This window comes from Coregonus clupeaformis, unplaced genomic scaffold, assembly GCF_020615455.1.
Source record: "Coregonus clupeaformis isolate EN_2021a unplaced genomic scaffold, ASM2061545v1 scaf0791, whole genome shotgun sequence".
NCBI lineage: Eukaryota > Metazoa > Chordata > Actinopteri > Salmoniformes > Salmonidae > Coregonus > Coregonus clupeaformis.
Window position 1 is genome coordinate 23,071 of NW_025534246.1, and position 144,179 is coordinate 167,249.

The 144,179-nt window shown below is 49.5% G+C and overlaps 1 protein-coding gene across 1 annotated transcript; it reads right to left on the reverse strand.

The window, feature by feature from the left end:
* Positions 1-37,869: 37,869 nt before the first annotated feature.
* Positions 37,870-39,597, reverse strand: LOC123485669 (circumsporozoite protein-like). Its single transcript, XM_045216761.1, has 2 exons — positions 39,537-39,597; positions 37,870-38,330 (listed from the first exon to the last, which is right to left on the reverse strand). Exons 1-2 carry the CDS (start codon positions 39,595-39,597, stop codon positions 37,870-37,872), a joined length of 522 nt encoding a protein of 173 aa, XP_045072696.1.
* Between the last annotated feature and the right edge of the window lie 104,582 nt (positions 39,598-144,179).

Consider the following 144,179-nt stretch of genomic DNA (forward strand, 5'->3'; position numbering starts at 1 on the left):
TTATGGTTGAGAGGGATGAGGCAAAAGGAATGGCAACTAAGTCTGGCTGCACAACCGATTGAAAAAAACGTACTGCAAATCGAGAAATCATGTGACTAAACTGAATAAAAAGAAGAAGAAACTACACTATGAAACAAAGATAAATGACGTAAAGAATTATAGTAAAATGCTTAAATGAAATTTTGGGCAAAAAGGCAAACTCAGCACCATCATTCATTGAATCAGATGGCTCATTCATCACAACACCCACTGATATTGCCAACTACTTTAACGATTTTTTCATTGGCAAGATTAGCAAATTTACGCATTACATGCCAGCAACAAACGCTGACACTACACATCCAAGGATTCCAAAAAGTGAGTGTGGAAGAGGGGAAAAGTATTGTTGTCTATCAACTTGGATGGAAAGTTTCTGAGGATAATAGCGGACGATATTGCCACTCCTATTGCCATATCTTCAATTTAAACCTACTAGAATGTGTGTGCCCTCAGGCCTGGAGGGAAGCAAAAGTCATTCCGCTACCTAAGAATAGTAAAGCTCCCTTTACTTGCTCAAATAGCCGACCAATCAGCCTGTTACCAACCCTTAGTAAACTTTTGGAAAAAATTGTGTTTGACCAGATAGAATGCTATTTTATAGTAAACAATTGACAACAGACTTTCAGCACGCTTGTAGGGAAGAACATTCAACAAGCACAGCACTTACACAAATGACTGATGATTGTGGGGGCTGTTTTGTTAGACTGACATTATCGATCATAGTCTGCTGCTGGAAAAACGTATGTGTTATGGCTTTACACCACCTGCTATATTGTGGATAAAGAGTTACCAGTCTAACAGAACACAGAGGGTGTTATTTAATGGAAGCCTCTCCAACATAATCCAGGTAGAATCAGGAATTCCCCAGGGCAGCTGTCTAGGCCCCTTAATTTTTTTCAATCTTTACTAACGACATGTCTATGTATGCAGATGACTCAACACTATATACGTCAGCTACTACAGTGACTGAAATGACTGCAACACTTAACAAAGAGTTGCAGTTAGTTTCAGAGTGGGTGGCAAGGAATAAGTTAGTCCTAAACATTTCAAAAACTAAAAGCATTGTATTTGGGACAAATCATTCACTAAACCGTTAACCTCAACTAAATCTTGTAATGAATCATGTGGAAATTGAGCAAGTTGAGGTGACTAAACTGCTTGGAGTAACCCTGGATTGTAAACTGTCATGGTCAAAACATATTGACACAACAGCAGCTAAGATGGGGAGAAGTCTGTCCATGATAAAGCGCTGCTCTGCATTCTTAACAGCACTATCAACAAGGCAGGTCCTACAGGCCCTAGTTTTGTCGCACCTGGGCTACTGTTCAGTCGTGTGGTCAGGTGCCACAAAGAGGGACTTAGGAAAATTGCAATTGGCTCAGAACAGGGCATCACGGCTGGCCCTTGGATGTACACAGAGAGCTAACATTAATAAAATGCATGTCAATCTCTCCTGGCTCAAAGTGTATGAGAGATTGACTTCATCACTACTTGTATTTGTGAGAGGTATTGACATGTTGAATGTATCAAGTTGTCTGTTTGAACTACTGGCACACAGCTCAGACACCATGCCTACCCCACAAGACATGCCACCAGAGGTCTCTTCACTTTCCCCAAGTCCAGAACAGACTATGGGAGGCGCACAGTACTACATAGAGCCATGACTACATGGAACTCTATTCCACATCAAGTAACTCATGCCAGCAGTAGAATCAGATTTAAAAAACAGATAAAAAATACACCTTATGGAACAGCAAGGACTGTGAAGCAACACACACATACAGGCACAGACACATGCATACACACACATGATAACATACGCACTATACACACACGTACACATGGAGTTGAATAAATGTCTAAAAAGACAGTCAAAAAATAAATCATGAGGAACAAGATTTTGAATGTCTGTCCTATATCTAGTAGATATAATACAGCTCAAGAAATGATGTATGAACACTACTGGTCAAAAGTTTTAGAACAGCTACTCATTCAAGGGTTTTTCTTTATTTTTAACTATTTTCTACATTGTAGAATGTTAGTGAAGATATCAAAACTATGAAGTAACACATATGGAATCATGTAGTAATAAAAAAAAAGTGTTAAACAATTCAAAATATATTTTATATTTGAGATTCTTCAAATAGCCACCCTTAGCCTTGATGACAGCTTTGCACACACTATGGGAGACCCTTACCTACTCCCACAGGACCCAACCCACATACCCAACAAGAAGTCTTACATGAGGTGACATTTGCCACCATTTCAGCTGGAGAGAGGAAAAGATTCCCTCCCTCATCTTGACCTTTTACTTCTCTTTCCCTTCGGCTGACTTCTTCTCTGGACCAGTACTCAGGGTCCAGCTGGTCCCTCAGAGACTTCTCTCTGGAAGTAGTCGGGCCAGCGGTCCCTTCAGATGACTTCTTCTCTGGACCAGTACTCGGGTCCAGCGGTCCCTTCAGATGACTTCTCTTCTGGACCAGTACTCCGGGTCCAGCTGGTCCCTTCAGATGACTTCTCCTCTGGACCAGTACTCCGGGTCCAGCTGGTCCCTTCAGATGACTTCTCCTCTGGACCAGTACTCCGGGTCCAGCTGGTCCCTTCAGATGACTTCTCCTCTGGACCAGTACTCCGGGTCCAGCTGGTCCCTTTGGCTCTGGACTTTCATCTTCATATGAAACGGTCACCTACATGGCGGGCAACCAACTGTTCCAATCAACACAAATGGTGCAGATCCAGACAGGCAGGCCACACAGCCTAAGGGATGGGACTCCCGCCATCCTCCTCAGGGGCAGGATCTCGTCTGCAGTGCGAGATGTGGATCCAGGTGTACCTCTCAGCTACCTTTACCCGCAGTCGGGGTGGTCAGCAAAACCTGATATGGTCCTCTCCAACTAGGATTCTTCCAGGTCTTCCTTCTGTAGTCTTTTACCACCACGAAGTCTCATTTTACATTTTAGTCATTTTAGCAGACGCTCTTATCCAAAGCGACTTAAAGGAGCAATTAGGGTTAAGTGCCTTGCTCAAGGGCACATCGACAGATTTTTCACGTAGTCGGCTCTGGGATTAGAACCAGCGACCTTTCAATTACTGGTACAACACTCTTAACCACTAAGCTACCTGCTGCCCAGGGCGCAGGCAATGGTCTGTTCCTCTTGATAGGTTGGGCAGAGCAGCCTTCACCTGTGGGAAGAGAGTCTTAAGAACATTGTTAAGTGAGACACAGTATGCTACCGTGTCTTCTTCCATTCCCTGCAACGTCAACCTGTTTTGAGGAAATGGCGTGTCAGTCATTCTCATGGGTCGCCCTGTCAGCACCTCACGGGGGAGCGAGACCAGACACTGTGTGGGATCTTCGGCATCATCACGGGGAGCGAGACCAGACACTGGGATCTGCCTCTCATGCTCATCAGTGCCAATGGAAGCACCTTCACCCCATGTCAGGCTTTGTTTTCACCAATCAGCTTAATCGATTGAGTTTTTTTTTTAGGGTTTGGTTTGCCCGTTCTACCGCACCCCCAGATCGAGGATGATAGGCATAATGGGTTTTTCAAAATCAATCTGTAAAGCCTCTGACGGGAACTAAACAATCTCATTCACAAAAAATGTCGACCGTTGTTTCGGAGGAGACTTTTGACGGCAGACCCCACCTTGGTATGATCTCTCTCAGAAGAGCCTCTGACAGAGCTGCTGCTGTAGCTCTCCTGCAAGGAAAAGGTTCGATCCATTTTGAAAATGTGTCAACGATCACCGAACAATACTTGTTTCCCCTCACAAGGGGGGTCAACTCAACGAAGTCAATCGTCAAGTGCTCAAAAAGGGCCCTTCGAGGCCTGGGATGGGACGCGGGGGGGGGTTACTGAAATGCCGATTCCAACATGAATAGTCATGCAGATCACACATTTATTACAAAACGTTTCTCCAAAAACACAGTAAATCCTACTGTACTCCAATATTTATTTACAAGGTCCACCATCCTTCCTTTTTGACACATGGTCTTGACCATGTGACCACTTAGCAAGGTATTGGAAAGCACAACGGGGGCACGGCAGGTCTATTAGTATCATCAAGCCATACACCTGAGGTGTCCTTGTGACAGTGTTCAGCCCACAGACTTTTCCTCAGCTGCTGCCTGCAAAACAACAGCATCATTACGAGATAAGGGTTTTGTGGGAACAGGAAATGCTGCCATCTGTAGAAGGGGGGAAACAAAAAAAAGGAAGCAGCCAGCTTGGCTGCACAATCGGCTTTATAGCGTTCCCTTGAGAAACACTGTCCATTACAGAAGTGTGTGCTTGGCACTTAACCACTGCAATAGATGAGGGGAGCTGAACGGCTATCAGCAAAGAGGAGACAAGATCACCGTGAGCGAATACTTTTCCTAGATGAAGTTGAAAAATCCTCTATTCTTCCACAACGTGCCAAAATCATGCACAACACCAAATGCATATCTACTATCAGTGTTGATACAGTGGGGGAAAAAAGTATTTAGTCAGCCACCAATTGTGCAAGTTCTCCCACTTAAAAAGATGAGAGAGGCCTGTAAGGCAAATAAATTCATTAAAAATCCTACAATGTGATTTTCTGGAGAAAAAAAATCTCAATTTGTCTGTCATAGTTGACGTGTACCTATGATGAAAATTACAGGCCTCTCTCATCTTTTTAAGTGGGAGAACTTGCACAATTGGTGGCTGACTAAATACTTTTTTCCCCCACTGTATTAACGGAATAGATGCTCAGGTTAAACCAAATGACTCTGCTGCCTGAGCAGACTTTGAGGGGGAGTTTTGAACAGCGGTGACAACAGCATAGCCTACCCTAAAGGTTCACCCTTGTCATTTCGCTGGGCAGAGCCATCCTCAAAGTCCGAATTCAAAAGAGGAACGCGTTTTAGGTCAAGCCTAGGGCTACAGTCGATCTCAAGTGGTCAATTCACAGGTCAAGTTCTTCGCCGGCATCAGCTGTAGGGAGGAGAGTAGAGGGGTTAAGTACAGCACAGATTTCTCTCCAAGATAGCGTAGCAGTGGCGGTCGTGTTCTCTTGTGTGTCCATGTAAATAGCCTGTACGTATATATTTCCCTATCACACTTTTCATCCTTCTACTAAATATACTTTCCTGCAACCCGCCTCACTCAATAGTGGAACGGATTCTATTATTTACTCACCTTTATCTAGAATCTCCAGTTGAAACTAGCCAGCATGCTAACTAGCTAACTAGCTGCTTGCTATTAGCCACCGTTAGCGGTTTTCACCCAGAACATCGGATTTTCTGCTGGACCTTATCTGCCAGGTGTAAGATGGGCAGTTTTAGCCTGGTGTAATAATAGCATGAACCGCATGGGGAACATGCACCGTCGGCTCAGTCATTGCTACAACATCTAAACATGCCAAAAGCCGCCTCAGTTGCCATAGCAACAGAGCGGAGGCAGGAAACCATGCCTCGGACAACAGCGTCTAAGCGCTGTTGCGCCTTCTTCACCACATTGTCTGTGTGGGTGGACCATTTCAGATCGGTAAGTGTTGTGTACGCCGAGGAACTTGAAGCTTTTTCCACCTTCTCCATTGCGTTCCCATCGATGTGGATAGGGGCGTGCTCCCACTGCTATTTCCTGAAGTCCACAATCAGCTCCTTTGTTTAGCTGACGTTGAGTGAGAAGTTCATTTCCTGGCACCACACTCCCAGGGCCCTCACCTCCTACCTGTTGGTAATCAGGCCTACTATTGTTGTGTCGTCTGCAAACTTGACGATTGAGATGGAGGCGTGCGTGGCCACGCAGTCATAGGTGAACAGGGAGTACAGGAGGGGGCTGAGCACGCACCCTTGTGGGGCCCCTGTGTTGAGGATCGGCGAGGTGGAGGTGTTGTTTCCTACCTTCACCACCTGGAGGCGGCACGTTAGGAAGTCCAGGACCCAGTTGCACAGGGCGGGGTTCTGACCCAGGGCCCCAAGCTTAATGATGAGCTTGGAGGGTACTATGGTGTTGAATGCTGAGCTATGGTCAATGAACAGCATTCTTACATAGGTATTCCTCTTTTCCAGATGGGATAGGGCAGTGTGCAGTGTGATGGCGATTGCATCGTCTGTGGATCTATTGGGGCGGTAAGCAAATTGAAGTGGGTCTCGGGTGTCAGGTAAGGTAGAGGTGATATGATCCTTAACTAGCCTCTCAAAGCACTTCATGATGATGGAAGTGAGCGCTACAGGGCGATAGTCATTTAGTTCAGTTACCTTTGCTTTCTTGGGGACAGGAACAATGGTGGCCATCTTGAAGCAAGTGGGGACAGCAGACTGGGATAGGGAGAGATTGAATATGTCCGTAAACACTCCAGCCAACACAATCTTGGTTTCATCAGAGCAGAGAATCTTGTTTCTCATGGTCTGAGAGTTTAGGTGCCTTTTGGCAAACTCCAAGCAGGCTGTCATGTGCTTTTTACTGAGGAGTGGCTTCTGTCTGGCCACTCTACCATAAAGGCCTGATTGGTGGAGTGCTGCAGAGATGGTTGTCCTTTTGGAAGGTTCTCCCATCTCCACAGAGGAACTCTAGAGCTCATTCAGAGTGACCATCGGGTTCTTGGTCATCTCCCTGACCAATGCCCTTCTCCCCGATTGCTCAGTTTGGCTGGGCGGCCAGATCTAGGAAGAGTCTTGGTGGTTCCAAACTTCTTCCATTCAAGAATGATGGAGGCCACTGTGTTCTTGGGGACCTTCAGTGCTCCAGACATTTTTTGGTACCCTTCCCCATATCTGTGCCTCGACACAATCCTGTCTCGGAGCTCTATGGACAATTACTTCGACCTCATGGCTTGGTTTTTGCTGTGACGTGCACTATCAACTGTGGAACCTTTTATAGACAGTTGTGTGCCTTTCCAAATCACGTCCAATCAATAGAATTTACCACAGGTGGACTAAACATCTCAAGGATGATCAATGGAAACAGGATGCACCTGAGCTCAATTTCGAGTCTCAAAGCAAAGGTTCTGAATACGTACAATACTGCTGTTCATCAAGGCAAAGGGGTGGCTAATTTGAAGAATCTCAAATGAAAATATATAAAAATATATTTTGATTTGTGTAACACTTTTTTGGTTACTACATGATTCCATATGTGTTATTTCATAGTTTTGATGTGTTCACTATTATTTTACAATGTAGAAAATAGTAAAAATTAAGAAAAACCCTTGAATGACTAGGTGTTCTAAACCTTTTGACCGGTACTCTATGTAAATAAGGTATTTCCATTTTTTTATATGTAATAAATGTGCAACAAATTCTAAAAACCTGTTTTCATTATGGGGTATTGTGTGTAGATAGATTTTGTATTTTTTTTTACCCATTTTAGAATAAGAATAAGTATAATAACGTAACAAAATTTGGGGTCTGAATACTTTCCGAAGGCACTGTATATGGAGACTGTTTAGTGCCACAAAATGAGGGGTTAAATAAAGGATCTTTCTTATATAAGTCGGAAGTTTATATACACCTTAGTGAAATACATTTAAACTCAGTTTTTCACAATTCCTGACATTTAATCCTAGTATAAATTCCCTGTCTTAGGTCAGTTAGGATCACCACTTTATTTTAAGAATGTGAAATGTCAGAATAATAGTAGAGAGAATGATTTATTTCAGCTTTGATTTCTTTCATCACATTCCCAGTTGTTCAGAAGTTTACATACCCTCAATTAGTATTTGGTAACATTGCCTTTCAATTGTTTAACTTGGGTCAAACGTTTTGGGTAGCCTTCCACAAGCTTCCCACAATAAGTTGGGTGAATTTTGGCCCATTCCTCCTGACAGAGCTGGTGTAACTGAGTCAGGTTTCTAGGCCTCCTTGCTCGCACACGCTTTTTCAGTTCTGCCCACAAATTGAGGTCAGGGCTTTGTGATGGCCACTCCAATACCTTGACTTTGTTGTCCTTAAGCTATTTTGCCACAACTTTTTGAAGTATGCTTGGGGTCATTGTCCATTTGGAAGACCCATTTGCGACCAAGCTTTAACTTCCTGACTGATGTGTCTTGAGATGTTGCTTCAATATATCCACATTATTTTCCTTCCTCATGATGCCATCTATTTTGTGAAGTGCACAAGTCCCTCCTGCAGCAAAGCACCCCCACAGCATGATGCTGCCACCCCCATGGTGTTCTTCGGCTTGCAAGCGTTCCCCTTTTTCCTCCAAAAAGCAGCCTTTCAGGTTATGCCGATATAGGACTCATTTTACTGTGGATATAGATACTTTTGTATCTGTTTCCTCCAGCATCTCCACAAGGTCCTTTGCTGTTGTTCTGGGATTGATTTTCACTTTTCACACCAAAGTACAACGTGGTACCTTCAGGCGTTTTGGAAATTGCTCCCAAGGATGAACCAGACTTGTGGAGGTCTACACATTTTTTTCTGAGGTCTTGGCTGATGTCTTTTGATTTTCCCATGATGTCAAGAAAAGAGGCACTGAGTTTGAAGGTCGGCCTTAAAATACATCCACAGGTACACCTCCAAGTGACTCAAATGATGTCAATTAGCTAATTAGCATATTCTGGAATTTTCCAAGCTGTTTAAAGGCACAGTCAACTTAGTGTGTGTAAACTTCTGACCCACTGGAATTGTGATACAGTGAATTATAAGTGAAATAATCTGTCTGTAAACAATTGTTGGAAAAATTACTTGTGTCTTGCACAAAGTAGATGTCCTAACCGACTTGCCAAAACTATAGTTCGTTAACAAGACATTTATCGAGTGGTTGAAAAACAAGTTTTAATGACTCCAACCTAAGTGTGTGTAAACTTCCGACTTCAACTGTACCTCTCAGATAGACAGTTCAGAACAAACTACCTTTAGATTATTTTAGGGGAAAATCTGTTGTTCCATGTAGTGAATCTGTTATTCAATGTGTTTGTATGGGCTAATAGCAGTAAGGACTATCTGTTGTTCCATGTAGTGAATCTGTTATTCAATGCATTTGTATGCGCTAATAGCAGTAAGGCCAAATACAATTTTTATCAAATAATTGTGTTATATATTTTATACTTCAAGGGGTCTTAAAATTCTAAATCAAATAGCAAAATGATCCTTGGTATGACCTTCTTAAAACAATTCCATATAGCTTAGTAGAACCCTTCGAATCCCGTCCCAAATGGCAGTAACCTACTGGAAAGGTGCTACCTGCCGAGGTAGGCGCCTTTGGAGACAGGTAGGCAGCAGCCTTTGGATTGGTTAAATGATAACAGCGTGCTACTCCAACATTAGTATCCGTTCATAAAACGCGTGTAAACTATTTGCTCAGCAGTAGTGCCGCTCAGAACACTGCGCTACGGCAGTTCGCAATGCGCTAGCGAGCCACGACGGCAGGTAGCTCAGTGGGGCGGCGGGTGGCTCAGGGGGGCGTGATGGGCGGGTGGCCGGGGGGGGGGGTGGCTCGTGGGGGCGGGGGTGGCTCAGTGGGGGCGGCGGGTGGCTTAGTGGTTAAGAGCGTTGTGCCAGTAACCGAACAGGTCGCTGGTTCTAATCCCTGAGCCGACTAGGTGAAAAATCTGTCGATGTGCCCCTTGAGCAAGGCACTTAACCCTAATTGCTCCTGTAAGTCGCTCTGGATAAGAGCGTCTGCTAAATAAAATAAATGACAATACTAGATGATGCTAGCCTTTCCCAAACCATTGGTACGGTACTGCATTGTATAGTCTAAAAACACAGCTTCCAGCTGCTCCCTGGCAGCCATTCTAAATATTCAATATTCATCCAAATCCTCCTGCTGCAGGATCCTCCTGCGACAAAATGGGTCATCTTAAGATCCGACATCGGTCGCATGTGGCCAGTCTGTATGTCAGAGTGGATCTGGCTCAGAGTGGATGTGAGTTGAAGCGGAGGCCTCGGAGATGCTTTTAGTCTGCAGTCTGGAGACCTGTATTCATAAAGCATCTCGGAGTGGATGTGAGTTGAAGCGGAGGCCTCGGAGTGCTTTTAGTCTGCAGTCTGGAGACCTGTATTCATAAAGCATCTCGGAGTGATAATCTAGGATCAGTTTAGCCATTTAGATCATAATGAATCAGAATATATGGAACCGGGGGGTCCCTGATCCTAGATCAACACTCCTACTCTATGGAACCGGGGGGGACCCTGATCCTAGATCAACACTCCTACTCTATGGAACCGGGGGGACCCTGATCCTAGATCACCACTCCTACTCTATGGAACCGGGGACCCTGATCCTAGATCACCACTCCTACTCTATGGAACCCGGGGGGACCCTGATCCTAGATCAGCACTCCTACTCTATGGAACCGGGGGGACCCTGATCCTAGATCAGCACTCCTACTCTATGGAACCGGGGGGACCCTGATCCTAGATCAACACTCCTACTCTATGGAACCGGGGGACCCTGATCCTAGATCAGCACTCCTACTCTATGGAACCGGGGGGACCCTGATCCTAGATCAGCACTCCTACTCTATGGAACCGGGGGACCCTGATCCTAGATCACCACTCCTACTCTATGGAACCCGGGGGACCCTGATCCTAGATCAGCACTCCTACTCTATGGAACCGGGGGGACCCTGATCCTAGATCAGCACTCCTACTCTATGGAACCGGGGGGACCCTGATCCTAGATCAGCACTCCTACTCTATGGAACCCGGGGGACCCTGATCCTAGATCAACACTCCTACTCTATGGAACCGGGGGGGACCCTGATCCTAGATCAGCACTCCTACTCTATGGAACCGGGGGGACCCTGATCCTAGATCAGCACTCCTACTCTATGGAACCGGGGGACCCTGATCCTAGATCAGCACTCCTACTCTATGGAACCGGGGGGACCCTGATCCTAGATCAACACTCCTACTCTATGGAACCGGGGGGACCCTGATCCTAGATCAACACTCCTACTCTATGGAACCGGGGGGACCCTGATCCTAGATCACCACTCCTACTCTATGGAACCGGGGGACCCTGATCCTAGATCAGCACTCCTACTCTATGGAACCGGGGGACCTGATCCTAGATCAGCACTCCTACTCTATGGAACCGGGGGGACACCTGATCCTAGATCAGCACTCCTACTCTATGGAACCGGGGGGGACCCTGATCCTAGATCAGCACTCCTACTCTATGGAACCGGGGGGACCCTGATCCTAGATCAGCACTCCTACTCTATGGAACCGGGGGGACCCTGATCCTAGATCAGCACTCCTACTCTATGGAACCGGGGGGGACCCTGATCCCTAGATCAGCACTCCTACTCTATGGAACCGGGGGACCCTGATCCTAGATCAGCACTCCTACTCTATGGAACCGGGGGACCCTGATCCTAGATCAACACTCCTACTCTATGGAACCGGGGGGACCCTGATCCTAGATCAACACTCCTACTCTATGGAACCGGGGGACCCTGATCCTGAGATCACCACTCCTACTCTATGGAACCGGGGGACCCTGATCCTAGATCAGCACTCCTACTCTATGGAACCGGGGGGGACCCCGATCCTAGATCAGCACTCCTACTCTATGGAACCGGGGGACCCTGATCCTAGATCAACACTCCTACTCTATGGAACCGGGGGACCCTGATCCTAGATCAGCACTCCTACTCTATGGAACCGGGGGACCCTGATCCTAGATCAGCACTCCTACTCTATGGAACCAGGGGGACCCTGATCCTAGATCAGCACTCCTACTCTATGGAACCGGGGGGGACCTGATCCAGATCACCACTCCTACTCTATGGAACCGGGGGACCCTGATCCTAGATCACCACTCCTACTCTATGGAACCGGGGGGACCCTGATCCTAGATCCAGCACTCCTACTCTATGGAACCGGGGGGGACCCTGATCCTAGATCAGCACTCCTACTCTATGGAACCGGGGGACCCTGATCCTAGATCAGCACTCCTACTCTATGGAACCGGGGGGACCCTGATCCTAGATCACCACTCCTACTCTATGGAACCGGGGGGACCCTGATCCTAGATCAGCACTCCTACTCTATGGAACCGGGGGGACCCTGATCCTAGATCAGCACTCCTACTCTATGGAACCGGGGGACCCTGATCCTAGATCAGCACTCCTACTCTATGGAACCGGGGGACCCTGATCCTAGATCAGCACTCCTACTCTATGGAACCGGGGGGACCCTGATCCTAGATCAGCACTCCTACTCTATGGAACCGGGGGGGACCCTGATCCTAGATCAGCACTCCTACTCTATGGAACCGGGGACCCTGATCCTAGATCAGCACTCCTACTCTATGGAACCGGGGGGGACCCTGATCCTAGATCAGCACTCCTACTCTATGGAACCGGGGGGACCCTGATCCTAGATCAGCACTCCTACTCTATGGAACCGGGGGACCCTGATCCTAGATCAGCACTCCTACTCTATGGAACCGGGGGGACCCTGATCCTAGATCAGCACTCCTACTCTATGGAACCCGGGGGACCCTGATCCTAGATCAGCACTCCTACTCTATGGAACCGGGGGACCCTGATCCTAGATCAGCACTCCTACTCTATGGAACCGGGGGGACCCTGATCCTAGATCAGCCACTCCTACTCTATGGAACCCGGGGGACCCTGATCCTAGATCAGCACTCCTACTCTATGGAACCGGGGGGACCCTGATCCTAGATCAGCACTCCTACTCTATGGAACCGGGGGACCCTGATCCTAGATCACCACTCCTACTCTATGGAACCGGGGGGACCCCTGATCCTAGATCACCACTCCTACTCTATGGAACCGGGGGACCCTGATCCTAGATCAGCACTCCTACTCTATGGAACCGGGGGGACCCTGATCCTAGATCAACACTCCTACTCTATGGAACCGGGGGGACCCTGATCCTAGATCAGCACTCCTACTCTATGGAACCGGGGGGACCCTGATCCTAGATCAGCACTCCTACTCTATGGAACCGGGGGGACCCTGATCCTAGATCAGCACTCCTACTCTATGGAACCGGGGGGGACCCTGATCCTAGATCACCACTCCTACTCTATGGAACCGGGGGACCTGATCCTAGATCAGCACTCCTACTCTATGGAACCGGGGGACCCTGATCCTAGATCAGCACTCCTACTCTATGGAACCGGGGGACCCTGATCCTAGATCAGCACTCCTACTCTATGGAACCGGGGGACCCTGATCCTAGATCAGCACTCCTACTCTATGGAACCGGGGGACCCTGATCCTAGATCAGCACTCCTACTCTATGGAACCGGGGGACCCTGATCCTAGATCAGCACTCCTACTCTATGGAACCGGGGGACCCTGATCCTAGATCAGCACTCCTACTCTATGGAACCGGGGGGACCCTGATCCTAGATCAACACTCCTACTCTATGGAACCGGGGGACCCTGATCCTAGATCAGCACTCCTACTCTATGGAACCGGGGGACCCTGATCCTAGATCAGCACTCCTACTCTATGGAACCGGGGGACCCTGATCCTAGATCAGCACTCCTACTCTATGGAACCGGGGGGACCCTGATCCTAGATCAGCACTCTACTCTATGGAACCGGGGGTCCCTGATCCTAGATCAGCACTCCTACTCTATGGAACCGGGGGACCCTGATCCTAGATCAGCACTCCTACTCTATGGAACCGGGGGGACCCTGATCCTAGATCAGCACTCCTACTCTATGGAACCGGGGGGACCCTGATCCTAGATCAGCACTCCTACTCTATGGAACCGGGGGGACCCTGATCCTAGATCAGCACTCCTACTCTATGGAACCGGGGGGACCCTGATCCTAGATCAGCACCCTACCTATGGAACCGGGGGACCCTGATCCTAGATCCAGCACTCCTACTCCTATGGAACCGGGGGACCCTGATCCTAGATCAGCACTCCTACTCTATGGAACCGGGGGACCCTGATCCTGGATCAGCACTCCTACTCTATGGAACCGGGGGACCCTGATCCTGAGGATCAGCACTCCTACTCTATGGAACCGGGGGGACCCTGATCCTAGATCAGCACTCCCTACTCTATGGAACCGGGGGGACCTGATCCTAGATCAGCACTCCTACTCTATGGAACCGGGGGGACCCTGATCCTAGATCAGCACTCCTACTCTATGGAACCGGGGACCCTGATCCTAGATCAGCACTCCTACTCTATGGAACCGGGGGGACCCTGATCCTAGATCAGCACTCCTACTCTATGGAACCGGGGGGGACCCTGATCCTAGATCAGCACTCCTACTCTATGGAACCGGGGGGACCCTGATCCTAGATCAGCACTCCTACTCTATGGAACAGGGGGACCTGATCCTAGATCAGCACTCCTACTCTATGGAACCGGGGGACCCTGATCCTAGATCAGCACTCTACTCTATGGAACCGGGTCCCTGATCCTAGATCAGCACTCTACTCTATGGAGGGGACCCTGATCTAGATCAGCACTCCTACTCTATGGAACCGGGGGGACCCTGATCCTAGATCAACACTCCTACTCTATGGAACCGGGGACCCTGATCCTAGATCAGCACTCCTACTCTATGGAACCGGGGGGACCCTGATCCTAGATCAGCACTCCTACTCTATGGAACCGGGGGGACCTGATCCTAGATCAGCACTCCTACTCTATGGAACCGGGGGACCCTGATCCTAGATCAGCACTCCTACTCTATGGAACCGGGGGACCTGATCCTAGATCAGCACTCCTACTCTATGGAACCGGGGGACCCTGATCCTAGATCAGCACTCTACTCTATGGAACCCGGGGGAACCCTGATCCTAGATCAGCACTCCTACTCTAAGTGGGATCGGGGGGACCCTGATCCTAGATCAGCACTCCTACTCTATGGAACCGGGGGGACCCTGATCCTAGATCAGCACTCCTACTCTAAGTGGAACCGGGACCCTGATCCTAGATCAGCACTCCTACTCTATGGAACCGGGGGACCCTGATCCTAGATCACCACTCTACTCTATGGAACCCGGGGGACCTGATCCTAGATCAGCACTCCTACTCTATGGAACCGGGGGGGACCCTGATCCTAGATCAGCACTCCTACTCTATGGCCAGGTTCTCCTCTCTCAACACAGGCTAGCCAGGCTCTCCTCTCTCTACACAGGCTAGCCAGGCTCTCCTCTCTCTACACAGGGTAGCCAGGCTCTCCTCTCTCTACACAGGGTAGCCAGGCTCTCCTCTCTCTACACAGGCTAGCCAGGCTCTCTCTCTCTCTCCACAGGCTAGCCAGGCTCTCCTCTCTCTACACAGGCTAGCCAGGCTCTCCTCTCTCTCCACAGGCTAGCCAGGCTCTCCTCTCTCTCCACAGGCTAGCCAGGCTCTCCTCTCTCTCCACAGGCTAGCCAGGCTCTCCTCTCTCTCCACAGGCTAGCCAGGCTCTCCTCTCTCTCCACAGGCTAGCCAGGCTCTCTCTCTCTGCACAGGCTAGCCAGGCTCTCCTCTCTCTCCACAGGCTAGCCAGGCTCTCCTCTCTCTACACAGGCTAGCCAGGCTCTCCTCTCTCTACACAGGCTAGCCAGGCTCTCCTCTCTCTACACAGGCTAGCCAGGCTCTCCTCTCTCTACACAGGCTAGCCAGGCTCTCCTCTCTCTACACAGGCTAGCCAGGCTCTCCTCTCTCTACACAGGCTAGCCAGGCTCTCCTCTCTCTACACAGGCTAGCCAGGCTCTCCTCTCTCTACACAGGCTAGCCAGGCTCTCCTCTCTCTCTACACAGGCTAGCCAGGCTCTCCTCTCTCTACACAGGCTAGCCAGGCTCTCCCTCTCTCTACACAGGCTAGCCAGGCTCTCCTCTCTCTACACAGGCTAGCCAGGCTCTCCTCTCTCTCCACAGGCTAGCCAGGCTCTCCTCTCTCTACACAGGCTAGCCAGGCTCTCCTCTCTCTACACAGGCTAGCCAGGCTCTCCTCTCTACACAGGCTAGCCAGGCTCTCCTCTCTCTACACAGGCTAGCCAGGCTCTCCTCTCTCTCTACACAGGCTAGCCAGGCTCTCCTCTCTCTACACAGGCTAGCCAGGCTCTCCCTCTCTCTCCACAGGCTAGCCAGGCTCTCCTCTCTCTACACAGGCTAGCCAGGCTCTCCTCTCTCTACACAGGCTAGCCAGGCTCTCCTCTCTCTACACAGGCTAGCCAGGCTCTCCTCTCTCTACACAGGCTAGCCAGGCTCTCCTCTCTCTACCACAGGCTAGCCAGGCTCTCCTCTCTCTCACACAGGCTAGCCAGGCTCTCCCTCTCTCTACACAGGCTAGCCAGGCTCTCCTCTCTCTACACAGGCTAGCCAGGCTCTCCTCTCTCTACACAGGCTAGCCAGGCTCTCTCTCTCTACACAGGCTAGCCAGGCTCTCCTCTCTCTACACAGGCTAGCCAGGCTCTCCTCTCTCTACACAGGCTAGCCAGGCTCTCCTCTCTCTCCACAGGCTAGCCAGGCTCTCCTCTCTCTCCACAGGCTAGCCAGGCTCTCCTCTCTCTCCACAGGCTAGCCAGGCTCTCCTCTCTCTCCACAGGCTAGCCAGGCTCTCCTCTCTCTACACAGGCTAGCCAGGCTCTCCTCTCTCTCCACAGGCTAGCCAGGCTCTCCTCTCTCTCCACAGGCTAGCCAGGCTCTCCTCTCTCTCCACAGGCTAGCCAGGCTCTCCTCTCTCTCCACAGGCTAGCCAGGCTCTCCTCTCTCTCACACAGGCTAGCCAGGCTCTCCTCTCTCTACACAGGCTAGCTAGGCTCTCCTCTCTCTCACAGGCTAGCCAGGCTCTCCTCTCTCTCCACAGGCTAGCCAGGCTCTCCTCTCTCTACACAGGCTAGTCAGGCTCTCCTCTCTCTCTACACAGGCTAGCCAGGTTCTCCTCTCTCTACACAGGCTAGCCAGGCTCTACTCTCTCTACACAGGCTAGCCAGGCTCTCACTCTCTCTACACAGGCTAGCCAGGCTCTCCTCTCTCTACACAGGCTAGCCAGGCTCTCCTCTCTCTACACAGGCTAGCCAGGCTCTCCTCTCTCTACACAGGCTAGCCAGGCTCTCCTCTCTCTACACAGGCTAGCCAGGCTCTCCTCTCTCTCCACAGGCTAGCCAGGCTCTCCTCTCTCTCCACAGGCTAGCCAGGCTCTCCTCTCTCTCCACAGGTTAGCCAGGCTCTCCTCCCTCTGTAGCACACAGGCTAGCCAGGCTCTCCTCTCTCTACACAGGTTAGCCAGGCTCTCCTCTCTCTACACAGGCTAGCCAGGTTCTCCTCTCGCTACACAGGCTAGCCAGGCTCTACTCTCTCTACACAGGTTAACTTGAGCGTGCATAACTATTCACCCCCAAAAGTCAATACTTTGTAGAGCCAAATTTTGCAGCAATTACAGCTGCAAGTCTCTTGGGGTATGTCTCTATAAGCTTGGCTCATCTAGCCACTGGGATTTTTGCCCATTCTTCAAGGCAAAACTGCTCCAGCTCCTTCAAGTTGGATGGGTTCCGCTGGTGTACAGCAATCTTTAAGTCATACCACAGATTCTCAATTGGATTGAGGTCTGGGCTTTGACTAGGCCATTCCAAGACATTTAAATGTGTCCCCTTAAACCACTCAAGTGTTGTTTTAGCAGTATGCTTAGGGTCATTGTCCTGCTGGAAGGTGAACATCCGTCCCAGTCTCAAATCTCTGGAAGGCTGAAACAGGTTTCCCTCAAGAATTTCCCTGTATTTAGCGCCATCCATCATTCCTTTATTTCTGACCAGTTTCCCAGTCCCTGTCGATGAAAAACATCCCCACAGCATGATGCTGCCACCACCATGCTTCACTGTGGGGATGGTGTTCTCGGGGTGATGAGAGGTGTTGGGTTTGCGCCAGACATAGCGTTTTCCTTGATGGCCAAAAAGCTCAATTTTGGTCTCATCTGACCAGAGTACCTTCTTCCATATGTTTGGGGAGTCTCCCACATGCCTTTTAGGGAACACCAAACGTGTTTGCTTATATTTTTCTTTAAGCAATGGCTTTTTTCTGGCCACTCTTCCGTAAAGCCCAGCTCTGTGGAGTGTACGGCTTAAAGTGGTCCTATGGACAGATACTCCAATCTCCACTGTGGAGTTTTGCAGCTCCTTCAGTGTTATCTTTGGTCTCTTTGTTGCCTCTCTGATTAATGCCCTCCTTGCCTGGTCTGTGGGTTTTGGTGGGCGGCCACTCTCTTGGCAGGTTTGTTGTGGTGCCATATTCGTTCCATTTCTTAATAATGGATTTAAATCGTGCTCCGTGGGAGGTTCAAAGTTTCTGATATTTTTTTTATAACCCAACCCTGATCTGTACTTCTCCACAACTTTGTCCCTGACCATACCAGACACTGTTGGATAACGTAAATAGGAAACTAATCAAATAATAAGTCAGTAGGCTACAGCAACATTAGTTTCATTCATACAAAGTGTCGGGTAAATTACCACATAGATTTGTCGTGCTAAACAAGGAAATACTTTTGTATCTATTGTACGGAATGCTTGTCAAATAATAATAATTATGTGATTTACCCTCCTGCGCCTGACTCCTTCAAATCACCCATCACACTGTTGACGTTGAGACTGGTGTTTTGCGGGTACTATTTAATGAAGCTGCCAGTTGAGGACCTGTGAGGCGTTTGTTTCTCAAACTAGACACTCTAATGTATTTGTCCTCTTGCTCTGTTGTGCACCGGGACTCCTACTCCTCTTTCTATTCTGGTTAGAGCCAGTTTGCGCTGTTCTGTGAAGGGAGTAGTACACAGCGTTGTACGAGATCTTCAGTTTCTTGGCAATTTTTCGCCATGGAATAGCCTTCATTTCTCAGAACAAGAATAGACTGACGAGTTTCAGAAGAAAGTTATTTGTTTCTGGCCATTTTGAGCCTGTATTCGAACCCACAATTGCTGATGCTCCAGATACTCAACTAGTCTCAAGAAGGCCAGTTTTATTGCTTCTTTAATCAGCACAACAGTTTTCAGCTGTGCTATAATTGCAAAAGGGTTTTCTAATTATCAATTAGCCTTTTAAAATTATAAACTTGGATTAGCAAACACAACATGCCATTGGAACACAGGACTGATGGTTGCTGATAATGGGCCTCTGTACACCTATGTAGATATTCCATAAAAAATCTGCCGTTTCCAGCTACAATAGCCATTTACAACATTAACAATGTCTACACTTTATTTCTGATCAATTTGATGTTATTTTAATGGACAAAAAATGTGCTTTTCTTTCAAAAACAAGGACATTTCTAAGTGACCCCAAACTTTTGAACGGTAGTGTATGTAGCTAAAGAAACAAGGTTTATGAAATCAATAATTTGCTAGTAACAGATGACATTCATATTCTGACCATCTCTGAAACTCACTTAGATAACACCTTTGATGATACAGTGGTAGCAATACATGGTTATAAGATCTACAGAAAAAACAGAAATGCCAAAGGTGGAGGTTTGGCCGTTTATATTCAGAACCACATTCCTGTAAAGCTTAGAGAGGATCTCATGTTAAATACTGTTGAGGTAATATGGCTACAGGTTAATCTGCCTCACCTAAAGCACATTCTGGTGGGAAGCTGCTATAGACCACCAAGTGCTAACAGTCAGTATCTGGATAACATATGTGAAATGCTTGATAATGTACAGTATGTGATATCAACAGAGAGGTATATTTTCTGGGTGATTTAAATATTGACTGGTTTTCATCAAGCTGCCCTCTCAAGAGAAAGCTTCAAACTGTAACTAGTGCCTGCAACTCGGTTCAGGTTATCAGTCAACCTACCAGGGTAGTTACAAACAGCACAGGAATGAAATCATCAACATGTATTGATCACATCTTTACTAATGCTGCAGAAATTTGCTTTAAAGCATTATCCAAATCCATCGGATGTAGTGATCACAATATAGTAGCCATATCTAGGAAAACCAAAGTTCCAAAGGCTGGGCCTAATATAGTGTATAAGAGGTCATACAAGAAGTTTTGCAGTGATTCCTATGTTGTTGATGTAAAGAATATTTGTTGGTCTGTGGTGTGAAGTGAGGAGCAACCAGACGCTGCACTTGACACATTTATGAAATTGCTTTTCCCAGTTACTAATAAGCATGCACCCATTAAGAAAATGACTGTAAAAACATTTAAATCCCAGTGGATTGATGAGGACTTGTAAAATTTTATGGTTGAGAGGGATGAGGCAAAAGGAATGGCAACTAAGTCTGGCTGCACAACCGATTGAAAAAAACGTACTGCAAATCGAGAAATCATGTGACTAAACTGAATAAAAAGAAGAAGAAACTACACTATGAAACAAAGATAAATGACGTAAAGAATTATAGTAAAATGCTTAAATGAAATTTTTGGGCAAAAGGCAAACTCAGCACCATCATTCATTGAATCAGATGGCTCATTCATCACAACACCCACTGATATTGCCAACTACTTTAACGATTTTTTCATTGGCAAGATTAGCAAATTTACGCATTACATGCCAGCAACAAACGCTGACACTACACATCCAAGGATTCCAAAAGTGAGTGTGGAAGAGGGGAAAAAGTATTGTTGTCTATCAACTTGGATGGAAAGTTTCTGAGGATAATAGCGGACGATATTGCCACTCCTATTGCCATATCTTCAATTTAAACCTACTAGAATGTGTGTGCCCTCAGGCCTGGAGGGGAAGCAAAAGTCATTCCGCTACCTAAGAATAGTAAAGCTCCCTTTACTTGCTCAAATAGCCGACCAATCAGCCTGTTACCAACCCTTAGTAAACTTTTGGAAAAAATTGTGTTTGACCAGATAGAATGCTATTTTATAGTAAACAATTGACAACAGACTTTCCAGCACGCTTTGTAGGGAAGAACATTCAACAAGCACAGCACTTACACAAATGACTGATGATTGTGGGGGCTGTTTTGTTAGACTGACATTATCGATCATAGTCTGCTGCTGGAAAACGTATGTGTTATGGCTTTACACCACCTGCTATATTGTGGATAAAGAGTTACCAGTCTAACAGAACACAGAGGGTGTTATTTAATGGAAGCCTCTCCAACATAATCCAGGTAGAATCAGGAATTCCCCAGGGCAGCTGTCTAGGCCCCTTAATTTTTTTCAATCTTTACTAACGACATGTCTATGTATGCAGATGACTCAACACTATATACGTCAGCTACTACAGTGACTGAAATGACTGCAACACTTAACAAAGAGTTGCAGTTAGTTTCAGAGTGGGTGGCAAGGAATAAGTTAGTCCTAAACATTTCAAAAACTAAAAGCATTGTATTTGGGACAAATCATTCACTAAAACCGTTAACCTCAACTAAATCTTGTAATGAATCATGTGGAAATTGGAGCAAGTTGAGGTGACTAAACTGCTTGGAGTAACCCTGGATTGTAAACTGTCATGGTCAAAACATATTGACACAACAGCAGCTAAGATGGGGAGAAGTCTGTCCATGATAAAGCGCTGCTCTGCATTCTTAACAGCACTATCAACAAGGCAGGTCCTACAGGCCCTAGTTTTGTCGCACCTGGGCTACTGTTCAGTCGTGTGGTCAGGTGCCACAAAGAGGGACTTAGGAAAATTGCAATTGGCTCAGAACAGGGCATCACGGCTGGCCCTTGGATGTACACAGAGAGCTAACATTAATAAAATGCATGTCAATCTCTCCTGGCTCAAAGTGTATGAGAGATTGACTTCATCACTACTTGTATTTGTGAGAGGTATTGACATGTTGAATGTATCAAGTTGTCTGTTTGAACTACTGGCACACAGCTCAGACACCATGCCTACCCCACAAGACATGCCACCAGAGGTCTCTTCACTTTCCCCAAGTCCAGAACAGACTATGGGAGGCGCACAGTACTACATAGAGCCATGACTACATGGAACTCTATTCCACATCAAGTAACTCATGCCAGCAGTAGAATCAGATTTAAAAAACAGATAAAAAATACACCTTATGGAACAGCAAGGACTGTGAAGCAAACACACACATACAGGCACAGACACATGCATAACACACACATGATAACATACGCACTATACACACACGTACACATGGAGTTGAATAAATGTCTAAAAAAGACAGTCAAAAAATAAATCATGAGGAACAAGATTTTGAATGTCTGTCCTATATCTAGTAGATATAATACAGCTCAAGAAATGATGTATGAACACTACTGGTCAAAAGTTTTAGAACAGCTACTCATTCAAGGGGTTTTTCTTTATTTTTAACTATTTTCTACATTGTAGAATGTTAGTGAAGATATCAAAACTATGAAGTAACACATATGGAATCATGTAGTAATAAAAAAAAGTGTTAAACAATTCAAAATATATTTTATATTTGAGATTCTTCAAATAGCCACCCTTAGCCTTGATGACAGCTTTGCACACACTATGGGAGACCCTTACCTACTCCCACAGGACCCAACCCACATACCCAACAAGAAGTCTTACATGAGGTGACATTTGCCACCATTTCAGCTGGAGAGAGGAAAAGATTCCCTCCCTCATCTTGACCTTTTACTTCTCTTTCCCTTCGGCTGACTTCTTCTCTGGACCAGTACTCCGGGTCCAGCTGGTCCCTTCAGATGACTTCTCCTCTGGACCAGTACTCCGGGTCCAGCTGGTCCCTTTGGCTCTGGACTTTCATCTTCACCTGAACGGTCACCTACATGGCGGGCAACCAACTGTTCCAATCAACACAAATGGTGCAGATCCAGACAGGCAGGCCACACAGCCTAAGGGATGGGACTCCCGCCATCCTCCTCAGGGGCAGGATCTCGTCTGCAGTGCGAGATGTGGATCCAGGTGTCCCTCTCAGCTACCTTTACCCACAGCAAAACCTGATATGGTCCTATCCAACTAGGATTCTTCCAGGTCTTCCTTCTGTAGTCTTTTACCACCACGAAGTCTCATTTTACATTTTAGTCATTTTAGCAGACGCTCTTATCCAAAGCGACTTAAAGGAGCAATTAGGGTTAAGTGCCTTGCTCAAGGGCACATCGACAGATTTTTCACGTAGTCGGCTCTTAGTGGCACAACACTCTTAACCACTAAGCTACCTGCCGCCCAGGGCGCAGGCAATGGTCTGTTCCTCCTGATAGGTTGGGCAGAGCAGCCTTCGCCTGTGGGAAGAGAGTCTTAAGAACATTGTTAAGTGAGACACAGTATGCTACCGTGTCTTCTTCCATTCCCTGCAACGTCAACCTGTTTTGAGGAAATGGCGTGTCAGTCATTCTCATGGGTCGCCCTGTCAGCACCTCACGGGGGAGCGAGACCAGACACTGTGTGGGATCTTCGGCATCATCACGGGGAGCGAGACCAGACACTGGGATCTGCCTCTCATGCTCATCAGTGCCAATGGAAGCACCTTCACCCCATGTCAGGCTTTGTTTTCACCAATCAGCTTAATCGATTGAGTTTTTTTTTAGGGTTTGGTTTGCCCGTTCTACCGCACTTCCCAGATCGAGGATGATAGGCATAATGGGTTTTTCAAAATCAATCTGTAAAGCCTCTGACGGGGACTAAACAATCTCATTCACAAAATGTCGACCATTGTTCGGAGGAGACTTTTGACGGCAGACCCCACCTTGGTATGGTCTCTCTCAGAAGAGCCTTTGCCAGAGCTGCTGCTCTCCTGAAAGGGAAAAGGTTCAATCCATTTTGAAAATGTGTCAACGATCACCAAACAATACTTGTTTCCCTCACAAGGGGTCAACTCAATGAAGTCAATCGTCAAGTGCTCAAAAAGGCCCTTCGAGGCCGATTCCAACATTAACAGTCATACAGATCACACATTTATTACAAAACATTTCTGCAAACACAGTAAATCCTACTGTACTCCAATATTTATTTACAAGATCCACCATCCTTCCTTTTGACACATGGTCTTGACCATGTGACCACTTAGCAAGGTATTGGAAAGCACAACAGGGGCACGGCAGGTCTATTAGTATCATCAAGCCATACACCTGAGGTGTCCTTGTGACAGTGTTCAGCCCACAGACTTTTCCTCAGCTGCTGCCTGCATAACAACAGCATCATTAGGAGATAAGGGAATAGTGGGAACAGGAACTGCTGCCATCTGTAGAAGGGGGGAAACAAAAAAAAGGAAGCAGCCAGCTTGGCTGCACAATCGGCTTTATAGCGTTCCCTTGAGAAACACTGTCCTTTACAGAAGTGTGTGCTTGGCACTTAACCACTGCAATAGATGAGGGGAGCTGAACGGCTATCAGCAAAGAGGAGACAAGATCACCGTGAGCGAATACTTTTCCCAGATGAAGTTGAAAAATCCTCTATTCTTCCACAACGTGCCAAAATCATGCACAACACCAAATGCATATCTACTATCACTGTAGATATTAACGGAATAGATGCTCAGGTTAAACCAAATGACTCGGCTGCCTGAGCAGACTTTGAGGGGGAAGTCTAGCACTTTCCACAGTTTTGAACAGCGGTGACAACAGCATAGCCTACCCTAAAGGTTCACCCTTGTCATTTCGCTGGGCAGAGCCATCCTCAAAGTCCGAATTCAAAAGAGGAACGCATTTTAGGTCAATTCACAGTCAAGTTCTTCGCCGGCATCAGCTGTAGGGAGGAGAGTAGAGGGGTTAAGTACAGCACATCTCTTCAGTGTAACATGAGACATCGTCAAAAGGATGTTCTGATAATCTAGTGATCTGCCAGATTTCTCTCCAAGATAGCGTAGCAGTGGCGGTCGTGTTCTCTTGTGTGTCCATGTAAATAGCCTGTACGTATATATTTCCCTATCACACTTTTCATCCTTCTACTAAATATACTTTTCTGCAACCCGCCTCACTCAATGTGGAACGGATTCTATTATTTACTCACCTTTATCTAGAATCTCCAGTTGAAACTAGCCAGCATGCTAACTAGCTAACTAGCTACTTGCTATTAGCCACCGTTAGCGGTTTTCACCCAGAACATCGGATTTTCTGCTGGACCTTCTCTGCCAGGTGTAAGATGGGCAGTTTTAGTCTGTGTAATAATAGCATGAACCGCATGGGGAACATGCACCGTCGGCTCAGTCATTGCTACAATATCTAAACATGCCAAAAGCCGCCTCAGTTGCCATAGCAACAGAGCGGAGGCAGGAAACCATGCCTCGGACAACAGCGTCTAAGCGCCGTTGCGCCTTCTTCACCACATTGTCTGTGTGGGTGGACCATTTCAGATCGGTAAGTGATGTGTACGCCGAGGAACTTGAAGCTTTTTCCACCTTCTCCATTGCGTTCCCATCAATGTGGATAGGGGCGTGCTCCCACTGCTATTTCCTGAAGTCCACAAACAGCTCCTTTGTTTTGCTGACGTTGAGTGAGAAGTTCATTTCCTGGCACCACACTCCCAGGGCCCTCACCTCCTACCTGTTGGTAATCAGGCCTACTATTGTTGTGTCGTCTGCAAACTTGACGATTGAGTTGGAGGCGTGCGCGGCCACGCAGTCATAGGTGAACAGGGAGTACAGGAGGGGGCTGAGCACGCACCCTTGTGGGGCCCCTGTGTTGAGGATCAGTGAGGTGGAGGTGTTGTTTTCCTACCTTCACCACCTGGAGGCGGCCCGTTAGGAAGTCCAGGACCCAGTTGCACAGGGCGGGGTTCTGACCCAGGGCCCCAAGCTTAATGATGAGCTTGGAGGGTACTATGGTGTTGAATGCTGAGCTATAGTCAATGAACAGCATTCTTACATAGGTATTCCTCTTGTCCAGATGGGATAGGGCAGTGTGCAATGCGATGGCGATTGCATCGTCTGTGGATCTATTGGGGCGGTAAGCAAATTGAAGTGGGTCTAGGGTGTCAGGTAAGGTAGAGGTGATATGATCCTTAACTAGCCTCTCAAAGCACTTCATGATGACAGAAGTGAGCGCTATGGGGTGATGGTCATTTAGTTCAGTTACCTTTGCTTTCTTGGGGACAGGAACAATGGTGGACATCTTGAAGCAAGTGGGGACAGCAGACTGGGATAGGGAGAGATTGAATATGTCCGTAAACACTCCAGCCAACACAATCTTGGTTTCATCAGAGCAGATAATCTTGTTTCTCATGGTCTGAGAGTTTAGGTGCCTTTTGGCAAACTCCAAGCAGGCTGTCATGTGCCTTTTACAGAGGAGTGGCTTCTGTCTGGCCACTCTACCATAAAGGCCTGATTGGTGGAGTGCTGCAGAGATGGTTGTCCTTTGGAAGGTTCTCCCATCTCCACAGAGGAACTCTAGAGCTCTGTCAGAGTGACCATCGGGTTCTTGGTCATCTCCCTGACCAATGCCCTTCTCCCCGATTGCTCAGTTTGGCTGGGCGGCCAGATCTAGGAAGAGTCTTGGTGGTTCCAAACTTCTTCCATTCAAGAATGATGGAGGCCACTGTGTTCTTGGGGACCTTCAGTGCTCCAGACATTTTTTGGTACCCTTCCCCATATCTGTGCCTCGACACAATCCTGTCTCGGAGCTCTATGGACAATTACTTCGACCTCATGGCTTGGTTTTTGCTGTGATGTGCACTATCAACTGTGGAACCTTTTATAGACAGTTGTGTGCCTTTCCAAATCATGTCCAATCAATAGAATTTATCACAGGTGGACTAAACATCTCAAGGATGATCAATGGAAACAGGATGCACCTGAGCTCAATTTCGAGTCTCAAAGCAAACGTTCTGAATACGTACAATACTGCTGTTCATCAAGGCAAAGGGTGGCTAATTTGAAGAATCTCAAAAAAAAATATATAAAAATATATTTTGATTTGTGTAACACTTTTTTGGTTACTACATGATTCCATATGTGTTATTTCATAGTTTTGATGTGTTCACTATTATTTTACAATGTAGAAAATAGTAAAAATAAATAAAAACCCTTGAATGACTAGGTGTTCTAAAACTTTTGACTGGTACGAAATAATAAAATAAGTAAGGTATTTCCATTTTTTATATGTAATAAATGTGCAACAAATTCTAAAAACCTGTTTTCATTATGGGGTATTGTGTGTAGATTGATTTTGTAATTTTTTTACCCATTTTAGAATAAGAATAAGTATAATAATGTAACAACATTTGGGGTCTGAATACTTTCCGAAGGCACTGTATATGGAGACTGTTTAGTGCCACAAAATGAGGGGTTAAATAAAGGATCTTTCTTATATAAGTCGGAAGTTTATATACACCTTAGTGAAATACATTTAAACTCAGTTTTTCACAATTCCTGACATTTAATCCAAGTATAAATTCCCTGTCTTAGGTCAGTTAGGATCACCACTTTATTTTAAGAATGTGAAATGTCAGAATAATAGTAGAGAGAATGATTTATTTCAGCTTTGATTTCTTTCATCACATTCCCAGTTGGTCAGAAGTTTACATACCCTCAATTAGTATTTGGTAACATTGCCTTTCAATTGTTTAACTTGGGTCAAACGTTTCGGGTAGCCTTCCACAAGCTTCCCACAATAAGTTTGGTGAATTTTGGCCCATTCCTCCTGACAGAGCTGGTGTAAAGGAGTCAGGTTTGTAGGCCTCCTTGCTCACACACGCTTTTTCAGTTCTGCCCACAAATTGAGGTCAGGGCTTTGTGATGGCCACTCCAATACCTTGACTTTGTTGTCCTTAAGCTATTTTGCCACAACTTTTTGAAGTATTCTTGGGGTCATTGTCCATTTGGAAGACCCATTTGCGACCAAGCATTAACTACCTGACTGATGTCTTGAGATGTTGCTTCAATATATCCACATAATTTTCCTTCCTCATGATGCCATCTATTTTGTGAAGTGCACCAGTCCCTCCTGCAGCAAAGCACCCCCACAGCATGATGCTGCCACCCCCGTGGTGTTCTTCGGCTTGCAAGCGTTCCCCTTTTTCCTCCAAAAAGCAGCCTTTCAGGTTATGCCGATATAGGACTCATTTTACTGTGGATATAGATACTTTTGTATCTGTTTCCTCCAGCATCTCCACAAGGTCCTTTGCTGTTGTTCTGGGATTGATTTTCACTTTTCACACCAAAGTACAACGTGGTACCTTCAGGCGTTTTGGAAATTGCTCCCAAGGATGAACCAGACTTGTGGAGGTCTACACATTTTTTTCTGAGGTCTTGGCTGATGTCTTTTGATTTTCCCATGATGTCAAGAAAAGAGGCACTGCGTTTGAAGGTAGGCCTTAAAATACATCCACAGGTATACCTCCAAGTGACTCAAATGATGTCAAATAGCCAATTAGCATATTCCGGAATTTTCTAAGATGTTTAAAGGCACAGTCAATTTAGCGTGTGTAAACTTCTGACCCACTGGAATTGTGATACAGTGAATTATAAGTGAAATAATCTGTCTGTAAACAATTGTTGGAAAAATTACTTGTGTCTTGCACAAAGTAGATGTCCTAACCGACTTGCCAAAACTATAGTTCGTTAACAAGACATTTATCGAGTGGTTGAAAAAACGAGTTTTAATGACTCCAACCTAAGTGTATGTAAACTTCCGACTTCAACTGTACCTCTCAGATATAGGACAGACACTTCAGAACAAACTTCCTTTAGATTTTTTTAGGGGAATATCTGTTGTTCCATGTAGTGAATCTATTATTCAATGCATGTGTATGCGCTAATAGCAGTAAGGCCAAATACAATTTTTATCAAATAATTTTGTTATATATTTTATACTTCAAGGGGTCTTAAAATTCTAAATCAAATAGCAAAATGATCCTTGGTATGACCTTCTTAAAACAATTCCATATAGCTTAGTAGAACCCTTCGAATCCCATCCCAAATGTCAGTAACCTACTGGAAAGGTGCTACCTGCCGAGGTAGGCGCCTTTGGAGACAGGTAGGCAGCAGCCTTTGGATTGGTTAAACGATAACAGTGTGCTACTCCAACATTAGTATCCGTTCAGAAAACGAGTCTAAACTATTTGCTCGGCAGTAGTGCCGCTCAGAACACTGCGCTACGGCAGTTCGCAATGCGCTAGCGAGCCACGACGGCAGGTAGCTCAGTGGGGCGGCGGGTAGCTTAGTGGTTAAGAGCGTTGTGCCAAGTAACCGAACAGGTCGCTGGTTCTAATCCCCGAGCCGACTAGGTGAAAAATCTGTCGATGTGCCCCTTGAGCAAGGCACTTAACCCTAATTGCTCCTGTAAGTCGCTCTGGATAAGAGCGTCTGCTAAATGAAAAAAAAAAAAAAAAATGACAATACTAGATGATGCTAGCCTTTCCCAAACCATTGGTACGGTACTGCATTGTATAGTCTACAAACACGGCTTCCAGCTGCTCCCTGGCAGCCATTTTAAATATTCAATATTCATCCAAATCCTCCTGCTGCAGGATCCTCCTGCGACAAAATGGGTCATCTTAAGATCCGACATCGGTCGCATGTGGCCAGTCTGTATGTCAGAGTGGATCTGGCTCAGAGTGGATGAGAGTTGAAGCGGAGGCCTCGGAGATGCTTTTAGTCTGCAGTCTGGAGACCTGCATTCATAAAGCATCTCGGAGTGATAATCTAGGATCAGTTTAGCCATTTAGATCATAATGAATCACATTATATGGAACCGGGGGGGGACCCTGATCCTAGATCACCACTCCTACTCTATGGAACCGGGGGGACCCTGATCCTAGATCACCACTCCTACTCTATGGAACCGGGGGGACCCTGATCCTAGATCAACACTCCTACTCTATGGAACCGGGGGGACCCTGATCCTAGATCACCACTCCTACTCTATGGAACCGGGGGGACCCTGATCCTAGATCAACACTCCTACTCTATGGAACCGGGGGGATCCTAGATCAGCACTCCTACTCTATGGAACCGGGGAGGGGGGGGACCCTGATTCTCCTAGATCAACACTCTACTCATGGAACCGGGGGATCCTAGATCACCACTCCTACTCTATGGAACCGGGGGGGGACCCTGATCCTAGATCAACACTCCTACTCTATGGAACCGGGGATCCTAGATCACCACTCCTACTCTATGGAACCGGGGGGACCCTGATCCTAGATCAACACTCCTACTCTATGGAACCGGGGGACCCTGATCCTAGATCACCACTCCTACTCTATGGAACCGGGGGGACCCTGATCCTAGATCAGCACTCCTACTCTATGGAACCGGGGGACCCTGATCCTAGATCAGCACTCCTACTCTATGGAACCGGGGGGACCCTGATCCTAGATCACCACTCCTACTCTATGGAACCGGGGGGACCCTGATCCTAGATCAGCACTCCTACTCTATGGAACCGGGGGGGACCCTGATCCTAGATCACCACTCCTACTCTATGGAACCGGGGGGACCCTGATCCTAGATCACCACTCCTACTCTATGGAACCGGGGGGACCCTGATCCTAGATCACCACTCCTACTCTATGGAACCGGGGGGGGACCCTGATCCTAGATCAACACTCCTACTCTATGGAACCGGGGGGTCCCTGATCCTAGATCAACACTCCTACTCTGAGATGCTTTATGAATATGGGTCCAACTGACATCGGCAGACCTTATTCTCCTCTGTCCCCCGGGACGGTCATTATTGATGCTACGTGACGTTACATCATAAACCTAATGAATTATCTTCCCACAGTAAATCCTTGGGACCCACTGTCTGACGTGTGTGTGTGTGTGTGTGTGTGTTTGTGTGTGTGTGTGTGTGTGTGTGTGTGTGTGTGTGTGTGTGTGTGTGTGTGTGTGTGTGTGTGTGTGTGTGTGTGTGTGTGTGTGTGTGTGTGTGTGTGTGTGTGTGTGTGACAAACAGAACAGTAGAGTCATGTTATGTTCTTCTCATCCAGAGAACACTGTGCTAACTAGCTTGTTGTGGTTTACATGAATCAGATAAACAGAACATCTTGTTCCATTAACAGAGTTCAGCACCGACCCTCAGATAAACAGAACATCTTGTTCCATTAACAGAGTTCAGCACCGACCCTCAGATAAACAGAACATCTTGTTCCATTAACAGAGTTCAGCACCGACCCTCAGATAAACAGAACATCTTGTTCCATTAACAGAGTTCAGCACCGACCCTCAGATAAACAGAACATCTTGTTCCATTAACAGAGTTCAGCACCGACCCTCAGATAAACAGAACATCTTGTTCCATTAACAGAGTTCAGCACCGACCCTCTTTTAGAGTTTAAACTATTAGTATAATATGTTGCTATAACAACCACTACAGCAGTGGGTCAGTGCGTGGGTGTTCTCCTGTGTAAACCTCCGTCATCATGGTTCAGTTGTCAGGTTGAGTTATCCTCTCAGGGGGGTAGTGGGTTCCATCCATTAGCACCAGGTTGTTTGTTGACTAGTCTGTTGAACCGTTTCATACAGATGGGGGGGGGATCATCATTTCAGCCAGTTTGCTACAGCAGGAAAATAATCATGCAGCAACAGAAAATGTGAATTGTTGTGTGGATTATAATTAATTGATATTTTTGTAGGGGTTGATACATTCTTCGTTAGGGCAAATATGGAAATTACAAACTTTAGAAGCCTTTTTTAAAACTCAAATACACTACAAGGTTTGCACTACAAGGTTTGCTGTGCAGGAAGCTTCTCAGCAACAAAAAGAGTGATCAAATTAAAGATCCTACATCTGTAGGACAGACCGGAGCACATTCCGACTCCAGTTGAGGTGGGTGTTCTTCGCTGAGGGGCTGTTCAGGGGAGAGCGTTCTTAAACACACTAAACAAAACAACCTGGGATGCGTGGGACCGACCCTGTAAGAGCTGTCGGTTGATGCTGGTCACATATCCGCCACAATAACAACAAGCCTTCACACTCTTTTAACTCCCATGATGTAGAGCACTGGGAGGCCACCCGGGGGGGCCCTGATCGACTTGCCCTTGATGGAACATTTTACATTTTGAATCATTTTAGCAGACGCTCTTATCCAGAGCGACTTACAGTTAGTGAGTGCGTACATTTTTTTCACCTCGTATTTAAGATTCAAGACTTTCACCCACCGCTGAGTATGCAGTTCAAGCGGCACCCTATACCGTATGTAGTACACTACTTTTAACCCGGGCCCTGTGGGTGAAACAGGGTGCCATCTGGGCCCCGTGGGTGAAACAGGGTGGCATCTGGGCCCCGTGGGTGAAACAGGGTGCCATCTGGGCCCCGTGGGTGAAACAGGGTGCCATCTGGGCCCCGTGGGTGAAACAGGGTGCCATCTGGGCCCCGTGGGTGAAACAGGGTGCCATCTGGGACGTATTTATGAGTCGATCGCCTGCCCTGTGTCTGCGAGACGGTTGTCTTGGACAGTATTCTGCCAGACAGTGAAAGGGAAGCCCCCCAGACAGAGGTAACGACACAGTGACAGACTCAGATAAACAGGGAATCCCCAAAACTAAAGCAGACGCTTTGCCACAACAGCAAACACACACGGTAAAACACACTGCAATATTTATAAAAGCATTTGAATAAGGTGTCAACAGTAAAACACACTGCAATATTTATAAAAGCATGTGAATAAGGTATGGAGAGAGCCTGGAGTCACCATGGATACTACAGAGACGGCAGCTGAACAGGCCTAGCTAGAGTTTGGCAGATACACAGTCAGAGAGTGCCTGTTTATAGTATTATTGTAGCAACCGTACACCTTGAGACTTGTCAAGAGATTTAAGACCTGTTTGCTTTAATGGCTACTGTGTTGGACTGACAGTCAAAGGGACCCAAAGGGGCCGTTCATAAATATCAACACATGCCCTCAGCCAGTCTGTGTACCACACGTCATGTACATCAATACCATCTGCACCATAACGCCGCATGAAAATCCCTGAACAATGACAGCATTACTCAGCGCCGCTCAACACTAATCTGTCTCTGCCGAGCTCCAGCATGGCTGCCTGCTCCAACAGGCTTCCGTACGACATCAGTGAAACTATGACCGCGCATGCAGAGTGTAGAAAGCCAGCCACAATAAGCAGCACCTCTGGGTTGGAGTGAGATGGCCCTCCTCCAGCCTAGAGAATCAAAACCACGTTGGCTAAGTAGTCAGCCCCCCCCCCCCCCAGCCAACCACTGGGTCTGTCAGTAAGTCAGTCAGCAGCCAAAGGCTCTTAGCTGCCAGAGCTGAGGATGAGGAGTTTCCACTGGCTCTGATTTAGCCTGGGTGGTCCCACATCAGTTTCCACTGGCTCTGATTTAGCCTGGGTGGTCCCACATCTGTTTCCACTGGCTCTGACTTAGCCTGGGTGGTCCCACATCTGTTTCCACTGGCTCTGATTTAGCCTGGGTGGTCCCACATCTGTTTCCACTGGCTCTGACTTAGCCTGGGTGGTCCCACATCTGTTTCCACTGGCTCTGACTTAGCCTGGGTGGTCCCACATCTGTTTCCACTGGCTCTGACTTAGCCTGGTGGTCCAACATCTGTTTCCACTGGCTCTGACTTAGCCTGGGTGATCCCACATCTGTTTCCACTGGCTCTGACTTAGCCTGGGTGGTCCCACATCAGTTTCCACTGGCTCTGATTTAGCCTGGTGGTCCCACATCTGTTTCCACTGGCTCTGACTTAGCCTGGGTGGTCCCACATCTGTTTCCACTGGCTCTGACTTAGCCTGCCTTTTGGTGGTCCCACATCTGTTTCCACTGGCTCTGACTTAGCCTGGTGGTCCCACATCTGTTTCCACTGGCTCTGACTTAGCCTGGGTGGTCCCACATCTGTTTCCACTGGCTCTGACTTAGCCTGGGTGGTCCCACATCTGTTTCCACTGGCTCTGACTTAGCCTGGGTGGTCCCACATCTGTTTCCACTGGCTCTGACTTAGCCTGGGTGGTCCCACATCTGTTTCCACTGGCTCTGACTTAGCCTGGGTGGTCCCACATCTGTTTCCACTGGCTCTGACTTAGCCTGGGTGGTCCCACATCTGTTTCCACTGGCTCTGACCTTAGCTCTGGTGGTCCCACATCTGTTTGGGTGGGTATAGAAATCTATGGTCGTTGTTAGCACCAGGACCACCAGGCTAACTCTGACCGACTGGCCCCAGGCCTGTTCTTAGCACCAGGACCACCAGGCTAACTCTGACCGATGGCCGGCCTGTTGTAGCACCAGGACCACCAGGCTAACTCTGACCGACTGGCCCCAGGCCTGTTGTTAGCACCAGGACCACCAGGCTAACTCTGACCGACTGGCCCCAGGCCTGTTGTTAGCACCAGGACCACCAGGCTAACTCTGACCGACTGGCCCCAGGCCTGTTGTTAGCACCAGGACCACCAGGCTAACTCTGACCGACTGGCCCCAGGCCTGTTGTTAGCACCAGGACCACCAGGCTAACTCTGACCGACTGGCCCCAGGCCTGTTGTTGCACCAGGACCACCAGGCTAACTCTGACCGACTGGCCCCAGGCCTGTTGTTAGCACCAGGACCACCAGGCTAACTCTGACCGACTGGCCCCAGGCCTGTTGTTAGCACCAGGACCACCAGTCTAACTCTGACCGACTGGCCCCAGGCCTGTTGTTAGCACCAGGACCACCAGGCTAACTCTGACCTACTGGCCCCAGGCCTGTTGTTAGCACCAGGAGCACCAGGCTATCTGACCGCCCCAGGCCTGTTGGCACCAGGAGCTCTGACCGACTGGCCCCAGGCCTGTTGTTAGCACCAGGACCACCAGGCTAACTCTGACCTACTGGCCCCAGGCCTGTTGTTAGCACCAGGTACACCAGGCTAACTCTGACCGACTGGCCCCAGGCCTGTTGTTATCAGGCTTTCTGAAGAGAGATGGTTGGTCATAGGCCACTAACACCATGGCCACTAAAATAACCCCAGAAGGTCAGGGAACATCCATCATTACCACAGCACCCTTCCACCATCGGAGAGGGACCAGGCTGTGATTGGGTCCATTATAATGCAGTGCACGCTGTTGTAAAGCCTGGGAGAGTTACTGAAGCGCTGAATGTCAGGAGATGGGACTGGGAGAATGTTATATGTCGAGAACAGTTCAAACCTGATTTATCTCAATCATTGACAGTCTCACCCTTAACGTTTTTACTTTAATAGTCCAACCTTCACAACCTCTCTTCCAGTGTGACCATGCCTGGAGTTGTGATGGAAAATGAAACCTCCAAATGTTGCTGTTTTCATGCTAGTAGAACGAAATGGCAGTGACAGAGGAGCATTCATAGAGACTGATAGTATTGAAGATTGTTGGCTGTCAGTTTACAGTCCACATCAGTCTCCTAGAGAGCGATCTCACAGTGTCAGTTTACGGTCCACTTCAGTCTCCTAGAGAGCGATCTCACAGTGTCAGTTTACAGTCCACTTCTGGTTAATATAGACACTGCAGTGATGCCACAGTTATTGAATCATTTCAATATGTTCCAACTGACAACAGAGACAGATCCACTGATCTCAATCTCATCCTCTCTCTTCCAGTGTGACATGCATGGAAATTCGCCCTAAAATGTAGCTATCAATCAACAATATCCGCTAGAGAGATGACTTTAGTGTATTAGTCTGCTTGGTTGAATCATTTAGATTTCCTCTGACTGACAAGAGAGACAGATCCACTGATGCCTAGGGCAGAATACACCCTCCCTGTATTAAACCATAGACAGGTTAATAACCAGAATACACTTGATTTAGAAGGGAAACCTTTTCTCAACCAGTGCCGGGAGAGAAGAGAGAGTGGAGCACTTTCTCAGTGAATGACATCATCCAGGACCAGAAACACTGTGTGAAGAATCAAATTCCAGACTAAATGAATGGAAACTACTGACTCAAATAATTACTTTGATTCCATTTGGTGTATCTCCTCTAAGTATAAAAAATGTATGCACTCACTAACTGTAAGTCGCTCTGGATAAGAGCGTCTGCTAAAATGACTAAAATGTGAAATGTAAGCCAGATTTTGACAGAATTAATATTGAGAAAGTAAAAAAAAAAAAAAAATAGAATGCCTCATCTTGAACACAAAGTCAATAAAATGGCAACTGGAAGGTCGTGGACTAAATCATCCTGAAGGGTGTAATCAGCCTGTGTAACTCAATGCACTACTGCCAGACAAATAGACTGATTAACGGTCTGACCCCCTAATGCTGATTGGGTACCAGTGTGACATCTCCATGCTGATTGGGTACCAGTGTGACATCCCCATGCTGATTTGGGTGTTGTAGTCTGCTTCCTCGTGCTGATTGGGTGTTGTAGTCTGCTTCCTCGTGCTGATTGGGTGCTGCCGTCTGACTAATGGAGCGGATTGGGTCACTCTATTTCCATGTGTCAGTCTGTTGCTTCTCTTTACATTGCTTGGTCTCAGTAGACTTCATCTCAGGCTTGGTGTTGACAACATGGCATTTTACAGCTGTTGCTTCAGTATAATGTATAGAGCACTGGAGGCTCCTTGTTTTAGGCCTGTTGTTTTTGTCTGCTTTTTGGCCTGTTGTTTAAGGCCTGTTGTTTTTGTCTACTTTAAGGCCTGTTGTTTAAGGCCTGTTGTTTAAGGCCTGTTGTTTTAGGCCTGTTGTTTTAGGCCTGATGTTTGTGTTTACTTTTAGGCCTGTTGTTTTAGGCCTGTTGTTTTTGTCTACTTTCAGGCCTGTTGTTTTTGTCAACTTTCAGGCCTGTTGTTTTAGGCCTGTTGTTTTAGTCTACTTTCAGGCCTGTTGTTTTAGTCTACTTTCAGGCCTGTTGTTTTAGGCCTGTTGTTTTTTGTCAACTTTCAGGCCTGTTGTTTTAGGCCTGTTGTTTTAGTCTACTTTCAGGCCTGTTGTTTTAGGCCTGTTGTTTTAGTCTACTTTCAGGCCTGTTGTTTTAGGCCTGTTGTTTTTGTCTACTTTCAGGCCTGTTGTTTTAGGCCTGTTGTTTTAGTCTACTTTCAGGCCTGTTGTTTTAGGCCTGTTGTTTTGTCAACTTTCAGGCCTGTTGTTTTAGGCCTGTTGTTTTAGTCTACTTTCAGGCCTGTTGTTTTAGGCCTGTTGTTTTAGTCTACTTTCAGGCCTGTTGTTTTAGGCCTGTTGTTTTTGTCAACTTTCAGGCCTGTTGTTTTAGGCCTGTTGTTTTTGTCTACTTTCAGGCCTGTTGTTTTTGTCTACTTTCAGGCCTGTTGTTTTAGGCCTGTTGTTTTAGTCTACTTTCAGGCCTGTTGTTTTTGTCTACTTTTAGGCCTGTTGTTTTTGTCTACTTTCAGGCCTGTTGTTTTAGGCCTGTTGTTTTAGTCTACTTTCAGGCCTGTTGTTTTAGGCCTGTTGTTTTTGTCAACTTTCAGGCCTGTTGTTTTAGGCATGTTGTTTTTGTCTACTTTCAGGCCTGTTGTTTTTGTCTACTTTCAGGCCTGTTGTTTTAGGCCTGTTGTTTTAGTCTACTTTCAGGCCTGTTGTTTTTGTCTACTTTTAGGCCTGTTGTTTTTGTCTACTTTCAGGCCTGTTGTTTTAGGCCTGTTGTTTTAGTCTACTTTCAGGCCTGTTGTTTTTGTCTACTTTTAGGCCTGTTGTTTTAGGCCTGTTGTTTTAGTCTACTTTCAGGCCTGTTGTTTTAGGCCTGTTGTTTTGTCAACTTTCAGGCCTGTTGTTTTAGGCCTGTTGTTTTGTCTACTCTCAGGCCTGTTGTTTTTGTCTACTTTCAGGCCTGTTGTTTTAGGCCTGTTGTTTTAGTCTACTTTCAGGCCTGTTGTTTTTGTCAACTTTCAGGCCTGTTGTTTTAGGCCTGTTGTTTTAGTCTACTTTCAGGCCTGTTGTTTTAGGCCTGTTGTTTTAGTCTACTTTCAGGCCTGTTGTTTTAGGCCTGTTGTTTTAGTCTACTTCCAGGCCTGTTGTTTTAGGCCTGTTGTTTTAGTCTACTTTCAGGCCTGTTGTTTTAGGCCTGTTGTTTTTGTCTACTTTCAGGCCTGTTGTTTTGTCTACTTTTAGGCCTGTTGTTTTTGTCTATGGAGTTTTGTGACTTTTCCAACCTTGGTTTCTTAGTGCTAACTAGCTTGCTAGTTGGCTATTAGTCTACCTCTTTGTCTGGACTGTGCTGCTGTGATCACCTCCACCTGCCTGGATTCTTCCTCTGATCGCTGGCCTCCTGGTTCCCCTGACCCACCGCTGGCCTCCTGGTTCCCCTGACCCACCGCTGGCCTCCTGGTTCCCTGACCCACCGCTGGCCTCCTGGTTCCCTGACCCACTGCTGGCCTCCTGGTTCCCTGACCCACCGCTGGCCTCCTGGTTCCCTGACCCACCTCTGGCCTCCTGGTTCCCTGACCCACCGCTGGCCTCCTGGTTCCCTGACCCACTGCTGGCCTCCTGGTTCCCTGACCCACCGCTGGCCTCCTGGTTCCCTGACCCACCGCTGGCCTCCTGGTTCCCTGACCCACCGCTGGCCTCCTGGTTCCCTGACCCACCGCTGGCCTCCTGGTTCCCTGACCCACCTCTGGCCTCCTGGTTCCCTGACCCACCGCTGGCCTCCTGGTTCCCTGACCCACCTCTGGATTATTTTTATTTTATTATTCTATTTATTGTGCCTGTACTTGGTAAGGATCTGTCTCTGCTTCGTATCTCTGACAGAGTAGAGATAATCAGCCAATTCATATTCTCTGTTCAGAGCCAGATCGCAATTTAGTCGGCTTTGGGATTTTGTTTCGTTTTTCCAATGTTGTAAATATGAGTCCTTTGATTGGTTCATGATTTTGTTTATTGGAATTCTTTATTTTGAAGCGGTGCCGGTGTCATCTTGGTTGGTTAGGTCCAACACCAGCTGACTGAGAGGGCTCGTTTCTGGGCTCAGCTCTTGGGTTTGAAGTGCTTTAAATTGGAAACTTGAATTTGGACTTGAATTTAGGTGAAGTCAAAATTGTAATGATCTTTTTTGTACTTTCATTACCACTGGAAAGAGGCCCAATTCTGCCCTACATCATGGTAGTTAGATGCATTGTGATGTTTGGATTATCATAGATAGATGCATTGTGATGTTTGGATCATGATAGATAGATGCATTGTGATGTTTGGATTATCATAGATAGATGCATTGTGATGTTTGGATCACGATAGTTAGATGAGATCATGAGAGTTACAAAACATGAGAAGTGTCTGGACAGGAAAACTGAACCAATACCGCCTGAATAGTTGCTAGGGAAGTGCTAGATAAAGTGGGGAGTAATCAGGGCAGTGATGAAGTCATGACGGGTTGCCTGGTCCGGCGGTTATTAAATGGGCTTCGTCCGGCGCCGGAGCGGGATTAGACGTGACACAGTTTCACTGAATGGAACAACAGATAGTACCCACTGAGATATATAAATCACTGCCCCGTAGCTTGGAGCGAAAGGGGTGGGTTTCCCACGGGGGGGCAGTATGAATAATGTATGCACTCACTAACTGTAAGTCGCTCTGGATAAGAGTGTCTGCTAAATGACTAAAATGTAAAAATAAAAAAGATCAGGATATATATATATATATTTACCCCTTATTTTTGGTACTAAACAGACTCCATATATTCTGTATTTCCATTAATCTTTTTTACTGGTACCGGGGGACCTTCAGACAAGTCTTGTGAGGCCTGTGGGCGTCCTAGATCAAAACATGTACGTGTTGGTGAGAATCTCACCTGTCCACAGAGGGGTCATATCAGTGTGTAGCCCAAACTGTTGGGACGCTACAGACAGAAGTTGGCAGATCGGCTGCACCGACTCCAGACGAGTCCCAAGACGCTTGTGGGGGGCCGTACAGCAAAACGGAGAACGCCATCGTGTTCGTGAGAGTCTCGTCTTTGGTTTTGTAGGCAAAACCGTTCGGATGCTACAAACGATTTTGTGAGAAGACCGATTTTCGGGACGTCTGATTGTCTGACAAACACCCGCTCTAGTTCTTTCACCGCATATACGGAAGTGCGACATAGGTGGATGCGGTGGATTGAGACTCATCCAATGCAACAAAAAAAAAACTGATATTTCTAGTATAAACTGACAGATATTGATGAAAATGTTTTTATTATGCTAATTCGATGTATTATGCTAATTCGATTTCTGCGGGAACGTTTAATTTATGGTTTCTCTATTCTAAAGCAATTATACTGGGTTTATGTTTATGGAGCGTTCAATCCCTGGACAAAGAGCTGGCAAATACCTTTACATTTAAATCTTCATACAGAAGAATAGATGGACACAGAGAGACGCCATTAGAACCTGAAGGACGGATGGAAATGAAAATGAAAATGCATCAAGGGGTGCATCCCAAAATTCCTTAAATAGTGCACTACTTTTGACCAAGAGCGCTATACACCCCTAGTCAAAAATGGTGCACTATGTAGTGAATAGGGTGCCATTTGAGACGCAACCTAAGGGGTGTGTGAAGTGGCACGGTAAATCAAAATCTGGCACCGTATGTATGCCCACGTTAACGCGCCAAGGTGATTAGCTAAGTGGGCGTCTTCTGTGACACAGGGAACACTGAAGTGACAGAGACAAGAAGGAAACAAAAGGAGTTGGGAGGCTAAAGAACTCAGACTGGTAGGGAACCAAATAATCTAGCAACGGAATGACATTTCTATACATACACCATTACATTATGTCAGAGAGAGAGAGAGAGAGAGAGAGAGAGAGAGAGAGAGAGAGAGAGAGAGAGAGAGAGAGAGAGAGAGAGAGAGAGAGAGAGAGACAGCGAGAGAGAGAGAGAGAGGCAGAGAGAGAGAGAGGAGAGAGAGAGAGAGAGAGAAGAGAGAGAGAGAGAGAGAGAGAGAGAGAAGAGAGAGAGAGACAGAGAGAGAGAGAGAGAGAGAGAGAGAGAGAGAGAGAGAGAGAGAGAGAGAGAGAGAGAGAGAGAGAGAGAGAGAGAGAGAGAGAGAGAGAGAGAGAGAGAGAGAGAGAGAGAGAGAGAGAGAGAGAGAGAGAGAGAGAGAGAGAGAGAGAGAGAGAGAGAGAGAGAGAGAGAGAGAGAGAGAGAGAGAAGAGAGAGAGAGAGAGGGAGAGAGAGAGAGAGAGAGAGAGAGAGAGAGAGAGAGAGAGAGAGAGAGAGAGAGAGAGAGAGAGAGAGAGAGAGAGAGAGAGAGAGAGAGAGAGAGAGAGAGAGAGAGAGAGAGAGGGAGAGAGAGAGAGAGACAAAGAGAGAGAGAGAGAGAGAGAGAGAGAGGCACCAAGGTAAAGAGCCATCCCCAGTATCTCTCCAAGCAGGCATAGAGGAGTGTTTCACTCTCTACTTGAAAACTTTGAGGCCTCAGCATTTATTTCAGACTAGCTTAAATATTGCACGAAATCACAGTTTCTGTCTGAACATAATAATTTTATGGTGTACATTATCTGTGCATCAGTGTATAAAACTGGGGTAATCTCCTGAGAAGATTTGTGTCAATTGATCTCTCTCTTTTTACCTGTTCCGTTCCGGTGATGGATGGACTGAGAGAATGACCTGTCACCGTGATGGATACAGCCTTTAGTCACCATGGATACAGCCTTTAGTCACCATGGATACAGCCTTTAGTCACCATGGATACAGCCTTTAGACACCATGGATACAGTCTTTAGTCACCATGGATACAGCCTTTAGTCACCATGGATACAGCCTTTAGTCACCATGGATAAAGCCTTTAGTCACCATGGATAAAGCCTTTAGTCACCTCCTCCTCCCCCTCCTCCTCACCGCTCCTCAACCTACTCCTCCTCCTCACCCCTCCTCCTCCTCCTCCTCTCCCTCACCCTCCTCAACCTCCCACCTCCCACCCCTCCTCCTCCTCCTCCCCCCCCCCCCCCCCTCCTCAACCTACTCCTCCCTCCTCACCCCTCCTCCTCCTCCTCCTCCTCCTCAACCTACTCCTCCTCCTCACCCCTCCTCAACCTCCTCTTCACCCTCACCCGTCCTCCTCCTCACCCCTCCTCCTCCTCACACCTCCTCAGCTTCATCCTCCTCCGAACCTCTCCTCAACCTCCTCCTCACCCTCACCTTTCCTCAACCTCCTCCTCCTCCTCACTCCTCCTCATCACCCCTCCTCAACCTCCTCTCCCCTTCTCAACCTCTTCCTCCTCTTCCCTCCTCAACCTCAACCTCCTCCGCCTCCCCCCTCCTCAAACTCCTCCCCCCTCTTCAACCTCCTCCCTCCTCCTCAAATCTCCTCACCCTCTTCCTCCTCCCGCACCCCAGATGGCACCAGGCCACATGTCTCGGTTCTTCATCTTCTCAGTGGTGAGTAAATTACCATATCTAATGTAACTTTGTGACTCTTTCAAAGAAAATCTGGCTAGATGTTTATTCATGACTTTTTCCCCCTCCTCTGCTCTGGTCTGTGAAGGCATTCATTTCTCATGAAGGGCAACCAAGACTCAAAGACCAAAGGAGAGGCACACTGCCACAGTAGCTATACCAGACCGTTAGATCAGGTTCCAACGGACCGCGAGGACCAGATGTCTCACACTCCAATCCACTCCTGGTCCGCTTCTGTTGGGGCACATCTACAACAGCCAAGACCTCCATCAGCCCGAGCTACTGGGGTCGACTATACACCGGAATGCACAGAATATGGATAGGGGCTGGGGACAACCATTGCAGTATCGTTACATCAGTTCAGTTGCGGTTATCATGTAACTGAGTCTAATTGGTGACTTCATGGTGTGTGTGTGTGTCTCCCAAGTCCCTGAATAATCTCATTGACTTCGAAATTATGCAAACACTGTCTCTCTAGCTCAGTGTTTCCAGAGAAGACTGGAACAGCAGGGGAGCACTCTGTCATCTCCAGAGAGAAGACTGGAACAGCAGGGGAGCACTCTGTCATCTCCAGAGAGAAGACTGGAACAGCAGGGGAGCACTCTGTCATCTCCAGAGAGAAGACTGGAACAGCAGGGGAGCACTCTGTCATCTCCACAGAGAAGACTGGAACAGCTTTTTCAGGCTTCTCTGGAAACACTGAGCTAGAGAGCCAGTGTTTGCATAATGTAGAAGTCAATGAGATTATTCAGACCTTGGGAGACCCATTAAGACACTACAGTATTGTGTTGGTTCCCCAATAAGACACTACAGTATTGTATTGAAGTGACCCAATAAGACACTACAATATTGTGTTGGTTCCCCAATAAGACACTACAGTATTGTGTTGGTTCCCCAATAAGACACTACAGCATTGTGTTGGTTCCCCAATAAGACACTGCAGTATTGTGTTGAAGTGACCCAATAAGACACTACAGTATTGTGTTGGTTCCCCAATAAGACACTACAGTATTGTGTTGAAGTGACCCAATAAGACACTACAGTATTGTGTTGGTTCCCCAATAAGACACTACAGTATTGTATTGAAGTGACCCAATAAGACACAGCTACCTGCGCTGGTCAGAAAGCTCCTCGATAGCCCAGACCTCAGGCAGTAAAACTGTCCACACCTCTTTACTAAGGTGATGAAGCAGAGAGAGAACAGACAGATAGATAGACCCACAGGTCTTAATATCCCACCCCAGTTGACCAAGGCCTTCCTGCATCTTTCTCACCATCAACAGGAGGTTAAACACTACTACGTAGAACGTGTTTTCAGTATTCCTCTGCACAGCTCAGCTCACTGTGCTGTTTTGATACTAGATGTTGCGGGGCAGGTATTTTTTCACCTGAAGACGTTTCATTCGGTCAACAGAAGCCATTTAGGAGGCAGTGCAGGATCATAATCACTACTGATAATAGCCTAGTCCTCCCACAGTGGAAATACAACTATCCAGTCATGCTGAAACTACATGTGTTAACTACTCTGTATTTCACACAGAGACAACTAACAGAGGAAAACCAGACTCGATTATCTGAATTCCTACACAGAGACAACTAACAGAGGAAAACCAGACTAGATTATCTGAATTCCTACACAGAGACAACTAACAGAGGAATCTCAGATTAGATTATTTGAGTTCCTACACAGAGACAACTAACAGAGGAAAACCAGATTAGAGTATCTGAATTCCTACACAGAGACAACTAACGGAGGAAAACCAGACTAGATTATCTGAATTCCTACACAGAGACAACTAACAGAGGAAAACCAGACTAGATTATCTGAATTCCTACACAGAGACAACTAACAGAGGAAAATCAGATTAGATTATCTGAGTTCCTACACAGAGACAACTAACAGAGGAAAACCAGACTAGATTATCTGAGTTCCTACACAGAGACAACTAACAGAGGAAAACCAGATTAGATTATCTGAATTCCTACACAGAGACAACTAACGGAGGAAAACCAGATTAGGTGACCTGAGTTCCTACACAGAGACAACTAACAGAGGAAAACCAGATTAGATTATTTGAGTTTCTACACAGAGACAACTAACAGAGGAAAACCAGATTAGATTATTTGAGTTCCTACACAGAGACAACTAACGGAGGAAAACCAGATTAGGTGACCTGAGTTCCTACACACAGACAACTAACAGAGGAAAACCAGATGAGATTATTTGAGTTCCTACACAGAGACAACTAACAGAGGAAAACCAGATTAGGTGATTTGAGTTCCTATCATGACGTCTATAGTACTGTCAGCTCAAGGAGTAAAGTACAGTCTTACCAACTAACCTTAAACATCACGTACAGTAAATGGCTTTAGGGACAATGTGAATTCATTCTTATGGTATTGCTTTTCAATAAGACTTACAGTAGTCACGTAGCATACATTATGGCTGTACTATACCACACAATGCTACTGGTACTGTTCACACACACACACACACACACACACACACACACACACACACACACACACACACACACACACACACACACACACACACACACACACACACACACACACACACACACACACACACACACACACACACACACACACACACACACACACACACAGACACAGTGCTAGTTAAACTATTGATGTGGTGTTCGTCTCCCTTCAGATCTGCTAGGAGAGAGAGCTATTACTAGAATGTTTTATATTATCTACAAGCTGCTCCTTTGAGACAGAGGAGCAGGAAGTCAATAAACCCTGCCTTTAAGAACAGCCTTGTAAAACGAATAACAGAATAGACCCTTGAAGACATCTACATGTTCTACTGATTGGAAATCCAACACCCCTTCAGGTAAAAGCAGAAGGACAAACCTAAGGCCAAAGGATTGAGGATCATGTTCTACACTGATTGAGCTATAGTAGACTGCTACAGCACAATGTTAAAGGTTCACCCCTGAAGCTTTAGAACGTATGGATGCATTTCCCATAATGCCACTATAGCCACTATAGCTATTCACTGCAGTTTTTTTCTCCAATTGCTAACATACTAAAATGACATGCACAGCACAATTATTTAAACAGACACACAGAGAGCAAAACCTCTTCTCAAGTCTCCAAAAGTCTAAACACATTTTCTGCTTTACACACATTTTGCAGTTCAAAATGGCACTTTTTAAATGCACTGCACACAGTTATCTGCATAAGACACAACAATCTGACATAAAGTCACATGTTTGCCATTTCAAAACACTGCCATTCAAAATGACACTACATGAGCTAATTGGCCAATACATGTGCCACCTGGCAAAACACCTCAACGGTTAATTGTTACCACTTCAATCAGGAAGTAAGCGCTATGAAAAGACCACAGGTGAGCACCTTTTGTTTTGCAACAACAATGGAAGACGTTGCAGAGAGAGGAAGAGGAAGAGGAAGAGGGAGGGTGAGAATGAGAGGGGGAGGAAGAGTGAGAGGTAGGGGTAGAGCTGGTAGAGGAGTTCATGGCCAAAGAAGACGACAACTTTCAAATGAAATCAGAGCAAACCTTAGTTGATCATGTCATCAACCATGGGCTGACAACTGCGAGAGGCTGGACAGAGAGTGCAGCCCAACTTGAGCCGTTTTGCTGTCGCCTGTGTCATCCGGACATTTAGACCGGAGTACAGGTATGTAACCAACATTTATTTCACACTATGTAGTACACCCCATGTCATAGTGTATCAGTTGGGTGACACCTGTTTACTTCATGAATGGCTGATGTCATACACTAACTGCACAAGTTTCCTGTACAATTTACTCTACTGTGGGGGAAATATCTTTAGACTGCATTGTCCAAGCCCTATATTTTAGTTTTTGTTTGTTTTTCTAAAGGACTGAGAGACGCAACCATGGTGGAGGAAGGGGCCAAATGTTCACCGGGGTACAAGAAGCTGCCATTGTAAACTTGGCTTTTGGAAAATAATGAAATCAGATTTTACGAGAAATTCAAAGCCACATCGTTCCAAGACAACACCATATTCAACAACATTCAACGAGTCAGTCTGTCCACATTGGCTCGCATTCTCAAGCGAAACCAAATCAGAATGAAACAACTTTATAAGGTGCCGTTTGAGAGAAACTCTCAAAGAAACAAAGAGGTCAGACGAGCGTATGTGGATGTAAGTACAATATTGACCGCAGTACACTACACGCAACATTGTTTCCCGGTGTACTGGATAACACCATATTGACTGCTTTTGTTCTTTGTTTTCAGGGAGTACTGGAAATGGATGCACATGCAATCCCACATGAGTTCATCTTTATAGATGAGGCTGGGTTCAACCTAGCAAAGACCAGAAGAAGGGGGAGAAACGTCATTGGACACAGAGCCATTATAGATGTTCCTGGCCAACGTGGTGGGAACATCACAATGTGCGCTGCCATCTCCAATACGCATTGGTGTCCTCCACCGTCATGCCAACCTTGGACCATACAGCACAGCCCATATTCTCACATTTCTGGACAGACTCCACAACATTCTCATACCACCAGAGCGTATGAATGATGCAGACCATCAAAGAACCCGGTCCGTTGTAGTATGGGACAACGTGAGCTTTCATCGTGCAGCCCCAGTCCAAAACTGGTCTGCTGACCCCCCACCATTTCTCGTGCAATACCTCCCACCATACTCACCATTTCTGAACCCCATAGAAGAGTTCTTTTCGGGCATGGCGGTGGAAGGTATACGACCGGCAGCCCTTTGTGCGCATGCCTCTTGTGCAGGCTATGGAAGAGCCATGTGATGAGGTTGATGTGGGTGCGATTCAGGGATGGATAAGGCACTCAAGGCGCTTCTTCCCTCGATGTCTGGCAAGGGAAGATATTGCCTGTGATGTGGACGAGGCAGGCGTTGTGGCCAGACCCAGCTGTGATGTGGACGAGGCGTTGTGGCCAGACCCAGCTGGGATGTGGACGAGGCAGGCGTTGTGGCCAGACCCAGCTGTGATGTGGACGAGGCAGGCGTTGTGGCCAGACCCAGCTGTGATGTGGACGAGGCGTTGTGGCCAGACCCAGCTGTGATGTGGACGAGGCAGGCGTTGTGGCCAGACCCAGCTGTGATGTGGACGAGGCAGGCGTTGTGGCCAGACCCAGCTGTGATGTGGACGAGGCAGGCATTGTGGCCAGACCCAGCTGTGATGTGGACGAGGCGTTGTGGCCAGACCCAGCTGTGATGTGGACGAGGCAGGCGTTGTGGCCAGACCCAGCTGTGATGTGGACGAGGCAGGCGTTGTGGCCAGACCCAGCTGTGGTGTGGACGAGGCGTTGTGGCCAGACCCAGCTGTGATGTGGACGAGGCGTTGTGGCCAGACCCAGCTGGGATGTGGACGAGGCAGGCGTTGTGGCCAGACCCAGCTGTGATGTGGACGAGGCAGGCGTTGTGGCCAGACCCAGCTGTGATGTGGACGAGGCGTTGTGGCCAGACCCAGCTGTGACGTGGACGAGGCAGGCATTGTGGCCAGACCCAGCTGTGATGTGGACGAGGCAGGCGTTGTGGCCAGACCCAGCTGTGATGTGGACGAGGCAGGCGTTGTGGCCAGACCCAGCTGTGATGTGGACGAGGCGTTGTGGCCAGACCCAGCTGTGATGTAGACGAGGCAGGCGTTGTGGCCAGACCCAGCTGTGATGTGGACGAGGCAGGCGTTGTGGCCAGACCCAGCTGTGATGTGGACGAGGCAGGCGTTGTGGCCAGACCCAGCTGTGATGTGGACGAGGCAGGCGTTGTGGCCAGACCCAGCTGTGATGTGGACGAGGCGTTGTGGCCAGACCCAGCTGTGATGTGGAAGAGGCAGGCGTTGTGGCCAGACCCAGCTATGATGTGGACGAGGCGTTGTGGCCAGACCCAGCTGTGATGTGGACGAGGCAGGCGTTGTGGCCAGACCCAGCTATGATGTGGACGAGGCGTTGTGGCCAGACCCAGCTGTGATGTGGACGAGGCAGGCGTTGTGGCCAGACCCAGCTGTGATGTGGACGAGGCAGGCGTTGTGGCCAGACCCAGCTGTGATGTGGACGAGGCAGGCGTTGTGGCCAGACCCAGCTGTGATGTGGACGAGGCAGGCGTTGTGGCCGGACCCAGCTGTGATGTGGACGAGGCGTTGTGGCCGGACCCAGCTGTGATGTGGACGAGGCAGGCGTTGTGGCCAGACCCAGCTGGGATGTGGACGAGGCAGGCGTTGTGGCCAGACCCAGCTGGGATGTGGACGAGGCAGGCGTTGTGGCCAGACCCAGCTGGGATGTGGACGAGGCAGGCGTTGTGGCCAGACCCAGCTGTGATGTGGACGAGGCGTTGTGGCCAGACCCAGCTGTGATGTGGACGAGGCAGGCGTTGTGGCCAGACCCAGCTGTGATGTGGACGAGGCAGGCGTTGTGGCCAGACCCAGCTGTGGTGTGGACGAGGCAGGCGTTGTGGCCAGACCCAGCTGTGATGTGGACGAGGCAGGCATTGTGGCCAGACCCAGCTGTGATGTGGACGAGGCAGGCGTTGTGGCCAGACCCAGCTGTGATGTGGACGAGGCAGGCGTTGTGGCCAGACCCAGCTGTGATGTGGACGAGGCAGGCGTTGTGGCCAGACCCAGCTGTGATGTGGACGAGGCGTTGTGGCCAGACCCAGCTGTGATGTGGACGAGGCGTTGTGGCCAGACCCAGCTGTGATGTGGACGAGGCAGGCGTTGTGGCCAGACCCAGCTGTGATGTGGACGAGGCGTTGTGGCCAGACCCAGCTGTGATGTGGACGAGGCGTTGTGGCCGGACCCAGCTGTGATGTGGACGAGGCAGGCGTTGTGGCCAGACCCAGCTGTGGTGTGGACGAGGCAGGCGTTGTGGCCAGACCCAGCTGTGATGTGGACGAGGCGTTGTGGCCGGACCCAGCTGTGATGTGGACGAGGCGTTGTGGCCAGACCCAGCTGTGATGTGGACGAGGCAGGCGTTGTGGCCAGACCCAGCTGTGATGTGGACGAGGCAGGCATTGTGGCCAGACCCAGCTGTGATGTGGACGAGGCAGGCGTTGTGGCCAGACCCAGCTGGGATGTAGACGAGGCGTTGTGGCCAGACCCAGCTGTGATGTGGACGAGGCAGGCGTTGTGGCCAGACCCAGCTGTGATGTGGACGAGGCGTTGTGGCCAGACCCAGCTGTGATGTGGACGAGGCAGGCGTTGTGGCCAGACCCAGCTGTGATGTGGACGAGGCAGGCGTTGTGGCCAGACCCAGCTGTGATGTGGACGAGGCAGGCGTTGTGGCCAGACCCAGCTGTGATGTGGACGAGGCGTTGTGGCCAGACCCAGCTGTGGTGTGGACGAGGCGTTGTGGCCAGACCCAGCTGTGATGTGGACGAGGCAGGCGTTGTGGCCAGACCCAGCTGTGGTGTGGACGAGGCAGGCGTTGTGGCCAGACCCAGCTGTGATGTGGACGAGGCAGGCGTTGTGGCCAGACCCAGCTGTGATGTGGACGAGGCGTTGTGGCCAGACCCAGCTGTGATGTGGACGAGGCAGGCGTTGTGGCCAGACCCAGCTGTGATGTGGACGAGGCAGGCGTTGTGGCCAGACCCAGCTGTAATGTGGACGAGGCGTTGTGGCCAGACCCAGCTGTGATGTGGACGAGGCGTTGTGGCCGGACCCAGCTGGGATGTGGACGAGGCAGGCGTTGTGGCCAGACCCAGCTGGGATGTGGACGAGGCAGGCGTTGTGGCCAGACCCAGCTGTGATGTGGATGAGGCGTTGTGGCCAGACCCAGCTGTGATGTGGACGAGGCAGGCATTGTGGCCAGACCCAGCTGTGATGTGGACGAGGCAGGCGTTGTGGCCAGACCCAGCTGTGATGTGGACGAGGCAGGCGTTGTGGCCAGACCCAGCTGTGATGTGGACGAGGCGTTGTGGCCAGACCCAGCTGGGATGTGGACGAGGCAGGCGTTGTGGCCAGACCCAGCTGTGATGTGGACGAGGCAGGCGTTGTGGCCAGACCCAGCTGTGATGTGGACGAGGCCTTGTGGCCAGACCCAGCTGTGGTGTGGACGAGGCAGGCGTTGTGGCCAGACCCAGCTGTGATGTGGACGAGGCGTTGTGGCCAGACCCAGCTGTGATGTGGACGAGGCAGGCGTTGTGGCCAGACCCAGCTGTGATGTGGACGAGGCAGGCGTTGTGGCCAGACCCAGCTGTGATTAGGACGAGGCAGGCGTTGTGGCCAGACCCAGCTGTGATGTGGACGAGGCAGGCGTTGTGGCCAGACCCAGCTGTGATGTGGACGAGGCAGGCGTTGTGGCCAGACCCAGCTGTGATGTGGACGAGGCAGGCGTTGTGGCCAGACCCAGCTGTGATGTGGACGAGGCAGGCGTTGTGGCCAGACCCAGCTGTGATGTGGACGAGGCGTTGTGGCCAGACCCAGCTGGGATGTGGACGAGGCAGGCGTTGTGGCCAGACCCAGCTGTGATGTGGACGAGGCAGGCGTTGTGGCCAGACCCAGCTGTGATGTGGACGAGGCCTTGTGGCCAGACCCAGCTGTGGTGTGGACGAGGCAGGCGTTGTGGCCAGACCCAGCTGTGATGTGGACGAGGCGTTGTGGCCAGACCCAGCTGTGATGTGGACGAGGCAGGCGTTGTGGCCAGACCCAGCTGTGATGTGGACGAGGCAGGCGTTGTGGCCAGACCCAGCTGTGATTAGGACGAGGCAGGCGTTGTGGCCAGACCCAGCTGTGATGTGGACGAGGCAGGCATTGTGGCCAGACCCAGCTGTGATGTGGACGAGGCAGGCGTTGTGGCCAGACCCAGCTGTGATGTGGACGAGGCGTTGTGGCCAGACCCAGCTGTGATGTGGACGAGGCAGGCGTTGTGGCCAGACCCAGCTGTGATGTGGACGAGGCGTTGTGGCCAGACCCAGCTGTGACGTGGACGAGGCAGGCATTGTGGCCAGACCCAGCTGTGATGTGGACGAGGCAGGCGTTGTGGCCAGACCCAGCTGTGATGTGGACGAGGCAGGCGTTGTGGCCAGACCCAGCTGTGATGTGGACGAGGCAGGCGTTGTGGCCGGACCCAGCTGTGATGTGGACGAGGCGTTGTGGCCGGACCCAGCTGTGATGTGGACGAGGCAGGCGTTGTGGCCAGACCCAGCTGGGATGTGGACGAGGCAGGCGTTGTGGCCAGACCCAGCTGGGATGTGGACGAGGCAGGCTGTGGCCAGACCCAGCTGGGATGTGGACGAGGCAGGCGTTGTGGCCAGACCCAGCTGTGATGTGGACGAGGCGTTGTGGCCAGACCCAGCTGTGATGTGGACGAGGCAGGCGTTGTGGCCAGACCCAGCTGTGATGTGGACGAGGCAGGCGTTGTGGCCAGACCCAGCTGTGGTGTGGACGAGGCAGGCGTTGTGGCCAGACCCAGCTGTGATGTGGACGAGGCAGGCATTGTGGCCAGACCCAGCTGTGATGTGGACGAGGCAGGCGTTGTGGCCAGACCCAGCTGTGATGTGGACGAGGCAGGCGTTGTGGCCAGACCCAGCTGTGATGTGGACGAGGCAGGCGTTGTGGCCAGACCCAGCTGTGATGTGGACGAGGCGTTGTGGCCAGACCCAGCTGTGATGTGGACGAGGCGTTGTGGCCAGACCCAGCTGTGATGTGGACGAGGCAGGCGTTGTGGCCAGACCCAGCTGTGATGTGGACGAGGCGTTGTGGCCAGACCCAGCTGTGATGTGGACGAGGCGTTGTGGCCGGACCCAGCTGTGATGTGGACGAGGCAGGCGTTGTGGCCAGACCCAGCTGTGGTGTGGACGAGGCAGGCGTTGTGGCCAGACCCAGCTGTGATGTGGACGAGGCGTTGTGGCCGGACCCAGCTGTGATGTGGACGAGGCGTTGTGGCCAGACCCAGCTGTGATGTGGACGAGGCAGGCGTTGTGGCCAGACCCAGCTGTGATGTGGACGAGGCAGGCATTGTGGCCAGACCCAGCTGTGATGTGGACGAGGCAGGCGTTGTGGCCAGACCCAGCTGGGATGTAGACGAGGCGTTGTGGCCAGACCCAGCTGTGATGTGGACGAGGCAGGCGTTGTGGCCAGACCCAGCTGTGATGTGGACGAGGCGTTGTGGCCAGACCCAGCTGTGATGTGGACGAGGCAGGCGTTGTGGCCAGACCCAGCTGTGATGTGGACGAGGCAGGCGTTGTGGCCAGACCCAGCTGTGATGTGGACGAGGCAGGCGTTGTGGCCAGACCCAGCTGTGATGTGGACGAGGCGTGTGGCCAGACCCAGCTGTGGTGTGGACGAGGCGTTGTGGCCAGACCCAGCTGTGATGTGGACGAGGCAGGCGTTGTGGCCAGACCCAGCTGTGGTGTGGACGAGGCAGGCGTTGTGGCCAGACCCAGCTGTGATGTGGACGAGGCAGGCGTTGTGGCCAGACCCAGCTGTGATGTGGACGAGGCGTTGTGGCCAGACCCAGCTGTGATGTGGACGAGGCAGGCGTTGTGGCCAGACCCAGCTGTGATGTGGACGAGGCAGGCGTTGTGGCCAGACCCAGCTGTGATGTGGACGAGGCGTTGTGGCCAGACCCAGCTGTGATGTGGACGAGGCGTTGTGGCCGGACCCAGCTGGGATGTGGACGAGGCAGGCGTTGTGGCCAGACCCAGCTGGGATGTGGACGAGGCAGGCGTTGTGGCCAGACCCAGCTGTGATGTGGATGAGGCGTTGTGGCCAGACCCAGCTGTGATGTGGACGAGGCAGGCATTGTGGCCAGACCCAGCTGTGATGTGGACGAGGCAGGCGTTGTGGCCAGACCCAGCTGTGATGTGGACGAGGCAGGCGTTGTGGCCAGACCCAGCTGTGATGTGGACGAAGGCGTTATGGCCAGACCCAGCTGGGATGTGGACGAGGCAGGCGTTGTGGCCAGACCCAGCTGTGATGTGGACGAGGCAGGCGTTGTGGCCAGACCCAGCTGTGATGTGGACGAGGCCTTGTGGCCAGACCCAGCTGTGGTGTGGACGAGGCAGGCGTTGTGGCCAGACCCAGCTGTGATGTGGACGAGGCGTTGTGGCCAGACCCAGCTGTGATGTGGACGAGGCAGGCGTTGTGGCCAGACCCAGCTGTGATGTGGACGAGGCAGGCGTTGTGGCCAGACCCAGCTGTGATTAGGACGAGGCAGGCGTTGTGGCCAGACCCAGCTGTGATGTGGACGAGGCAGGCGTTGTGGCCAGACCCAGCTGTGATGTGGACGAGGCAGGCGTTGTGGCCAGACCCAGCTGTGATGTGGACGAGGCAGGCGTTGTGGCCAGACCCAGCTGTGATGTGGACGAGGCAGGCGTTGTGGCCAGACCCAGCTGTGATGTGGACGAGGCGTTGTGGCCAGACCCAGCTGGGATGTGGACGAGGCAGGCGTTGTGGCCAGACCCAGCTGTGATGTGGACGAGGCAGGCGTTGTGGCCAGACCCAGCTGTGATGTGGACGAGGCCTTGTGGCCAGACCCAGCTGTGGTGTGGACGAGGCAGGCGTTGTGGCCAGACCCAGCTGTGATGTGGACGAGGCGTTGTGGCCAGACCCAGCTGTGATGTGGACGAGGCAGGCGTTGTGGCCAGACCCAGCTGTGATGTGGACGAGGCAGGCGTTGTGGCCAGACCCAGCTGTGATTAGGACGAGGCAGGCGTTGTGGCCAGACCCAGCTGTGATGTGGACGAGGCAGGCGTTGTGGCCAGACCCAGCTGTGATGTGGACGAGGCAGGCGTTGTGGCCAGACCCAGCTGTGATGTGGACGAGGCGTTGTGGCCAGACCCAGCTGTGATGTGGACGAGGCAGGCGTTGTGGCCAGACCCAGCTGTGATGTGGACGAGGCGTTGTGGCCAGACCCAGCTGTGATGTGGACGAGGCAGGCGTTGTGGCCAGACCCAGCTGTGCGGCAAGATGCTGCCTAATTATTAGCTGGGTAATGAATCAGAACAGGCCTGGAGCAACGTGGTAATGATATATTCTAGCTGGGTAATGAATCAGAACAGGCCTGGAGCAACGTGGTAATGGTATAGGGTAGCTGGGTAATGAATCAGAACAGGCCTGGAGCAACGTGGTAATGGTATAGGGTAGCTGGGTAATGAATCAGAACAGGCCTGGAGCAACGTGGTAATGGTATAGGGTAGCTGGGTAATGAATCAGAACAGGCCTGGAGCAACGTGGTAATGGTATAGGGTATATTCTAGCTGGATAATTAATCAGAACAGGCCTGGAGCAACGTGGTAATGGTATAGGGTAGCTGGGTAATGAATCAGAACAGGCCTGGAGCAATGTGGTAATGGTATATTCTAGCTGGGTAATGAATCAGAACAGGCCTGGAGCAACGTGGTAATGGTATAGGGTAGCTGGGTAATGAATCAGAACAGGCCTGGAGCAACGTGGTAATGGTATAGGGTAGCTGGGTAATGAATCAGAACAGGCCTGGAGCAACGTGGTAATGGTATAGGGTAGCTGGGTAATGAATCAGAACAGGCCTGGAGCAACGTGGTAATGGTATAGGGTATATTCTAGCTGGGTAATGAATCAGAACAGGCCTGGAGCAACGTGGTAATGGTATAGGGTAGCTGGGTAATGAATCAGAACAGGCCTGGAGCAACGTGGTAATCAATCAATTTTTTATCAATCAATTTTATTTTATATAGCCCTTCTTACATCAGCTAATATCTCGAAGTGCTGTACAGAAACCCAGCCTAAAACCCCAAACAGCTAGTAATGCAGGTGTAGAAGCACGGTGGCTAGGAAAAACTCCCTAGAAAGGCAAAACCTAGGAAGAAACCTAGAGAGGAACCAGGCTATGAGGGGTGGCCAGTCCTCTTCTGGCTGTGCCGGGTGGAGATTATAACAGAACCATGCCAAGATGTTCAAAAATGTTCATAAGTGACAAGCATGGTCAAATAATAATCAGGAATAAATCTCAGTTGGCTTTTCATAGCCGATCATTAGAGTTTAAAACAGCAGGTCTGGGACAGGTAGGGGTTCCATAACCGCAGGCAGAACAGTTTAAACTGGAATAGCAGCAAGGCCAGGCGGACTGGGGACAGCAAGGAGTCACCACGGCCGGTAGTCCCGACGTATGGTCCTAGGGCTCAGGTCTCTCAGTTGGCTTTTCATAGCCGATCATTTAGAGTTGAAAACAGCAGGTCTGGGACAGGTAGGGGGTTTCGTAGCCGCAGGCAGAACAGTTGAAACTGGAATAGCAGCAAGGCCAGGCGGACTGGGGACAGCAAGGTGTCATCATGCCCGGTAGTCCTGACGTATGGTCCTAGGGCTCAGGTTCTCAGAGAGAAAGAGAGAACGAGAGAATTAGAGAGAGCATACTTAAATTCACACAGGACACTGGATAAGACAGGAGAAGTACTCCAGGTATAACCAACTAACCCCAGCCCCCGACACATAAACTACTGCAGCATAAATACTGGAGGCTGAGACAGGAGCGGTCCGGGAGACACTGTGGCCCCATCCGAAGAAACCGGACAGGGCCAAACAGGAAGGATATAACCCCACCCACTCCGCCAAAGCACAGCCCCCCGCACCACTAGAGGGATATCCCCAACCACCAACTTACAATCCTGAGACAAGGCCGAGTATAGCCCACAGAGGTCTCCACCACAGCACAAACCAAGGGGGGGCGCCAACCCAGACAGGAAGATCACGTCAGTAACTCAACCCACTCAAGTGACGCACCCTCCCAGGGACGGCATGAAAGAGCACCAGCAAGCCAGTGACTCAGCCCCTGCAACAGGGTTAGAGGCAGAGAACCCCAGTGGAGAGGGGAACCGGCCCGGCAGAGACAGCAAGGGCTGTTCGTTGCTCCAGCCTTTCCGTTCACCTTCACACTCCTGGGCCAGACTACACTCAATCATATGACCTACTGAAGAGATAAGTCTTCAGTAAAGACTTAAAGGTTGAGACCCGAGTCTGCGTCTCTCACATGGGTAGGCAGACTGTTCCATAAAAATGGAGATCTATAGGAGAAAGCCCTGCCTCCCGCTGTTTGCTTAGAAATTCTAGGGACAATTAGGAGGCCTGCGTCTTGTGACCGTAGCGTACGTATTGGTATGTACGGCAGGACCAACTCGGAAAGATAGGTAGGAGCAAGCCCATGTAACGCTTTATAGGTTAACAGTAAAACCTTGAAATCAGCCCTTGCCTTAACAGGGAAGCCAGTGTAGGGAAGCTAGCACTGGAGTAATATGATCAAATTTCTTGGTTCTAGTCAGGATTCTAGCAGCCGTATTTAGCACTAACTGAAGTTTATTTAGTGCTTTATCCGGGTAGCCGGAAAATAGAGCATTGCAGTAGTCTAATCTAGAAGTAACAAATGCATGGATTAATTTTTCTGCATCATTTTTGGACAGAAAATTTCTGATTTTTGCAATGTTACGTAGATGGAAAAAAGCTGTCCTTGAAACAGTCTTGATATGTTCGGCAAAAGAGAGATCAGGGTCAAGAGTAACGCCTAGGTCCTTCACAGTTTTATTTGAGACGACTTTACAACCATCAAGATGAATTGTCAGATTTAACAGAAGATCTCTTTGTTTCTTGGGACCTAGAACAAGCATCTCTGTTTTGTCCGAGTTTAAAAGTAAAAAGTTTTCAGCCATCCACTTCCTTATGTCTGAAACACAGGCTTCTAGCGAGGGCAATTTTGGGGCTTCACCATGCTTCATTGAAATGTACAGCTGTGTGTCATCCGCATAGCAGTGAAAGTTAACATTATGTTTTCGAATAACATCCCCAAGAGGTAAAATATATAGTGAAAACAATAGTGGTCCTAAAACGGAACCTTGGGGAACACCGAAATGTACAGTTGATTTGTCGGAGGACAGACCATTCACAGAGACAAACTGATATCTTTCCGACAGGTAGGATCTAAACCAGGCCAGAACTTGTCCGTGTAGACCAATTTGGGTTTCCAGTCTCTCCAAAAGAATGTGGTGATCGATGGTGTCAAAGGCAGCACTAAGGTCTAGTAGCACGAGGACAGATGCAGAGCCTCGGTCTGACGCCATTAAAAGGTCATTTACCACCTTCACAAGTGCAGTCTCAGTGCTATGATGGGGTCTAAAACCAGACTGAAGCATTTCGTATACATTGTTTGTCTTCAGAAAGGCAGTGAGTTGCTGCGCAACAGCTTTTTCTAAAATTTTTGAGAGGAATGGAAGATTCGATATAGGCCGATAGTTTTTTATATTTTCCGGGTCAAGGTTTGGCTTTTTCAAGAGAGGCTTTATCACTGCCACTTTTAGTGAGTTTGGTACACATCCGGTGGATAGAGAGCTGTTTATTATGTTCAACATAGGAGGGCCAAGCACAGGAAGCAGCTCCTTCAGCAGTTTAGTAGGAATAGGATCCAGTATGCAGCTTGAAGGTTTAGAGGCCATGATTATTTTCATCATTGTGTCAAGAGATATAGTACTAAAACACTTAAGTGTCTCTCCCGATCCCAGGCCCTCGCAGAGCTGTGCAGATCCAGGACAGCTAAGCCCTGGAGGAATACGCAGATTCAAAGAGGAGTCCGTAATTTGCTTTCTAATGGTCATGATCTTTTCCTCAAAGAAGTTCATGAATTTATCACTGCTGAAGTGAAAACCATCCTCTCTTGGGGAATGCTGCTTTTAGTTAGCTTTGCAACAGTATCAAAAAGAAATTTTGGATTGTTCTTATTTTCCCTCGATTAATTTGGAAAAGTAGGATGATCGAGCAGCAGTGAGGGCTCTTCGGTACTGCACGGTACTGTCTTTCCAAGCTAGTCGGAAGACTTCCAGTTTGGTGTGGCGCCATTTCGTTCCAATTTCCTGGAAGCTTGCTTCAAAGCTCGGGTATTTTCTGTATACCAGGGAGCTAGTTTCTTATGACAAATGTTTTTCGTTTTTAGGGGTGCAACTGCATCTAGGGTATTGCGCAAGGTTAAATTGAGTTCCTCAGTTAAGTGGTTAACTGATTTTTGTCCTCTGACGTCCTTGGGTAGGCAGAAGGAGTCTGGAAGGGCATCAATGAATTTTTGTGTTGTCTGAGAATTTATAGCACAACTTTTGATGCTCCTTGGTTGGGGTCTGAGCAGATTATTTGTTGCGATTGCAAACGTAATAAAATGGTGGTCCGATAGTCCAGGATTTTGTGGAAAAACATTAAGATCTACAACATTTATTCCATGGGACAAAACTAGGTCCAGAGTATGACTGTGGCAGTGAGTAGGTCCAGAGACATGTTGGACAAAACCCACTGAGTCGATAATGGCTCCGAAAGACTTTTGGAGTGGGTCTGTGGACTTCTCCATGTGAATATTAAAATCACCAAAAATTAGAATATGATCTGCTATGACTACAAGGTCTGATAGGAATTCAGGAAACTCAGAGAGGAACGCTGTATATGGCCCAGGAGGCCTGTAAACAGTAGCTATAAAAGTGATTGAGTAGGCTGCATAGATTTCATGACTAGAAGCTCGAAAGATGAAAAACGTCATTTTTTTTTGTAAATTGAAATTTGCTACTCGTAAATGTTAGCAACACCTCCGCCTTTGCGGGATGCACGGGGAATATGGTCACTAGTGTAACCAGGAGGTGAGGCCTCATTTAACACAGCAAATTCATCAGGCTTAAGCCATGTTTCAGTCAGGCCAATCACATCAAGATTATGATCAGTGATTAGTTCATTGACTATGACTGCCTTTGAAGTGAGGGATCTAACATTAAGTAACCCTATTTTGAGATGTGAGGTATCACGATCTCTTTCAATAATGGCAGGAATGGAGGAGGTCTTTATCCTAATAAGATTGCTAGGGTGAACACCACCATGTTTAGTTTTGCCCAACCTAGGTCGAGGCACAGACACAGTCTCAATGGGTATGGCTGAGCTGACTACACTGACTATGCTATTGGCAGACTCCACTAAGCTGGCAGGTTGGCTAACAGCCTGCTGCCTGGCCTGCACCCTATTTCACTGTGGGGCTAGAGGAGTTAGAGCCCTATCTATGTTGGTAGATAAGAGGAGAGCACCCCTCCAGTTAGGATGGAGTCCGTCACTCCTCAGCAGGTCAGGGCTTGATCCTGTTTGTGGGTGAGTCCCAGAAAGAGGGCCAATTATCCACAAATGTTATCTTTTGGGAGGGGCAGAAAACAGTTTTCAACCAGCGATTGAGTGCTGAGACTCTGCTGTAGAGCTCGTCACTTCCCCTAACTGGGAGGGGGCCAGAGACAATTACTCGATGCCGACACATCTTTCTAGCTGATTTACACGCTGAAGCTATGTTGCACTTGGTGACCTCTGACTGTTTCATCCTAACATCGTTGGTGCCGACGTGGATAACAATATCTCTATACTCTCTACACTCGCCAGTTTTAGCTTTAGCCAGCACCATCTTTAGATTAGCCTTAACGTCGGTAGCCCTGCCCCCTGGTAAACAGTGTATGATCGCTGGGTGATTCGTTTTAAGTCTAATACTGCGGGTAATGGAGTCGCCAATGACTAGGGTTTTCAATTTGTCAGAGCTAATGGTGGAGCCTTCGAGTCTCAGACCCCGTAACGGGAGGAGTAGAGACTAGAGAAGACTCAGACTCAGACTCCGACTCGCTACATAATGGGGAAAACCGGTTGAAAGTTTCTGTCGGCTGAATGAGCGACACCGGTTGAGCATTCCAACAGTATTTCCTCCAGAAGCCATGAGAAAGTTGTCCGGCTGCGGGGACTGTGCGGGGGATTTATACTAACATTACTGTCTGTACTTACTGGTGGCACAGACGCTGTTTCTTCCTTTCCTACACTGATATTACCCTTGCCTAACGATTGCGTCTGAAGCTGGGCTTGTAGCACAGCTATTCTCGCCGTAAGGCGAGAATTCTCCTGTATATTATGAGTACAGCGACTGCAATTAGAAGACATCATGTTAATGTTACTACTTAGCTTCGGCTGTTGAAGATGTTGATGAACCATGTCCAGATAAAGCGTCCGGAGTGAAAATGTCACGAGTTACAAAGCCAGAACCCAGAAGCAGACCAGGACAAGGTAAGTTGAAACGAAGGTGAGTGTTTATTTACAAATTCAAGAGTGATGCTGAATAATCCAGGGAACAGAGCGGGCGGCGTTGATTAGTTGTTGGGGGTGCAGTGGTTGATCCCGTCATGGCTCGGCAGCCGCCGACCACCAGGCAGAGGTTGGATGAAGGCTCCGGACGAGTGACTGCAGATGGAACAAAACGGAGGTAAGTAAACAACAACCAACAAGGTGCAAAAACAACAAAACTACCGCTAGAGGCTCTAAGACTGATACTCTGGTAAACCTACTGTTCATGGCTAACGATCCGGCAGGGAATGGATGTTAGGCCAGAGCCTAAGAAGGGTGATGATCAGGACCAGGTGTGCAGATTGCTGATGGGATGCAGGTGCGGGAAATCAAGAGAGCTCCCCGGAGCGTTCCAGAACCCTCGGGAAACTGGAGATCCCGAGCAGAAAAAACTAGTCCACAGACAGGACCTGACTCAGACTGCCGGGATCGTTACAGTACCCCCCCTCCGACGAACGCCACCGGGCGGACTCCCGGAGCGCCAGGATGGAGGCGGTAGAAGTCACGGATGAGGTCAGCATCTAGGATCTGTCGCTCGCGGAATCCAACTCCTCTCTTCAGGACCATACCCCTCCCAGTCCACGAGATACTGGAAACCCCGGCCCCGCCGTCTGGAATCCATGATGCGTCGCACCGTGTAGGCAGGACCACCTCCGATCATCCGAGGAGGAGGAGGAGTAGGCGGAGGAGGCAACAGAGGACTGAGGAAAACAGGCTTGAGGCAGGAGACATGAAAGGTGGGATGGACTCTGAGCGTCCTCGGGAGTTTGAGTCGAACTGCCACCGGGTTGATCACCTTCTCCACCACAAACGGACCAATGAACTTCGGGTAACAGCTTCCCTAGACTCAGTCCGTAAAGGAAGATCCCGGTGGCCAACCAGACCCTATCTCCGATGGTGTAGGTGGGAGCGGGATCCGGCGACGATTCGCCTGGAGCTGATACCGGTCCGAAACTCTAAGGAGTGCCTTTCTGGCCCGATGCCAGGTCCGGTGGCAACGAATATGGGCCTGAACAGAAGGCACTGAGAGCTCCTTCTCCTGAGAAGGGAACAAGGGAGGTTGATAGCCATACAGGCACTGGAAGGGAGACATCCCAGTGGCAGATGTAGGGAGAGTATTGTGGGCATACTCAACCCAAGGCAACTGAGAGACCCAGGAGGTGGGGTTGGAAGAGGCCAGGCAGCGTAGCGTGGATTCCATCTTCTGGTTGGCTCTCTCCGCCTGACCATTCGATTGGGGGTGAAAACCAGATGTGAGACTGACTGTAGCTCCAATGGCCAAACAGAAGGACTTCCAGACAGCAGAGGTAAACTGAGGGCCACGGTCGGAAACGATATCACTGGGCAACCCGTGGACCCTGAAAACCTCCCTAACCAGGATCTCGGACGTCTCCGAGGCAGAGGGAAGCTTGGCAATTGGCACAAAGTGGGCGAACTTGCTGAATCTGTCCACGATAGTCAGAACGACCGTGTTCCCCTCAGAAGCGGGCAACCCAGTGACAAAGTCCAGGGCCAGATGCGACCATGGTCGCCGGGGAATAGGAAGGGGGTGAAGTAGTCCAGAGCTGGGCCGATTGGTACCCCTTATTCTGCGCACACACTGGACAGGCAGCAACATAACCCCGAGTATCCTCGGCCATGGCAGGCCACCAAAAACGTCTGCGAAGAAACGCCATCGTCCGAGCCACGCCAGGGTGACAAGCCATCTTGCTGGCGTGGGACCATTTGAGGACCGCAGGACGAACCGACTCAGGCACAAACAACCGACCGGGTGGACCGTTACCGGGACCGGGCTGCGTCCGAAGAGCGCCATCACCTCCTCCTCAATCTTCCACCTAACAGCTCCCACGACGCAGTTCCGGGGGAGAATTGTCTCGGTCTTGGACCCACCCTCCTCCGTCTTGGAGAACATCCGAGAACAAGGCGTCCGCCTTGCCGTTCTTAGATCCAGGTCGGAACGTCAGGGAAAAAATTGAATCGTCCGAAAAACAACGACCACCTGGCCTGACGGGAGTTGAGACGTCTAGCCGATTGCACGTAAGCAAGATTCTTGTGGTCAGTCCAGACAATAAACGGTTGCTCCGCCCCTCCAACCAGTGGCGCCACTCCTCCAAGGCAAGTTTCACCGCGAAGCTCCCGGTTACCCACATCGTAATTCCTCTCCGCAGGCGAAAGGCGACGAGAGTAGTAGGCGCAGGGATGGAGTTTACTGTCCGTGGAGCATCGCTGCGACAGGATGGCGCCAACTCCCACATCAGACGCGGTCCACTTCAACGACGAAACTGACGGGCCGTGTCCGGTTGAGAGAGAATCGGTGCGTTGGTGAATCGCCTCTTCAAATCCAGAAACGCTCGATCCGCCTCCGGATTCCACTTGAAGCTCCTGATACTGGAAGTCAAGGCAGTTAACGGAGCGGCCACACGGCTGTAATCCCGGATGAATCTGCGGTAGAAATTCGCAAACCCCCAAAAATCTCTGGAGCTGCAATCTCGTACCGGGCTGGGCCCATTCCAGAACCGCTCTAACCTTCTCCTGGTCCATCCTAATCTCTCCCCTGGAGATGATGTACCCGAGAAAGGATGTCGTGTGGGCGTGAAACTCGCACTTCTCGGCCTTCACGAACAGGCGATTCTCCAACAATCGCTGCAGAACCTGCCGGACATGCTGGACGTGGTCGGAAGGTTCCTCGAGAAGATCAGAATGTCATCCAGGTAAACAAACACAAAGAGACCGATCATACTCTCTCAGGACGCCGTTCACCATACTCTGGAATACCGCTGGAGCATTGGTCAGTCCAAACGGCATCACCTGATACTCGGAAGTGACCCATCGGTGTATTGAAACCCGTCAACCACTCGTCTCCCTCTCTGATCCGGACCATGTGATACGCATTGCGAGGTCTAGCTTGGTGAACACCGTAGCACCCTGTAAGGAGTCGAAGGCAGAACTCATCAAGGGCAGGGGATACTTGTTCTTGACCGTGATGTCATTCAACCCCCGATAATCAATACACGGTCGAAGAGAGCCATCCTTCTTACCCACAAAGAAGAATCCTGCCCCCAGGGGTGATGACGAGGGACGAACGAGACCAGCAGCTAGGGACTCCTTGATGTAGGTCTCCAAAGCCTCACGTTCAGGGCGGGAGATACTGTATAACCTTCCCTTGGGGTAGACAGCTCCAGGGAACAGGTTGATGGCACAATCATATGGTCGGTGGGGAGGGAGTGACAGAGCCTTCTGCTTACTGAACACTTCCCCCAAATCGTGATATGTCTCGGGAACCAGGGACAAATCTGGGGGTTTAGCCTCAATCACCTGACTGGGAACCGAATGGGGACAGGCAGTCTTGAGACAGTTAGCATGACAATCAAGGCTCCAACTTCGTTACCTTGCCCGTCACCCAATCGAACGTGGGATTGTGTTCCTTCAGCCAGGGGTATCCAAGGACCAGAGGAACATGGGAAGACGGCAGAATGAAGAATGAAATCATCTCCGAATGATTCCCCGACAACAGCATCTTAACCGGTTCAGTCCTCATCGTGATACGTGCCAGACTACTGCCGTTCAGAGTGGTCGCCTCCAATGGCTTCCGGCAATTGCTCCTTGAAAGCCCCAGCTGTTCCACCAACTCGGCATCAAGAAAGCTTCCATCGGCACCTGAATCGATAAAGCGTTAATCGCTAAGCTCTGATTCCTGTTCACAAGGGTAGCCGGGAAACGGGGTCTGACAGAGGTACTGAGAGGTTGAAACTGGCTCGCTAAAAGTCCTCCCAACTTTAGCGAGCCGGGCAGTTTGACGACCGCCGGGAACAAGTGGAGATGTAATGTCCCGAGCTACCACAGTAGAGGCAGCAGTTGGTCTTACGTCTATGTTGACGCTCCTCCTTGGTTAACCCGTGCCGCCCCACTTGCATGGGTTCAGAATCGGGAGAGAGGACCTCTCCACTAATCCTTTGTGGTGGAGAATGATCGACGTGTTCTGGTCCACCACCCGACCCGACTGGGAACTGAGAAGCTGATCGACTGGACGGACCCCATTGCTTCTCCCTCCTTCGCTCTCGGACTCGATTATCCACCCGAATAGACAAGGCTACCAAGCTGTCCAGGTCACTAGGCTCGGATAGGAGATCAGCTCATCCTTGAGCTGCTCCGACAGACCCTGGTAAAAGGCCGCTTGCAGAGACTCCTCATTCCACCCACTCTCCACAGCCAACGTCTTGAACTCGATCACGAAGTCGGCCACGCTGCGAGTTCCTTGGTGGAGCGAAAACAGGCGCCTAGCTGCGTCCCTCCCTCGGACGGAATGGTCGAAGAGCTTCCTCATCTCGGCCGTGAACCCCTGGTATGAAGCCATGCAGGGGTCTTGTCGTTCCCAAACGGCTGAAGCCCACTCCAGCGCTCGACCACGCAGCAACTCAATCACAAAGGCTATCCTAGCCTTGTCTGTGGCATAAGAGTAGGGCTGTAGATCGAACACTAACCCACACTGCATAAGGAAAGAACGGCATCTTCCCAGCTCCCCCTCATATTTATCCGGCGTCGGAACCTTGGGCTCACGGAAGGACACCGCTTCAGACGCGGCAGGCGAGATGGGTGAAACCGGTAGTGGATCCTCCACCGGAAACTTGCGCTGGTTCTGGACCTCCGTCAGACCGGTAGAAAGGTTCCGAACTGCCAACGCGATCTCCTGTAGCTCCGTGCTATGATGGCCCAACATCTTCTCCTGATGGGTAATGGCATGGCGAACAGAGTCCAGGTCCGCTGGGTTCATTACTGGCGGATCGTTCTGTCACGAGTTACAAAGCCAGAACCCAGAAGCAGACCAGGACAAGGTAAGTTGAAACGAAGGTGAGTGTTTATTTACAAATTCAAGAGTGATGCTGAATAATCCAGGGAACAGAGCGGGCGGCGTTGATTAGTTGTTGGGGGTGCAGTGGTTGATCCCGTCATGGCTCGGCAGCCGCCACCACCAGGCAGAGGTTGGATGAAGGCTCCGGACGAGTGACTGCAGATGGAACAAAACGGAGGTAAGTAAACAACAACCAACAAGGTGCAAAAACAACAAAACTACCGCTAGAGGCTCTAAGACTGATACTCTGGTAAACCTACTGTTCATGGCTAACGATCCGGCAGGGAATGGATGTTAGGCCAGAGCCTAAGAAGGGTGATGATCAGGACCAGGTGTGCAGATTGCTGATGGGATGCAGGTGCGGAAATCAAGAGAGCTCCCCGGAGCGTTCCAGAACCCTCGGGAAACTGGAGATCCCGAGCAGAAAAAACTAGTCCACAGACAGGACCTGACTCAGACTGCCGGGATCGTTACAGAAAAAGTTGAATAAGGGAAAAAAGTTGCGATGGAAAAAAGGAAAATAACGTAAAGTTGGCAGCTAAAACGCACAGGAAAATGACTCTTCTGTCTCGGGATAAACGTCCGGGGTGAAAAAGTTTAACGAAAAAAGATGAGTGAGGACAAAACTAAAAAGTTGGTAAATTTGTTGAACACAGAGATTGATTAAACGTTTATTAAAAGTAAAACGTGAATAGTTTGTTAGGTAGCCAAGTAGCAACAAACAGCAGAGCAGCACGGAGACAATGCGGAAGCGAGACGGAAGTCACGTGAAGTGATGGTATATTCTAGCTGGGTAATGAATCAGAACATGCCTGGAGCAACGTGGTAATGGTATATTCTAGCTGGGTAATGAATCAGAACATGCCTGGAGCAACGTGGTAATGGTATAGGGTAGCTGGGTAATGAATCAGAACAGGCCTGGAGCAACGTGGTAATGGTATAGGGTAGCTGGGTAATGAATCAGAACAGGCCTGGAGCAACATGGTAATGGTATATTCTAGCTGGGTAATGAATCAGAACAGGCCTGGAGCAACGTGGTAATGGTATAGGGTAGCTGGGTAATGAATCAGAACAGGCCTGGAGCAACGTGGTAACGCACACACACACACACACCTCCAACACACACACACACACTTCCCTCTTTATAGCATCTGTGCTATTAACACTAATATATTCTCTAGAATATGTAATCTGTTGCTGAAAAACCCAGGATATCATCCAGGTAGTCTGTTGCTGTAAAACCCAGAATATCATCCAGGTAGAATGTTGCTGTAAAACCCAGAATATCATCCAGGTAGTCTGTTGCTGCAGAACTCAGAATATCATCCAGGTAGAATGTTGCTGTAAAATCTAGAATATCATCCAGGTAGAATGCTGCTGTAAAACCCAGAATATCATCCAGGTAGTCTGTTGCTGTAAATCCCAGAATATCATCCAGGTAGTCTGTTGCTGTAAAACCCAGAATATCATCCAGATAGTCTGTTGCTGTAAATCCCAGAATATCATCCAGGTAGTCTGTTGCTGTAAAACCCAGAATATCATCCAGGTAGAATGTTGCTGTAAAACCCAGAATATCATCCAGGTAGTCTGTTGCTGCAGAACCCAGAATATCATCCAGGTAGAATGTTGCTGTAAAACCCAGAATATCATCCAGGTAGTCTGTTGCTGTAAAACCCAGAATATCATCCAGATAGTATGTTGCTGTAAATCCCAGAATATCATCCAGGTAGTCTGTTGCTGTAAAACCCAGAATATCATCCAGATAGTCTGTTGCTGTAAATCCCAGAATCTCATCCAGGTAGTCTGTTGCTGTAAAACCCAGAATATCTTCCAGGTAGTCTGTTGCTGTAAAACCCAGGATATCTTCCAGGTAGTCTGTTGCTGTAAAACCCAGAATATCATCCAGGTAGTCTGTTGCTGTAAATCCCAGAATATCATCCAGGTAGTCTGTTGCTGTAAAACCCAGAATATCATCCAGGTAGAATGTTGCTGTAAATCCCAGAATATCATCCAGGTAGTCTGTTGCTGTAAAACCCAGAATATCATCCAGGTAGTCTGTTGCTGTAAATCCCAGAATATCATCCAGGTAGTCTGTTGCTGTAAAACCCAGAATATCATCCAGGTAGTCTGTTGCTGTAAATCCCAGAATATCATCCAGGTAGTCTGTTGCTGTAAAACCCAGAATATCATCCAGGTAGTCTGTTGCTGTAAAACCCAGAATATCATCCAGGTAGTCTGTTGCTGTAAATCCCAGAATATCATCCAGGTAGTCTGATGCTGTAAAACCCAGAATATCATCCAGGTAGTCTGTTGCTGTAAAACCCAGGATATCATCCAGGTAGTCTGTTTGTTTTGCCTTTTTATTTATCTCTGAATCAGTTAGATATTCATAAAGCTTCTAAATCCGTCAGTCTCAGAACATTGATTCCACTTTTTATTCCTTGAGGAAATCCAGGCCTAGAAGAACAGAACACACCGGATTGCGGGACGTAATTTGCAAACTGAGAGCAAACCGATTCTACATGTAGAAACAGCAGAAAATGTAGGCAGTCAGACGCCTACCGGCGCAAACAGCAAGCGAACCAAAGGCTGACCCGTCATTGGGTGAGATGTGTTTTCTCCTTAACGAGTTGCGAAAACTGAAAGTGGCTTTTGTATTACAACTTTGCTTGTACGCCAAGCGAGAACGCTTTTTCTGCTTTTACTTTGTTGTACCAACGTTGACTTCTGTTCATTTCTTTGCCTAGCTGTCAGCCATGTTAGATAGACATGAGGACTGAAGGCACAGGACAGCCAGCACTTCACAGTTGACTACAACCTGTCTATCACCTTCACACTGTATTTCAGGGAACTATTTTCTCACAGGAGGTTGTTCAGAAAGAGACTTCATGCTGTGTGAGATAAAACATAATTTCAACCAGCAGCCTTGAAATGTCAATTAAAACACACAGCAGATCCTGTCCTCCAGGTATTAAACACACAGTAGATCCTGTCCTCCAGGTATTAAACACACAGTAGATCCTGTCCTCCAGGTATTAAACACACAGTAGATCCTGTCCTCCAGGTATTAAACACACAGTAGATCCTGTCCTCCAGGTATTAAACACACAGCAGATCCTGTCCTCCAGGTATTAAACATTGAGCAGATCCTGTCCTCCAGGTATTAAACACACAGTAGATCCTGTCCTCCAGGTATTAAACACACAGTAGATCCTGTCCTCCAGGTATTAAACACACAGTAGATCCTGTCCTCCAGGTATTAAACACACAGTAGATCCTGTCCTCCAGGTATTAAACATTGAGCAGATCCTGTCCTCCAGGTATTAAACACACAGTAGATCCTGTCCTCCAGGTATTAAACATTGAGTAGATCCTGTCCTCCAGGTATTAAACACACAGTAGATCCTGTCCTCCAGGTATTAAACACACAGTAGATCCTGTCCTCCAGGTATTAAACACACAGTAGATCCTGTCCTCCAGGTATTAAACACACAGTAGATCCTGTCCTCCAGGTATTAAACACACAGTAGATCCTGTCCTCCAGGTATTAAACACACAGTAGATCCTGTCCTCCAGGTATTAAACATTGAGCAGATCCTGTCCTCCAGGTATTAAACATTGAGCAGATCCTGTTCTCCAGGTATTAAACACACAGTAGATCCTGTCCTCCAGGTATTAAACACACAGTAGATCCTGTTCTCCAGGTATTAAACACACAGACCAAACTAACTAACTCTGACAGATATAGCTGTTGTTACCAAGGTCTGTGCATCAGTTGATAGGGAGGTTAGATTGATCTCTCTCTCTTTCTCTCCCTCTTCTCTATCACTCTGTCTCTGTCTCCTTCCTTCCCCCTCTCTATCTCTCGCTCTCTCTCAGTTGTTCTCTCTCTCTTTCTCTGTTGTTCTCTCTCTCTCTCGCTCTGGCTCTCTCTCTCTCTCTCTCTGTTGTTCTCTCTCTCTCTCGCCCGCTCTCTCTCTCTCTCTCTCTCTCTCTCTCTGTTGTTCTCTCTCTTCTCTCTCTCTCTCTCTCTCTCTTTTCTCTCTCTCTGTGTTCTCTCTCTCTCTCTCTCTCTCTCTCTCTCTCTCTCTCTCTCTCTCTCTCACTTCTCTCCTACTATCTCTCTCTCTCCCTCTCCCCCCTCTCTCTCTCTCTCTCCCTCCAACTCTTTCTAACCAACCAGGAAGCCATAATTGAAACCCTGTGACCAGTAATAGAGGTGAGTGACCTGGAGGAGCGCGGAACACTCAGATTCCTTCCTTCCTGTCTGGAATGAACACACACACACACACACACACACACACACACACACACACACACACACACACACACACACACACACACACACACACACACACACACACACACACACACACACACACACACACACACACACACACACACACACACACACACACACACACACACACACACACACACACACACACACACACACACACACACACACACACACACCTCTGTCTGAACCTATCTCATTCATGTCTGAGCTGCAACTGATGGCCTGCTGAGCGGTGTGTGTGTGTTGATGTGTGTCTGTGTGTGTCTAGATGTGTGTGTGTGTGGCGTATGTGTGTTTGTGTGTGTCTAGAGGTGTGTGTGTGTGTGTGGGGGTGGTATAGATATAGGGACTAGTAGCAGCATGGAGAGAGAGAGACGGGGGAGGGGGAGGGGGAGGGGGGAGACGTTAATGTGAAGACAGGTTGACATGGTATAGGGACTAGTAGCAGTATGGAGAGAGAGAGACGGGGAGGGGGAGGGGGAGGGGGAGACGTTAAGTGAAGACAGGTTGACATGGTATAGGGACTAGTAGCAGTATGGAGAGAGAGAGACGGGGAGGGGAGGGGAGGGGGAGACGTTAATGTGAAGACAGGTTGACATGGTATAGGACTAGTAGCAGTATGGAGAGAGAGACGGGGAGGGGGAGGGGGGAGGGGGAGACGTTAATGTGAAGACAGGTTGACATGGTATAGGGACTAGTAGCAGTATGGAGAGAGAGAGACGGGGAGGGGGAGGGGGGGAGGGGGAGACGTTAATGTGAAGACAGGTTGACATGGTATAGGGACTAGTAGCAGTATGGAGAGAGAGAGACGGGGAGGGGAGGGGGAGGGGGGAGACGTTAATGTGAAGACAGGTTGACATGGTATAGGGACTAGTAGCAGTATGGAGAGAGAGAGACGGGGAGGAGGGGAGGGGGAGACGTTAATGTGAAGACAGGTTGACATGGTATAGGGACTAGTAGCAGTATGGAGAGAGAGGGAGGGGGAGGGGAGGGGGGGAGACGTTAATGTGAAGACAGGTTGACATGGTATAGGGACTAGTAGCAGTATGGAGAGAGAGAGACGGGGAGGGGGGAGGGGGGAGGGGGAGACGTTAATGTGAAGACAGGTTGACATGGTATAGGGACTAGTAGCAGTATGGAGAGAGAGAGACGGGGAGGGGGAAAGGGGGGGAGACGTTAATGTGAAGACAGGTTGACATGGTATAGGACTAGTAGCAGTATGGAGAGAGAGAGACGGGGGAGGGGGAGGGGGGAGGGGGAGACGTTAATGTGAAGACAGGTTGACATGGTATAGGGACTAGTAGCAGTATGGAGAGAGAGAGACGGGGAGGGAGGGGGGAGGGGGAGACGCTAATGTGAAGACAGGTTGACATGGTATAGGACTAGTAGCAGTATGGAGAGAGAGAGACGGGGAGGGGGAGGGGGAGGGGGGAGACGTTAATGTGAAGACAGGTTGACATGGTATAGGGACTAGTAGCAGTATGGAGGAGAGAGAGACGGGGAGGGGGAGGGGGAGGGGGAGACGTAATGTGAAGACAGGTTGACATGGTATAGGGACTAGTAGCAGTATGAGAGAGAGAGACGGGGAGGGGGGGGGAGGGGGAGACGTTAATGTGAAGACAGGTTGACATGGTATAGGGACTAGTAGCAGTATGGAGAGAGAGAGACGGGGGGGGGGGGAGGGGGGAGACGTTAATGTGAAGACAGGTTGACATGGTATAGGGACTAGTAGCAGTATGGAGAGAGAGAGACGGGGAGGGGGAGGGGGGAGGGGGAGACGTTAATGTGAAGACAGGTTGACATGGTATAGGACTAGTAGCAGTATGGAGAGAGAGAGACGGGGAGGGGGGAGGGGGAGGGGGGAGACGTTAATGTGAAGACAGGTTGACATGGTATAGGGACTAGTAGCAGTATGGAGAGAGAGAGAGGGGAGGGGGGGGGGAGGGGGAGACGTTAATGTGAAGACAGGTTGACATGGTATAGGACTAGTAGCAGTATGGAGAGAGAGAGACGAGGGAGGGGGAGGGGGAGACGTTAATGTGAAGACAGGTTGACATGGTATAGGGACTAGTAGCAGTATGGAGAGAGAGAGACGGGGAGGGGGAGGGAGGGGGGAGACGTTAATGTGAAGACAGGTTGACATGGTATAGGGACTAGTAGCAGTATGGAGAGAGAGAGACGGGAGGGGGAGAGGGGGGAGACGCAATGTGAAGACAGGTTGACATGGTATAGGGACTAGTAGCAGTATGGAGAGAGAGAGAGGGGAGGGGGAGGGGGGGGGGGGAGACGTTAATGTGAAGACAGGTTGACATGGTATAAGGACTAGTAGCAGTATGGAGAGAGAGAGACGGGAGGGGGGAGGGGGAGGGGGAGACGTTAATGTGAAGACAGGTTGACATGGTATAGGGACTAGTAGCAGTATGGAGAGAGAGAGAGGGGAGGGGGGAGGGGGAGGGGGAGACGTTAATGTGAAGACAGGTTGACATGGTATAGGGACTAGTAGCAGTATGGAGAGAGAGACGGGGAGGGGGGGGGGGGGAGGGGGGGAGACGTTAATGTGAAGACAGGTTGACATGGTATAGGGACTAGTAGCAGTATGGAGAGAGAGAGACGGGGAGGGGGGAGGGGGAGGGGGAGACGTTAATGTGAAGACAGGTTGACATGGTATAGGGACTAGTAGCAGCATGGAGAGAGAGAGACGGGGGAGGGGGAGGGGGAGGGGGGAGACGTTAATGTGAAGACAGGTTGACATGGTATAGGGACTAGTAGCAGTATGGAGAGAGAGAGACGGGGGAGGGGGGGGGGGAGGGGGGGAGACGTTAATGTGAAGACAGGTTGACATGGTATAGGGACTAGTAGCAGTATGGGAGAGAGAGAGACGGGGAGGGGGAGGGGGAGGGGGAGACGTTAATGTGAAGACAGGTTGACATGGTATAGGGACTAGTAGCAGTATGGAGAGAGAGAGACGGGGAGGGGGAGGGGGGAGGGGGAGACGTTAATGTGAAGACAGGTTGACATGGTATAGGGACTAGTAGCAGTATGGAGAGAGAGAGACGGGGAGGGGGGAGGGGGAGGGGGAGACGTTAATGTGAAGACAGGTTGACATGGTATAGGGACTAGTAGCAGTATGAGAGAGAGAGACGGGGAGGGGGAGGGGGAGGGGGGGAGAGTTAATGTGAAGACAGGTTGACATGGTATAGGGACTAGTAGCAGTATGGAGAGAGAGAGCGGGGAGGGGGGAGGGAGGGGGAGACGTTAATGTGAAGACAGGTTGACATGGTATAGGGACCAGTAGCAGTATGGAGAGAGAGAGACGGGGGAGGGGAGGGGGGAGGGGAGACGTAATGTGAAGACAGGTTGACATGGTATAGGGACTAGTAGCAGTATGGAGAGAGAGAGAGACGGGGAGGGGGAGGGGGAGGGGGGGAGACGTTAATGTGAAGACAGGTTGACATGGTATAGGACTAGTAGCAGTATGAGAGAGAGAGAGACGGGGGAGGGGAGGGGGAGGGGGGGAGACGTTAATGCGAAGACAGGTTGACATGGTATAGGGACTAGTAGCAGTATGGAGAGAGAGAGACGGGGAGGGGGGAGGAGGGGGAGACGTTAATGTGAAGACAGGTTGACATGGTATAGGGACTAGTAGCAGTATGGAGAGAGAGAGACGGGAGGGGAGGGGGGAGGGGGAGACGTTAATGTGAAGACAGGTTGACATGGTATAGGGACTAGTAGCAGTATGGAGAGAGAGAGACGGGGAGGGGGAGGGGGAGGGGGGAGACGTTAATGTGAAGACAGGTTGACATGGTATAGGGACTAGTAGCAGTATGGAGAGAGAGAGAGACGGGGAGGGGGAAGGGGGGGGAGGGGGGAGACGTTAATGTGAAGACAGGTTGACATGGTATAGGGACTAGTAGCAGTATGGAGAGAGAGAGACGGGGAGGGGGAGGGGGAGGGGGGGAGACGTTAATGTGAAGACAGGTTGACATGGTATAGGGACTAGTAGCAGTATGGAGAGAGAGAGACGGGGAGGGGGAGGGGGAGGGGGAGACGCTAATGTGAAGACAGGTTGACATGGTATAGGACTAGTAGCAGTATGGAGAGAGAGAGACGGGGAGGGGGAGGGGGGAGACGTAACGTGAAGACAGGCTGACATGGTATAGGACTAGTAGCAGTATGGAGGAGAGAGAGAGGAGAGGGAGGGGGAGACGTGAATGTGAAGACAAGGTTGACATGGTATAGGGACTAGTAGCAGTATGGAGAGAGAGAGACGGGAGGGGGAGGGGGAGACGTTAATGTGAAGACAGGTTGACATGGTATAGGGACTAGTAGCAGTATGAGAGAGAGAGACGGGGAGGGGGAGGGGGAGACGTTAATGTGAAGACAGGTTGACATGGTATAGGGACTAGTAGCAGTATGGAGAGAGAGAGACGGAGGGAGGGGGGAGGGGGAGACGTAATGTGAAGACAGGCTGACATGGTATAGGGACTAGTAGCAGTATGGAGAGAGAGGAGAGGGGGAGGGGGAGGGGGGAGACGTTAATGTGAAGACAGGCTGACATGGTATAGGACTAGTAGCAGTATGGAGAGAGAGAGACGGGAGGGGGGGAGGGGGGAGACGTTAATGTGAAGACAGTTGACATGGTATAGGGACTAGTAGCAGTATGGAGAGAGAGAGACGGGGAGGGGGGAGGGGGAGACGTTAATGTGAAGACAGGTTGACATGGTATAGGACTAGTAGCAGTATGGAGAGAGAGAGACGGGGAGGGGGAGGGGGAGACGAATGTGAAGACAGGTTGACATGGTATAGGGACTAGTAGCAGTATGAGAGAGAGAGACGGGGAGGGGGAGGGGGGAGACGTTAATGTGAAGACAGGTTGACATGGTATAGGACTAGTAGCAGTATGGAGAGAGAGAGACGGGGAGGGGGAGGGGGGAGGGGGAGACGTTAATGTGAAGACAGGTTGACATGGTATAGGGACTAGTAGCAGTATGGAGAGAGAGAGACGGGGAGGGGGGAGGGGGAGGGGGGAGACGTTAATGTGAAGACAGGTTGACATGGTATAGGGACTAGTAGCAGTATGAGAGAGAGAGACGGGGAGGGGGAGGGGGAGGGGAGACGTTAATGTGAAGACAGGTTGACATGGTATAGGGACTAGTAGCAGTATGGAGAGAGAGACGGGGGAGGGGGAGGGGGAGACGTTAATGTGAAGACAGGTTGACATGGCATAGGGACTAGTAGAAGTATGGAAGAGAGAGACGGGGAGGGAGAGGGGGGGGAGACGTAATGTGAAGACAGGTTGACATGGTATAGGGACTAGTAGCAGTATGGAGAGAGAGAGACGGGGAGGGGGAGGGGGAGGGGGGAGACGTTAATGTGAAGACAGGTTGACATGGTATAGGGACTAGTAGAAATATGGAGAGAGAGAGACGGGGAGGGGAGAGGGGGAGGGGGGAGACGTTAATGTGAAGACAGGTTGACATGGTATAGGGACTAGTAGCAGTATGGAGAGAGAGACGGGGAGGGGGAGGGGGGAGGGGGAGACGTTAATGTGAAGACAGGTTGACATGGTATAGGGACAGTAGCAGCATGGAGAGAGAGAGACGGGGAGGAGAGGGGGAGGGGGGAGACGCTTAATGTGAAGACAGGTTGACATGGTATAGGGACTAGTAGCAGTATGGGAGAGAGAGAGACGGGGGAGGGGAGAGGGGGAGGGGGAGACGTAATGTGAAGACAGGTTGACATGGTATAGGACTAGTAGCAGTATGGAGAGAGAGAGACGGGGAGGGGGGAGGGGGAGGGGGAGACGTTAATGTGAAGACAGGTTGACATGGTATAGGGACTAGTAGCAGTATGGAGAGAGAGAGGGGAGGGGGAGGGGGAGGGGAGACGTTAATGTGAAGACAGGTTGACATGGTATAGGACTAGTAGCAGTATGGAGAGAGAGAGACGGGGAGGGGGAGGGAGGGGGGAGACGTTAATGTGAAGACAGGTTGACATGGTATAGGACTAGTAGCAGTATGGAGAGAGAGAGACGGGGAGGGGGAGGGGGAGACGTTAATGTGAAGACAGGTTGACATGGTATAGGGACTAGTAGCAGTATGGAGAGAGAGAGACGGGGGAGGGAGGGGGAGACGTTAATGTGAAGACAGGTTGACATGGTATAGGGACTAGTAGCAGTATGGAGAGAGAGAGACGGGGAGGGGAAGGGGGAGACGTTAATGTGAAGACAGGTTGACATGGTATAGGACTAGTAGCAGTATGGAGAGAGAGAGACGGGGGAGGGGGGAGGGGGAGGGGGAGACGTTAATGTGAAGACAGGTTGACATGGTATAGGGACTAGTAGCAGTATGGAGAGAGAGAGACGGGGAGGGGGGAGGGGGAGACGTTAATGTGAAGACAGGTTGACATGGTATAGGGACTAGTAGCAGTATGGAGAGAGAGAGACGGGGGAGGGAGGGGGAGACGTTAATGTGAAGACAGGTTGACATGGTATAGGACTAGTAGCAGTATGGAGAGAGAGAGACGGGGAGGGGGAGGGGGGAGGGGAGGGGGAGGGGGAGGGGGAGGGGAGACGTTAATGTGAAGACAGGTTGACATGGTATAGGGACTAGTAGCAGTATGGAGAGAGAGAGACGGGGAGGGGGAGGGGGAGGGGGAGACGTTAATGTGAAGACAGGTTGACATGGCATAGGGACTAGTAGCAGCATGGAGAGAGAGACGGGGAGGGGGAGGGGGGAGGGGGGAGACGTTAATGTGAAGACAGGTTGACATGGTATAGGGACTAGTAGCAGTATGGAGAGAGAGAGACGGGGGAGGGGGGAGGGGGGAGGGGGAGACGTTAATGTGAAGACAGGTTGATGGTATAGGGACTAGTAGCAGTATGGAGAGAGAGAGACGGAGGGGAGGGGGAGGGGGGAGACGTTAATTGAAGACAGGTTGACATGGTATAGGGACTAGTAGCAGTATGGAGAGAGAGAGACGGGGAGGGGGAGGGGGAGGGGGAGACGTTAATGTGAAGACAGGTTGACATGGTATAGGGACTAGTAGCAGTATGGAGAGAGAGAGACGGGGGAGGGGGGAGGGGGGAGGGGGGAGACGTTAATGTGAAGACAGGTTGACATGGAAAGCGCCAGAACTGTGCAGTCTGTGCAGTCAAGAAGATAACCATTGTGTCCGTTTCATTGTATTACTACAGGTATGTAATAGCACGTTTAAACTTTCCAATGTCGAAAGAACATGTCATACCATGTTTGGTAACACATCCGTTAAGGTATTATCACGTTTGGTAAAGGTTTGATGTGTTAGTTTTGTGTCAAACCGAGTAAGTGAAAGAACGTGATAAAAACTATTTTACAAGTCACATAGCTAGAGATTTTTCGTTTGTCTGAGTGAATGTACATAATTTTCTAATTTTAGTTTAATAAATAATCAATTTATTTGAGATTACTGAGTTCGTTTAGCAAATTATTACTTTTGTGTAAAATTCCCATGCTGGTAAAATGGCGGCTACTCTCGGTCAGCGTCGACGGACTTAAGTGGAGGACAAGTGCGGGTGCATCAGAGAGACAATTTCACGGTCGCACTACTGTTTTGAAGCTGAATGTAATAATTATCAGTTTTCACATGTGTACTAATATTCAGACACATTCACTAGTTGCTGTCTTTATCAATAAATGTTGCTATGGTGTGAACAGGAAATACAATTGTTTTTTGATTGAAGTAATACAGTGAAGACAAGGTTCTTCAGGAAATTAGCACACAGTGCTGTCTAAAACAAACTGTAACCTTGTACTAAATGGATTTTGAGTCATGTATGCATTTATCTACTATAGGTTACTGTAGTAGCTAAATACAATATACTTATGCTAGCTAGCCAACGTTTAATTATTGCTGCATTATGAAAGGAACTAGACACGGACACGAATGATCTGTTTAGTTTGTTAACACACTATTGGTAGTCTGTTGTAACCAAGTATTGGTGCTAAACTGTGTGTTATTGGATGCTAGCATGCTAGTTAGCTATGGTGTCATAGTTAGGCATCGTGGGCTAACTCCCGAGTGGCGCAGTGGTCTAAGGCGCTGCATCGCAGTGCTAACTGTGCCACTAGAGATCCTGGTTCGAATCCAGGCTCTGTCGCAGCCGGCCGCGACCGGGAGACTCATGGGCGGCGCACAATTGGCCCAGTGTCGTCCAGGGTAGGGGAGGGAATGGCCGGCAGGGATGTAGCTCAGTTGATAGAGCATGGCATTTGCAACGCCAGGGTTGTGGGTTCGATTCCCACGGGGGGCCAGTATAAAAAAATATGTATTCACTAACTGTAAGTCGCTCTGGATAAGAGCGTCTGCTAAATGACGTAAATGTAAATGTAAATGTGGGCTGTTGTGGGTAGTTACTGTAGGTTGGCATTGTCTTCGGTGTAGCACGAAGCTAGCTAGCTAGCCGTTTTTCGAACAGAGTCAACACAGTAGCCATTGTGTGCTGTACTGTGGCAGCTAAATACAATATATTTGTGCTAAGCTAGCCAACGTTTAATTATTGCTGCGTTATGAAAGGAACTAGACACGGACACGAATTATCTGCTTAGTGTGTTAACACACTATTGGTGGTTTGTTGTGACCAAGTGTTGGTGCTAAACTGTGTGTTATTGGATGCTAGCATGCTAGTTAGCTATGGTGTCATAGTTAGCTAGCTGAATAAAGTGGGTTGAGTCTACTTCTTTAAACATTGAACCGCTGTGGTTCACAACAATTTGATTTCTAAAGGTGGAAGTTGGGAGAGTTTTTTGTTCGGGGTGGTTCAGTGAAACAATTATAGTTTCTGAGGTGGAAGTTTTGGTGAGGGAGGCCCTGCTCTCTCCTCTTCCAGATGTTTAGTTCATTTCATTCCGATCTCCTCTGCATTATTGTAGCCATTTGCTACAGCCTGTCAACTATGCCTCTGCCTATCCCTGTTCTCTCCTCTCTGCACAGGCTACACAAACGCCTCACACCGCGTGGCTGCTGCCTCTCTAACCTGGTGGTCCCTGCACGCACCCCACACCTGGAGATCCAGGTCTCAGGCAGCCTCTGGAACTGCCGTTCTGCTGCCAACAAAGCTGACTTCATCCCAGCCTATGCTAACCTCCAGTCCCTCGACTTCCTGGCGCTGACGGAAACATGGATTACCACTGAAAACACTGCTACTCCTACTGCTCTCTCCTCGTCTGACCATGTGTTCTCGCATACCCCGAGAGCATCTGGTCAGAGGGGTGGTGGCACAGGAATCCTCATCTCTCCCAAGTGGACATTCTCAATTTTTCCCCTAACCCACCTGTCTATCTCCTCATTTGAATTCCATGCTGTCACAGTCACTAGCCCATTTAAGCTTAATATCCTTGTCATCTTTCGCCCTCCAGGTTCCCTTGGAGAGTTCATCAATGAGCTTGACGCCTTGATAAGTTCCTTTCCTGAGGATGGCTCACCCCTCACATTTTTGGGGGATTTCAACCTCCCCTATGTCCACATTTGACTCATTTCTCTCTGCCTCCTTCTTTCCACTCCTCTCCTCTTTTGACCTCACCCTCTCACCGTCCCCCCTACTCACAAGGCAGGCAATACGCTTGACCTCATCTTTACTAGATGCTGCTCTTCTACTAATCTCACTGCAACTCCCCTCCATGTCTCCGACCACTACTTTGTTTCCCTTTTCTCTCGCTCTCCTCCAACACTACTCACTCTGCCCCTACACAGATGGTAATGCGCCGCCGCAACCTTCGCCTCTCTCTCTCCCACTACTCTCTCCTCTTCCATCCTATCATCTCTTCCCTCTGCTCAATCCTTCTCCTCCAATCTCCTGATTCTGCCTCCTCAACCCTCCTCTCCTCCCTTTCTGCATCCTTTGACTCTCTGTGTCCCCTATCCTCCCGGCCGGCTCGGTCCTCCCCTCCAGCTCCGTGGCTCGATGACTCATTGCGAGCTCACAGAACAGAGCTCCGGGCAGCGGAGCGGAAATGGAAGAAAACTAAACTCCCTGCCGACCTGGCATCTTTTCACTCCCTCCTCTCTACATTTTCTTCATCTGTTTCTGCTGCTAAGGCCACTTCCTACCACTCTAAATTCCAAGCATCTGCCTCTAACCCTAGGAAGCTCTTTGCCACATTTTCCTCCCTCCTGAACCCCCTCCTCTCTCTCTCTGTGGATGACTTTGTCAACCACTTTGAAAAGAAGGTTGACGACATCCGATCCTCGTTGTTAAGTCTAATGACACTGCTGGTGCTACTCACACTGCCCTACCCTATGCTTTGACTTCTTTCTCCCTCTCTCTCCAGATAAAATCCTGCGACTTGTGACTGCAGGCCGCCCAACAACCTGCCCGCTTGACCCCATCCCCTCCTCTCTTCTCCAGACCATCTCCGGTGACCTTCTCCCCTACCTCACCTCGCTGATCAACTCATCCTTGACCGCTGGCCATGTCCCTTCCGTCTTCAAGAGAGCGAGAGTTGCTCCCCTTCTCAAAAAACCAACACTCGATCCCACTGATGTCAACAACTACAGACCAGTATCCCTTCTTTCTTTTCTTCCAAAACTATTGAGCGTGCCGTCTTTAGCCAACTCTCTTGCTATCTCTCTCAGAATGACCTTCTTGATCCAAACCAGTCAGGTTTCAGGACTGGTCATTCAACTGAGACTGCTCTTCTCTGTGTCACGGAGGCTCTCCGCACTGCTAAAGCTAACTCTCTCTCCTCTGCTCTTGTCCTTCTAGACCTGTCTGCTGCCTTTGATACTGTGAACCATCAGATCCTCCTCTCCACCCTCTCCGAGCTGGGCATCTCCGGCGCGGCTCACTCCTGGATTGCGTCCCTACCTGACCGGTCGCTCCTACCAAGTGGCGTGGCGAGAAGCTGTCTCCGCACCACGTGCTCTCACCACTGGTGTCCCCAGGGCTCAGTTCTAGGCCCTCTCCTTTTCTCCCTATACACCAAGTCACTTGGCTCTGTCATATCCTCACATGGCCTCTCCTATCATTGCTACGCTGACGATACACAACTAATCTTCTCCTTTCCCCCTTCTGATAACCAGGTGGCGAATCGCATCTCTGCATGTCTGGCAGACATATCAGTATGGATGACGGATCACCACCTCAAGCTGAACCCTGGCAAGACGGAGCTGCTCTTCCTCCCGGGAAGGACTGCCCGTTCCATGATCTCGCCATCACGGTTGACAACTCCGTTGTGTCCTCCTCCCAGAGTGCGAAGAGCCTTGGCGTGACCCTGGACAACACCCTGTCGTTCTCCGCTAACATCAAGGCGGTGACCCGCTCCTGCAGGTTCATGCTCTACAACATTCGGAGAGTACGACCCTGCCTTAAACAGGAAGCGGCACAGGTCCTAATCCAGGCACTTGTCATCTCCCGTCTGGATTACTGCAACCTCGCTGTTGGCTGGCCTCCCTGCCTGTGCCATTAAACCCCTACAACTCATCCAGAACGCTCGCAGCCCGTCTGGTGTTCAACCTTCCCAAGTTCTCTCACGTCACCCCCCTCCTCCGCACACTCCACTGGCCCAGTTGAAGCTCGCATCCATTACAAGACCATGGTGCTTGCCTATGGAGCAGTGAGGGGAACGGCACCTCTGTACCTTCGGGCTCTGATCAGTCCCTACACCCAAACGAGGGCATTGCGTTCATCCACCTCTGGCCTGCTGGCTCCCTTCCTCTGCGGAAGCATAGTTCCCGCTCAGCCCAGTCAAAACTGTTCGCTGCTCTGGCACCCCAATGGTGGAACAAGCTCCCTCACGACGCCAGGACAGCGGAGTCACTCACCACCTTCCGGAGACATTTGAAACCCCACCTCTTTAAGGAATACCTGGGATAGGATAAAGTAATCCTTCTACCCCCCAAAAAATTGTAAAGTGGTTATCCCACTGGCTATGGGGGTGAATGCACCAATTTGTGAGTCGCTCTGGATAAGAGCGTCTGCTAAATGACGTAAATGTGCCCTTGAGCAAGGCACTTAACCCTAATTGCTCCTGTAAGTCGCTCTGGATAAGAGCGTCAGCTAAATGACTAAAATGTAATGTAAATGTATATGGACTAGTAGCAGTATTGAGAGAGAGACGGGGGAGGGGAGAGGGGGGAGACGTTAATGTGAAGACAGGTTGACATGGTATAGGGACTAGTAGCAGTATGGAGAGAGAGAGACGGGGGAGGGGGGAGGGGGGAGACGTTAATGTGAAGACAGGTTGACATGGTATAGGGACTAGTAGCAGTATGGAAAGAGAGAGACGGGGGAGGGGGGAGACGTTAATGTGAAGACAGGTTGACATGGTATAGGGACTAGTAGCAGTATGGAGAGAGCGAGACGGGGGAGATAACCGCTGACTTGACGAGGAGAGAGCATTGAACCCCAGACCCCATGTCCAGAAGACATTATCACATCACTTTAAATTCATGTGAAACTTATGGTAGAATTTATCCCTGACTGTGGGAGGTTATGAAATAGACATGAGTCATCCTACAGAAAGTTGTTGATATGGGCAGAGTTCGTCTGATTGGCTGTTACAACTAGCTGCAGTGGGGCTGGAACTGAATAGTAATATTTGAGCTGTGTTGTGGTCCTGTATGGATCAGGACGACCAGGGTTGTGGGGTTGATTCCTGTATGGATCAGTTGGTAGAGCATGGTGCTAGTACCGCCAGGGTTATGGGGTTGATTCCTGTATGGATCAGTTGGTAGAGCATGGTGCTAGCACCGCCAGGGTTGTGGGGGTTGATTCCTGTATGGATCAGTTGGTAGAGCATGGTGCTAGCACCGCCAGGGTTGTGGGGTTGATTCCTGTATGGATCAGTTGGTAGAGCATGGTGCTAGCACCGCCAGGGTTTTGGGGTTGATTCCTGTATGGATCAGTTGGTAGAGCATGGTGCTAGCACCGCCAGGGTTGTGGGGTTGATTCCTGTATGGATCAGTTGGTAGAGCATGGTGCTAGCACCGCCAGGGGTTGTGGGGTTGATTCCTGTATGGATCAGCTGGTAGAGCATGGTGCTAGCACCGCCAGGGTTGTGGGGTTGATTCCTGTATGGATCAGTTGGTAGAGCATGGTGCTAGCACCGCCAGGGTTGTGGGGTTGATTCCTGTATGGCTCAGTTGGTAGAGCATAGTGCTAGCATCGCCAGGGTTGTGGGGTTGATTCCTGTATGGATCAGTTGGTAGAGCATGGTGCTAGCACCGCCAGGGTTTTGGGGTTGATTCCTGTATGGATCAGTTGGTAGAGCATGGTGCTAGCACCGCCAGGGTTGTGGGGTTGATTCCTGTATGGATCAGTTGGTAGAGCATGGTGCTAGCACCGCCAGGGTTGTGGGGTTGATTCCTGTATGGATCAGCTGGTAGAGCATGGTGCTAGCACCGCCAGGGTTGTGGGGTTGATTCCTGTATGGATCAGTTGGTAGAGCATGGTGCTAGCACCGCCAGGGTTGTGGGGTTGATTCCTGTATGGCTCAGTTGGTAGAGCATAGTGCTAGCATCGCCAGGGTTGTGGGGTTGATTCCTGTATGGATCAGTTGGTAGAGCATGGTGCTAGCACCGCCAGGGTTGTGGGGTTGATTCCTGTATGGATCAGCTGGTAGAGCATGGTGCTAGCACCGCCAGGGTTGTGGGGTTGATTCCTGTATGGATCAGTTGGTAGAGCATGGTGCTAGCACCGCCAGGGTTGTGGGGTTGATTCCTGTATGGCTCAGTTGGTAGAGCATAGTGCTAGCATCGCCAGGGTTGTGGGGTTGATTCCTGTATGGATCAGTTGGTAGAGCATGGTGCTAGCACCGCCAGGGTTTTGGGGTTGATTCCTGTATGGATCAGTTGGTTGAGCATGGTGCTAGCACCGCCAGGGTTGTGGGGTTGATTCCTGTATGGATCAGTTGGTAGAGCATGGTGCTAGCACCGCCAGGGTTGTGGGGTTGATTCCTGTATGGATCAGCTGGTAGAGCATGGTGCTAGCACCGCCAGGGTTGTGGGGTTGATTCCTGTATGGATCAGTTGGTAGAGCATGGTGCTAGCACCGCCAGGGTTGTGGGGGTTGATTCCTGTATGGCTCAGTTGGTAGAGCATAGTGCTAGCATCGCCAGGGTTGTGGGGTTGATTCCTGTATGGATCAGTTGGTAGAGCATGGTGCTAGCACCGCCAGGGTTGTGGGGGTTGATTCCTGTATGGCTCAGTTGGTAGAGCATGGTGCTAGCACCGCCAGGGTTGTGGGGTTGATTCCTGTATGGATCAGTTGGTAGAGCATGGTGCTAGCACCGCCAGTGTTGTGGGTTTGTAAAATGTATGCACACATGACTGTAAGTGGCTTTGGATAAAAAGCATCTGCTGAATGGCAGATATTGTTATCATATCAATATGTGAAGATTTTAACATGGGCAGAGTTACTCAGATAACTTGTTGTATACGAGGAGTTGTAAGTGCCGTGTGAATAGTTTTCTGTCCCGTAGCTCAGTCATCCCAACTGAGTGGCTGGGACCAGTGGAGCTGTCCACAGAGTGGTGCTGAAAGAGGAGCTGTCCACAGAGTGGTGCTGAAAGAGGAGCTGTCCACAGAGTGGTGCTGAAAGAGGAGCTGTCCACAGAGTGGTGCTGAAAGAGGAGCTGTCCACAGAGTGGTGCTGAAAGAGGAGCTGTCCACAGAGTGGTGCTGAAAGAGGAGCTGTCCACAGAGTGGTGCTGAAAGAGGAGCTGTCCACAGAGTGGTGCTGAAAGAGGAGCTGTCCACAGAGTGGTGCTGAAAGTGGAGCTGTCCACAGAGTGGTGCTGAAAGAGGAGCTGTCCACAGAGTGGTGCTGAAAGAGGAGCTGTCCACAGAGTGGTGCTGAAAGAGGAGCTGTCCACAGAGTGGTGCTGAAAGAGGAGCTGTCCACAGAGTGGTGCTGAAAGAGGAGCTGTCCACAGAGTGGTGCTGAAAGAGGAGCTGTCCACAGAGTGGTGCTGAAAGTGGAGCTGTCCACAGAGTGGTGCTGAAAGTGGAGCTGTCCACAGAGTGGTGCTGAAAGAGAGGCAGCCTATAGTACAACAGCAGTTCATAGTTATTCACACAGCTGAATATTCAGCGAAAACACCACATTGCGTCCTGCCCAGGATCTACTGCTGTCAGGTCCAATCACTTGGCTAGCTGAGGACACAAAGCCCACCTGGAAGCCTCCTTTCCAGGGATCTGGTCGATGGGTGAGTGCATGGGCTGGCCTTTTATTATGTCAGGGGGGGTATAAAGGCCAGACATGTAGTATTTTATTGTTAGAGGCGAGGTCCTCCCGATTCAGTGTATTTGACAGTAGCCTGCATCATGGCAATCTTCACATACTGTATTCCCATTCCCAGTACAGCCAGAGGAATGTTGCCTGGCCATTACAAGACGCTGTAAACTCGCAATGTTTTATCAGAAACCTGAAACCTCTTCATTTCTGTGCTTGTATTCAATTAGCCTTGAAACAATACACTGGCTACAGAGTTATGCTCACTCTCATATACTGTAGTTCTGTTAAACAGAACTCTAACTAAACTACAGAGACATAAGAAAGAGCTGGATCAGATCAGATGGTTCATAGAGACATAAATAGACAGACCTGATTCACATCTGAGCTGCCCTTTTAAACGGCCATGTAAAGATGAAATTGTTTCATTTATTTTTGAGGACATGAGAGGACTACAGGCCATTTTGGTCGTGACTTTGTAATCTGCAGTCCATTCATGTATTCTCTCTTTATAGGACAGAAGAGTACAGAGACTGGAAAGCCTGCGGTCCTCTCATGTCCCTCTTGATTAGAGGGAAGAGAAGGAAGTCATTGAGTGCGTCCCAAAATGGCACCCTATTCCATATACAGTGCACTACTTTAGATCAGATCCCTATGGGTCCTGGTTAAAAATGGTGCACTATATAGGGAATAGGGTGCCATTTGGGACGCTGCCAGTCTGTTGTTGTGAATCTATTGCATTGAATTAAAGTTAATGAATGTGATAGGCTTTCTGTATTAACCCTAGGTCAGTGATATAATTGATCAGGGTGGTCTGGGTGTAAACATATGCAATTAGTGGACTGGTTTAGCATTGATCACAAGTCTCTGTGTGCATCTCAAATGCACCCTTATTCCCTATATAGTGTAGCAGTTTTGACCAGGACTGTCAACTAACCTCAAGATCAACCAGTAAAACTTTTAACAAACTGAAAAGAAACCTGAATCGTTTTGTAAGAAAGGTTAAAATCAGCCAGAACTTTCTGGGTAGAATTTAAAGGCAAACACTGTGACAGGGGTGAATGGGGCCATATTAATAATAACTGGTCTGCTTTCCCAACAGAGGGCTGATAACCAGGAGAATAGAGGAGCATGTTTCATTTATCCTGGTCCCTCGTTCAGAGCGCTGTGATGCACGCACGCACACACACACACACACACACGCACGCACGCACGCACACACACTCACACACACACTCACACACACACACACACACACACACACACACACACACACACACACACACACACACACACACACACACACACACACACACACACACACACACACACACACACACGCACGCACGCACATACGCACACTCTCACACACACACACACACACACACCACACACAGAGAGAGAGAGATGACCAGTGCCATGGGTTGAGTAATGTCCTCTCTGCTCTGGACAGGAAACTCATAAAGCCTCCTGTTGGCTCTGCTCTCTCTCTCAGTAACCAGGATGGATATCTCCCTCTGAGAAACACAGGAAAAACTAATACTCCATTTGGGCTCTGACGAATCCAATCCAAAACCACCACAGACACTCTATTTGGGTTCAAAGGAAAATGAGAATATAATATTACCTGTAGGAGGAGAAACAGGACTCCCCATGGGTCAGTCTAGTCAGGTATACTATAGGAGGAGAAACAGGACTCCCCATGGGTCAGTCTAGTCAGGTATACTATAGGAGGGAGAAACAGGACTCCCCATGGGTCAGTCTAGTCAGGTATACTATAGGAGGAGAAACAGGACTCCCATGGGTCAGTCTAGTCAGGTATACTATAGGAGGAGAAACAGGACTCCCCATGGGTCAGTCTAGTCAGGTATACTATAGGAGGAGAAACAGGACTCCCCATGGGTCAGTCTAGTCAGGTATACTATAGGAGGAGAAACAGGACCCCCATGGGTCAGTCTAGTCAGGTATACTATAGGAGGAGAAACAGGACTCCCCATGGGTCAGTCTAGTCAGGTATACTATAGGAGGAGAAACAGGACTCCCCATGGGTCAGTCTAGTCAGGTATACTATAGGAGGAGAAACAGGACTCCCCATGGGTCAGTCTAGTCAGGTATACTATAGGAGGAGAAACAGGACTCCCCTGGGTCAGTCTAGTCAGGTATACTATAGGAGGAGAAACAGGACTCCCCATGGGTCAGTCTAGTCAGGTATACTATAGGAGGAGAAACAGGACTCCCCCTGGGTCAGTCTAGTCAGGTATACTATAGGAGGAGAAACAGGACTCCCCATGGGTCAGTCTAGTCAGGTATACTATAGGAGGAGAAACAGGACTCCCCTGGGTCAGTCTAGTCAGGTATACAATAGGAGGAGAAACAGGACTCCCCATGGGTCTGTCTAGTCAGGTAGGAGGGAGAAACAGGACTCCCATGGGTCAGTCTAGTCAGGTATACTATAGGAGGAGAAACAGGACTCCCATGGGTCAGTCTAGTCAGGTATACTATAGGAGGAGGAACAGGACTCCCATGGGTCAGTCTAGTCAGGTATACTATAGGAGGAGAAACAGGACTCCCCATGGGTCAGTCTAGTCAGGTAGGAGGAGAAACAGGACTCCCCATGGGTCAGTCTAGTCAGGTATACTATAGGAGGAGAAACAGGACTCCCCATGGGTCAGTCTAGTCAGGTATACTATAGGAGGAGAAACAGGACTCCCCATGGGTCAGTCTAGTCAGGTATACTATAGGAGGAGAAACAGGACTCCCCATGGGTCAGTCTAGTCAGGTATACTATAGGAGGAGAAACAGGACTCCCCATGGGTCAGTCTAGTCAGGTATACTATAGGAGGAGAAACAGGACTCCCCATGGGTCAGTCTAGTCAGGTATACTATAGGAGGAGAAACAGGACTCCCCATGGGTCAGTCTAGTCAGGTAGGAGGAGAAACAGGACTCCCCATGGGTCAGTCTAGTCAGGTATACTATAGGAGGAGAAACAGGACTCCCCATGGGTCAGTCTAGTCAGGTAGGAGGAGAAACAGGACTCCCCCATGGGTCAGTCTAGTCAGGTATACTATAGGAGGAGAAACAGGACTCCCCCATGGGTCAGTCTAGTCAGGTATACTATAGGAGGAGAAACAGGACTCCCCATGGGTCAGTCTAGTCAGGTATACTATAGGAGGAGAAACAGGACTCCCCATGGGTCAGTCTAGTCAGGTATACTATAGGAGGAGAAACAGGACTCCCCATGGGTCAGTCTAGTCAGGTATACTATAGGAGGAGAAACAGGACTCCCCATGGGTCAGTCTAGTCAGGTATACTATAGGAGGAGAAACAGGACTCCCTGGGTCAGTCTAGTCAGGTATACTATAGGAGGAGAAACAGGACTCCCCATGGGTCAGTCTAGTCAGGTATACTATAGGAGGAGAAACAGGACTCCCCATGGGTCAGTCTAGTCAGGTATACTATAGGAGGAGAAACAGGACTCCCCATGGGTCAGTCTAGTCAGGTATACTATAGGAGGAGAAACAGGACTCCCCCTGGGTCAGTCTAGTCAGGTATACTATAGGAGGAGAAACAGGACTCCCCATGGGTCTGTCTAGTCAGGTAGGAGGAGAAACAGGACTCCCCATGGGTCAGTCTAGTCAGGTATACTATAGGAGGAGAAACAGGACTCCCCATGGGTCAGTCTAGTCAGGTATACTATAGGAGGAGGAACAGGACTCCCCATGGGTCAGTCTAGTCAGGTATACTATAGGAGGAGAAACAGGACTCCCCATGGGTCAGTCTAGTCAGGTATGAGGAGAAACAGGACTCCCCATGGGTCAGTCTAGTCAGGTAGGAGGAGAAACAGGACTCCCCATGGGTCAGTCTAGTCAGGTATACTATAGGAGGAGAAACAGGACTCCCCATGGGTCAGTCTAGTCAGGTATACTATAGGAGGAGAAACAGGACTCCCCATGGGTCAGTCTAGTCAGGTATACTATAGGAGGAGAAACAGGACTCCCCATGGGTCAGTCTAGTCAGGTATACTATAGGAGGAGAAACAGGACTCCCCATGGGTCAGTCTAGTCAGGTATACTATAGGAGGAGAAACAGGACTCCCCCATGGGTCAGTCTAGTCAGGTAGGAGGAGAAACAGGACTCCCCATGGGTCAGTCTAGTCAGGTATACTATAGGAGGAGAAACAGGACTCCCCATGGGTCAGTCTAGTCAGGTAGGAGGAGAAACAGGACTCCCCATGGGTCAGTCTAGTCAGGTATACTATAGGAGGAGAAACAGGACTCCCCATGGGTCAGTCTAGTCAGGATAGGAGGAGAAACAGGACTCCCCATGGGTCAGTCTAGTCAGGTAGGAGGAGAAACAGGACTCCCCATGGGTCAGTCTAGTCAGGTATACTATAGGAGGAGAAACAGGACTCCCCATGGGTCAGTCTAGTCAGGTAGGAGGAGAAACAGGACTCCCCATGGGTCAGTCTAGTCAGGTAATGGAGGAGAAACAGGACTCCCCTGGGTCAGTCTAGTCAGGATAGGAGGAGAAACAGGACTCCCCATGGGTCAGTCTAGTCAGGTATACTATAGGGAGGAGAAACAGGACTCCCCATGGGTCAGTCTAGTCAGGTAGGAGGAGAAACAGGACTCCCCATGGGTCAGTCTAGTCAGGTATACTATAGGAGGAGAAACAGGACTCCCCATGGGTCAGTCTAGTCAGGTATACTATAGGAGGAGAAACAGGACTCCCCATGGGTCAGTCTAGTCAGGTATACTATAGGAGAAGAAACAGGACTCCCCATGGGTCAGTCTAGTCAGGTATACTATAGGAGGAGAAACAGGACTCCCATGGGTCAGTCTAGTCAGGTAGGAGGAGGAAACAGGACTCCCCATGGGTCAGTCTAGTCAGGTATACTATAGGAGGAGAAACAGGACTCCCCCATGGGTCAGTCTAGTCAGGTATACTATAGGAGGAGAAAACAGGACTCCCATGGGTCAGTCTAGTCAGGTATACTATAGGAGGAGAAACAGGACTCCCCATGGGTCAGTCTAGTCAGGTATACTATAGGAGGAGAAACAGGACTCCCCATGGGTCAGTCTAGTCAGGTATACTATAGGAGGAGAAACAGGACTCCCCATGGGTCAGTCTAGTCAGGTATACTATAGGAGGAGAAACAGGACTCCCCATGGGTCAGTCTAGTCAGGTATACTATAGGAGGAGAAACAGGACTCCCCATGGGTCAGTCTAGTCAGGTATACTATAGGAGGAGAAACAGGACTCCCCATGGGTCAGTCTAGTCAGGTAGGAGGAGAAACAGGACTCCCCATGGGTCAGTCTAGTCAGGTATACTATAGGAGGAGAAACAGGACTCCCCCATGGGTCAGTCTAGTCAGGTATACTATAGGAGGAGAAACAGGACTCCCCATGGGTCAGTCTAGTCAGGTATACATAGGAGGAGAAACAGGACTCCCCATGGGTCAGTCTAGTCAGGTAGGAGGAGAAACAGGACTCCCCATGGGTCAGTCTAGTCAGGTATACTATAGGAGGAGAAACAGGACTCCCCATGGGTCAGTCTAGTCAGGGTATACTATAGGAGGAGAAACAGGACTCCCCATGGGTCAGTCTAGTCAGGTAGGAGGAGAACAACTCCCCATGGGTCAGTCTAGTCAGGTATACTATAGGAGGAGAAACAGGACTCCCCATGGGTCAGTCTAGTCAGGTAGACTGGAGGAGAAACAGACTCCCCTGGGTCAGTCTAGTCAGGTATACTATAGGAGGAGAAACAGGACTCCCCATGGGTCAGTCTAGTCAGGTATACTATAGGAGGAGAAACAGGACTCCCCATGGGTCAGTCTAGTCAGGTATACTATAGGAGGAGAAACAGGACTCCCCCTGGGTCAGTCTAGTCAGGTAGGAGGAGAAACAGGACTCCCCATGGGTCAGTCTAGTCAGGTATACTATAGGAGGAGAAACAGGACTCCCCCATGGGTCAGTCTAGTCAGGTAGGAGGAGAAACAGGACTCCCCATGGGTCAGTCTAGTCAGGTATACTATAGGAGGAGAAACAGGACTCCCCATGGGTCAGTCTAGTCAGGTAGGAGGAGAAACAGGACTCCCCATGGGTCAGTCTAGTCAGGTATACTATAGGAGGAGAAACAGGACTCCCCCATGGGTCAGTCTAGTCAGGTAGGAGGAGAAACAGGACTCCCCATGGGTCAGTCTAGTCAGGTATACTATAGGAGGAGAAACAGGACTCCCCATGGGTCAGTCTAGTCAGGTATTGGAGGAGAAACAGGACTCCCCCATGGGTCAGTCTAGTCAGGTAGGAGGAGAAACAGGACTCCCCATGGGTCAGTCTAGTCAGGTATACTATAGGAGGAGAAACAGGACTCCCCATGGGTCAGTCTAGTCAGGTATACTATAGGAGGAGAAACAGGACTCCCCATGGGTCAGTCTAGTCAGGTATACTATAGGAGGAGAAACAGGACTCCCCATGGGTCAGTCTAGTCAGGTAGGAGGAGAAACAGGACTCCCCATGGGTCAGTCTAGTCAGGTATACTATAGGAGGAGAAACAGGACTCCCCATGGGTCAGTCTAGTCAGGTAGTAGGAGAAACAGGACTCCCCATGGGTCAGTCTAGTCAGGTATACTATAGGAGGAGAAACAGGACTCCCCATGGGTCAGTCTAGTCAGGTTATAGGAGGAGAAACAGGACTCCCCATGGGTCAGTCTAGTCAGGTATACTATAGGAGGAGAAACAGGACTCCCCATGGGTCAGTCTAGTCAGGTATACTATAGGAGGAGAAACAGGACTCCCCATGGGTCAGTCTAGTCAGGTATACTATAGGAGGAGAAACAGGACTCCCCATGGGCTAGTCAGGTAGGAGGAGAAACAGGACTCCCCATGGGTCAGTCTAGTCAGGTATACTATAGGAGGAGAAACAGGACTCCCCATGGGTCAGTCTAGTCAGGTAGGAGGAGAAACAGGACTCCCCATGGGTCAGTCTAGTCAGGTATACTATAGGAGGAGAAACAGGACTCCCCATGGGTCAGTCTAGTCAGGTATACTATAGGAGGAGAAACAGGACTCCCCATGGGTCAGTCTAGTCAGGTATACTATAGGAGGAGAAACAGGACTCCCCATGGGTCAGTCTAGTCAGGTAGGAGGAGAAACAGGACTCCCCATGGGTCAGTCTAGTCAGGTATACTATAGGAGGAGAAACAGGACTCCCCCATGGGTCAGTCTAGTCAGGTATACTATAGGAGGAGAAACAGGACTCCCCATGGGTCAGTCTAGTCAGGATAGGAGGAGAAACAGGACTCCCCATGGGTCAGTCTAGTCAGGTAGGAGGAGAAACAGGACTCCCCATGGGTCAGTCTAGTCAGGTATACTATAGGAGGAGAAACAGGACTCCCCATGGGTCAGTCTAGTCAGGTAGGAGGAGAAACAGGACTCCCCATGGGTCAGTCTAGTCAGGTATACTATAGGAGGAGAAACAGGACTCCCCATGGGTCAGTCTAGTCAGGTAGGAGGAGAAACAGGACTCCCCATGGGTCAGTCTAGTCAGGTATACTATAGGAGGAGAAACAGGACTCCCCATGGGTCAGTCTAGTCAGGTAGGAGGAGAAACAGGACTCCCCATGGGTCAGTCTAGTCAGGTAGGAGGAGAAACGGGACTCCCCATGGGTCAGTCTAGTCAGGTATACTATAGGAGGAGAAACAGGACTCCCCATGGGTCAGTCTAGTCAGGTATACTATAGGAGGAGAAACAGGACTCCCCATGGGTAAGTCTAGTCAGGTATACTATAGGAGGAGAAACAGGACTCCCCCATGGGTCAGTCTAGTCAGGTAGGAGGAGAAACAGGACTCCCCCATGGGTCAGTCTAGTCAGGTATACTATAGGAGGAGAAACAGGACTCCCCATGGGTCAGTCTAGTCAGGTAGTAGGAGAAACAGGACTCCCCCATGGGTCAGTCTAGTCAGGTATACTATAGGAGGAGAAACAGGACTCCCCATGGGTCAGTCTAGTCAGGTAGGAGGAGAAACAGGACTCCCCCATGGGTCAGTCTAGTCAGGTATACTATAGGAGGAGAAACAGGACTCCCATGGGTCAGTCTAGTTAGGTATACTATAGGAGGAGAAACAGGACTCCCCATGGGTCAGTCTAGTCAGGTATACTATAGGAGGAGAAACAGGACTCCCCATGGGTCAGTCTAGTCAGGTAGGAGGAGAAACAGGACTCCCCATGGGTCAGTCTAGTCAGGTATACTATAGGAGGAGAAACAGGACTCCCATGGGTCAGTCTAGTCAGGTAGGAGGAGAAACAGGACTCCCCATGGGTCAGTCTAGTCAGGTATACTATAGGAGGAGAAACAGGACTCCCCATGGGTCAGTCTAGTCAGGTATACTATAGGAGGAGAAACAGGACTCCCCATGGGTCAGTCTAGTCAGGTATACTATAGGAGGAGAAACAGGACTCCCCATGGGTCAGTCTAGTCAGGTTAACTATAGGAGGAGAAACAGGACTCCCCATGGGTCAGTCTAGTCAGGTATACTATAGGAGGAGAAACAGGACTCCCCATGGGTCAGTCTAGTCAGGTATACTATAGGAGGAGAAACAGGACTCCCCATGGGTCAGTCTAGTCAGGTAGGAGGAGAAACAGGACTCCCCATGGGTCAGTCTAGTCAGGTATACTATAGGAGGAGAAACAGGACTCCCCATGGGTCAGTCTAGTCAGATAGGAGGAGAAACAGGACTCCCCATGGGTCAGTCTAGTCAGGTATACTATAGGAGGAGAAACAGGACTCCCCATGGGTCAGTCTAGTCAGGTAGGAGGAGAAACAGGACTCCCCATGGGTCAGTCTAGTCAGGTATACTATAGGAGGAGAAACAGGACTCCCCATGTGTCAGTCTAGTCAGGTATACTATAGGAGGAGAAACAGGACTCCCCATGGGTCAGTCTAGTCAGGTAGGAGGAGAAACAGGACTCCCCATGGGTCAGTCTAGTCAGGTATACTATAGGAGGAGAAAGAGGACCCCATGGGTCAGTCTAGTCAGGTAGGAGGAGAAACAGGACTCCCCATGGGTCAGTCTAGTCAGGTATACTATAGGAGGAGAAACAGGACTCCCCCATGGGTCAGTCTAGTCAGGTAGGAGGAGAAACAGGACTACCCATGGGTCAGTCTAGTCAGGTATACTATAGGAGGAGAAACAGGACTCCCCATGGGTCAGTCTAGTCAGGTATACTATAGGAGGGGAAACAGGACTCCCCATGGGTCAGTCTAGTCAGGTAGGAGGAGAAACATGACTCCCCATGGGTCAGTCTAGTCAGGTATACTATAGGAGGAGAAACAGGACTCCCCTGGGTCAGTCTAGTCAGGAAGGAGGAGAAACAGGACTCCCCATGGGTCAGTCTAGTCAGGTATACTATAGGAGGAGAAACAGGACTCCCATGGGTCAGTCTAGTCAGGTAGGAGGAGAAACAGGACTCCCATGGGTCCAGTCTAGTCAGGTATACTATAGGAGGAGAAACAGGACTCCCATGGGTCAGTCTAGTCAGGTATACTATAGGAGGAGAAACAGGACTCCCCATGGGTTAGTCTAGTCAGGTATACTATAGGAGGAGAAACAGGACTCCCCATGGGTCAGTCTAGTCAGGTATACTATAGGAGGAGAAACAGGACTCCCCATGGGTCAGTCTAGTCAGGTAGTAGGAGAAACAGGACTCCCCATTGGTCAGTCTAGTCAGGTATACTATAGGAGGAGAAACAGGACTCCCCATGGGTCAGTCTAGTCAGGTAGTAGGAGAAACAGGACTCCCCATGGGTCAGTCTAGTCAGGTATACTATAGGAGGAGAAACAGGACTCCCCATGGGTCAGTCTAGTCAGGTAGGGAGGAGAAACAGGACTCCCCATGGGTCAGTCTAGTCAGGTATACTATAGGAGGAGAAAGAGGACTCCCCATGGGTCAGTCTAGTCAGGTAGGAGGAGAAACAGGACTCCCCATGGGTCAGTCTAGTCAGGTATACTATAGGAGGAGAAACAGGACTCCCCATGGGTCAGTCTAGTCAGGTAGGAGGAGAAACAGGACTACCCATGGGTCAGTCTAGTCAGGTATACTATAGGAGGAGAAACAGGACTCCCCATGGGTCAGTCTAGTCAGGTATACTATAGGAGGAGAAACAGGACTCCCCATGGGTCAGTCTAGTCAGGTAGGAGGAGAAACAGGACTCCCCATGGGTCAGTCTAGTCAGGTATACTATAGGAGGAGAAACAGGACTCCCCTGGGTCAGTCTAGTCAGGAAGGAGGAGAAACAGGACTCCCCATGGGTCAGTCTAGTCAGGTATACTATAGGAGGAGAAACAGGACTCCCCATGGGTCAGTCTAGTCAGGTATACTATAGGAGGAGAAACAGGACTCCCATGGGTCAGTCTAGTCAGGTATACTATAGGAGGAGAAACAGGACTCCCCATGGGTCAGTCTAGTTAGGTATACTATAGGAGGAGAAACAGGACTCCCATGGGTCAGTCTAGTCAGGTAGGAGGAGAAACAGGACTCCCCATGGGTCAGTCTAGTCAGGTATACTATAGGAGGAGAAACAGGACTCCCCCATGGGTCAGTCTAGTCAGGTATACTATAGGAGGAGAAACAGGACTCCCATGGGTCAGTCTAGTCAGGTATACTATAGGAGGAGAAACAGGACTCCCCCATGGGTCAGTCTAGTCAGGTAGGAGGAGAAACAGGACTCCCCATGGGTCAGTCTAGTCAGGTATACTATAGGAGGAGAAACAGGACTCCCCCATGGGTCAGTCTAGTCAGGTAGGAGGAGAAACAGGACTCCCCATGGGTCAGTCTAGTCAGGTATACTATAGGAGGAGAAACAGGACTCCCCATGGGTCAGTCTAGTCAGGTAGGAGGAGAAGCAGGACTCCCCATGGGTCAGTCTAGTCAGGTAGGAGGAGAAACAGGACTCCCCATGGGTCAGTCTAGTCAGGTATACTATAGGAGGAGAAACAGGACTCCCCATGGGTCAGTCTAGTCAGGTATACTATAGGAGGAGAAACATGACTCCCCATGGGTCAGTCTAGTCAGGTATACTATAGGAGGAGAAACAGGACTCCCCATGGGTCAGTCTAGTCAGGTAGGAGGAGAAACAGGACTCCCCATGGGTCAGTCTAGTCAGGTATACTATAGGAGGAGAAACAGGACTCCCCATGGGTCAGTCTAGTCAGGTAGGAGGAGAAACAGGACTCCCCATGGGTCAGTCTAGTCAGGTATACTATAGGAGGAGAAACAGGACTCCCCATGGGTCAGTCTAGTCAGGTAGGAGGAGAAACAGGACTCCCCATGGGTCAATCTAGTCAGGTATACTATAGGAGGAGAAACAGGACTCCCCATGGGTCAGTCTAGTCAGGTAGGAGGAGAAACAGGACTCCCCATGGGTCAGTCTAGTCAGGTATACTATCGGAGGAGAAACAGGACTCCCCATGGGTCAGTCTAGTCAGGTATACTATAGGGAGGAGAAACAGGACTCCCCATGGGTCAGTCTAGTCAGGTAGGAGGAGAAACAGGACTCCCATGGGTCAGTCTAGTCAGGTATACTATAGGAGGAGAAACAGGACTCCCCATGGGTCAGTCTAGTCAGGTATACTATCCGGAGGAGAAACAGGACTCCCCCATGGGTCAGTCTAGTCAGGTATACTATAGGAGGAGAAACAGGACTCCCCATGGGTCAGTCTAGTCAGGTAGGAGGAGAAACAGGACTCCCCATGGGTCAGTCTAGTCAGGTATACTATAGGAGGAGAAACAGGACTCCCCATGGGTCAGTCTAGTCAGGTATACTATAGGAGGAGAAACAGGACTCCCCATGGGTTAGTCTAGTCAGGTATACTATAGGAGGAGAAACAGGACTCCCCATGGGTCAGTCTAGTCAGGTATACTATAGGAGGAGAAACAGGACTCCCCATGGGTCAGTCTAGTCAGGTAGTAGGAGAAACAGGACTCCCCATTGGTCAGTCTAGTCAGGTATACTATAGGAGGAGAAACAGGACTCCCCATGGGTCAGTCTAGTCAGGTAGTAGGAGAAACAGGACTCCCCATGGGTCAGTCTAGTCAGGTATACTATAGGAGGAGAAACAGGACTCCCCATGGGTCAGTCTAGTCAGGTAGGAGGAGAAATAGGACTCCCATGGGTCAGTCTAGTCAGGTATACTATAGGAGGAGAAACAGGACTCCCCATGGGTCAGTCTAGTCAGGTAGGAGGAGAAACAGGACTCCCCATGGGTCAGTCTAGTCAGGTATACTATAGGAGGAGAAACAGGACTCCCCATGTGTCAGTCTAGTCAGGTATACTATAGGAGGAGAAACAGGACTCCCCCATGGGTCAGACTAGTCAGGTAGGAGGAGAAACAGGACTCCCCCATGGGTCAGTCTAGTCAGGTATACTATAGGAGGAGAAAGAGGACTCCCCCATGGGTCAGTCTAGTCAGGTATACTATAGGAGGAGAAACAGGACTCCCCATGGGTCAGTCTAGTCAGATAGGAGGAGAAATAGGACTCCCCCATGGGTCAGTCTAGTCAGGTATACTATAGGAGGAGAAACAGGACTCCCCATGGGTCAGTCTAGTCAGGTAGGAGGAGAAACAGGACTCCCCATGGGTCAGTCTAGTCAGGTATACTATAGGAGGAGAAACAGGACTCCCCATGTGTCAGTCTAGTCAGGTATACTATAGGAGGAGAAACAGGACTCCCCATGGGTCAGACTAGTCAGGTAGGAGGAGAAACAGGACTCCCCATGGGTCAGTCTAGTCAGGTATACTATAGGAGGAGAAAGAGGACTCCCCATGGGTCAGTCTAGTCAGGTAGGAGGAGAAACAGGACTCCCCATGGGTCAGTCTAGTCAGGTATACTATAGGAGGAGAAACAGGACTCCCCATGGGTCAGTCTAGTCAGGTAGGAGGAGAAACAGGACTACCCATGGGTCAGTCTAGTCAGGTATACTATAGGAGGAGAAACAGGACTCCCCATGGGTCAGTCTAGTCAGGTATACTATAGGAGGGGAAACAGGACTCCCCATGGGTCAGTCTAGTCAGGTAGGAGGAGAAACATGACTCCCCATGGGTCAGTCTAGTCAGGTATACTATAGGAGGAGAAACAGGACTCCCCCTGGGTCAGTCTAGTCAGGAAGGAGGAGAAACAGGACTCCCCATGGGTCAGTCTAGTCAGGTATACTATAGGAGGAGAAACAGGACTCCCCATGGGTCAGTCTAGTCAGGTAGGGAGGAGAAACAGGACTCCCCCATGGGTCAGTCTAGTCAGGTATACTATAGGAGGAGAAACAGGACTCCCCATGGGTCAGTCTAGTCAGGTATACTATAGGAGGAGAAACAGGACTCCCCATGGGTCAGTCTAGTCAGGTAGGAGGAGAAACAGGACTCCCCATGGGTCAGTCTAGTCAGGTATACTATAGGAGGAGAAACAGGACTCCCCATGGGTCAGTCTAGTCAGGTATACTATAGGAGGAGAAACAGGACTCCCCCATGGGTTAGTCTAGTCAGGTATACTATAGGAGGAGAAACAGGACTCCCCATGGGTCAGTCTAGTCAGGTATACTATAGGAGGAGAAACAGGACTCCCCATGGGTCAGTCTAGTCAGGTAGTAGGAGAAACAGGACTCCCCCATTGGTCAGTCTAGTCAGGTATACTATAGGAGGAGAAACAGGACTCCCCATGGGTCAGTCTAGTCAGGTAGTAGGAGAAACAGGACTCCCCATGGGTCAGTCTAGTCAGGTATACTATAGGAGGAGAAACAGGACTCCCCATGGGTCAGTCTAGTCAGGTAGGAGGAGAAACAGGACTCCCCATGGGTCAGTCTAGTCAGGTATACTATAGGAGGAGAAAGAGGACTCCCCATGGGTCAGTCTAGTCAGGTAGGAGGAGAAACAGGACTCCCCATGGGTCAGTCTAGTCAGGTATACTATAGGAGGAGAAACAGGACTCCCCCATGGGTCAGTCTAGTCAGGTAGGAGGAGAAACAGGACTACCCATGGGTCAGTCTAGTCAGGTATACTATAGGAGGAGAAACAGGACTCCCCATGGGTCAGTCTAGTCAGGTATACTATAGGAGGAGAAACAGGACTCCCCATGGGTCAGTCTAGTCAGGTAGGAGGAGAAACAGGACTCCCCATGGGTCAGTCTAGTCAGGTATACTATAGGAGGAGAAACAGGACTCCCCCTGGATCAGTCTAGTCAGGAAGGAGGAGAAACAGGACTCCCCATGGGTCAGTCTAGTCAGGTATACTATAGGAGGAGAAACAGGACTCCCCATGGGTCAGTCTAGTCAGGTATACTATAGGAGGAGAAACAGGACTCCCCATGGGTCAGTCTAGTCAGGTATACTATAGGAGGAGAAACAGGACTCCCCATGGGTCAGTCTAGTTAGGTATACTATAGGAGGAGAAACAGGACTCCCCATGGGTCAGTCTAGTCAGGTAGGAGGAGAAACAGGACTCCCCATGGGTCAGTCTAGTCAGGTATACTATAGGAGGAGAAACAGGACTCCCCATGGGTCAGTCTAGTCAGGTATACTATAGGAGGAGAAACAGGACTCCCCATGGGTCAGTCTAGTCAGGTATACTATAGGAGGAGAAACAGGACTCCCCATGGGTCAGTCTAGTCAGGTATACTATAGGAGGAGAAACAGGACTCCCCATGGGTCAGTCTAGTCAGGTATACTATAGGAGGAGAAACAGGACTCCCCATGGGTCAGTCTAGTCAGGTAGGAGGAGAAACAGGACTCCCCATGGGTCAGTCTAGTCAGGTATACTATAGGAGGAGAAACAGGACTCCCCCATGGGTCAGTCTAGTCAGGTAGGAGGAGAAACAGGACTCCCCATGGGTCAGTCTAGTCAGGTATACTATAGGAGGAGAAACAGGACTCCCCATGGGTCAGTCTAGTCAGGTAGGAGGAGGCAGGACTCCCCATGGGTCAGTCTAGTCAGGTAGGAGGAGAAACAGGACTCCCCATGGGTCAGTCTAGTCAGGTATACTATAGGAGGAGAAACAGGACTCCCCATGGGTCAGTCTAGTCAGGTATACTATAGGAGGAGAAACAGGACTCCCCATGGGTCAGTCTAGTCAGGTATACTATAGGAGGAGAAACAGGACTCCCCATGGGTCAGTCTAGTCAGGTAAGAGGAGAAACAGGACTCCCCATGGGTCAGTCTAGTCAGGTATACTATAGGAGGAGAAACAGGACTCCCCATGGGTCAGTCTAGTCAGGTAGGAGGAGAAACAGGACTCCCCATGGGTCAGTCTAGTCAGGTATACTATAGGAGGAGAAACAGGACTCCCCATGGGTCAGTCTAGTCAGGTAGGAGGAGAAACAGGACTCCCCATGGGTCAATCTAGTCAGGTATACTATAGGAGGAGAAACAGGACTCCCCCATGGGTCAGTCTAGTCAGGTAGGAGGAGAAACAGGACTCCCCATGGGTCAGTCTAGTCAGGTATACTATCGGAGGAGAAACAGGACTCCCCCATGGGTCAGTCTAGTCAGGTATACTATAGGAGGAGAAACAGGACTCCCCATGGGTCAGTCTAGTCAGGTAGGAGGAGAAACAGGACTCCCCATGGGTCAGTCTAGTCAGGTATACTATAGGAGGAGAAACAGGACTCCCCATGGGTCAGTCTAGTCAGGTATACTATAGGAGGAGAAACAGGACTCCCCATGGGTTAGTCTAGTCAGGTATACTATAGGAGGAGAAACAGGACTCCCCCATGGGTCAGTCTAGTCAGGTATACTATAGGAGGAGAAACAGGACTCCCCATGGGTCAGTCTAGTCAGGTAGTAGGAGAAACAGGACTCCCCATGGGTCAGTCTAGTCAGGTATACTATAGGAGGAGAAACAGGACTCCCCCATGGGTCAGTCTAGTCAGGTAGTAGGAGAAACAGGACTCCCCATGGGTCAGTCTAGTCAGGTATACTATAGGGAGGAGAAACAGGACTCCCCCATGGGTCAGTCTAGTCAGGTAGGAGGAGAAATAGGACTCCCCATGGGTCAGTCTAGCGTCAGGTATACTATAGGAGGAGAAACAGGACTCCCCATGGGTCAGTCTAGTCAGGTAGGAGGAGAAACAGGACTCCCCCATGGGTCAGTCTAGTCAGGTATACTATAGGAGGAGAAACAGGACTCCCCATGTGTCAGTCTAGTCAGGTATACTATAGGAGGAGAAACAGGACTCCCATGGGTCAGACTAGTCAGGTAGGAGGAGAAACAGGACTCCCCATGGGTCAGTCTAGTCAGGTATACTATAGGAGGAGAAAGAGGACTCCCCATGGGTCAGTCTAGTCAGGTAGGAGGAGAAACAGGACTCCCCATGGGTCAGTCTAGTCAGGTATACTATAGGAGGAGAAACAGGACTCCCCATGGGTCAGTCTAGTCAGGTAGGAGGAGAAACAGGACTACCCATGGGTCAGTCTAGTCAGGTATACTATAGGAGGAGAAACAGGACTCCCCATGGGTCAGTCTAGTCAGGTATACTATAGGAGGGGAAACAGGACTCCCCATGGGTCAGTCTAGTCAGGTAGGAGGAGAAACATGACTCCCCATGGGTCAGTCTAGTCAGGTATACTATAGGAGGAGAAACAGGACTCCCCCTGGGTCAGTCTAGTCAGGAAGGAGGAGAAACAGGACTCCCCATGGGTCAGTCTAGTCAGGTATACTATAGGAGGAGAAACAGGACTCCCCATGGGTCAGTCTAGTCAGGTAGGAGGAGAAACAGGACTCCCCATGGGTCAGTCTAGTCAGGTATACTATAGGAGGAGAAACAGGACTCCCCATGGGTCAGTCTAGTCAGGTATACTATAGGAGGAGAAACAGGACTCCCCATGGGTCAGTCTAGTCAGGTAGGAGGAGAAACAGGACTCCCCATGGGTCAGTCTAGTCAGGTATACTATAGGAGGAGAAACAGGACTCCCCATGGGTCAGTCTAGTCAGGTATACTATAGGAGGAGAAACAGGACTCCCCATGGGTTAGTCTAGTCAGGTATACTATAGGAGGAGAAACAGGACTCCCCCATGGGTCAGTCTAGTCAGGTGTACTATAGGAGGAGAAACAGGACTCCCCATGGGTCAGTCTAGTCAGGTAGTAGGAGAAACAGGACTCCCCATTGGTCAGTCTAGTCAGGTATACTATAGGAGGAGAAACAGGACTCCCCATGGGTCAGTCTAGTCAGGTAGTAGGAGAAACAGGACTCCCCATGGGTCAGTCTAGTCAGGTATACTATAGGAGGAGAAACAGGACTCCCCATGGGTCAGTCTAGTCAGGTATACTATAGGAGGAGAAACAGGACTCCCCATGGGTCAGTCTAGTCAGGTAGGAGGAGAAACAGGACTCCCCATGGGTCAGTCTAGTCAGGTATACTATAGGAGGAGAAAGAGGACTCCCCATGGGTCAGTCTAGTCAGGTAGGAGGAGAAACAGGACTCCCCATGGGTCAGTCTAGTCAGGTATACTATAGGAGGAGAAACAGGACTCCCCATGGGTCAGTCTAGTCAGGTAGGAGGAGAAACAGGACTACCCATGGGTCAGTCTAGTCAGGTATACTATAGGAGGAGAAACAAGACTCCCCATGGGTCAGTCTAGTCAGGTATACTATAGGAGGAGAAACAGGACTCCCCATGGGTCAGTCTAGTCAGGTAGGAGGAGAAACAGGACTCCCCATGGGTCAGTCTAGTCATGTATACTATAGGAGGAGAAACAGGACTCCCCCTGGGTCAGTCTAGTCAGGAAGGAGGAGAAACAGGACTCCCCATGGGTCAGTCTAGTCAGGTATACTATAGGAGGAGAAACAGGACTCCCCATGGGTCAGTCAATCAATTTTCAATCAATTTTATTTTATATAGCCCTTCTTACATCAGCTAATATCTCGAAGTGCTGTACAGAAACCCAGCCTAAAACCCCAAACAGCTAGTAATGCAGGTGTAGAAGCACGGTGGCTAGGAAAAACTCCCTAGAAAGGCGAAAGCCTAGGAAGAAACCTAGAGAGGAACCAGGCTATGAGGGGTGGCCAGTCCTCTTCTGGCTGTGCCGGGTGGAGATTATAACAGAACCATGCCAAGATGTTCAAAAATGTTCATAAGTGACAAGCATGGTCAAATAATAATCAGGAATAAATCTCAGTTGGCTTTTCATAGCCGATCATTAAGAGTTGAAAACAGCAGGTCTGGGACAGGTAGGGGTTCCATAACCGCAGGCAGAACAGTTGAAACTGGAATAGCAGCAAGGCCAGGCGGACTGGGGACAGCAAGGAGTCACCACGGCCGGTAGTCCCGACGTATGGTCCTAGGGCTCAGGTCTCTCAGTTGGCTTTTCATAGCCGATCATTAAAGAGTTGAAAACAGCAGGTCTGGGACAGGTAGGGGTTTCGTAGCCGCAGGCAGAACAGTTGAAACTGGAATAGCAGCAAGGCCAGGCGGACTGGGGACAGCAAGGTGTCATCATGCCCGGTAGTCCTGACGTATGGTCCTAGGGCTCAGGTTCTCAGAGAGAAAGAGAGAACGAGAGAATTAGAGAGAGCATACTTAAATTCACACAGGACACTGGATAAGACAGGAGAAGTACTCCAGGTATAACCAACTAACCCCAGCCCCCCGACACATAAACTACTGCAGCATAAATACTGGAGGCTGAGACAGGAGCGGTCCGGAGACACTGTGGCCCCATCCGAAGAAACCCGGACAGGGCCAAACAGGAAGGATATAACCCCACCCACTCCGCCAAAGCACAGCCCCCGCACCACTAGAGGGATATCCCCAACCACCAACTTACAATCCTGAGACAAGGCCGAGTATAGCCCACAGAGGTCTCCACCACAGCACAAACCAAGGGGGCGCCAACCCAGACAGGAAGATCACGTCAGTAACTCAACCCACTCAAGTGACGCACCCCTCCCAGGGACGGCATGAAAGAGCACCAGCAAGCCAGTGACTCAGCCCCTGCAACAGGGTTAGAGGCAGAGAACCCCAGTGGAGAGGGGAACCGGCCCGGCAGAGACAGCAAGGGCTGTTCGTTGCTCCAGCCTTTCCGTTCACCTTCACACTCCTGGGCCAGACTACACTCAATCATATGACCTACTGAAGAGATAAGTCTTCAGTAAAGACTTAAAGGTTGAGACCGAGTCTGCGTCTCTCACATGGGTAGGCAGACTGTTCCATAAAAATGGAGATCTATAGGAGAAAGCCCTGCCTCCCGCTGTTTGCTTGGAAATTCTAGGGACAATTAGGAGGCCTGCGTCTTGTGACCGTAGCGTACGTATTGGTATGTACGGCAGGACCAACTCGGAAAGATAGGTAGGAGCAAGCCCATGTAACGCTTTATAGGTTAACAGTAAAACCTTGAAATCAGCCCTTGCCTTAACAGGAAGCCAGTGTAGGGAAGCTAGCACTGGAGTAATATGATCAAATTTCTTGGTTCTAGTCAGGATTCTAGCAGCCGTATTTAGCACTAACTGAAGTTTATTTAGTGCTTTATCCGGGTAGCCGGAAAATAGAGCATTGCAGTAGTCTAACCTAGAAGTAACAAATGCATGGATTAATTTTTCTGCATCATTTTTGGACAGAAAATTTCTGATTTTTGCAATGTTACGTAGATGGAAAAAAGCTGTCCTTGAAACAGTCTTGATATGTTCGACAAAAGAGAGATCAGGGTCAAGAGTAACACCGAGGTCCTTCACAGTTTTATTTGAGACGACTTTACAACCATCTAGATGAATTGTCAGATTTAACAGAAGATCTCTTTGTTTCTTGGGACCTAGAACAAGCATCTCTGTTTTGTCCGAGTTTAAAAGTAAAAAGTTTTCAGCCATCCACTTCCTTATGTCTGAAACACAGGCTTCTAGCGAGGGCAATTTTTGGGGCTTCACCATGTTTCATTGAAATGTACAGCTGTGTGTCATCCGCATAGCAGTGAAAGTTAACATTATGTTTTCGAATAACATCCCCAAGAGGTAAAATATATAGTGAAAACAATAGTGGTCCTAAAACGGAACCTTGAGGAACACCGAAATGTACAGTTGATTTGTCGGAGGACAGACCATTCACAGAGACAAACTGATATCTTTCCGACAGGTAGGATCTAAACCAGGCCAGAACTTGTCCGTGTAGACCAATTTGGGTTTCCAGTCTCTCCAAAAGAATGTGGTGATCGATGGTGTCAAAGGCAGCACTAAGGTCTAGTAGCACGAGGACAGATGCAGAGCCTCGGTCTGACGCCATTAAAAGGTAATTTACCACCTTCACAAGTGCAGTCTCAGTGCTATGATGGGGTCTAAAACCAGACTGAAGCATTTCGTATACATTGTTTGTCTTCAGAAAGGCAGTGAGTTGCTGCGCAACAGCTTTTTCTAAAATTTTTGAGAGGAATGGAAGATTCGATATAGGCCGATAGTTTTTTATATTTTCCGGGTCAAGGTTTGGCTTTTTCAAGAGAGGCTTTATCACTGCCACTTTTAGTGAGTTTGGTACACATCCGGTGGATAGAGAGCTGTTTATTATGTTCAACATAGGAGGGCCAAGCACAGGAAGCAGCTCCTTCAGCAGTTTAGTAGGAATAGGATCCAGTATGCAGCTTGAAGGTTTAGAGGCCATGATTATTTTCATCATTGTGTCAAGAGATATAGTACTAAAACACTTAAGTGTCTCTCCCGATCCCAGGCCCTCGCAGAGCTGTGCAGATCCAGGACAGCTAAGCCCTGGAGGAATACGCAGATTCAAAGAGGAGTCCGTAATTTGCTTTCTAATGGTCATGATCTTTTCCTCAAAGAAGTTCATGAATTTATCACTGCTGAAGTGAAAGCCATCCTCTCTTGGGGAATGCTGCTTTTTAGTTAGCTTTGCAACAGTATCAAAAAGAAATGTTGGATTGTTCTTATTTTCCTCAATTAAGTTGGAAAAGTAGGATGATCGAGCAGCAGTGAGGGCTCTTCGGTACTGCACGGTACTGTCTTTCCAAGCTAGTCGGAAGACTTCCAGTTTGGTGTGGCGCCATTTCGTTCCAATTTCCTGGAAGCTTGCTTCAAAGCTCGGGTATTTTCTGTATACCAGGGAGCTAGTTTCTTATGACAAATGTTTTTCGTTTTTAGGGGTGCAACTGCATCTAGGGTATTGCGCAAGGTTAAATTGAGTTCCTCAGTTAAGTGGTTAACTGATTTTTGTCCTCTGACGTCCTTGGGTAGGCAGAAGGAGTCTGGAAGGGCATCAATGAATTTTTGTGTTGTTTGAGAATTTATAGCACGACTTTTGATGCTCCTTGGTTGGGGTCTGAGCAGATTATTTGTTGCGATTGCAAATGTAATAAAATGGTGGTCCGATAGTCCAGGATTTTGTGGAAAAACATTAAGATCTACAACATTTATTCCATGGGACAAAACTAGGTCCAGAGTATGACTGTGGCAGTGAGTAGGTCCAGAGACATGTTGGACAAAACCCACTGAGTCGATAATGGCTCCGAAAGACTTTTGGAGTGGGTCTGTGGACTTCTCCATGTGAATATTAAAATCACCAAAAATTAGAATATGATCTGCTATGACTACAAGGTCTGATAGGAATTCAGGAAACTCAGAGAGGAACGCTGTATATGGCCCAGGAGGCCTGTAAACAGTAGCTATAAAAAGTGATTGAGTAGGCTGCATAGATTTCATGACTAGAAGCTCAAAAGATGAAAACGCCATTTTTTTTTTTGTAAATTGAAATTTGCTATCGTAAATGTTAGCAACACCTCCGCCTTTGCGGGATGCACGGGGAATATGGTCACTAGTGTAACCAGGAGGTGAGGCCTCATTTAACACAGCAAATTCATCAGGCTTAAGCCATGTTTCAGTCAGGCCAATCACATCGAGATTATGATCAGTGATTAGTTCATTGACTATGACTGCCTTTGAAGTGAGGGATCTAACATTAAGTAACCCTATTTTGAGATGTGAGGTATCACGATCTCTTTCAATAATGGCAGGAATGGAGGAGGTCTTTATCCTAATAAGATTGCTAGGGTGAACACCGCCATGTTTAGTTTTGCCCAACCTAGGTCGAGGCACAGACACAGTCTCAATGGGTATGGCTGAGCTGACTACACTGACTGTGCTATTGGCAGACTCCACTAAGCTGGCAGGTTGGCTAACAGCCTGCTGCCTGGCCTGCACCCTATTTCACTGTGGGGCTAGAGGAGTTAGAGCCCTATCTATGTTGGTAGATAAGAGGAGAGCACCCCTCCAGCTAGGATGGAGTCCGTCACTCCTCAGCAGGTCAGGCTTGGTCCTGTTTGTGGGTGAGTCCCAGAAAGAGGGCCAATTATCCACAAATGTTATCTTTGGGAGGGGCAGAAAACAGTTTTCAACCAGCGATTAAGTGCTGAGACTCTGCTGTAGAGCTCGTCACTTCCCCTAACTGGGAGGGGGCCAGAGACAATTACTCGATGCCGACACATCTTTCTAGCTGATTTACAAGCTGAAGCTATGTTGCACTTGGTGACCTCTGACTGTTTCATCCTAACATCGTTGGTGCCGACGTGATAACAATATCTCTATACTCTCTACACTCGCCAGTTTTAGCTTTAGCCAGCACCATCTTTAGATTAGCCTTAACGTCGGTAGCCCTGCCCCCTGGTAAACAGTGTATGATCGCTGGGTGATTCGTTTTAAGTCTAATACTGCGGGTAATGGAGTCGCCAATGACTAGGGTTTTCAATTTGTCAGAGCTAATGGTGGGAGCCTTCGGCGTCTCAGACCCCGTAACGGGAGGAGTAGAGACTAGAGAAGACTCAGACTCAGACTCCGACTCGCTACATAATGGGGAAAACCGGTTGAAGGTTTCTGTCGGCTGAATGAGCGACACCGTTGAGCATTCCAACAGTATTTCCTCCAGAAGCCATGAGAAAGTTGTCCGGCCTGGGGACTGTGCGGGGGATTTATACTAACGTTACTGTCTGTACTTACTGGTGGCACAGACGCTGTTTCTTCCTTTCCTACACTGAGATTACCCTTGCCTAACGATTGCGTCTGAAGCTGGGCTTGTAGCACAGCTATTTTCGCCGTAAGGCGATCGTTCTCCTGTATATTATGAGTACAGCGACTGCAATTAGAAGACATCATGTTAATGTTACTACTTAGCTTCGGCTGTTGAAGATGTTGATGAACCATGTCCAGATAAAGCGTCCGGAGTGAAAAAAGTTGAATAAGGGAAAAAAGTTGCGATGGAAAAAAGGAAAATAACGTAAAGTTGGCAGCTAAAACGCACAGGAAAATGACTCTTCTGTCTCGGGATAAACGTCGGGGTGAAAAAGTTTAACGAAAAAAAGATGAGTGAGGACAAAACTAAAAAAGTTGGTAAATTTGTTGAACACAAAGATTGATTAAACGTTTATTAAAAGTAAACGTGAATAGTTTGGCAGGTAGCCAAGTAGCAACAAACAGCACAGCAGTACGGAGACAATGCGGAAGCGAGACGGAAGTCACGTCAATTCTCGTCAAATCTTTCGCATGAAAACAGGGTAACTCACCCGTCTATAGGAGGAGAAACAGGACTCCCCATGGGTCAGTCTAGTCAGGTAGGAGGAGAAGCAGGACTCCCCATGGGTCAGTCTAGTCAGGTAGGAGGAGAAACAGGACTCCCCATGGGTCAGTCTAGTCAGGTATACTATAGGAGGAGAAACAGGACTCCCCATGGGTCAGTCTAGTCAGGTATACTATAGGAGGAGAAACAGGACTCCCCATGGGTCAGTCTAGTCAGGTATACTATAGGAGGAGAAACAGGACTCCCCATGGGTCAGTCTAGTCAGGTAGGAGGAGAAACAGGACTCCCCATGGGTCAGTCTAGTCAGGTATACTATAGGAGGAGAAACAGGACTCCCATGGGTCAGTCTAGTCAGGTAGGAGGAGAAACAGGACTCCCCATGGGTCAGTCTAGTCAGGTATACTATAGGAGGAGAAACAGGACTCCCCATGGGTCAGTCTAGTCAGGTATACTATAGGAGGAGAAACAGGACTCCCCATGGGTCAGTCTAGTTAGGTATACTATAGGAGGAGAAACAGGACTCCCCATGGGTCAGTCTAGTCAGGTAGGAGGAGAAACAGGACTCCCCATGGGTCAGTCTAGTCAGGTATACTATAGGAGGAGAAACAGGACTCCCCATGGGTCAGTCTAGTCAGGTAGGAGGAGAAACAGGACTCCCCATGGGTCAGTCTAGTCAGGTATACTATAGGAGGAGAAACAGGACTCCCCCATGGGTCAGTCTAGTTAGGTATACTATAGGAGGAGAAACAGGACTCCCCATGGGTCAGTCTAGTCAGGTAGGAGGAGAAACAGGACTCCCCATGGGTCAGTCTAGTCAGGTATACTATAGGAGGAGAAACAGGACTCCCCATGGGTCAGTCTAGTCAGGTAGGAGGAGAAACAGGACTCCCCCATGGGTCAGTCTAGTCAGGTATACTATAGGAGGAGAAACAGGACTCCCCATGGGTCAGTCTAGTCAGGTAGGAGGAGAAGCAGGACTCCCCCATGGGTCAGTCTAGTCATGTATACTATAGGAGGAGAAACAGGACTCCCCCTGGGTCAGTCTAGTCAGGAAGGAGGAGAAACAGGACTCCCCATGGGTCAGTCTAGTCAGGTATACTATAGGAGGAGAAACAGGACTCCCCATGGGTCAGTCTAGTCAGGTATACTATAGGAGGAGAAACAGGACTCCCCCATGGGTCAGTCTAGTCCGGTATACTATAGGAGGAGAAACAGGACTCCCCATGGGTCAGTCTAGTCAGGTATACTATAGGAGGAGAAACAGGACTCCCCATGGGTCAGTCTAGTCAGGTATACTATAGGAGGAGAAACAGGACTCCCCATGGGTCAGTCTAGTCAGGTATACTATAGGAGGAGAAACAGGACTCCCCATGGGTCAGTCTAGTCAGGTAGGAGGAGAAACAGGACTCCCCATGGGTCAGTCTAGTCAGGTATACTATAGGAGGAGAAACAGGACTCCCCATGGGTCAGTCTAGTCAGGTAGGAGGAGAAACAGGACTCCCCATGGGTCAGTCTAGTCAGGTATACTATAGGAGGAGAAACAGGACTCCCCATGGGTCAGTCTAGTCAGGTAGGAGGAGAAGCAGGACTCCCCCATGGGTCAGTCTAGTCATGTATACTATAGGAGGAGAAACAGGACTCCCCCTGGGTCAGTCTAGTCAGGAAGGAGGAGAAACAGGACTCCCCCATGGGTCAGTCTAGTCAGGTATACTATAGGAGGAGAAACAGGACTCCCCCATGGGTCAGTCTAGTCAGGTATACTATAGGAGGAGAAACAGGACTCCCCATGGGTCAGTCTAGTCAGGTAAGAGGAGAAACAGGACTCCCCCATGGGTCAGTCTAGTCAGGTAAACTATAGGAGGAGAAACAGGACTCCCCATGGGTCAGTCTAGTCAGGTATACTATAGGAGGAGAAACAGGACTCCCCATGGGTCAGTCTAGTCAGGTATACTATAGGAGGAGAAACAGGACTCCCCCATGGGTCAGTCTAGTCAGGTAGGAGGAGAAACAGGACTCCCCATGGGTCAGTCTAGTCAGGTATACTATAGGAGGAGAAACAGGACTCCCCCTGGGTCAGTCTAGTCAGGTATACTATAGGAGGAGAAACAGGACTCCCCCTGGGTCAGTCTAGTCAGGTATACTATAGGAGGAGAAACAGGACTCCCCCATGGGTCAGTCTAGTCAGGTATACTATAGGAGGAGAAACAGGACTCCCCATGGGTCAGTCTAGTCAGGTAGGAGGAGAAACAGGACTCCCCATGGGTCAGTCTAGTCAGGTATACTATAGGAGGAGAAACAGGACTCCCCTGGGTCAGTCTAGTCAGGAAGGAGGAGAAACAGGACTCCCCATGGGTCAGTCTAGTCAGGTATACTATAGGAGGAGAAACAGGACTCCCCCTGGGTCAGTCTAGTCAGGTAGGAGGAGAAACAGGACTCCCCATGGGTCAGTCTAGTCAGGTATACTATAGGAGGAGAAACAGGACTCCCCATGGGTCAGTCTAGTCAGGTAGGAGGAGAAACAGGACTCCCCATGGGTCAGTCTAGTCAGGTATACTATAGGAGGAGAAACAGGACTCCCCATGGGTCAGTCTAGTCAGGTAGGAGGAGAAACAGGACTCCCCATGGGTCAGTCTAGTCAGGTATACTATAGGAGGAGAAACAGGACTCCCCCTGGGTCAGTCTAGTCAGGAAGGAGGAGAAACAGGACTCCCCATGGGTCAGTCTATTCAGGTATACTATAGGAGGAGAAACAGGACTCCCCATGGGTCAGTCTAGTCAGGTATACTATAGGAGGAGAAACAGGACTCCCATGGGTCAGTCTAGTCAGGTATACTATAGGAGGAGAAACAGGACTCCCCATGGGTCAGTCTAGTTAGGTATACTATAGGAGGAGAAACAGGACTCCCATGGGTCAGTCTAGTCAGGTAGGAGGAGAAACAGGACTCCCCATGGGTCAGTCTAGTCAGGTATACTATAGGAGGAGAAACAGGACTCCCCATGGGTCAGTCTAGTCCGGTATACTATAGGAGGAGAAACAGGACTCCCCCATGGGTCAGTCTAGTCAGGTATACTATAGGAGGAGAAACAGGACTCCCCCATGGGTCAGTCTAGTCAGGTATACTATAGGAGGAGAAACAGGACTCCCCCATGGGTCAGTCTAGTCAGGTATACTATAGGAGGAGAAACAGGACTCCCCATGGGTCAGTCTAGTCAGGTAGGAGGAGAAACAGGACTCCCCCATGGGTCAGTCTAGTCAGGTATACTATAGGAGGAGAAACAGGACTCCCCCATGGGTCAGTCTAGTCAGGTAGGAGGAGAAACAGGACTCCCCCATGGGTCAGTCTAGTCAGGTATACTATAGGAGGAGAAACAGGACTCCCCATGGGTCAGTCTAGTCAGGTGAGGAGAAGCAGGACTCTCCATGGGTCAGTCTAGTCAGGTAGGAGGAGAAACAGGACTCCCCCATGGGTCAGTCTAGTCAGGTATACTATAGGAGGAGAAACAGGACTCCCCCATGGGTCAGTCTAGTCAGGTATACTATAGGAGGAGAAACAGGACTCCCCCATGGGTCAGTCTAGTCAGGTATACTATAGGAGGAGAAACAGGACTCCCCATGGGTCAGTCTAGTCAGGTAGGAGGAGAAACAGGACTCCCCATGGGTCAGTCTAGTCAGGTATACTATAGGAGGAGAAACAGGACTCCCCATGGGTCAGTCTAGTCAGGTAGGAGGAGAAACAGGACTCCCCATGGGTCAGTCTAGTCAGGTATACTATAGGAGGAGAAACAGGACTCCCCATGGGTCAGTCTAGTCAGGTAGGAGGAGAAACAGGACTCCCCATGGGTCAGTCTAGTCAGGTATACTATAGGAGGAGAAACAGGACTCCCCATGGGTCAGTCTAGTCAGGTAGGAGGAGAAACAGGACTCCCCATGGGTCAGTCTAGTCAGGTATACTATAAGAGGAGAAACAGGACTCCCCATGGGTCAGTCTAGTCAGATAGGAGGAGAAACAGGAGTCCCCATGGGTCAGTCTAGTCAGGTATACTATAGGAGGAGAAACAGGACTCCCCATGGGTCAGTCTAGTCAGGTAGGAGGAGAAACAGGACTCCCCATGGGTCAGTCTAGTCAGGTATACTATAGGAGGAGAAACAGGACTCCCCATGGGTCAGTCTAGTCAGGTAGGGAGGAGAAACAGGACTCCCCATGGGTCAGTCTAGTCATGTATACTATAGGAGGAGAAACAGGACTCCCCATGGGTCAGTCTAGTCAGGTATACTATAGGAGGAGAAACAGGACTCCCCATGGGTCAGTCTAGTCAGGTAGGAGGAGAAACAGGACTCCCCATGGGTCAGTCTAGTCAGGTATACTATAGGAGGAGAAACAGGACTCCCCATGGGTCAGTCTAGTCAGGTATACTATAGGAGGAGAAACAGGACTCCCCATGGGTCAGTCTAGTCAGGTATACTATAGGAGGAGAAACAGGACTCCCCCTGGGTCAGTCTAGTCAGGTATACTATAGGAGGAGAAACAGGACTCCCCATGGGTCAGTCTAGTCAGGTAGTAGGAGAAACAGGACTCCCCATTGGTCAGTCTAGTCAGGTATACTATAGGAGGAGAAACAGGACTCCCCATGGGTCAGTCTAGTCAGGTAGTAGGAGAAACAGGACTCCCCATGGGTCAGTCTAGTCAGGTATACTATAGGAGGAGAAACAGGACTCCCCATGGGTCAGTCTAGTCAGGTAGGAGGAGAAATAGGACTCCCCATGGGTCAGTCTAGTCAGGTATACTATAGGAGGAGAAACAGGACTCCCCATGGGTCAGTCTAGTCAGGTAGGAGGAGAAACAGGACTCCCCATGGGTCAGTCTAGTCAGGTATACTATAGGAGGAGAAACAGGACTCCCCATGTGTCAGTCTAGTCAGGTATACTATAGGAGGAGAAACAGGACTCCCCATGGGTCAGACTAGTCAGGTAGGAGGAGAAACAGGACTCCCCATGGGTCAGTCTAGTCAGGTATACTATAGGAGGAGAAAGAGGACTCCCCATGGGTCAGTCTAGTCAGGTAGGAGGAGAAACAGGACTCCCCATGGGTCAGTCTAGTCAGGTATACTATAGGAGGAGAAACAGGACTCCCCATGGGTCAGTCTAGTCAGGTAGGAGGAGAAACAGGACTACCCATGGGTCAGTCTAGTCAGGTATACTATAGGGAGGAGAAACAGGACTCCCCATGGGTCAGTCTAGTCAGGTATACTATAGGAGGGGGAAACAGGACTCCCCATGGGTCAGTCTAGTCAGGTAGGAGGAGAAACATGACTCCCCATGGGTCAGTCTAGTCAGGTATACTATAGGAGGAGAAACAGGACTCCTGGGTCAGTCTAGTCAGGAAGGAGGAGAAACAGGACTCCCCATGGGTCAGTCTAGTCAGGTATACTATAGGAGGAGAAACAGGACACCCCATGGGTCAGTCTAGTCAGGTAGGAGGAGAAACAGGACTCCCCATGGGTCAGTCTAGTCAGGTATACTATAGGAGGAGAAACAGGACTCCCCATGGGTCAGTCTAGTCAGGTATACTATAGGAGGAGAAACAGGACTCCCCATGGGTCAGTCTAGTCAGGTAGGAGGAGAAACAGGACTCCCCATGGGTCAGTCTAGTCAGGTATACTATAGGAGGAGAAACAGGACTCCCCATGGGTCAGTCTAGTCAGGTATACTATAGGAGGAGAAACAGGACTCCCATGGGTTAGTCTAGTCAGGTATACTATAGGAGGAGAAACAGGACTCCCCATGGGTCAGTCTAGTCAGGTATACTATAGGAGGAGAAACAGGACTCCCCCATGGGTCAGTCTAGTCAGGTAGTAGGAGAAACAGGACTCCCCATTGGTCAGTCTAGTCAGGTATACTATAGGAGGAGAAACAGGACTCCCCATGGGTCAGTCTAGTCAGGTAGTAGGAGAAACAGGACTCCCCATGGGTCAGTCTAGTCAGGTATACTATAGGAGGAGAAACAGGACTCCCATGGGTCAGTCTAGTCAGGTATACTATAGGAGGAGAAACAGGACTCCCCATGGGTCAGTCTAGTCAGGTAGGAGGAGAAACAGGACTCCCCATGGGTCAGTCTAGTCAGGTATACTATAGGAGGAGAAAGAGGACTCCCCATGGGTCAGTCTAGTCAGGTAGGAGGAGAAACAGGACTCCCCATGGGTCAGTCTAGTCAGGTATACTATAGGAGGAGAAACAGGACTCCCCATGGGTCAGTCTAGTCAGGTAGGAGGAGAAACAGGACTACCCATGGGTCAGTCTAGTCAGGTATACTATAGGAGGAGAAACAGGACTCCCCATGGGTCAGTCTAGTCAGGTATACTATAGGAGGAGAAACAGGACTCCCCATGGGTCAGTCTAGTCAGGTAGGAGGAGAAACAGGACTCCCCATGGGTCAGTCTAGTCATGTATACTATAGGAGGAGAAACAGGACTCCCCCTGGGTCAGTCTAGTCAGGAAGGAGGAGAAACAGGACTCCCCATGGGTCAGTCTAGTCAGGTATACTATAGGAGGAGAAACAGGACTCCCCATGGGTCAGTCTAGTCAGGTATACTATAGGAGGAGAAACAGGACTCCCCATGGGTCAGTCTAGTCAGGTATACTATAGGAGGAGAAACAGGACTCCCCATGGGTCAGTCTAGTTAGGTATACTATAGGAGGAGAAACAGGACTCCCCATGGGTCAGTCTAGTCAGGTAGGAGGAGAAACAGGACTCCCCCATGGGTCAGTCTAGTCAGGTATACTATAGGAGGAGAAACAGGACTCCCCATGGGTCAGTCTAGTCAGGTATACTATAGGAGGAGAAACAGGACTCCCCATGGGTCAGTCTAGTCAGGTATACTATAGGAGGAGAAACAGGACTCCCATGGGTCAGTCTAGTCAGGTATACTATAGGAGGAGAAACAGGACTCCCCATGGGTCAGTCTAGTCAGGTATACTATAGGAGGAAAACAGGACTCCCCATGGGTCAGTCTAGTCAGGTAGGAGGAGAAACAGGACTCCCCATGGGTCAGTCTAGTCAGGTATACTATAGGAGGAGAAACAGGACTCCCCATGGGTCAATCTAGTCAGGTAGGAGGAGAAACAGGACTCCCCATGGGTCAGTCTAGTCAGGTATACTATAGGAGGAGAAACAGGACTCCCCATGGGTCAGTCTAGTCAGGTAGGAGGAGAAGCAGGACTCCCCATGGGTCAGTCTAGTCAGGTAGGAGGAGAAACAGGACTCCCCATGGGTCAGTCTAGTCAGGTATACTATAGGAGGAGAAACAGGACTCCCCATGGGTCAGTCTAGTCAGGTATACTATAGGAGGAGAAACAGGACTCCCCATGGGTCAGTCTAGTCAGGTATACTATAGGAGGGAGAAACAGGACTCCCCATGGGTCAGTCTAGTCAGGTAGGAGGAGAAACAGGACTTCCCATGGGTCAGTCTAGTCAGGTATACTATAGGAGGAGAAACAGGACTCCCCATGGGTCAGTCTAGTCAGGTAGGAGGAGAAACAGGACTCCCCATGGGTCAGTCTAGTCAGGTATACTATAGGAGGAGAAACAGGACTCCCCATGGGTCAGTCTAGTCAGGTAGGAGGAGAAACAGGACTCCACATGGGTCAGTCTAGTCAGGTATACTATAGGAGGAGAAACAGGACTCCCCATGGGTCAGTCTAGTCAGGTAGGAGGAGAAACAGGACTCCCCATGGGTCAGTCTAGTCAGGTATACTATAAGAGGAGAAACAGGACTCCCCATGGGTCAGTCTAGTCAGGTAGGAGGAGAAACAGGACTCCCCATGGGTCAGTCTAGTCAGGTATACTATAGGAGGAGAAACAGGACTCCCCCATGGGTCAGTCTAGTCAGGTAGAGGAGAAACAGGACTCCCCATGGGTCAGTCTAGTCAGGTATACTATAGGAGGAGAAACAGGACTCCCCATGGGTCAGTCTAGTCAGGTAGGAGGAGAAACAGGACTCCCCATGGGTCAGTCTAGTCAGGTATACTATAGGAGGAGAAACAGGACTCCCCATGGGTCAGTCTAGTCAGGTATACTATAGGAGGAGAAACAGGACTCCCCATGGGTCAGTCTAGTCAGGTAGGAGGAGAAACAGGACTCCCCATGGGTCAGTCTAGTCAGGTATACTATAGGAGGAGAAACAGGACTCCCCATGGGTCAGTCTAGTCAGGTATACTATAGGAGGAGAAACAGGACTCCCCGTGGGTCAGTCTAGTCAGGTATACTATAGGAGGAGAAACAGGACTCCCCCTGGGTCAGTCTAGTCAGGTATACTATAGGAGGAGAAACAGGACTCCCCATGGGTCAGTCTAGTCAGGTATACTATAGGAGGAGAAACAGGACTCCCCATGGGTCAGTCTAGTCAGGTATACTATATGAGGAGAAACAGGACTCCCCATGGGTCAGTCTAGTCAGGTAGGAGGAGAAACAGGACTCCCCATGGGTCAGTCTAGTCAGGTATACTATAGGAGGAGAAACAGGACTCCCCATGGGTCAGTCTAGTCAGGTATACTATAGGAGGAGAAACAGGACTCCCCATGGGTCAGTCTAGTCAGGTAGGAGGAGAAACAGGACTCCCCATGGGTCAGTCTAGTCAGGTATACTATAGGAGGAGAAACAGGACTCCCCATGGGTCAGTCTAGTCAGGTATACTATAGGAGGAGAAACAGGACTCCCCGTGGGTCAGTCTAGTCAGGTATACTATAGGAGGAGAAACAGGACTCCCCATGGGTCAGTCTAGTCAGGTAGGAGGAGAAACAGGAATCCCCATGGGTCAATCTAGTCAGGTATACTATAGGAGGAGAAACAGGACTCCCCATGGGTCAGTCTAGTCAGGTATACTATAGGAGGAGAAACAGGACTCCCCATGGGTCAGTCTAGTCAGGTAGGAGGAGAAACAGGACTCCCCATGGGTCAGTCTAGTCAGGTATACTATAGGAGGAGAAACAGGACTCCCCATTGGTCAGTCTAGTCAGGTATACTATAGGAGGAGAAACAGGACTCCCCATGGGTCAGTCTAGTCAGGTAGGAGGAGAAACAGGACTCCCCATGGGTCAGTCTAGTCAGGTATACTATAGGAGGAGAAACAGGACTCCCCAATGGTCAGTCTAGTCAGGTATACTATAGGAGGAGAAACAGGACTCCCCATGGGTCAGTCTAGTCAGGTAGGAGGAGAAACAGGACTCCCATGGGTCAGTCTAGTCAGGTATACTATAGGAGGAGAAACAGGACTCCCCATGGGTCAGTCTAGTCAGGTATACTATAGGAGGAGAAACAGGACTCCCCATGGGTCAGTCTAGTCAGGTATACTATAGGAGGAGAAACAGGACTCCCCATGGGTCAGTCTAGTCAGGTAGGAGGAGAAACAGGAATCCCCATGGGTCAATCTAGTCAGGTATACTATAGGAGGAGAAACAGGACTCCCCATGGGTCAGTCTAGTCAGGTATACTATAGGAGGAGAAACAGGACTCCCCATGGGTCAGTCTAGTCAGGTAGGAGGAGAAACAGGACTCCCCATGGGTCAGTCTAGTCTGGTATACTATAGGAGGAGAAACAGGACTCCCCCATGGGTCAGTCTAGTCAGGTATACTATAGGAGGAGAAACAGGACTCCCCATGGGTCAGTCTAGTCAGGTAGGAGGAGAAACAGGACTCCCCATGGGTCAGTCTAGTCAGGTATACTATCGGAGGAGAAACAGGACTCCCCATGGGTCAGTCTAGTCAGGTATACTATAGGAGGAGAAACAGGACTCCCCATGGGTCAGTCTAGTCAGGTAGGAGGAGAAACAGGACTCCTTATGGGTCAGTCTAGTCAGGTATACTATAGGAGGAGAAACAGGACTCCCCATGGGTCAGTCTAGTCAGGTATACTATAGGAGGAGAAACAGGACTCCCCATGGGTCAGTCTAGTCAGGTATACTATAGGAGGAGAAACAGGACTCCCCATGGGTCAGTCTAGTCAGGTAGGAGGAGAAACAGGAATCCCCATGGGTCAATCTAGTCAGGTATACTATAGGAGGAGAAACAGGACTCCCCATGGGTCAGTCTAGTCAGGTATACTATAGGAGGAGAAACAGGACTCCCCATGGGTCAGTCTAGTCAGGTAGGAGGAGAAACAGGACTCCCCATGGGTCAGTCTAGTCAGGTATACTATAGGAGGAGAAACAGGACTCCCCATGGGTCAGTCTAGTCAAGTATACTATAGGAGGAGAAACAGGACTCCCCATGGGTCAGTCTAGTCAGGTAGGAGGAGAAACAGGACTCCCCATGGGTCAGTCTAGTCAGGTATACTATAGGAGGAGAAACAGGACTCCCCATGGGTCAGTCTAGTCAGGTAGGAGGAGAAACAGGAATCCCCATGGGTCAATCTAGTCAGGTATACTATAGGAGGAGAAACAGGACTCCCCATGGGTCAGTCTAGTCAGGTATACTATAGGAGGAGAAACAGGACTCCCCATGGGTCAGTCTAGTCAGGTAGGAGGAGAAACAGGACTCCCCATGGGTCAGTCTAGTCTGGTATACTATAGGAGGAGAAACAGGACTCCCCATGGGTCAGTCTAGTCAGGTATACTATAGGAGGAGAAACAGGACTCCCCATGGGTCAGTCTAGTCAGGTAGGAGGAGAAACAGGACTCCCCATGGGTCAGTCTAGTCAGGTATACTATCGGAGGAGAAACAGGACTCCCCATGGGTCAGTCTAGTCAGGTATACTATAGGAGGAGAAACAGGACTCCCTATGGGTCAGTCTAGTCAGGTAGGAGGAGAAACAGGACTCCTTATGGGTCAGTCTAGTCAGGTATACTATAGGAGGAGAAACAGGACTCCCCCATGGGTCAGTCTAGTCAGGTATACTATAGGATGAGAAACAGGACTCCCCATGGGTCAGTCTAGTCAGGTATACTATAGGAGGAGAAACAGGACTCCCCATGGGTCAGTCTAGTCAGGTAGGAGGAGAAACAGGAATCCCCATGGGTCAATCTAGTCAGGTATACTATAGGAGGAGAAACAGGACTCCCCCATGGGTCAGTCTAGTCAGGTATACTATAGGAGGAGAAACAGGACTCCCCATGGGTCAGTCTAGTCAGGTATATAGGAGGAGAAACAGGACTCCCCATGGGTCAGTCTAGTCAGGTATACTATAGGAGGAGAAACAGGACTCCCCATGGGTCAGTCTAGTCAAGTATACTATAGGAGGAGAAACAGGACTCCCCATGGGTCAGTCTAGTCAGGTAGGAGGAGAAACAGGACTCCCCATGGGTCAGTCTAGTCAGGTATACTATAGGAGGAGAAACAGGACTCCCCCATGGGTCAGTCTAGTCAGGTAGGAGGAGAAACAGGACTCCCATGGGTCAGTCTAGTCAGGTATACTATAGGAGGAGAAACAGGACTCCCCATGGGTCAGTCTAGTCAGGTATACTATAGGAGGAGAAACAGGACTCCCCCTGGGTCAGTCTAGTCAGGTATACTATAGGATGAGAAACAGGACTCCCCATGGGTCAGTCTAGTCAGGTAGGAGGAGAAACAGGACTCCCCATGGGTCAGTCTAGTCAGGTATACTATAGGAGGAGAAACAGGACTCCCCATGGGTCAGTCTAGTCAGGTATACTATAGGAGGAGAAACAGGATTCCCCATGGGTCAGTCTAGTCAGGTATACTATAGGAGGAGAAACAGGACTCCCCCTGGGTCAGTCTAGTCAGGTAGGAGGAGAAACAGGACTCCCCCATGGGTCAGTCTAGTCAGGTATACTATAGGAGGAGAAACAGGACTCCCCATGGGTCAGTCTAGTCAGGTATACTATAGGAGGAGAAACAGGACTCCCCATGGGTCAGTCTAGTCAGGTAGGAGGAGAAACAGGACTCCCCATGGGTCAGTCTAGTCAGGTATACTATAGGAGGAGAAACAGGACTCCCCATGGGTCAGTCTAGTCAGGTATACTATAGGAGGAGAAACAGGACTCCCCATGGGTCAGTCTAGTCAGGTATACCATAGGAGGAGAAACAGGACTCCCCAGGGTAGTCGTAGGTAGAGGAGAAACAGGACTCCCCCATGGGTCAGTCTAGTCAGGTATACTATAGGAGGAGAAACAGGACTCCCCATGGGTCAGTCTAGTCAGGTAGGAGGAGAAACAGGACTCCCCATGGGTCAGTCTAGTCAGGTATACTATAGGAGGAGAAACAGGACTCCCCATGGGTCAGTCTAGTCAGGTATACTATAGGAGGAGAAACAGGACTCCCCATGGGTCAGTCTAGTCAGGTATGGAGGAGAAACAGGACTCCCCATGGGTCAGTCTAGTCAGGTAAACTATAGGAGGAGAAACAGGACTCCCCATGGGTCAGTCTAGTCAGGTATACTATAGGAGGAGAAACAGGACTCCCCATGGGTCAGTCTAGTCAGGTATACTATAGGAGGAGAAACAGGACTCCCCATGGGTCAGTCTAGTCAGGTAGGAGGAGAAACAGGACTCCCCATGGGTCAGTCTAGTCAGGTATACTATAGGAGGAGAAACAGGACTCCCCATGGGTCAGTCTAGTCAGGTAGGAGGAGAAACAGGACTCCCCATGGGTCAGTCTAGCCAGGTATACTATAGGAGGAGAAACAGGACTCCCATGGGTCAGTCTAGTCAGGTATACTATAGGAGGAGAAACAGGACTCCCCATGGGTCAGTCTAGTCAGGTATACTATAGGAGGAGAAACAGGACTCCCCATGGGTCAGTCTAGTCAGGTATACTATAGGAGGAGAAACAGGACTCCCCATGGGTCAGTCTAGTCAGGTATACTATAGGAGGAGAAACAGGACTCCCCATGGGTCAGTCTAGTCAGGTATACTATAGGAGGAGAAACAGGACTCCCCCATGGGTCAGTCTAGTCAGGTAGGAGGAGAAACAGGACTCCCATGGGTCAGTCTAGTCAGGTATACTATAGGAGGAGAAACAGGACTCCCCCATGGGTCAGTCTAGTCAGGTAGGAGGAGAAACAGGACTCCCCATGGGTCAGTCTAGTCAGGTATACTATAGGAGGAGAAACAGGACTCCCCATGGGTCAGTCTAGTCAGGTATACTATAGGAGGAGAAACAGGACTCCCCCATGGGTCAGTCTAGTCAGGTATACTATAGGAGGAGAAACAGGACTCCCCTGGGTCAGTCTAGTCAGGTAGGGAGGAGAAACAGGACTCCCCCATGGGTCAGTCTAGTCAGGTATACTATAGGAGGAGAAACAGGACTCCCCATGGGTCAGTCTAGTCAGGTATACTATAGGAGGAGAAACAGGACTCCCCATGGGTCAGTCTAGTCAGGTTATAGGAGGAGAAACAGGACTCCCATGGGTCAGTCTAGTCAGGTATACTATAGGAGGAGAAACAGGACTCCCATGGGTCAGTCTAGTCAGGTATACTATAGGAGGAGAAACAGGACTCCCCATGGGTCAGTCTAGTCAGGTATACTATAGGAGGAGAAACAGGACTCCCCATGGGTCAGTCTAGTCAGGTATACTATAGGAGGAGAAACAGGACTCCCCATGGGTCAGTCTAGTCAGGTATACTATAGGAGGAGAAACAGGACTCCCCATGGGTCAGTCTAGTCAGGTATACTATAGGAGGAGAAACAGGACTCCCCATGGGTCAGTCTAGTCAGGTATATAGGAGGAGAAACAGGACTCCCCATGGGTCAGTCTAGTCAGGTATACTATAGGAGGAGAAACAGGACTCCCCATGGGTCAGTCTAGTCAGGTATAGGAGGAGAAACAGGACTCCCCATGGGTCAGTCTAGTCAGGTATACTATAGGAGGAGAAACAGGACTCCCCATGGGTCAGTCTAGTCAGGTATACTATAGGAGGAGAAACAGGACTCCCCATGGGTCAGTCTAGTCAGGTTAGGAGGAGAAACAGGACTCCCATGGGTCAGTCTAGTCAGGTATACTATAGGAGGAGAAACAGGACTCCCCATGGGTCAGTCTAGTCAGGTATACTATAGGAGGAGAAACAGGACTCCCCATGGGTCAGTCTAGTCAGGTATACTATAGGAGGAGAAACAGGACTCCCCCATGGGTCAGTCTAGTCAGGTATACTATAGGAGGAGAAACAGGACTCCCCCTGGGTCAGTCTAGTCAGGTAGGGGAGGAGAAACAGGACTCCCCATGGGTCAGTCTAGTCAGGTATACTATAGGAGGAGAAACAGGACTCCCCATGGGTCAGTCTAGTCAGGTATACTATAGGAGGAGAAACAGGACTCCCCATGGGTCAGTCTAGTCAGGTATACTATAGGAGGAGAAACAGGACTCCCCATGGGTCAGTCTAGTCAGGTTACTAGGAGGAGAAACAGGACTCCCCATGGGTCAGTCTAGTCAGGTATACTATAGGAGGAGAAACAGGACTCCCCCATGGGTCAGTCTAGTCAGGTATACTATAGGAGGAGAAACAGGACTCCCCATGGGTCAGTCTAGTCAGGTATACTATAGGAGGAGAAACAGGACTCCCCATGGGTCAGTCTAGTCAGGTATACTATAGGAGGAGAAACAGGACTCCCCATGGGTCAGTCTAGTCAGGCATAGGAGGAGAAACAGGACTCCCCATGGGTCAGTCTAGTCAGGTATACTATAGGAGGAGAAACAGGACTCCCCATGGGTCAGTCTAGTCAGGCTAGGGAGGAGAAACAGGACTCCCCCATGGGTCAGTCTAGTCAGGTATACTATAGGAGGAGAAACAGGACTCCCATGGGTCAGTCTAGTCAGGTATACTATAGGAGGAGAAACAGGACTCCCCATGGGTCAGTCTAGTCAGGTATACTATAGGAGGAGAAACAGGACTCCCCATGGGTCAGTCTAGTCAGGTAGGAGGAGAAACAGGACTCCCATGGGTCAGTCTAGTCAGGTATACTATAGGAGGAGAAACAGGACTCCCCATGGGTCAGTCTAGTCAGGTATACTATAGGAGGAGAAACAGGACTCCCCATGGGTCAGTCTAGTCAGGTAGGAGGAGAAACAGGACTCCCATGGGTCAGTCTAGTCAGGTATACTATAGGAGGAGAAACAGGACTCCCCATGGGTCAGTCTAGTCAGGTATACTATAGGAGGAGAAACAGGACTCCCCCATGGGTCAGTCTAGTCAGGTATACTATAGGAGGAGAAACAGGACTCCCCATGGGTCAGTCTAGTCAGGTATACTATAGGAGGAGAAACAGGACTCCCCATGGGTCAGTCTAGTCAGGTATACTATAGGAGGAGAAACAGGACTCCCCATGGGTCAGTCTAGTCAGGTATACTATAGGAGGAGAAACAGGACTCCCCATGGGTCAGTCTAGTCAGGTAGGAGGAGAAACAGGACTCCCCATGGGTCAGTCTAGTCAGGTATACTATAGGAGGAGAAACAGGACTCCCCATGGGTCAGTCTAGTCAGGTAGGAGGAGAAACAGGACTCCCATGGGTCAGTCTAGTCAGGTATACTATAGGAGGAGAAACAGGACTCCCCATGGGTCAGTCTAGTCAGGTATACTATAGGAGGAGAAACAGGACTCCCCATGGGTCAGTCTAGTCAGGTATACTAGAGAGGAGAAACAGGACTCCCATGGGTCAGTCTAGTCAGGTATACTATAGGAGGAGAAACAGGACTCCCCATGGGTCAGTCTAGTCAGGTATACTATAGGAGGAGAAACAGGACTCCCATGGGTCAGTCTAGTCAGGTATACTATAGGAGGAGAAACAGGACTCCCCATGGGTCAGTCTAGTCAGGTATACTATAGGAGGAGAAACAGGACTCCCCATGGGTCAGTCTAGTCAGGTATACAGAGGAGAAACAGGACTCCCCATGGGTCAGTCTAGTCAGGTATACTATAGGAGGAGAAACAGGACTCCCCATGGGTCAGTCTAGTCAGGTATACTATAGGAGGAGAAACAGGACTCCCCCATGGGTCAGTCTAGTCAGGTAGGAGGAGAAACAGGACTCCCATGGGTCAGTCTAGTCAGGTATACTATAGGAGGAGAAACAGGACTCCCCATGGGTCAGTCTAGTCAGGTAGGAGGAGAAACAGGACTCCCCATGGGTCAGTCTAGTCAGGTATACTATAGGAGGAGAAACAGGACTCCCCATGGGTCAGTCTAGTCAGGTATACTATAGGAGGAGAAACAGGACTCCCATGGGTCAGTCTAGTCAGGTATACTATAGGAGGAGAAACAGGACTCCCCCATGGGTCAGTCTAGTCAGGTATACTATAGGAGGAGAAACAGGACTCCCCATGGGTCAGTCTAGTCAGGTATACTAGGAGGAGAAACAGGACTCCCCCATGGGTCAGTCTAGTCAGGTATACTATAGGAGGAGAAACAGGACTCCCCATGGGTCAGTCTAGTCAGGTATACTATAGGAGGAGAAACAGGACTCCCCATGGGTCAGTCTAGTCAGGTATACTATAGGAGGAGAAACAGGACTCCCCATGGGTCAGTCTAGTCAGGTAGGAGGAGAAACAGGACTCCCCATGGGTCAGTCTAGTCAGGTATACTATAGGAGGAGAAACAGGACTCCCCATGGGTCAGTCTAGTCAGGTATAGGAGGAGAAACAGGACTCCCCATGGGTCAGTCTAGTCAGGTATACTATAGGAGGAGAAACAGGACTCCCCATGGGTCAGTCTAGTCAGGTAAATAGGAGGAGAAACAGGACTCCCCATGGGTCAGTCTAGTCAGGTATACTATAGGAGGAGAAACAGGACTCCCCCATGGGTCAGTCTAGTCAGGTAGGAGGAGAAACAGGACTCCCCATGGGTCAGTCTAGTCAGGTATACTATAGGAGGAGAAACAGGACTCCCCATGGGTCAGTCTAGTCAGGTATACTATAGGAGGAGAAACAGGACTCCCATGGGTCAGTCTAGTCAGGTAGGAGGAGAAACAGGACTCCCCATGGGTCAGTCTAGTCAGGTATACTATAGGAGGAGAAACAGGACTCCCCATGGGTCAGTCTAGTCAGGTATACTATAGGAGGAGAAACAGGACTCCCCATGGGTCAGTCTAGTCAGGTATACTATAGGAGGAGAAACAGGACTCCCATGGGTCAGTCTAGTCAGGTATACTATAGGAGGAGAAACAGGACTCCCCCATGGGTCAGTCTAGTCAGGTAGGAGGAGAAAGATGCAGTGTCGGACAGGAGAAACAGGACTCCCCCATGGGTCAGTCTAGTCAGGTATACTATAGGGAGGAGAAACAGGACTCCCCATGGGTCCAGTCTAGTCAGGATATATAGGAGGAGAAACAGGACTCCCATGGGTCAGTCTAGTCAGGTATACTATAGGAGGAGAAACAGGACTCCCCCATGGGTCAGTCTAGTCAGGTATAGTATAGGAGGAGAAACAGGACTCCCCATGGGTCAGTCTAGTCAGGTATACTATAGGAGGAGAAACAGGACTCCCCCATGGGTCAGTCTAGTCAGGTATACTATAGGAGGAGAAACAGGACTCCCCATGGGTCAGTCTAGTCAGGTATACTATAGGAGGAGAAACAGGACTCCCCATGGGTCAGTCTAGTCAGGTAACTATGGAGGAGAAACAGGACTCCCCATGGGTCAGTCTAGTCAGGTATACTATAGGAGGAGAAACAGGACTCCCCCATGGGTCAGTCTAGTCAGGTATACTATAGGAGGAGAAACAGGACTCCCCATGGGTCAGTCTAGTCAGGTATATATAGGAGGAGAAACAGGACTCCCCATGGGTCAGTCTAGTCAGGTATACTATAGGAGGAGAAACAGGACTCCCCATGGGTCAGTCTAGTCAGGTATACTATAGGAGGAGAAACAGGACTCCCCATGGGTCAGTCTAGTCAGGTATACTATAGGAGGAGAAACAGGACTCCCCATGGGTCAGTCTAGTCAGGTATATATAGGAGGAGAAACAGGACTCCCCATGGTCAGTCTAGTCAGGTATACTATAGGAGGAGAAACAGGACTCCCCATGGGTCAGTCTAGTCAGGTTAGGAGGAGAAACAGGACTCCCATGGGTCAGTCTAGTCAGGTATACTATAGGAGGAGAAACAGGACTCCCCATGGGTCAGTCTAGTCAGGTATACTATAGGAGGAGAAACAGGACTCCCCATGGGTCAGTCTAGTCAGGTATACTATAGGAGGGAGAAACAGGACTCCCCATGGGTCAGTCTAGTCAGGTATACTATAGGAGGAGAAACAGGACTCCCCATGGGTCAGTCTAGTCAGGTATACATAGGAGGAGAAACAGGACTCCCCCCATGGTCAGTCTAGTCAGGTATACTATAGGAGGAGAAACAGGACTCCCCATGGGTCAGTCTAGTCAGGTATATATAGGAGGAGAAACAGGACTCCCCCATGGGTCAGTCTAGTCAGGTATACTATAGGAGGAGAAACAGGACTCCCATGGGTCAGTCTAGTCAGGTAATAGGAGGAGAAACAGGACTCCCCATGGGTCAGTCTAGTCAGGTATACTATAGGAGGAGAAACAGGACTCCCCATGGGTCAGTCTAGTCAGGTAGGAGGAGAAACAGACTCCCCATGGGTCAGTCTAGTCAGGTATACTATAGGAGGAGAAACAGGACTCCCATGGGTCAGTCTAGTCAGGTATACTATAGGAGGAGAAACAGGACTCCCATGGGTCAGTCTAGTCAGGTATACTATAGGAGGAGAAACAGGACTCCCCCATGGGTCAGTCTAGTCAGGTACTTAGGAGGAGAAACAGGACTCCCCATGGGTCAGTCTAGTCAGGTATACTATAGGAGGAGAAACAGGACTCCCCATGGGTCAGTCTAGTCAGGTATACTATAGGAGGAGAAACAGGACTCCCCCATGGGTCAGTCTAGTCAGGTAGGAGGAGAAACAGGACTCCCCATGGGTCAGTCTAGTCAGGTATACTATAGGAGGAGAAACAGGACTCCCCATGGGTCAGTCTAGTCAGGTATTGGAGGAGAAACAGGACTCCCCCATGGGTCAGTCTAGTCAGGTATACTATAGGAGGAGAAACAGGACTCCCATGGGTCAGTCTAGTCAGGTATACTATAGGAGGAGAAACAGGACTCCCCATGGGTCAGTCTAGTCAGGTAGGAGGAGAAACAGGACTCCCCATGGGTCAGTCTAGTCAGGTATACTATAGGAGGAGAAACAGGACTCCCCATGGGTCAGTCTAGTCAGGTAATAGGAGGAGAAACAGGACTCCCCATGGGTCAGTCTAGTCAGGTATACTATAGGAGGAGAAACAGGACTCCCCATGGGTCAGTCTAGTCAGGTATACTATAGGAGGAGAAACAGGACTCCCCCATGGGTCAGTCTAGTCAGGTATACTATAGGAGGAGAAACAGGACTCCCATGGGTCAGTCTAGTCAGGTATACTATAGGAGGAGAAACAGGACTCCCCATGGGTCAGTCTAGTCAGGTATATATTGGAGGAGAAACAGGACTCCCCCATGGGTCAGTCTAGTCAGGTATACTATAGGAGGAGAAACAGGACTCCCCATGGGTCAGTCTAGTCAGGTATACTATAGGAGGAGAAACAGGACTCCCCATGGGTCAGTCTAGTCAGGTATACTATAGGAGGAGAAACAGGACTCCCATGGGTCAGTCTAGTCAGGTATACTATAGGAGGAGAAACAGGACTCCCCATGGGTCAGTCTAGTCAGGTATATATAGGAGGAGAAACAGGACTCCCCATGGGTCAGTCTAGTCAGGTATACTATAGGAGGAGAAACAGGACTCCCCATGGGTCCAGTCTAGTCAGGTTATAGGAGGAGAAACAGGACTCCCCATGGGTCAGTCTAGTCAGGTATACTATAGGAGGAGAAACAGGACTCCCCATGGGTCAGTCTAGTCAGGTATAGGAGGAGAAACAGGACTCCCCATGGGTCAGTCTAGTCAGGTATACTATAGGAGGAGAAACAGGACTCCCATGGGTCAGTCTAGTCAGGTATACTATAGGAGGAGAAACAGGACTCCCCATGGGTCAGTCTAGTCAGGTATACTATAGGAGGAGAAACAGGACTCCCCATGGGTCAGTCTAGTCAGGGTAAATAGGAGGAGAAACAGGACTCCCCCATGGGTCAGTCTAGTCAGGTATACTATAGAGGAGAAACAGGACTCCCCATGGGTCAGTCTAGTCAGGTATACTATAGGAGGAGAAACAGGACTCCCCATGGGTCAGTCTAGTCAGGTATACTATAGGAGGAGAAACAGGACTCCCCATGGGTCAGTCTAGTCAGGTATACTATAGGAGGAGAAACAGGACTCCCCATGGGTCAGTCTAGTCAGGTAATATAGGAGGAGAAACAGGACTCCCCATGGGTCAGTCTAGTCAGGTATACTATAGGAGGAGAAACAGGACTCCCCCATGGGTCAGTCTAGTCAGGTAGGAGGAGAAACAGGACTCCCCATGGGTCAGTCTAGTCAGGTATACTGCATAGGAGGAGAAACAGGACTCCCCATGGGTCAGTCTAGTCAGGTATACTATAGGAGGAGAAACAGGACTCCCCATGGGTCAGTCTAGTCAGGTATACTATAGGAGGAGAAACAGGACTCCCCATGGGTCAGTCTAGTCAGGTATATAGGAGGAGAAACAGGACTCCCCATGGGTCAGTCTAGTCAGGTATACTAGGAGGAGAAACAGGACTCCCCATGGGTCAGTCTAGTCAGGTATACTATAGGAGGAGAAACAGGACTCCCCATGGGTCAGTCTAGTCAGGTTATAGGAGGAGAAACAGGACTCCCCATGGGTCGGTCTAGTCAGGTATACTATAGGAGGAGAAACAGGACTCCCCATGGGTCAGTCTAGTCAGGTATACTATAGGAGGAGAAACAGGACTCCCCATGGGTCAGTCTAGTCAGGTATACTATAGGAGGAGAAACAGGACTCCCCATGGGCAGTCTAGTCAGGTTTAGGAGAAACAGGACTCCCCATGGGTCAGTCTAGTCAGGTATACTATAGGAGGAGAAACAGGACTCCCCATGGGTCAGTCTAGTCAGGTATACTATAGGAGGAGAAACAGGACTCCCATGGGTCAGTCTAGTCAGGTAGGAGGAGAAACAGGACTCCCCATGGGTCAGTCTAGTCAGGTATACTATAGGAGGAGAAACAGGACTCCCCATGGGTCAGTCTAGTCAGGTATATATAGGAGGAGAAACAGGACTCCCCATGGGTCAGTCTAGTCAGGTATACTATAGGAGGAGAAACAGGACTCCCCATGGGTCAGTCTAGTCAGGTATACTATAGGGAGGAGAAACAGGACTCCCCCATGGGTCAGTCTAGTCAGGTAATAGGAGGAGAAACAGGACTCCCCATGGGTCAGTCTAGTCAGGTATACTATAGGAGGAGAAACAGGACTCCCCCATGGGTCAGTCTAGTCAGGTAGGAGGAGAAACAGGACTCCCCATGGGTCAGTCTAGTCAGGTATACTATAGGAGGAGAAACAGGACTCCCCATGGGTCAGTCTAGTCAGGTATACTATAGGAGGAGAAACAGGACTCCCCATGGGTCAGTCTAGTCAGGTATAGGAGGAGAAACAGGACTCCCCATGGGTCAGTCTAGTCAGGTATACTATAGAGGAGAAACAGGACTCCCCATGGGTCAGTCTAGTCAGGTAGGAGGAGAAACAGGACTCCCCATGGGTCGAGTCTAGTCAGGTATACTATAGGAGGAGAAACAGGACTCCCCATGGGTCAGTCTAGTCAGGTATACTATAGGAGGAGAAACAGGACTCCCCCATGGGTCAGTCTAGTCAGGTATACTATAGGAGGAGAAACAGGACTCCCCATGGGTCAGTCTAGTCAGGTAGGAGGAGAAACAGGACTCCCCATGGGTCAGTCTAGTCAGGTATACTATAGGAGGAGAAACAGGACTCCCCATGGGTCAGTCTAGTCAGGTATACTATAGGAGGAGAAACAGGACTCCCCATGGGTCAGTCTAGTCAGGTAGGAGGAGAAACAGGACTCCCCATGGGTCAGTCTAGTCAGGTATACTATAGGAGGAGAAACAGGACTCCCCATGGGTCAGTCTAGTCAGGTTAGGAGGAGAAACAGGACTCCCCATGGGTCAGTCTAGTCAGGTATACTATAGGAGGAGAAACAGGACTCCCCCATGGGTCAGTCTAGTCAGGTATACTATAGGAGGAGAAACAGGACTCCCATGGGTCAGTCTAGTCAGGTATACTATAGGAGGAGAAACAGGACTCCCCATGGGTCAGTCTAGTCAGGTAGGAGGAGAAACAGGACTCCCCATGGGTCAGTCTAGTCAGGTATACTATAGGAGGAGAAACAGGACTCCCCATGGGTCAGTCTAGTCAGGAATAGGAGGGAGAAACAGGACTCCCCATGGGTCAGTCTAGTCAGGTATACTATAGGAGGAGAAACAGGACTCCCCATGGGTCAGTCTAGTCAGGTATACTATAGGAGGAGAAACAGGACTCCCATGGGTCAGTCTAGTCAGGTATACTATAGGAGGAGAAACAGGACTCCCCATGGGTCAGTCTAGTCAGGTATACTATAGGAGGAGAAACAGGACTCCCCATGGGTCAGTCTAGTCAGGTATACTATAGGAGGAGAAACAGGACTCCCCATGGGTCAGTCTAGTCAGGTATACTATAGGAGGAGAAACAGGACTCCCCATGGGTCAGTCTAGTCAGGTATACTATAGGAGGAGAAACAGGACTCCCCATGGGTCAGTCTAGTCAGGTAGGAGGAGAAACAGGACTCCCCATGGGTCAGTCTAGTCAGGTATACTATAGGAGGAGAAACAGGACTCCCCATGGGTCAGTCTAGTCAGGTATACTATAGGAGGAGAAACAGGACTCCCCATGGGTCAGTCTAGTCAGGTATACTATAGGAGGAGAAACAGGACTCCCCATGGGTCAGTCTAGTCAGGTATACTATAGGAGGAGAAACAGGACTCCCCATGGGTCAGTCTAGTCAGGTTAGGGGAACAGGACTCCCATGGGTCAGTCTAGTCGGGTATACTAGGGAGAAACAGGACTCCCCATGGGTCAGTCTAGTCAGGTATACTATAGGAGGAGAAACAGGACTCCCCATGGGTCAGTCTAGTCAGGTATACTATAGGAGGAGAAACAGGACTCCCCCATGGGTCAGTCTAGTCAGGTAGGAGGAGAAACAGGACTCCCCATGGGTCAGTCTAGTCAGGTATACTATAGGAGGAGAAACAGGACTCCCCATGGGTCAGTCTAGTCAGGTATACTATAGGAGGAGAAACAGGACTCCCATGGGTCAGTCTAGTCAGGTATACTATAGGAGGAGAAACAGGACTCCCATGGGTCAGTCTAGTCAGGTAGACAGGAGGAGAAACAGGACTCCCCATGGGTCAGTCTAGTCAGGTATACTATAGGAGGAGAAACAGGACTCCCCATGGGTCAGTCTAGTCAGGTATATAGGAGGAGAAACAGGACTCCCCATGGGTCAGTCTAGTCAGGTATACTATAGGAGGAGAAACAGGACTCCCATGGGTCAGTCTAGTCAGGTATACTATAGGAGGAGAAACAGGACTCCCCATGGGTCAGTCTAGTCAGGTATACTATAGGAGGAGAAACAGGACTCCCCATGGGTCAGTCTAGTCAGGTATACTATAGGAGGAGAAACAGGACTCCCCATGGGTCAGTCTAGTCAGGTAATATAGGAGGAGAAACAGGACTCCCCCATGGGTCAGTCTAGTCAGGTATACTATAGGAGGAGAAACAGGACTCCCCATGGGTCAGTCTAGTCAGGTATACTATAGGAGGAGAAACAGGACTCCCCATGGGTCAGTCTAGTCAGGTATACTATAGGAGGAGAAACAGGACTCCCATGGGTCAGTCTAGTCAGGTAATATAGGAGGAGAAACAGGACTCCCCATGGGTCAGTCTAGTCAGGTATACTATAGGAGGAGAAACAGGACTCCCCATGGGTCAGTCTAGTCAGGTAACTAGGAGGAGAAACAGGACTCCCCATGGGTCAGTCTAGTCAGGTATACTATAGGAGGAGAAACAGGACTCCCCATGGGTCAGTCTAGTCAGGTATACTATAGGAGGAGAAACAGGACTCCCCATGGGTCAGTCTAGTCAGGTATACTATAGGAGGAGAAACAGGACTCCCCATGGGTCAGTCTAGTCAGGTATACTTAGGAGGAGAAACAGGACTCCCCATGGGTCAGTCTAGTCAGGTATACTATAGGAGGAGAAACAGGACTCCCCATGGGTCAGTCTAGTCAGGTATACTATAGGAGGAGAAACAGGACTCCCCATGGGTCAGTCTAGTCAGGTACTATAGGAGGAGAAACAGGACTCCCCATGGGTCAGTCTAGTCAGGTATACTATAGGAGGAGAAACAGGACTCCCCATGGGTCAGTCTAGTCAGGTATACTATAGGAGGAGAAACAGGACTCCCCATGGGTCAGTCTAGTCAGGTATACTATAGGAGGAGAAACAGGACTCCCCATGGGTCAGTCTAGTCAGGTATACTATAGGAGGAGAAACAGGACTCCCCATGGGTCAGTCTAGTCAGGTATACTATAGGAGGAGAAACAGGACTCCCCCATGGGTCAGTCTAGTCAGGTAGAGGAGGAGAAACAGGACTCCCCATGGGTCAGTCTAGTCAGGTATACTATAGGAGGAGAAACAGGACTCCCCCATGGGTCAGTCTAGTCAGGTAGGAGGAGAAACAGGACTCCCCATGGGTCAGTCTAGTCAGGTATACTATAGGAGGAGAAACAGGACTCCCCATGGGTCAGTCTAGTCAGGTATACTATAGGAGGAGAAACAGGACTCCCCATGGGTCAGTCTAGTCAGGTAGGAGGAGAAACAGGACTCCCCCATGGGTCAGTCTAGTCAGGTATACTATAGGAGGAGAAACAGGACTCCCCATGGGTCAGTCTAGTCAGGTATACTATAGGAGGAGAAACAGGACTCCCCATGGGTCAGTCTAGTCAGGTATACTATAGGAGGAGAAACAGGACTCCCCATGGGTCAGTCTAGTCAGGTATACTATAGGAGGAGAAACAGGACTCCCCATGGGTCCAGTCTAGTCAGGTATAGTAGGAGGAGAAACAGGACTCCCATGGGTCAGTCTAGTCAGGTATACTATAGGAGGAGAAACAGGACTCCCCATGGGTCAGTCTAGTCAGGTATATATAGGAGGAGAAACAGGACTCCCATGGGTCAGTCTAGTCAGGTATACTATAGGAGGAGAAACAGGACTCCCCATGGGTCAGTCTAGTCAGGTATACTATAGGAGGAGAAACAGGACTCCCCATGGGTCAGTCTAGTCAGGTAAACTATAGGAGGAGAAACAGGACTCCCCTTGGGTCAGTCTAGTCAGGTATACTATAGGAGGAGAAACAGGACTCCCCATGGGTCAGTCTAGTCAGGTAGGAGGAGAAACAGGACTCCCCATGGGTCAGTCTAGTCAGGTATACTATAGGAGGAGAAACAGGACTCCCCATGGGTCAGTCTAGTCAGGTATACTATAGGAGGAGAAACAGGACTCCCCATGGGTCAGTCTAGTCAGGTATACTAAGAGGACCGCTAGGAGGAGAAACAGGACTCCCCATGGGTCAGTCTAGTCAGGTATACTATAGGAGGAGAAACAGGACTCCCCCATGGGTCAGTCTAGTCAGGTATACTATAGGAGGAGAAACAGGACTCCCCCATGGGTCAGTCTAGTCAGGTAGAGGAGAAACAGGACTCCCCATGGGTCAGTCTAGTCAGGTATACTATAGGAGGAGAAACAGGACTCCCCCATGGGTCAGTCTAGTCAGGTAGGAGGGAGAAACAGGACTCCCCATGGGTCAGTCTAGTCAGGTATACTATAGAGGAGAAACAGGACTCCCCATGGGTCAGTCTAGTCAGGTATACTATAGGAGGAGAAACAGGACTCCCCATGGGTCAGTCTAGTCAGGTATACTATAGGAGGAGAAACAGGACTCCCATGGGTCAGTCTAGTCAGGTATACTATAGGAGGAGAAACAGGACTCCCCATGGGTCAGTCTAGTCAGGTATACTATAGGAGGAGAAACAGGACTCCCCATGGGTCAGTCTAGTCAGGTATACTATAGGAGGAGAAACAGGACTCCCCATGGGTCAGTCTAGTCAGGTATACTATAGGAGGAGAAACAGGACTCCCCATGGGTCAGTCTAGTCAGGTATACTATAGGAGGAGAAACAGGACTCCCCATGGGTCAGTCTAGTCAGGTATACTATAGGAGGAGAAACAGGACTCCCCATGGGTCAGTCTAGTCAGGTATACTATAGGAGGAGAAACAGGACTCCCCATGGGTCAGTCTAGTCAGGTAGGAGGAGAAACAGGACTCCCATGGGTCAGTCTAGTCAGGTATACTATAGGAGGAGAAACAGGACTCCCCATGGGTCAGTCTAGTCAGGTATACTATAGGAGGAGAAACAGGACTCCCCATGGGTCAGTCTAGTCAGGATAGGAGGAGAAACAGGACTCCCCATGGGTCAGTCTAGTCAGGTATACTATAGGAGGAGAAACAGGACTCCCCATGGGTCAGTCTAGTCAGGTATACTATAGGAGGAGAAACAGGACTCCCATGGGTCAGTCTAGTCAGGTATACTATAGGAGGAGAAACAGGACTCCCCATGGGTCAGTCTAGTCAGGTATACTATAGGAGGAGAAACAGGACTCCCCATGGGTCAGTCTAGTCAGGTATACTATAGGAGGAGAAACAGGACTCCCCATGGGTCAGTCTAGTCAGGTAAATAGGAGGAGAAACAGGACTCCCCATGGGTCAGTCTAGTCAGGTATACTATGGAGGAGAAACAGGACTCCCCATGGGTCAGTCTAGTCAGGTAATAGGAGGAGAAACAGGACTCCCCATGGGTCAGTCTAGTCAGGTATACTATAGGAGGAGAAACAGGACTCCCCATGGGTCAGTCTAGTCAGGTATACTATAGGAGGAGAAACAGGACTCCCCCATGGGTCAGTCTAGTCAGGTAGGAGGAGAAACAGGACTCCCCATGGGTCAGTCTAGTCAGGTATACTATAGAGGGAGAAACAGGACTCCCCATGGGTCAGTCTAGTCAGGTATACTATAGGAGGAGAAACAGGACTCCCCATGGGTCAGTCTAGTCAGGTATACTATAGGAGGAGAAACAGGACTCCCCATGGGTCAGTCTAGTCAGGTATACTATAGGAGGAGAAACAGGACTCCCCATGGGTCAGTCTAGTCAGGTAGGAGGAGAAACAGGACTCCCCATGGGTCAGTCTAGTCAGGTATACTATAGGAGGAGAAACAGGACTCCCCATGGGTCAGTCTAGTCAGGTATACTATAGGAGGAGAAACAGGACTCCCCATGGGTCAGTCTAGTCAGGTATACTATAGGAGGAGAAACAGGACTCCCCATGGGTCAGTCTAGTCAGGTATACTATAGGAGGAGAAACAGGACTCCCCATGGGTCAGTCTAGTCAGGGATATAGAGGAGAAACAGGACTCCCCATGGGTCAGTCTAGTCAGGTATTAGGGGAGAAACAGGACTCCCCATGGGTCAGTCTAGTCAGGTATACTATAGGAGGAGAAACAGGACTCCCCATGGGTCAGTCTAGTCAGGTAGGAGGAGAAACAGGACTCCCCATGGGTCAGTCTAGTCAGGTATACTATAGGAGGAGAAACAGGACTCCCCATGGGTCAGTCTAGTCAGGTAGGAGGAGAAACAGGACTCCCCATGGGTCAGTCTAGTCAGGTATACTATAGGAGGAGAAACAGGACTCCCCATGGGTCAGTCTAGTCAGGTATACTATAGGAGGAGAAACAGGACTCCCCATGGGTCAGTCTAGTCAGGTATACTATAGGAGGAGAAACAGGACTCCCCATGGGTCAGTCTAGTCAGGTATACTATAGGAGGAGAAACAGGACTCCCCATGGGTCAGTCTAGTCAGGTATACTATAGGAGGAGAAACAGGACTCCCCATGGGTCAGTCTAGTCAGGTATACTATAGGAGGAGAAACAGGACTCCCCATGGGTCAGTCTAGTCAGGTATACTATAGGAGGAGAAACAGGACTCCCCATGGGTCAGTCTAGTCAGGTAGGAGGAGAAACAGGACTCCCCCATGGGTCAGTCTAGTCAGGTATACTATAGGAGGAGAAACAGGACTCCCCATGGGTCAGTCTAGTCAGGTTATAGGAGGAGAAACAGGACTCCCCATGGGTCAGTCTAGTCAGGTATACTATAGGAGGAGAAACAGGACTCCCCATGGGTCAGTCTAGTCAGGTATACTATAGGAGGAGAAACAGGACTCCCCCATGGGTCAGTCTAGTCAGGTATACTATAGGAGGAGAAACAGGACTCCCCATGGGTCAGTCTAGTCAGGTAGGAGGAGAAACAGGACTCCCCATGGGTCAGTCTAGTCAGGTATACTATAGGAGGAGAAACAGGACTCCCCATGGGTCAGTCTAGTCAGGTATACTATAGGAGGAGAAACAGGACTCCCCATGGGTCAGTCTAGTCAGGTATAGGAGGAGAAACAGGACTCCCCATGGGTCAGTCTAGTCAGGTATACTATAGGAGGAGAAACAGGACTCCCCATGGGTCAGTCTAGTCAGGTATACTATAGGAGGAGAAACAGGACTCCCCATGGGTCAGTCTAGTCAGGTATACTATAGGAGGAGAAACAGGACTCCCCCATGGGTCAGTCTAGTCAGGTATACTATAGGAGGAGAAACAGGACTCCCCATGGGTCAGTCTAGTCAGGTATACTATAGGAGGAGAAACAGGACTCCCCATGGGTCAGTCTAGTCAGGTATTATAGGAGGAGAAACAGGACTCCCCATGGGTCAGTCTAGTCAGGTATACTATAGGAGGAGAAACAGGACTCCCCATGGGTCAGTCTAGTCAGGTAGGAGGAGAAACAGGACTCCCCATGGGTCAGTCTAGTCAGGTATACTATAGGAGGAGAAACAGGACTCCCCATGGGTCAGTCTAGTCAGGTATACTATAGGAGGAGAAACAGGACTCCCCATGGGTCAGTCTAGTCAGGTATATATAGGAGGAGAAACAGGACTCCCCATGGGTCAGTCTAGTCAGGTAAACTATAGGAGGAGAAACAGGACTCCCCATGGGTCAGTCTAGTCAGGTATACTATAGGAGGAGAAACAGGACTCCCCATGGGTCAGTCTAGTCAGGTATACTATAGGAGGAGAAACAGGACTCCCCATGGGTCAGTCTAGTCAGGTATACTATAGGAGGAGAAACAGGACTCCCCATGGGTCAGTCTAGTCAGGTAGGAGGAGAAACAGGACTCCCCATGGGTCAGTCTAGTCAGGTATACTATAGGAGGAGAAACAGGACTCCCCATGGGTCAGTCAGTCGGTAGGAGGGAAAAGACTCTTACTCAGGTATACTATAGGAGGAGAAACAGGACTCCCCATGGGTCAGTCTAGTCAGGTATACTATAGGAGGAGAAACAGGACTCCCCCATGGGTCAGTCTAGTCAGGTATACTATAGGAGGAGAAACAGGACTCCCCATGGGTCAGTCTAGTCAGGTAGGAGGAGAAACAGGACTCCCCATGGGTCAGTCTAGTCAGGTATACTATAGGAGGAGAAACAGGACTCCCCATGGGTCAGTCTAGTCAGGTATACTATAGGAGGAGAAACAGGACTCCCCATGGGTCAGTCTAGTCAGGTATACTATAGGAGGAGAAACAGGACTCCCCATGGGTCAGTCTAGTCAGGTAGAGAGGAGAAACAGGACTCCCCATGGGTCAGTCTAGTCAGGTATACTATAGGAGGAGAAACAGGACTCCCCATGGGTCAGTCTAGTCAGGTATACTATAGGAGGAGAAACAGGACTCCCCATGGGTCAGTCTAGTCAGGTATACTATAGGAGGAGAAACAGGACTCCCCATGGGTCAGTCTAGTCAGGTAGGAGGAGAAACAGGACTCCCCATGGGTCAGTCTAGTCAGGTATACTATAGGAGGAGAAACAGGACTCCCCATGGGTCAGTCTAGTCAGGTATACTATAGGAGGAGAAACAGGACTCCCATGGGTCAGTCTAGTCAGGTAGGAGGAGAAACAGGACTCCCCATGGGTCAGTCTAGTCAGGTATACTATAGGAGGAGAAACAGGACTCCCCATGGGTCAGTCTAGTCAGGTATATGGAGGAGAAACAGGACTCCCCATGGGTCAGTCTAGTCAGGTATACTATAGGAGGAGAAACAGGACTCCCCATGGGTCAGTCTAGTCAGGTATACTATAGGAGGAGAAACAGGACTCCCCATGGGTCAGTCTAGTCTGGTATACTATAGGAGGAGAAACAGGACTCCCCATGGGTCAGTCTATTCAGGTATACTATAGGAGGAGAAACAGGACTCCCCATGGGTCAGTCTAGTCAGGTATACTATAGGAGGAGAAACAGGACTCCCCATGGGTCAGTCTAGTCAGGTATACTATAGGAGGAGAAACAGGACTCCCCATGGGTCAGTCTAGTCAGTTATACTATAGGAGGAGAAACAGGACTCCCCATGGGTCAGTCTAGTCAGGTATACTATAGGAGGAGAAACAGGACTCCCCATGGGTCAGTCTAGTCAGGTATACTATAGGAGGAGAAACAGGACTCCCCATGGGTCAGTCTAGTCAGGTATACTATAGGAGGAGAAACAGGACTCCCCATGGGTCAGTCTAGTCAGGTAGGAGGAGAAACAGGACTCCCCATGGGTCAGTCTAGTCAGGTATACTATTGGAGGAGAAACAGGACTCCCCATGGGTCAGTCTAGTCAGGTATACTATAGGAGGAGAAACAGGACTCCCCCATGGGTCAGTCTAGTCAGGTATACTATAGGAGGAGAAACAGGACTCCCCATGGGTCAGTCTAGTCAGGTATACTATAGGAGGAGAAACAGGACTCCCCCATGGGTCAGTCTAGTCAGGTAGGAGGAGAAACAGGACTCCCCATGGGTCAGTCTAGTCAGGTATACTATAGGAGGAGAAACAGGACTCCCCATGGGTCAGTTTAGTCAGGTATACTATAGGAGGAGAAACAGGACTCCCCATGGGTCAGTCTAGTCAGGTATACTATAGGAGGAGAAACAGGACTCCCCATGGGTCAGTCTAGTCAGGTAGGAGGAGAAACAGGACTCCCCATCGGTCAGTCTAGTCAGGTATACTATAGGAGGAGAAACAGGACTCCCCATGGGTCAGTCTAGTCAGGTAGGAGGAGAAACAGGACTCCCCATGGGTCAGTCTAGTCAGGTAGGAGGAGAAACAGGACTCCCCATGGGTCAGTCTAGTCAGGTATACTATAGGAGGAGAAACAGGACTCCCCATGGGTCAGTCTAGTCAGGTATACTATAGGAGGAGAAACAGGACTCCCCATGGGTCAGTCTAGTCAGGTATACTATAGGAGGAGAAACAGGACTCCCCATGGGTCAGTCTAGTCAGGTATACTATAGGAGGAGAAACAGGACTCCCCATGGGTCAGTCTAGTCAGGTATACTATAGGAGGAGAAACAGGACTCCCCATGGGTCAGTCTAGTCAGGTATACTATAGGAGGAGAAACAGGACTCCCCATGGGTCAGTCTAGTCAGGTATACTATAGGAGGAGAAACAGGACTCCCCATGGGTCAGTCTAGTCAGGTAGGAGGAGAAACAGGACTCCCCATGGGTCAGTCTAGTCAGGTATACTATAGGAGGGGAAACAGGACTCCCCATGGGTCAGTCTAGTCAGGTAGGAGGAGAAACAGGACTCCCCATGGGTCAGTCTAGTCAGGTATACTATAGGAGGAGAAACAGGACTCCCATGGGTCAGTCTAGTCAGGTATACTATAGGAGGAGAAACAGGACTCCCCCATGGGTCAGTCTAGTCAGGTATACTATAGGAGGAGAAAGAGGACTCCCCATGGGTCAGTCTAGTCAGGTATACTATAGGAGGAGAAACAGGACTCCCCATGGGTCAGTCTAGTCAGGTATACTATAGGAGGAGAAACAGGACTCCCCATGGGTCAGTCTAGTCAGGTATACTATAGGAGGAGAAACAGGACTCCCCATGGGTCAGTCTAGTCAGGTATACTATAGGAGGAGAAACAGGACTCTCTTTCTCTCTCTCCTTCCCTGCCTCCTTCTCCATCCCCCTCTCTTTCTCTCTCTCCTTCCCTGCCTCCTTCTCCACCCCCTCTCTTTCTCTCTCTCCTTCCCTGCCTCCTTCTCCACCCCCCTCTCTTTCTCTCTCTCCTTCCCTGCCTCCTTCTCCACCCCCTCTCTTTCTCTCTCTCCTTCCCTGCCTCCTTCTCCACCCCCCTCTCTTTCTCTCTCTCCTTCCCTGCCTCCTTCTCCAACCCCCTCTCTCTCTCTCTCCTTCCCTGCCTCCTTCTCAAATCCCCTCTCTTTCTCTCTCTCATTCCCTGCCTCCTTCTCCACCCCCTCTCTTTCTCTCTCTCCTTCCCTGCCTCCTTCTCCACCCCCTCTCTTTCTCTCTCTCCTTCCCTGCCTCCTTCTCCACCCCCCTCTCTTTCTCTCTCTCCTTCCCTGCCTCCTTCTCCACCCCCCCCTCTCTTTCTCTCTCTCCTTCCCTGCCTCCTTCTCATCCCCTATTCCGTACACATAGCTCTCTGTTTACTGGGACAGCCCTAGGCTTTGCTTCTCCTGAGTGATTGATTATCTTTCAAGGCTGCTCCTGCTCTCTCTGCACTCCTGTCCCAACTTCCCTCCCTCCCTCCCTCCCTCCCTCCCTCCCTCCCTCCCTCCCTCCCTCCGATAAAAGAACAGAGAACTTCACCACTGGGAACAGACACAGTTTGCTGATCTGCTAGGAGAGAGGGAGGGATGAAGTCTCAACACATCATCAAAGACTTTGACCTTGACTCCAACCTTTAAAGTTCTTGTCTTCTTGTGAAGTGTTAGGTGTGGGGTGTTGAGATGTTGCCTTTTAAAAAAACGTTGTCCAAACTTCTTAGTTAGTTGATTACTAAGTTCTTAACTAGTTGCAAAGTCAACACACGTGAGTTGAATGAATAGTTAAAACAGAAATTGCAATGCTTTTCCATATGGTCTGTGTGGAAATATGAGACAAGATTATGAGGGGGATCAAAGGGCCACATTAGTTAGCGTAGCTCACGTTGATAGCTAATTAGCATGATCGCCTCCCGGCTTTAATCGTTAGCTCCGGCTAATTAACAACAACATCATATGCTATGACTGCGTCCCAAATGGCACCCTATTCCCTATATAGTACACTACTTTAGACCAGAGAATGGCACCCTATTCCCTATATAGTACACTACTTTAGACCAGAGAATGGCACCCTATTCCCTATATAGTACACTACTTTAGACCAGAGAATGGCACCCTATTCCCTATATAGTGCACTACTTTAGACCAGAGAATGTCACCCTATTCCCTATATAGTGCACTACTTTAGACCAGAGAATGGTACCCTATTCCCTATATAGTACACTACTTTAGACCAGAGAATGGCACCCTATTCCCTATATAGTGCACTACTTTAGACCAGAGAATGGCACCCTATTCCCTATATAGTGCACTACTTTAGACCAGAGAATGGCACCCTATTCCCTATATAGTGCACTACTTTAGACCAGAGAATGGCACCCTATTCCCTATATAGTGCACTACTTTAGACCAGAGAATGGCACCCTATTCCCTATATAGTGCACTACTTTAGACCAGAGAATGGCACCCTATTCCCTATATAGTACACTACTTTAGACCAGAGAATGGCACCCTATTCCCTATACAGTACACTACTTTAGACCAGAGAATGGCACCCTATTCCCTATATAGTGCACTACTTTAGACCAGAGAATGGCACCCTATTCCCTATATAGTGCACTACTTTAGACCAGAGAATGGCACCCTATTCCCTATACAGTGCACTACTTTAGACCAGAGAATGGCACCCTATTCCCTATATAGTGCACTACTTTAGACCAGAGAATGGCACCCTATTCCCTATGTAGTGCACTACTTTTGACCAGAGAATGGCACCCTATTCCCTATATAGTACACTACTTTAGACCAGAGAATGGCACCCTATTCCCTATATAGTACACTACTTTAGACCAGAGAATGGCACCCTATTCCCTATATAGTGCAGTACTTTAGACCAGAGAATGGCACCCTATTCCCTATATAGTGCACTACTTTAGACCAGAGAATGGCACCCTATTCCCTATGTAGTGCACTACTTTAGACCAGAGAATGGCACCCTATTCCCTATGTAGTGCACTACTTTTGACCAGAGAATGGCACCCTATTCCCTATATAGTACACTACTTTAGACCAGAGAATGGCACCCTATTCCCTATATAGTGCAGTACTTTAGACCAGAGAATGGCACCCTATTCCCTATATAGTGCAGTACTTTAGACCAGAGAATGACACCCTATTCCCTATATAGTGCACTACTTTAGACCAGAGAATGGCACCCTATTCCCTATATAGTACCCTACTTTCTACCAGAACCCTACGGATGCCATTTGGGACGCCTCCTATGAAAAAATCTCTGGCAACCCAACAGGAAACGTGTCACATCAGAACAGCAACTAAACAGATCATCCAGCGTGCGTCGGAAATGGCACCCTATTCCCTATATAGTACACTACTGTCTACCAGAACCCTTTGGAAATGGCACCCTATTCCCTATATAGTACACTACTTTCTACCAGAACCCTTTGGAAATGGCACCCTATTCCCTATATAGTACACTACTTTCTACCAGAACCCTTTGGAAATGGCACCCTATTCCCTATATAGTGCACTACTTTAGACCAGAGCCCTATGGAAATGGCACCCTGGATGAGAGCATACAGACTCAAGCCCAAAACCACTGTGTTCCAACGAGGCCTTGGTTTCACACATACAGACCAAACCACTGTGTTCCAACGAGGCCTTGGTTTCACACATACAGACCAAACCACTGTGTTCCAACGAGGCCTTGGTTTCACACATACAGACAAAACCACTGTGTTCCAACGAGGCCTTGGTTTCACACATACAGACAAAACCACTGTGTTCCAACGAGGCCTTGGTTTCACACATACAGACACTCAGCTTCCCCTAATGTGCCATGGTCCCAAATGGCACCCTATTCCCTATGTCCTACAATATCCTGCCATTGTCACAAACAAATGGCACCCTATTCCCTATATAGTGCACTACTCTGTCGTTGTCAGAAATAAATGCTGACAAATGCTAAAAAACAATAATAATAATAATAATAATAATAATAATAATAATAATAATAATAATAATAATAATAATAAAATTGTACCCATGTAAAAATAAACAATACCCATGTTTGAATTAAAAGAAAACAGTGAGATGGAGATGTCCTGTTCAGACATAGTGATTATGCTCTTGGGACAGGAAATGCAATGTGATCCCTTTTTTATTGAGAAACATCCAAAACATTTAACCAGTACACCCGGGACACACTCTCTCTCTCTCTCCCCCTCTCTCTCTCTCTCTCTCTCTCTCTCTCTCTCTCTCTCTCTCTCTCTCTCTCTCTCTCTCTCTCTCTCTCTCTCTCTCTCTCTCTCTCTCTCTCTCTCTCTCTCTCTCTCTCTCTCTCTCTCTCTCTCTCTCTCTCTCTCTCTCTCTCTCTCTCTCTCTCTCTGTCTCTCTCTCTCTCTCTCTCTCTCTCTCTCTCTCTCTCTCTCTCTCTCTCTCTCTCTCTCTCTCTCTCTCTCTCTCTCTCTCTCTCTCTCTCTCTCTCTCTCTCTCTCTCTCTCTCTCTCTCTCTCTCTCTCTCTCTCTCTCTCTCTCTCTCTCTCTCTCTCTCTCTCTCTCGTCCCATCTCCGTTCCCCTCTTCCCTCAGTCCATCCATCACTGTCTGTGTACTGGGAGGTGAATAATATGTAATGGTTCATTAAAGGTTCTGTTCTGGAGTGTGTGTGTCTTTTGGTAGTCGTCCTGTCTACTAGGAGGCTAATGAACTATCGTCATGGAGATAAACCCCAGAGGTTTGGGTAGCCTGACACACACACACACACACACACACACACACACACACACACACACACACACACACACACACACACACACACACACACACACTCACACACACACACACACACACACACACACACTCACACACACACACACACACACACACACACACACACACACACACACACACACACACACACACACACACACACACACACACACACACACACACACACACACA

Coding starts and splice junctions, on each gene's coding strand:
- LOC123485669 (XM_045216761.1), bottom strand. CDS start 39,597: ATGGCGTTCTCCGTTTTGCTGTACGGCCCCCCACAAGCGTCTTGGGAC. Junction 38,331..39,536: donor TTGGGACTCGTCTGGAGTCG/GTGCAGCCGATC, acceptor GAGGTGGGTCAG/GGAACCAGGAGGCCAGCGGT.